The sequence below is a fragment of the Rattus rattus genome, chromosome 8 (genome assembly GCF_011064425.1).
Source record: "Rattus rattus isolate New Zealand chromosome 8, Rrattus_CSIRO_v1, whole genome shotgun sequence".
Taxonomy (NCBI): Eukaryota; Metazoa; Chordata; class Mammalia; order Rodentia; family Muridae; genus Rattus; species Rattus rattus.
In genome coordinates this window covers 14,034,835-14,168,319 of record NC_046161.1, presented here as the reverse complement: position 1 = coordinate 14,168,319, position 133,485 = coordinate 14,034,835, and the positions used below count along the sequence as shown (strand labels likewise).

Sequence of the window (133,485 nt, the reverse complement as noted above, 5' to 3'; positions counted from 1 at the left end):
ATAAGGCTGCGATGAACATAGTGGAGCACGTGTCTTTTTTATATGTTGGGGCATCTTTTGGGTATATGCCCAAGAGAGGTATAGCTGGATCCTCAGACAGTTCAATGTCCAATTTTCTGAGGAACCTCCAGACTGATTTCCAGAATGGTTGTACCAGTCTGCAATCCCACCAACAATGGAGGAGTGTTCCTCTTTCTCCGCATCATCGCCAGCATCTGCTGTCAGCTGAGTTTTTGATCTTAGCCATTCTCACTGGTGTGAGGTGAAATCTCAGGGTTGTTTTGATTTGCGTTTCCCTTATGACTAAAGATGTTGAACATTTCTTTAGGTGTTTCTCAGCCATTCGGCATTCCTCAGAATTCTTTGTTTAGCTCTGAACCCCATTTTTTAATAGGGTTTTCTGTCTCCCTGCAGTCTAACTTTTTGAGTTCTTTGTATATTTTGGATACAAGGCCTCTATCTGTTGTAGGATTGGTAAAGATCTTTTCCCAATCTGTTGGCTGCCGTTTTGTCCTAACCACAGTGTCCTTTGCCTTACAGAAGCTTTGTAGATTTATGAGATCCCATTTGTCGATTCTTGATCTTAGAGCATAAGCCATTGGTGTTTTGTTCAGGAAATTTTTTCCAGTGCCCATGTGTTCCATATGCTTCCCTAGTTTTTCTTCTATTAGTTTGAGTGTGCCTGGTTTGATGTGGAGGTCCTTGATCCACTTGGACTTAAGCTTTGTACAGGGTGATAAGCATGGATCGATCTGCATTCTTCTACATGTTGACCTCCAGTTGAACCAGCACCATTTGCTGAAAAATGCTATCTCTTTTCCATTGGATGGTTTTGGCTCCTTTGTCAAAAATCAAGTGCCCATAGGTGTGTGGGTTCATTTCTGGGCTTCAATTCTGTTCCATTGGTCTATCTGTCTGTCTCTGTACCAATACCATGCACTTTTTATCACTACTGTTCTGTAATACTGCTTGAGTTCAGGGATATATTCCAGGCCTGAGTTCTAGCTAGAATTGGGGTTGCTGAGTGTTCCCTTCAGGTTTGTCTAATGTTATAAGGAAACCTGAAGTTACATTCCCTGGTGTATGTTCCTCTGGCTGGTCACAATGGCAGTGGCAGGGAGAGGGATATGTTGTTATTGGAAGGAGAAGAATCTACCCTTACTTTCAAGATGCCAGACATTCCAGATGAATTTGCAAATTGTTCTGTCTAACTCTCTGAAGAATTGGATTGGTATTTTGATGGGGATTGCATTGAATCTGTAGATCACTTTTGGTAAAATGGCCATTTTTACCATATTAATCCTGCCAATCCATGAGCATGGGAGATCTTTCCATCTTCTGTGGTCTTCTTCAATTTCTTTCTTCAGAGGCTTGAAGTTCTTATCATACAGATCTTTTATTTGCTTGGTTAAAGTCACACCGAGGTATTTTATAATATTTGGGACTATTATGAAGGGTGTCATTTCCCCCATTTCTTTCTCGGCTTGTTTCTCTTTTGTGTAGAGGAAGGCTGCTGATTTATTTGAGTTAATGTTATACCCAGCCACTTTGCTGAAGGTGTTTATCAGGTTTAGTAGTTTTCTGTTGGAACTTTTGGGCTCACTTAATATACTCTCATATCATCTGCAAATAGTGATATTTTGACTTCTTCTTTTCAAATCTGTATACCCTTGATCTCCTTCTGTTGTCTGATTGCTCTGGCTAGAACTTCAAGAACTGTATTGAGTAAGTAGGGAGAGAGAGTGGGAGCAGTGTTTAGTCCCGATTTGCAAATTCATCTGGAATAACAAAAAACCCAGGATAGCTAAAACTATCCTCAACAATAAAAGGACTTCTGGGGGAATCACTATCCCTGAACTCAATCAGTATGACAGAGCAATAGTGATAAAAACTGCATGGTATTGGTACAGAGAAGACAGATAGACCAGTGGAATAGAATTGAAGACCTAGAAATGAACCCACACACCTATGGTCACTTGATTTTTGACAAAGGAGCCAAAACCATCCAATGGAAAAGAGATAGCATTTTCAGCAAATGGTGCTGGTTCAACTGGAGGTCAGTATGTAGAAGAATGCATATCGATCCATGCTTATTACCCGGTACAAAGTTTAAGTCCAAGTAGATCAAGGACCTCCACATCAAACCAGATACACTCAAACTAATAGAAGAAAAAGTGGGGAAGCATGTCAAACACATGGGCATTGGAGAAAATTTCCTGAACAAAACACCCATGACTTATGCTCGAAGATCAAGAATCGAAAATGGGATCTCAAAAAACTGCAAAGCTTCTGTAAGGCAAAGGACACTGTTGTTAGGACAAAACAGCAACCAACAGATTGGGAAAAGATCTTTACCAATCCTACAACTGATAGAGGGCTCTTGTCCAAAATATACAAAGAACTCAAGAAGTTAGACAATGACTTTATGAAATTCATAGGCAAATGGATGGAACTGGAAAATATCATTCTGAGTGAGGTAACCCAATCACAGAAAAATACACATGGTATACACTCATTGATAAGTGGCTATTAGCCCAAATGCTTGAATTACCCTAGATGCACAGAACACATGAAACTCAAGAAGGATGACCAAAATGTGAATGCTTCACTCCTTCTTTAAATGGCAAACAAGAATACCCTTGGGAGGGAATAGGGAGGCAAAGTTTAAAACAGAGGCAGAAGGAACACCCATTCAGAGCCTGCCCCACATGTGGCCCATACATATACAGCCACCAAACTAGATAAGATGGATGAAGCAAAGAAGTGCAGGCTGACAGGAACCAGATGTAGATCCCTCCTGAGAGACACAGCCAGAATATAGAAAATACATAGGCAAATGCCAGCATCAAACCACTGAACTGAGAATAGGACCCCCGTTGAAGAAATCAGAGAAAGGACTGGAAGAGCTTGAAGAGGCTCGAGACCCCATATGAACAACAATGCCAAGCAACCAGAGCTTCCAGGGACTAAGCCACTACCCAAAGACTATACATGGACTGACCGTGGGCTCCAACTTCATAGGTAGCAATGAATAGCCTAGTAAGAGCATCAGTGGAAGGGGAAGCCCTTGGTCCTGTCAAGACTGAACCCCCAGAGAACGTGATTGTTGAGGCAAGGGTGGTAATGGGGGGAGGATGGGAAGGGGAACACCCATATAGAAGGTGAGGGGGAGGGGATAGGGGGCTGTTGGCCAGGAAACCGGGAAAGGGAATAACAATCGAAATGTAAATAAGAAACACTCAAGTTAATAAAGAAAAAAAAATTTAAAAAAAAGACTATTCGACAGAAAGAGAAAGGAAGGTTTGAAAAATATTGAGAGGAAGTTTCTGAGCATTGAACATATTTATTTTCCTACTAATAGTTATTATTTCATACTTGAATGCATTTTACTAATTCGAATCAAGGATTAATCAAATTGTATTATATATGAACATAGAACACTCCAAGTTCATATTTTAAATGTTTATAAACAAAAAAAGAAACAGATTTTCTAATGAAAATCATTTACAATTAATTACACGTAAATAGTTAAAAATATCTAGGTGACGAGTAAAAGGACATGGAAGACTGAAACCTTCATATATTTAGTATAGAGGCTTAGGCTAGAGAATCACAAGCCTGAAGAGTGTCTGAACTGCAACATAAACTGAATGACAGTCTGATCCTTATGTCAGAAAATTGAAAAGTAGATACAACTCTTAATTTGAAATGTCTGTGAAATGCAGCCTCAATGTAACTGTTGTGGACATGTAGAGGTTGTGGTTTGACAGCACATATTATAAAATATAAATCTCAACATGCTCATTTCACAGGTAGAAAAAATGGATTTTTTTTCCCACATAGAATTTGAATGATTCATTGGACTCCTGAACCCAGCTTTGCTCTATAATAGAGATACTTAAAGCCAATTAAGGCCTAACAGAGTTGCTTTTCATTTGCGAGGCATATAGATTTGCTCCCAGCATTTAGTCCCTGTGTCTTCAGGACTTCTCTTTCTGTGGCTGTTGTTTATGTCCCTGGGCAAGGTGTGAGGAAGTTAGTAGAGCTGCCATCTTGAGTCCTGACCCTGCCAACACTGCCCTGTGTTCTCTTCAGGCTGTTTTACTAAGAAGCTTCCTTCTTAAGTGAGAATAAGTACCTGGATTAAATTTGTATTTTGATGTTTACTTATTTATAGAGACATTGTGTCTTGGAGCTTAATCTGTCCTTGAGTTTCTAGGTATCTGCAGATCATTTTGAATTTCTTCATTCTTCCATGGCCACCTCAAAAACGGAGGCTTTGGAGTTTCAGAAGGCCAGACTCTCTTTTTCAGACTGCTTTCTGCAGCTCAGGATATAAAGTTCTCAGCTCCTTACTTCACCACCAAACTTGCCTGCCCACTGCCATGCTCCCTGCCATGATTATAATGACTAACCCTCTGAAGATGTAAACACGTGCAGAATTAAATACTTCCTGTAAGCTCCTTTGGTCACAGAGGTGTCTTTTCACAGAACAGACACTGACTAAGCCTCTCTCAGCCCATGTCTATAAGTTTGTCTGGATAAGGGACTAATGGTTTAAAGGACAGGATTTTTAAAAACCTATGAGTGGAAAGAAAACCTCAGATACTTCAAGAAAAAAATTCTAAATACAGATATGTAGGTTTAATAGCAGATGGAAAATAGAGGGAGAGGCTATGGTTGTGAAGCCTGGTTCTCAGGCAGGCTTGAGAAACATCAATAAACCTCAAGAACATGAGGTTTGATTGGTAGCCAGGAAACAGAGCTCTACCCATTAGTCCTATCTTTTCCTACTCAGTCCTGCCTGGCAGTGCATGTACTGTTATCCACCACATAACTATTAGTGTCTTTTAAGGAAAACTGATGTGCATCAGGAACAGAGTGCATGGCTCAAATTCCTACACTTGACATGAGACACAATGTTAAGAAATTGCTCATCACGCATATTGCTATTACTAGAAAAACAGTAAGTCCTGGGGAGGTTAAAAGTAGACATCAAGGACACTCCAACTCTTAATAAACTGAAAGTAAATGGCTTTGACTGCTCTCCAGCTAGGTTCCAGTAGTGAGAAATTTGGGAGTTGGATTCTCTGAAAGGCAGACAGAAAGAGGCCATGACTAGGTAGTAAAGATGGCAAACTTCCAAGACGTCTAGCTTTTTCCTCCTCAGAAAAATGTCTGGCAGCTTGAAAGGAAGGCCTGGTAGACTCTTCTTCCAAAAACAACTCATCCCTCTTCCTGCTACTGCCATAGTGGACCAGCCAGAGGAACATAGGCCAGATAATGTTTTTGCAGGGACCCTTTGCATGAGGCCAACTTGGAGGGAAGACACAACAGCCCCATTTATAGCTAGAACTCAGGCCTGGAATATATTGCATAGCTGTTTCCTCTTCAAATACTTTCTCTGAAAGAGATGGGGATGCTGACATTTGCTTCCCAGATTTTTGCAGGGAACTGAGGGTAGCACTTGCCAGAGAAGCAAGTTACAAGTCTGGAAGTTCCTGACAACTTCACCTCTAATCTCTTGTATCAATTAAGCACCTCCACCTTCTTTGCTTCTTTATTTGGGGAAAAGGTTGCACTCTTGCTGATGCCTTATAATATTTCAGAGAAAAGACACAGTTTCAGGTGGCAGGCACATCATTTTCAGCACAGGTAGGCAATCTTTGCCTTCCCAGAAATGTGAAATAAGGAGTCTTTGGGTTTTAACCAAGCAGAAGTGAGTTCATCTGCTATAAAGAAATTTTGTGATGCTAGGATACATTTTTTATTACTGAATTGTAAGGAGAAGGTATCCAACATTGCTCTGATGTCAACAGAGGCAACAACTGATACACTGTCGTTTATATGCAGTACTTCAGTCCAACAAATACAGAATTTGTGAGTTCAGCTCAGAAGATAGTTTCAAGACATGCTAGTATGCAACGAAGGTGCAGTTTATTGAAAAAGGTTTTAATGTAGAGTTTAAGCATAGGAATTACAAGAAAGTGAGGCATGACACACCCCAGAGTAGGGATTTGGGATTGCCAAAGAAGCATAATAGTGTATGCTTTTCTGTTCTTTATCTTTTGTTTTGTTTTGTGACAATGTCTCCCTCTCTGACCACAAACATGAAGTCCTAGATCACATACATCAACATGGCTGGTCTTGAACTCATAGAACTCATAGCAATCTGCCAACCTCTACATCCTAAGTGCTGAAATTGAAGGCTCGTGTCAAACAGTTTTTAAATGTTATATTTAACAGATTTTAAGCACATAGTATAAGAGATAAGAGAAGCTCAGAGAAGTAGGTGTGGGCTTCTCAGGGGAATATAATGATGTCTTAGTATTATTAAGTATATGTTTTATTTTGGTGACTCTCAAGTTATACCTCAAAGTTGGTAAGAAACCATCTTCCCATTCTTTCTGTCCTTTTCAATTTTTTTAGAGAGAGAAATTGATCACTAATTTTGGTTGTGATTTGACCATATCCAGAATCAACCAAAACCCCAAGTATCTGGACACAACTATGATGGATTATTCTTGCTTTTTTGTTGTTGTTTTTGTTCTTCAAGACAATGTTTTTCTGTGTAGCCCTGAATGTTCTGGAACTCACAGTGTAGACCACACTAGTCTTGAATTCAGAGATAAGCCTTCCTCTGCCCCCTGAGTGCTGGGATGAAAGGCATGAGGCCACCACCTATCAGAAATCGATCATTCTTGATCAGATCACTTGAGTTTTAAGACCAATCCTAAATCGATCTATACCCCACCTTTTAGTAGCATCATACATATAAGGACATTGAAGAAAGATTTTGCTTTTTCCTATCTCTCATTCTGTTCCTTGTTCTCACTGCCAATTCATTTATTCTCCTCCTGAGGCATTTCTTAAGTGGTGTTATAGACTGAGATACCAAATCGTTCATGGTCAGACTTCATTTTAGAGAACTTAAACTCAGGTAAAGTAACAGGCTGGTGCCTAGCACTAGTTTCTAAGTTACCCCCAAACAAAACCTGAGCCTAGCTCCTTTCTAGGCTAACCTCAATAAGACCTGCCTCTCCAGGTTAATCTCCCCCCAACAAATCAAGCATTTCCAGGTTAATCCCCAACAAGCCTGCCCCCTGCCTAACACACACCAATGCAGAGGGAAGGAGAAGCTAAGTTTATGGTTTGACTCCCAGCCTCATCCAATTATGCTGAAGGCCACAGAAGCTTTCCAATTAGATGCTTGCCTTTTTCTATAAATAGATATTCAGGGCTCCATTCCACCAAAGCCATCCTGCATGTCTGCGATGGTTGTGGCATAGATTGAGCTTGAAAAGAGGCCCAGGTGTGATTGCCTCCAATTGGCTCCTGTCTGGTCTTTTGGTATTAACTAACATTTTCTTGGCACTACAAGGCTACTTCACAATTCCAGTGAATACTGAAGATCAGCCGAAGCACTCACACTCACTGAACCATTGATCAACTATTGTTTTCTTGCCCTTTTTGGGGGGAGATAGTTACTGTTGGTCTAGACAGACCACAGAGTGTTAGCCATGCTAATAAATCCCCTTTTATGCCAGACATAGTGGCACACGCCTTTAGTGGAGCACTTGGGAAGCAGAGGCAGGTGGATTTCTTAGTCTGAAGACAGCCTTGTCTACAGAATGAATTTGAAGACAACCAGGGCTATACAGAAAAATCTGCTCTTGAATAAACAAACAAACAAATTAATTAATAACTTTTAAAAATATTTTTTGATCACCTTATCATTTCTGTTTCTCTAGAGAATGCTATTACAGAGGGTCTTATTATTTGGAACCTATCCTTGTTCTTGCTTTGCAGACAAAGTTGATCTCAATTTTACAGAAATTCACCTCTTTCTGCTTCCTGAGTTCTTGGACTAAAGGCCTTTGTTACCAGACTGGGTTTTTTTTTTTTTTTTTTTCTTTTTTTTTTCGAGCTGGGACTGAACCCAGGGCCTTATGCTTGCTAGGCAAGCGCTCTACCACTGAGCTAACTCTTCTGCCTTTTTGATAACTGAGATTGTAGGTGGGTACAGAATTTCCTTAATTTACATTAAGGTTAAATAAAACCAGGGATCACTAGACTCACTCAAGTAGTTCAGACTTTCAAATGTTGCTGTACCAACACTTTTTTAAGATGTTACAATTGCTCACCACTTATTGGCCACTGACAACTCAAATAGAGGAATCAGTCAACCCTATGATAAGAATAGCATGGATCTGTATTAGTATGGTACATTATCAGTAATCATTTTTATAAATTTGGCTATTGTATACCAAATCTACAAAACTCTAAACTGTCTTCAACTTTTTTCAGTCTTAGAAGTACAGGTGTCTTAATTCTATTGAAAGATAGGAACTTTTATTTTAGACAATGAATTTTTTCTCCATATTTTACAGAAATATCTGCTATAAATGGTTGTTTTTCAACTCTCTTTTAGAATCTTTCAGAATTTTCTCTTATTCAGATTGGTAAACAAAGACCACTTAAAATAGAAGATAAGTGACTGAGTAGGACATTTTTGTGGCCCTAGAGTATAACAATATTTTCAGAAATAGTATTGTTAATACCAGTAAAATATTTGTCCTCTTAGAAAAGAGTTAAAGGTTGTTCCCTGGTAATCTGTTGTGGCCATGTGATATGACAGCTTCCTCTATATCCCTCTGGTCTTCTTTGTAAACTTTTGGTTCTTTCTTGGGAACATGACGTTAACATCTATTGAGTAATACAACATCCTTTGTCAATAGAAAATATTCTACTGACATAAATAGAAAATATTAGTACCTTAAATTTTTTTGTTTATAATCTTCATCAATTACACCATGGAAAGAAGTACACCCCTTTTAATTTAGACTACTTTTCCTCAAGTTACTTTCCCTGTACCTGGGACACTAGATCTCTAAACTCCTGTGGACATGACTCGCATGCCCATTGCAATTATAAGAATCATATTTCTAGAACCTGACAAGTGTAATGTTGCATACCGTGGGGTTGCTAGTGAAAGAGATAAAATACTCTTTTGTCCATTGACTGTACCCCTGAATTGTTGCTGACTCTTGGAGAGAACCCTTGAAGCTACTGTTCAATGTTGGTGACCAAAGGTGATTGTATATCTTTATTAAATTTGAATGGATATTAATTATCTCAATGAGTCTCCTTATGGCATGTGGGCACAACTCTGGTGGGCGATGGACAGGATTGGGCATATTTATCTTACTGTCAGTCTTGGGGCCACAGGGGCATTTTTGTAGTCTTTTCAAGGTGTCTTAGGTTCCCACTATAAATGTGAGCTGCTTTAGCCAGTCTAAGTGCTTTCCACAGTGCTGCAGCAAAGGCTTTGTTTTTGTGTTGCTGTGTTACAACAATTTGGCCTGGTCTGATGTGATCACTAATAGTGACCCTTTGTCCAAAATATGACCAAAACTTTTGCACATGATATTAATGTTTTCTTTTTTTTTTTTTTTCCGAGCTGGGGAGACCGAACCCAGGGCCTTATTCATGCGCTTCCTAGGCAAGCGCCTACCACCCGAGCTAAACTAAAACGATATTAATGTTTTCAAAGTCAATTGTTTGATTAAGAAACCTACTGACTGAGAAATGATTACTTTTTCTTTTATTGATTTACTAATGTATTTAAGAAATTTTCTAATGTATTTCTGAAAAGCCCTGTAATATTTTAGGAAGGTCTGGGTAGGCTCTTTATGTTCAGGCAGATTTTAATTTGCTCCTTTTGGAAACTACGTACGTGGCGTTTGCATTATCCACTGTAATAGTTTTAGTGACTGCAGCCTCCATTTGTTTAAACAGACAGTGCAAGAGAGACAAATAATGATGGAAATGTGATAAAATCCATTGTTGCTGTCCCATTCTCACACACCAGTCAAGTCCCTGTCCAGGCCTGTGCTACTGTGCCACTGTGGTGCAGAGAGCAGAGCTCATTTCATGAAATATGACTCAAGGGTCTAGAATGTAAATTTTTAGCAGGTTAATCTGATAACCCAAAGAGCATGCAAGAAACCCTAAGGATCCAGAATCTTTCTTGCCCTGAAATTTTGTCAGGGACTATTACATACAATGATACTGTACAATCATTAAACCATCATTACAAAGTGTAGAAGGTTCTGCATAATAGATAACCAGGGAGAAAAAGTCAAGTAAATGTGAGTAGAAAAATATATGAGAATATAATAAGCCTGTACATTTTAAGAAATTGCTCATTCCCATGCGTAAGCATTTCAAAGCTGGTCATCCCTAAAAGTAATGCTCTACTCAATGATAGCCTGTCATGGCAAAGAAAGAAATTAAAACTTTTTAGAATTTGTACAAATCATTCCCCCTCAAATGCCCTTCTGTTTATTTATTCTAGAGGACACAGAGAGTGTGTCCAAATTAACAAAAAATCAGAAATGAAAAGGAGACATAACTACAGATTCAGAGGAAATTCAAAATCATCAGATCTTACTATAAAAGCCATATTCAACCAAAACTTGAAAATCTACAGGAAATGGACAATTTCCTTGTGACAGATACCAGGCACCTCAAGTAAATCAGGAACAGATAAAACCAGTTAAACAACCCCATAACTCCTAAGGAAATAGAAGCAGCTGTTGAAGGTCTCAGCCAAAAGAGCCTGAGGGTCCAGACGGTTTAGTGCAGAATTTATCAGACCTTCAGCAGAAGACCGTACTAATATTATCCAAACTATTCCACAAAATTGAAAGATGAGCACTACCCACCTCTATGAACAATTACTTTTATACCTAAAACCACAAAAGACCATACAAAGACCCAAATAAAGAAAGAGAACTCAGACCACCCCCTTCATGAACATTGGACGCAAAATACCAACAAAAATTCTGGCAAAACCAAATCAAGAGCACATCAAAACAATCATCCAGTAAATCGTAAAATCCCTTGAAAGAACTAAAAAAACACAATGAAACAGTTTCATTAGATGCTGAGAAAGCATTTGACAAAATTCAGCACTTCATGTAAAAGTTAGGAACAAGGCCCATACCTAAACATAGTAAAGCTACATACACAGCTTGCTTTAAACTAAATTTTCCCACCAAAATCAGGGATCAGACAAGGCTTCTCTCCTACTTATTCAATATAGTTCTTAAAGTTCTAGCCAGAGCAATCAGACACCAAAGGAGATCAAGGGATACAGATCGAAAAGAAGAAGTCAAAAATATCTATTTGCAGATGATATGATAGTATATTTAAGGATGCCAAAAAGTTCCCACCAGAATCAACTCAGCAAAGTGGCTGGGTATCTTCTGAATCAGTAGCTGAAATAAAAGAGAAACAACTACACTATAAAATACCTCGTGTGACTAACCAAGCAAGTCTGGCATAAAAAGAAATTGAAGAAGACCTCAGAAGGTTTTGCTACCATTTTACCAAAAATACACAGATTCAATGCAATCTAAAAATACTACCAATTCTTCTTCAAAGAGTTAGATAAATCATCTGGGAATAACAAAACCCAGGATTTAAACTAAACATTCAGGGGAATCACTATCCCTGAAACAATTACAGAGAGCAATAGTGACAAAACCGTATGGTATTGGTACAGAGACAGACAGATTTTGAAGACCCAGTGAATCCACACACCCATGGTCATCAAATTTTTGGACAAAGGAGCCAAATCCATCCAATGGAAAAAAAAGATTGCAAATGGTGCTGGTTCAATTGGAGGTCAACATGTAGAAGAATGCAGATCGATCCATGCTTATCACCCTGGAAAAGTCCAAAGCGGATAAGGACCTCCACATCAAACCAGAGTATTTTAAAAAAAACTAGGGAAGCATTAATGGAAAAATAACAAACACCAATGGCTTATGCTCTAAGATCAGAATACTGTATAAACTTCTTTTAAAAAAGATTTTAACAGATTTGGTAAAATATACAAAGAACTCAAAAAGCTAGACCGCAGGGAGACAAATAACCCTATTAAAAAATGGGGTTCAGAGCTAAACAAAGAATTCACAGCTGAGGAATGCCGAATGGCTGAGAAACACCTAAAGAAATGTTCAACATCTTTAGTCATCAGGGAAATGCAAATCAAAACAACCTTGAGATTTCAACACCAGTGAGAATGGCTAAGATCAAAAACTCAGGTGACAGCAACATGGGATGCGGAGATAGAGGAACATTGCAGATCGAAGGTCAGGTTCCCAGAAAATTGGACATTAAACTGCCTGAGGATCCAGCTATCCCTCTCTTGGGCATATACCCAAAAGATGCCCCAACATATAAAAAGACACGTGACACTGGCCATTTATACAGCTGTGAAGCTGATCAACCCAGATGCCCTTTGCCAGAATGGTCAGCTATCAAAAACAAACTTTATGAACTTGTGGCAAGAAAATCACCTGCCTGCTGAAAACATACATGGTATGCATCTAAGTGCTAGCCCAAATGCTCAATTCACCCTAGATGCCTAGAATAAATGAAACTCAAGACGGAGGATCAAATGAATGCTTCAGCAGAATACTCAAAGAGAGAGGCAAAAGATTAGAACAGAGATCAAGGAACATCCATTCAGAGCCTGCCCCACATGTAAATATACAGCCACCCAATTAGACAAAGACAAAGTGCAGAAGTGTTAGGGAGACACAGCCAGAATACAGCAAATACAGAGGCCATCGTCATCTGAACTGAGAATAGGACCCCTGCCAGAAGGAATCAGAGAAAGAACTGGAAGAGCTTGAAGGCTCAGACCCCTATATGTTCCCACCAGACATAATATACACAGGAACCTTGGGAACAGTTCCTAGAAAAATTCAGTGGGCGGGGAGACTGGAACCCCAGTGAACTAGATTGTTGGGGGGAGGGCGCTATTGGGGAGGATGGGGGAGGGGAACACCCATAAGGAAGCTGGAGGGGAGGGATGTTGTTCGGAAAACCGGAAAAGGAAGTAACACCTAAATGTATATAAGAATATTCAAGTTAATAAAAAAAAATGGAATTTAAAGGAAGTCTGTGCTACAGAAACAGCACTGCTGTCATTAAACAATAGCTAGTTACTTGCTTTTTTTTTTTTTGCATTGTTAACCACTGAATCTGGATCTTCTGAATTCCACAGAGCACGCACTACATAACAATCTGGCATAAAATGCCTGTTTTCTATAAAGGCAAGCTACTACCGGAATAAATCAACACAAACACATCAGGGGCAGAACAATACCAGTAGCAAGTAACACGTTTTGCAGAGTTCTGCCAAACAAAGGAACTGAGTTGTCTGGTGGTAAAGCAAATGAGGGAGAATTAAGGAATAAAGTATTTTAAAATATTAATATATCAGTCAAAGTACTGTATATTCTTTTTTTTAAAAGCATTTTAACATTTGGTAACACACTTAGAGAACTTTATCTCCAAAGAGATTAGTGCACTGGAAAAGTACTCAGATGACAATGGGGAGCTGTGAACAGCAGAAGGCAAGCACCCTAGCCTCACAGAGCCCAAGGTGACACTGGCCTTCACTGATCACTCCTTTGCCAGAGGTCCAGCAAGAACTTGTAGCAAGATCACCTGCCTGCTGTATTTATAATGCTCTGCAGAGAACTTATGAAGCCAGAGGAGTTCCCAGCAGTCAAAGGGAGCAGAGAAGAGAACGTGTTAAATGTAAACTTAAAAGACAGTATGTTGGGACTCAGGGCCCATTCAAATCCCAGAGATGTGGGCAGGTTCCAGAAACATAATACACAGGAACTTGGGGAACAGTTTGAAAAGAGGAGAGGAGGAGTTGGGGATTTAGCTCAGTGGTAGAGCGTTTGCCTAGCAAGCACAAGGCCCTGGGATTCCGATCCCCCTCAGCTCCAGGGAAAAAAAAAAAGAAAAAAAAAAAAAGAGGAGAGGAACGCCCAGGAAAGCTGGAGCTCTTCAGGCACCTACAGGGCCGAGACGGCCTCTCACCCAAGAAACCAAGCTTTCTTAACAGGCAACTGGTCCAGTGACACAAAATGGCTTTTATAAAATTTTCCAAACCTTACCTCTGGGCCAAAATCTACATCTGTAAGATTCAAGCAGCCCTGAAAAGCCTACAAAAGCTGATTCCAAAGGCCCTTCCTTCCCAGACATAATGTCAGACACATAAAATCTCCTGTCGTGTTACACTTTATATTTTGAAATGTGGAAGCATATTTTAAATACTCTTAAGGCATTTATTTATTAAAATGTTCTCTGACAGAATTTTACATTGGCCTAGAATTCAATTCAGTCTTTACCCTTCTGAGGTTGTCATCTCATGTATTATAAACCCCGTTCTCCATCAGTCAGTGAGACCAGCATCCACATGAAGAGCCCAATGGTTGGCCTGTTATTCCCTTGGTGGACCACCTGGATGTTAACAGTGCTCTGCTACAAGGCAAAAACTCCTAACTCAAACTCATTGGAAAAGGTGAGACTTCTGCAAAGAGCACTTTGAGGAAGAGTTACTTTTTCCTTATGAAAAGAAACCAGTGAATCCTCTAAGATTAATAACAGGGAGTATTTAACAGTTAGCACATGGTTTGGAGTGAAGACTTTGGATGTTGCACTGCTGGTCCAGGCTGCTTAATACCCTTCTTGATCCTCCTGTGGGCCCCCTTTATCAGGTATCACAAAGTGGCATAAAGGATATCTACAATCCTCTGCAGTACAGGGTCATTTTCCCTCTCATTCTCCTGGCAAATCAGTAGAATGTTCCTTAGCTTTCCAAAGTAGAAGGCTCTCTCCTCCATTTCTTCAACAGTAAGCTTCAATACTGCTGCATCAATTCGGCTGCTTCATCATCTCCATTGCCCGCACCAGGATTCTTTTGCACCATGCTGGGGCCCCTCTTAGGAGCTACAGTAGTCCTCTGTGAGGCAAGGCGTCTCTGTGGGGCCACACTACCGGAGACCAGAGATTTCGTTGCTTTATTCAAAGCTGAAGCAACAAGAGGAGGAGTCACTGCACTTTCTTGACCTTGGCTGACTCTGGTTCCGTGTTTGTCTCATTCAAACCCCAACTCTGCCCATCTATACCTTTCCTTTGTCATGGTATTTTATCATAGAAACAGAAAAGTAACTAATGCAGAAGTTGGTACCAGAGACCATGTTGTTGTTTTTGTTGACGTTAGCGGTGTTGTTGTTGTTGTTTTTGCTGTTGCTCTCTCCTCCCCGCCCCCAAGGATTGTGCAAGTCTTGGGAATTTTGGACGAGAAAATTGGTGCAACACTGTCAGCAGAGTCTAGCAAGCTATTCTAGTAGAGCTTGGAAGACTGTAGTTCTAAGCACAATGGGAATTTTGGGTTTGTACTTCCAGAGGTAGGTTTCAATAGTAAACAATGTTCATAACTGAACTGGGGAGAGTTCTCATGTTTTGGGAAAGAATCTAGCTGCCTTCTGCTTTTGGTCTAACAATTCTCCTGGTATGAAATATAAAAGTAATGGACAAATATCTTCAGGCACACAAAATGTCAAGAATGCATACTGATGTCGTGTATAAACATGTATACACATTGTGTTAATCTTATCACTTAGGAGGCAAAAGCATGAGAATCTCTGTATGCTCAAGGCAAGACAGATCTACATAGCAAGATAGTTTGAAGATAGTCAGAGCTATGAAATATAGAAAACTTGCCTCAAAATCAAACAAAAAGACTCTAGAATGTTGAGTCTGAGGTATGGTTGTTAATGATAATACTTATACCGGTCTACAGTAAAAAGGAGAAAGTATGGCAATACACAAAGAAATCATGTACTAGAAGAAATAAGAACACTAGGAAATTTTTAAAAAATTTTATTTGGTTATTTTATTTATTTCCATTTCAAATTTTATCTCCATCCTAGTTTCCCCTCCACAAGCCCCCATCCCATCCCTTCTTCCCCCTGCTTCTATGAGGGTCCACTCCTACCCACCCAGCCACTCCTGCCTTGCTGCCCTGGCATTCCTCTACTCTGGGGCACCAAGCAGTCACAGGAATGCTCTCCTCCTCTCCCATTGATGCCAGATAAGGCCATCCTCTGTTATATATGCAGCTGGAGCCATGGGTCCCTGCATGTGTATTCTTTGGTTGGGAGCACCAAGAAATATAATGCCACGGCTAAGGCATGTGTTAGAAGATAGGCTCTGATTGTTAAGAAGATTATCATCATTAAGAAAAGGTTGTCTTCTTGGAACACTCAGCCCTAAATGGGATGTCTCTCTCAAATACCTCCCCTTAGAGCTTAGGGAACAGTGCAGAAGAGGAGGCAGAAGGAATATAGAAACCAGAGTGGGTGGGTGGAGAACACCAAGAAAACAAATCCCTCTAAATCAACATGATCGAAGTTCATCTGAACGCAGAGACTGAGGCAGCATGCAAAGAACCTATGTGGGTGTGCACAGGTAATCTGCAGGCATGTAGTGACTTACACTTTAGTGCTTTTATGAGAATTTTGAATATGGTCACAGGTGAGTCTCTAATTCCTGTGCCTTCTCTTGCACTCTTTTCTGTTTGTCTTGTCCAACTCCAGTGAGATATGTTTTGTTTTATCTTATTGTATTTTATTATTGTCCCTTAGAAGCCTGTTTTCTAACGAGAAACAGAGAAGAAGTAGATCTGGATGGGGGTGGATCTGTTTAGCAAGTAGGAGTGGATAGAGGGGAAACTATATTAAGAATAGAGTATGTGAGGGGAAGAATTTATTCTAAATAAAAAAATAGCTTGTTTTTGCACTGGAGTAAAGGGAAGGAATTACTCAAGGCAAGATCTCACCTAGCTAAGCGTCCAAAGTCTTAAAAGGATCTAAAAAATCCTCTGCTCTTATTAAGCACTGGATACAACACCTATTGTTAATTTTGATTCAGGGACAGCAGGGTCCATCTGAGGCTGGCAGCTGCTAGACACCGAGAATTCAACATGGTCGTTTTGTTTTATTTGACCTTAGGCTGGGATTTATACCACAGTCTCATTCCTACTGGCTCTCACTAGTAAGTAGACACTGAGGTTTCTCAACCTCCATAATTACAGTTCTCAACATGTACCCATTGACCTTCTTATTCTCTGTGTATCTCTAGAGTGCAATATAGAGAAATTCCATCATTATATGATTAAATATAGGACAAAATTAATAAATATACTGGTATTGAGGTGTATATTAAAGAAAAGTCAAATAAGGTCATAAAACAGTATTTATATCTATATGTTTGTGTCTCCGCTTATTCTGAATATCATAGGCGAGATTTAGTGTTTCACACAGCCAAGTCTAAGAGACCTTCCTAAAATTAACTGGCACCAGTTGCATATGCAGTGCTTAACTTTGTAAGACTGGTTCTATAGTTTGTTCAAATAAAATGTAAGTAGATTTTATGTGTTGTTCAGTCAGGTCTCTTTCTAAGCCTAAGAATCTGATGTAGGCAGTACTTTGGCAAACTCCCTTCTCCCCATACTGCACTCCTTTGTGTTTAGTAAGCAAAGGCTGTAGGAGAGAAAAGCAAGGAAGTACAAAAACACAGAGAGGACAATTCCTTATCTGTAGGAAATGTCTTGGGTTTTGCTTGGATGGTTTTAAACAATGATTGAGAACATGAAAGTGACTAAAATGCAGTTTAATCGTGATGTTCCCATGACAAAGATTTTCGTCATCATCATCTGTACTGCTAGAATCCGAGGCGTTGCTAGAGTCTTCCTCGTCAATATCATCTATCATACCTTGCATGGATACCTGGGAGCCATCATGATGGCCCTGATTATTCACTGAAGAATCTGCCCTGGGATCCAGCAGCTCCTCTACCTTTCCAACAGATCATCTGTTCGTCCAAACTTGTAGCTTCTGCCTCGAAACATGCTCATGATTTTTTGCTTACCACAGGTGACCCTTGCCTCTTTGTATGCAGCACATCCCTCTGGTGACAGTTCCTTGAGCCAGAGGTCCAGCCCCATCCAGTATTGTTTCTGTAGCCCCTCAACCTATCTGCTATAATGCTCTTTCAGGTACTCTGGGACTGGATGCCAATGCCTTCTCAATCTAGCACACCCCAAAGGACAGATGCCTCAACTCCAAACTTGACCATGAATCTTGATGAAATTCCTGGGTTCTCCCTGAAATTTCATGTCTGAAGAAAATGTTTGGGAAATGCCATGTTTAGAAGAGACTTTGTTTTTCATATCTCCTTGTGACTTCTTAGAGACTTTGGTTTGGTGACTGCGGGGCACCACAGATTTCTTAGGATGCCCTGAAACAAGATGATTTTCCTTAAATTGAGTCATCTTTTCCTAAAAGGCTCGCTTCTCCTTCTTGAATCCTGGACATATCTCTGCTTTATCTCCTCTGGCAGCTGATGGTATTTCTCAGCCAGGACTTTGGTTAACTGTACCTAGGGTACATCTGGCAGTATTGGCTCTCTGTTCCTTGTAAAATAAAACAACTAAGCAGTCCAGGGTTTTCTGAGTCTGTCAGGATGGTGCTTGACTATATCATTTTTGCAAGTTTTTTTCCATAAGCACCTTGGCTTCCAGCAATTCTCTCAGTGTGCCAAACATCCTTAAATTACAATAAATCTCCATCCATTTCTGTTTGCACATTTCTCCTGAAAACTGTCCAAAACCTACATTGTTCCAATTTAGGTCTGCTTGGCTGTTTTTTAATTCACTGAAGTCATCTAATGGGATATTCTTCTTCCTGCATTCCAGCAACTTCAGAATGTCAATTTCAGACCATAGGGATTGGTTATCAAATGATGCCATTGCTATCTGTTCACACTAATATCTCAGTTGTGCAAACTCCTCAACAGCAGCTTGAACTGCTTAGACACAGAACGAAGAGAGAACTTAGCAGACATTCCACAGTCTGTGTGAGTCTGTGTTTCTGAGGTGAAACAAACAGAATGTTAGACTTCATTATTGGAATTTATGAAAAAATTATATATCACTTTACAGTGTGCTGCTTATACAATTAATTTACTATTAACAAAGTAAATGGATAATTTATTTTTTGGAAATAAAAGCTATGTGTGCATATGTGATACAGTTATAACATTTTTTGCTTCCTTTTGAAATCCTAATAGAACTTGCCTAAAAAGTAAGATAATGAAGTTGGTTGAGGTGGTACACACCTTTAATCCCAACACTAGAAAGGCAGATCTCTGTATACAGGGCAAGGCCGGTGTATATCTCAAATTCTAGGACAGTCAGGACGATACAGTGACACTAAGATGATGAAGAAAAACGAAAGGAACAGGCTATAGAAGCTTTGCTGCCCCCCCAAAAAAATGAAAGGAAGGAAGGAAGAAAGGAAGAAAAGCAGCGTTGGCAATGAAATAAAAGGACAGAATAAAAAGAATATGAATAAAAGGAAAAGAATAGAACCAGGAGGTTCATCATTTACACTCAAAGGAGCTGAAAGCAGGAGGCAAGACCCTGAACTACCTAGACACCCACCTGTGCTCTTTCCATGGTTTTAATGTGAAATCTGTACTGAAGGATGGATTTGTACAGTCTTCAGAACTTCGCACATATATCAGATCTTCCTCCAGAATCATCTTGCATAGGTTTCAAACATGCATTTGCAATTTTATTTGGCTACTCATTCTACAGACATGCGCCTCAGTAAAAGCAATCCATGTTTTATAAAAATTCTGTAAAATAGCTAGAACCTAGAACTTGAACACATATCAAGAGCTCTGAGGGTTGCTATTCTATTGCCAATATTATTCTCTCTAGTGTAATTTCTCTGGAATGTAGTTCAACAGGACACTGAATATTCTCATATTTTTTTTAAAAAAAAAATGAGGTCTGCAATTTAGCCAATCCAAATTATAGGCAATTTGCTGAGTCTGTTGTTGTTTGTGTGTATATAGTTTCAGGGATAAATGCTCTGTATTGGATAACCAATAAGAGGTCTCATCTTTAGAAGAGACTAATTCTCTTAAGGGAGAAATCTTAATAATAAACTTCTGAATACTTGAGAAGAACAATGCAAATTATTTTTAAGTAAAACAATATAAAACATATATTCATTATTTAAAAAACTCCTTACAAGGAGAATTGATTTTTAACATCAGCTGGAAGGAAATAGAAAACCTAGCTTTAATTTTTAAAATTGAATCAAAATCAACATTATCAACAAGGTTGCTTCAGATTCAGGATCTTCCTGCCTGAACCATACAAGTAGCACTCAGCAAGACTGAGTGGTTTCAATTATTTTTGGATTCCTATTCTTAGTGCCAGTGACAGAGCACAATGTGTTCCAGGTAGCATATTAATAAGCTGAGTCCACCAGAAGTAACTCATTATTGTTTTAGTCTCATGGGTATTTTGCTCTTGTGCTATGGATGATGTAGAGTCTGTCAAAGATCCTCTCATCGATGAGGCGTTAATAAATTCAGAGAAACTGTGATGGGGACTCTTGGTTCACTTAAATCTAAGCTTTTGGGCACTCCAGTAAGGAGTTCTCTCCCTTCCTGTCCTCTCTCAAATAGGGTCTTTATATGACTTAGCTCTGACTATTTTAGGACTCACTATGCAAACCAATCTGGCCTTCAATTCACACAGATGTATCTGCCTCTGTTTCCCATGTGCTAAGAGCAAAGGCATGTGTCAACACACTTAGCTGAGTAACAAATTTTTTAATCAGCTAATTTGAAGTAGGCATACTCAGTCTAAATCTGGACCACACCTTCTGGTGGCAGGCAAAGGACATGGAAGAAGCTTTTGGGTTTTGCTTCCTTACCCTCACACCTGGAAGTTTTGTCTGTCTTACCCCTGTGGTCATTATTAGATTCAGCTTCATCAGGATCCCCACATAGACTGAGAACAACTAGATTTTTAGAAGTCCCTCAAGACCCCAGGGCATATTTGTAATAGAGAGATGTCCAGCCTCCTGGGTTGAACAATTCCTAGATTTTCAGCTTTCTGGTTGTGGGATAGTCATTGTTAGGCTACTCTGACCACATCCTGTAATCCAACCTAATACATCCCCTGTTAATTTTACAGTCATCTTACCTGCTCTGTTCCTTTAGAGAACCCAAAAATTTCAGAGAAATTATGATTTCAAATGTCACACTGAAAACCACTCTTCTGTAATTAATAAATACTAATTTGATAGCTATGTTTCTTTGAGGGTAGATTATATATTTTGGAAGGATAGCTAGCATTGAACAGAGTTGATCTTTGTACAGTTCAGAAAGCGTTCCTTGATTGAATCAGCTATATCCCAATTTGTTGGACTCTATTATGATCCCCTTACTCCTTTTCTCTCCTTCCCTTCTTGATCTTTTATCTCTTTTTCAAGGTCATAACCAGAGTCTGTTATAATTCTATCATTGAATCATCAGAAAAGTTTCTTTAATTATTTGCTGTTAGATAAAACTGTTTAATTCTGAGAAAAATAATTCTTCATGATGGATAGAATGTACTGGAAAGGACTAGCAAGTCTCTGGAAGCCATTTCTCAGGTCCTTTATGATTTTGGTACAGAATTAACACTGAATCCTAATTATTGACAGTGCCACTTTCAAAAATAGGGGGATGATTGTAGTGTCTGGGAGAACAATCATTGTACTCCAATTAAATAAAGTAGGCTGTTCTCAGTCAATTGAGTTGATCATGAAGAGTAACTATTTAATGAAAACATTTTTAGCTCAATCGAATAAAAGGACAAAATTATTTAACTTTTCCAACAAGCATCTCCAATGTAAAATTATTAGCTATTCTTTGTATCTTGACTTTTGTTGAAGAAATTCCTGGAAAATGCTTCAAAACTAAGCCAGTGACTTGCTTGACTATTTACTACATCACACTGTCCCTTCACCTGAAGACTTGCACACTGGTATGATCCCCAGGAAAGCATGGCCCCACAGTGCCTTCACTGGGTTTGTCTGCTTCTTTGTGATGCTAGTGATCTGTGGACATGGGGTTGCCTAGTCTACCTGTGCTGGTTTAACATTTATCTCCTTAAGGAAGCTTCTTCATGAAGGGAGGTGAAGCTTAAAAGTAGATCTTGTGGACTTTGGTAGTCATTGTTACAAGCCTGAATTTTGATTTTAAGTTTAAAGGGGGGCTTTGGAGTGATCTGACTGTTGCTTTAGAAAGAATGTTTTCTTTAGTCAAATATGAGTGCAAACACAATAGCTAGAAAAATTTCAGGAAAAGGATGCAAACAGCTGGTTTTAGATTGAAGAATTATTGCAGTTTTTTTTTTAAGGTTTGGATATGGGATGTGAAGGAAACTGAGGAGTAATATGAGGAACTGGTGTCAAAGATGAGGTGAACATTAAACTTAATCCACAGCCTTTATCACAGGCAGTAAAGGTATCAGGATCTTGTTGTTCAGTTTACAGGAAGGGTACAGACAGAAAGGAAATATACAAAAGTGACTTCAAAAGAGACTGAAGAAAAAATGAGGCAGACCAAAAGTCTGATTCACTTCTGACTTCTGATTAGGAATAGGCAGGAAGAGAAAATGGCTGGTTAGCTAGCTTTCAGGAAATAGTATCATCAAATGAGAACAGACATGAGAAAAAGAGAGTTTTAGAGGGGATGTAGAGGCAGTGGATCACAAGAGTCACTGACAGAATGTTGAGAACATAGAAAGAAAAGGCACCAGAACAGTTATCCCTGGAAAAGTGTCATGGGTAACAGGCTGAATGTATGTGTTAATGGTGGGAGAAGATGGGTGCCAAATTGGAAGACCTGGGTTAAAGGTTGATTTATGTAACTTACCAATATTCCATTTCCAACAGGAATGTCTGCTTGACAGGAACCATGAGGCAGGGGACCCCCATCTCCACGTGAGCTAGGGGGATGTTCCGTAATTTGTACATTTATTGTTGAGTAAAGTAATTGTGACATCAGAAGAAAACCATCCAATCATAGTTGCTGCTTTTTTCTCTAAATTTCTTCTCCCTTTTGCTAGTCTTTTCTCACTACCACAGTTTCATCTCTCATCTGTCCAGTAGCTCTCTGTACATTATTTAGTATGCTAACAGTATAACACCTCAGTTTATATTTGTAGTGAAAATTGGACCCAGAATCTTAGAAGTGCTCAGCTGGAGTGCATCTCTTCTCATGAACTGCAGAACTCAAGATACTAAACATTTGCTTTTTGGAAAGTAAGCATTGCTGCCTCAATGACCATATCATGTGGCCTATGACCATTTCTGTAGTAGTGTTAACTTATGGCGTCATTAATGGTTTGATGCTTGTAATTATAAAGAGGACATCTATAATAAAACTAAATCTTCAAATAAAGGATATAATTTTTTGTCACAGCCACTGTTGAGAATGTGGATATAACAAATATCCAGTCACTCAACACTTTTAAAACTTTATTACACACACACACACACACACACACACACACACACACACACACACACACACACTGCTTTATTCTCACACATTTCACATTGGTTTTGTTTTGGGCTTAAAAATAGGGTCTATGTGTTTCAGACTAGCTTGCAATTCATTACCTAGCCGAAGATATCTTCAAACTTTTTGAGGTAAATGTCCTCTTCAGCCTCTTGAGTTTTCATATTAAAAATGCATTCCAAGACCCCTGGGTCCGTCTCACCACTTTCCAAAAAATTAGCTATAAACCAGTTGAAATGACTTGATTCTGGAGTTATAAGGATGATTCTAACATGTGAGAATAGGAAGAAAAATATTCACATAAGAGCATTCAACTAACTGTATGAAAAAAGTTTATTTTAGAGGCTCACTTTTATTCAGTAATAGTAAGTAGCTCAAATAGTTATACTGAGAGATTCTTTTCCAGTAGAAAATATTTTCTTTTACACACGACTTTAAAGGAATATTTTTATTATTATCCTTTAGTCCCTTTTCACAGTTCAGTCTTCCTTACCCTCCTGGTCCACCCTTCCATTGGTCCTCATCCTATACCCATCCCCAACTCTCTCCTAGAGGATGTCCCCACCCTCAAACCTCCAGACCTCCCCATTCCCTGGGGCCTTGAATCTCTCCAGGGTTAGGTGCATCTTCTCTCACTGAGGAAGTCCTCTGCTGTATAGATGTTGGGGGCCTCATCAGCTGTATGCTGCCTGCTTGGTGGCTCAGTGAGAGATTTTGCTGGCCCAGTTCAGTTGAGACTGCTGGTCTTTGCATGGGTTGCACTCCTCCTCAGCTTCCTCCAGCTTAGCCCCAACTCAACCACAGGTGTCCGGGCTTCTGTCCATTGGTTGAGTGTGAGTATCTGCATCTGATTCTTTCAGTTGCTGGTTGGGCCTCTGAGGGCAGCAATGCTAGGCTCCTGTCTGCATGTACATCGAAGCATCAGTTAACAGTGTCAAGCCCCGGGGCCTCCCCGTGAGCTCGATCCTAATTTGGTCCTGTCACTGGACCTCCTTTCTTTCAGGATTTTCTCCATTTTTTCCCTGCAGTTCCTTTAGACACAAACAATTCTGGGTCAGAGATTTTGACTGTAGGATGGCAACTTGATATCTTGTCTCTCCACTAGAGGGGGACTCTACAAGTTCCCTCTCCCTACTTCATCCAAGGTCCCTCCCTAGGAGTTCTAAGAGTCTCTCACCTCCCAGGTCTCAGGTACATAGTAGAGGGTTCCCCTACCTCCCACCTCCTGAGGTTGCCTGTTTCCATTCTTTCTGCTGCCCCTCAGGGCTTCAGTCCTGTCCCCATCCCCGCGCCACAACTCCTGATCATGTTCCCTCTTTCCTGCCCTGTCCCCTCTCCCACCCAGGTTCCTACCCGCCCCTCTAAAACTCCTCCCCACTTTTCCATGATTGCTTTCTTCTCCCTTCCAAGTGGGATTGAGATATTTGAAGGAAAATTTTTATTAAAGGTTAGAAAAGAGCGATAATATCTGCGATGATGCCAATAATTAGCATGAGTTACTTGACAGCAGCCTTCTGTGGTACACATAACGGAGCCGAAATTCTGAATGCTTACAGATTCACTACCAATAAAAGGCCCAAGACTCTGGAACCAGCGAATCACAGTTTTTACAATGGATTTTCAGGACTCAGGCTGTAGATGCCGTAAGATGGGGCTTCAGCGACGTTCATATTGCAGGTAGTACTGCTTTTCCTTAGAACTTGTTACATGAAATCATTTCTTCAATGCTTACCTTATCAGTCCAACATCGGTCTTGTAATGGTAGGTATCCTATCCTTAGAAATTTGTACTATGTGTGTCATGCTATAACTCTTTAATAATTGCTGGCTAAATTATTCTAAAATATTTCAATTTTAATTTTGGAAGATTAATCAAATTGACTGATAAATGATGTATTAATTTCTCCTATCTGTCAAACTTCAACTTGCTGTCAAAATTGATACAGAATGGGAAACATTAACATTTGAAAGTAATTTAATTACTTTAATCATTAGTTTCTACCGTTCCTCTCACAAACCTTACAGTATTTTTGTGTAATTTTAGCTAAAGCCAACAGCTTGGAAAGTAACAAATTATTTAATCAATTTTCAAAATGTTTATGTGGGATACAAAAAACATTTGATACTATTTGTGAATGGGTGTAATTCCTGTCACAACTGTATGTTACAGAGGCGTTTTAAAACTATATATTAATCGGGGCATGGTAGTGTGTGCCTTTAATCCCAGCATTCAAGAGGCAAAAGCAGTCAGATCCTTGAATTCAAGAACTACCTGTTCTATAGAGCAGGTTCTAGGAAAGAGAAACCTCATCTCCAAAAAAGAAAACCAAAAACAAGCAAAACAAACAATGATCCTTCTCCCCAAACTTTGTATTTTTTTAGTTATGTAACAGATAAATTCGCCAATTCCAATATGAAAAAAATTATTTCTTCTTCAGGTTTAACAAATCATAAAAAGTTCATATGTTGAAAAAAATATTTTGTCTGCTCTGTGGCTCTGCTCTTAAGCTATATTTGAGGAGTATATCTACATGGCAATCTGTTGCACCTTTGAAATAATTTTATTTTAATTCCTTATGTATTCACTTACCTGTAGATGGGTTAAATTTGATATAATGATATATTTTTAAAAGTGTTCATTTCTAAATAGGAATATCATCGGTTTAGAACTGTTCAAACAGCCAGGATTAACCAAGCTGATGTTATCAGGGGCTTTAAAAGTTTATAAACATTTAACATAAGTTGTCAGGCCCGGGGGTGTGGTGTAATTGGTACAGGAGAAATCTAACATGGAAAAAGACTTGGGTTAAATTCTCACAACCATATAAACTGTGTGCAGTGTCTCATTCCTCAGGAGTTCTAGGTTCTGATTGCTGGTATAGCACACTCAAGACCAGGCTGTGAGAGTTCTGGAAAAGAATTTACTTTCTCCAAAGCATTTTAAAAAGATAGCTCTCAGGGCTCTTGCCAAAGTTACAAAAGAAGTGCTGTTTGGTATAACTGTCAACAATGACACCCAATAGAAACAAATTAGAGGCTTCGAGAACTTGCAGGACAAAAGGTGCCTTTTCCAAGGTCATGAGGGCCAGCTCAGTATGTAGAAAAAGACAGGACATGCTTTCAATGTCCACTCAGGAATTTTGATTTGACTGTAAAAGCATTTCTGGCCTGGGCTGAAAACTCTATTATAACTTGTTAGAATGTTTGCTTTGAGTGAGTGAGATACAGAAATTCTATTTGCAAGACTCACTATTTTGAGAACGTTTTAAACCCCTTTAAAGGGAAATGCATTTTTAAGTTTAACAGAGGGACAGGAACAAGGTCAGGGACGATATTTTGAATTTTCTGCCAGTAATGAATAGTGCAAGGCCCGTGCAATGATGAATTTCGTTTGTTAACAGCTGCACTATTCCAGTGAGGTTTGTTCAAAAATCTGCTATAGAAGCAGAGAAACGTGGAGCTTTGTTCAGATGTAGTGGGAGAGGGGGTGGGGATGGGAGTGAGATTGGGGTGGGGTGGGGGTGCGATGAGCTGTGAGATAAAGCCTCAATTTCTGGAATTTGGTGTTACTATGGAGTTGAAGCACCAGGTTGTTACTGAAGCAGTTCAGGACACACTATCCCCTAATGTGAGCAGGTATCTATTGGGACAGAGAATTTGGAAGCTGAGTAAAGGAACTCTTTGTGAACTTTGCAGAAGGCTGGATGCCCCCAGTCTAGAAGAATGCCAGGGCAGGGAGGCAGGAGGGAGTAGTAGGTGCATGGGTCAGGTCGGAGAGCACCCTCATGGAGGCAGGAAGTGGGGGGATGGGACAGGGAGTTTCCGCAAGGGAAACCGGTAATGGTGATAATATTTGAAATTTAGATAAAGGAAATATCCAATTAAAAAAAAGAAAGAAAGAAAGAAAGGAAAAAGGAAGGAAGGAAGGAAGGAAGGAAGGAAGGGGAGAGAGAGGGGAGGGAGGAGGAGGGAGGAGAGAGAGAGAGAGAGAGAGAAGAGAGAGAGAGAGAGAGAGAAAAGAAAGAAAAAGAAAGAAAGAAAGAAAAGAAAGAAAGAAAGAAAGAAAGAAAGAAAGAAAGAAAAAAGAGAGAGAAAGAAAATTCCATTCTTGGGATGCTGTTGACAAAACGCTGTGATTGGTGTCTTCAGAAAATAATCAGAGCTCTTTGTAGCAGCTCTGCCTGCTGCCCTGCCTTCCTCTGCGGGAAGTCTGAACCGGAAGCAGCCTGTTCCCCTGGGGCTTCCAGTTGACTCTCTAGAGTTTCCCATACTCTCTGGATCTTTGCAAAATCCCTGTACTCATTTTAGCTATCCATCTGCAGACCCCAGGCCTGCAGTTGCAGTCAGAGGCACTCTCTGACCCAAAAAGGCATGGCCAGACCTAGGCAACTCCGGGGCCTAGGAGTGTGCATTACTGCGGTGCTGGCCTCCTTCATCATGGGCTTTACTGTGGGTAAGTGTGAAAGCAGGGGCAATGAGACCTCATCACAGGGAGGAGAAGCCCAGGGTGGAGGGCTGGGATGTGTTCTAAGGAGTTCCTAAAAGAATACAGCCAAAGTAGAGAGCGAATGCAATGCATTTTGGTCAGATTTCAACTTTATTAAGTAATGAGTGTAGACTACTGCTGTGGTCTGATGAGATTACTATGGCTGTCACTGTCTATGGAAATGGGAAAAAAATGACTTAATTTCCAAGTAATTATGGATTGTAAACATTGTTTTACATGATTGTTTTTGGAGTGCTCCTTCTGTGTCAGGGGCTGTTTATGAACTATATTCTAAGGGAGAGCTGACATGCCTTGCTTCGTGTATTCATAGCAGAAGAGAAAGAACAGTTCTTGAGTAAACCTATTGTATCGTGTATGGGGATTTTAAAAGTTTTCTTCAATTAGTTTGTTGTTGTTGTTGTTGTTGTTGTTTCCCCCCGAGCCTTCACAATGATCTGTTGGTTAGGTATCATTATGTTCTTTTTCTTTATTTGGTGTCTCCTTTAATAGTCAGAAGCAATCAGTTTGCACATGTTTGTGTGCTTTTATGTGTGTAAACCTGCGTTTTGTTTGTGTGTAACTATAATTCCACTCCCCAGGTTGGTTTATTAAGCCTCTTAAAGAAACAACTACTTCATCTGGTTATCATCAAAGTATACAACAGAAACTCCTGTCTGAAATGAAAGCTGAAAATATTAGATCATTTCTTCGGTAAGTTTCTTTTGTATTTTTATCTTAGAAATAGTGTTTATCGCATGAACAAGTGTGTTAAGATTTGGTAAAGTATAAATGGCTCATCACTTCATTGATCTTTAAAATGCCTCTATACCACTGGAGATGAAATCATGGCATGCTGTAAAGAAGCCTTTTCTTCTCTCTAACTACAGAAAAGTATCTGCTTGATGTATTTACAGACGTTACACCTTCATGTGACCTTGAACTAGAACTGAGTGGCATTGTTTTGTTCCTTGTGTATGTATTTAATCAGCATTCTGGTCTTAATCAGAAAAATCTTATTCTTCTGCAAACCCCTTTCTGTAACACTTTCTGTAGGGAAGAGTTAGGACACTGGAAGACTCATGACTTAGTAGAAAGGAGATAGATATTTCTGGGTGTGATTGTCTTACATTTTTCCAGATTTTGCAAATACAATTTATTGTTTAAGCACTTGAACTAATTCACAACAATAATATAAACTTTTCAACTTCTTTTTTTAAGATTTATTTATTATATATAAGTACACTGTAGCTGTCTTCAGATACACTAGAAGAGGACATCAGATCTCATTATAGATGGTTGTGAGCCATCATGTAGTTGCTGAGATTGAACTCAGAACCTCTGGAAGAGCTATCATTGCTCTTAACCACTGAGCCATCGCTCCAGCTTCTTCAACTTCTTTTTGAAGGCAGTGACTACAATAAGTTAATGTGTTCAGGCTACTTCAGAATAGAAAATCAGATTTATTGAATTATAATTTAAACAAAGTATAGCTTCAAATCCTACAATTTCAGAGATTTTACAGATGTAGTATAGTAAATAAACCATGTGTCCTACTAGGATCTCTCTTCTCTCTGGTCATTAGTCTAAGAAGAGATGTGAGATACACTCGTGCTTCATGAAATCTGAGAGAAGCTGTTGAAGGAAATGCAAGAGAGAATGCTGTGCATTTGTATCTTACTTGAACATTACCTAAATTCTATTCAATTTGGACCATGACTATGTTACTCTGTTTTTCTTTTATTCTTTTTCATTTTCATTTCTTTGTTTCATTTCACTGAGCCCTCTAAAAGATGAGAAGCACATGACCAACCCTCCCCAACTCTATTTAAACAAATACACTGACATTTTTCTTATTGCAAAAATAATATTTGTCCATTGTAAAATGTAACACAACAATGAACTGTCATCGTAGATAGATTTCTATTGCTGTGATAAACACCTTTAGCAAAGTCACTTGGGGAGGAAGGACTTTCTTCACCTTAGAACTCTCAGGACATAACCCATCACTGAGGCAAGTCAGGGAAGGCACTCAAGGGAGGAACCTGGTAGCAGAAACCAGGTTTCTGTTAAACCATGAGTGAGGTTTGCCAGCTTGCTCCCCCTAGATTGCTCAGTTTGCTTCTTATTGATTCCAAGACCACCTACCCAGGGATGGCACTGTTCACAGTGGCTGGTGTCCTTCTCCCACATTAATCATTCCACATTAATCATTAGTCAAGAAAATACACCACAGAACTAACTCCAGTCTGATGGAGGCAATTTCTTAGTTGAGAGTCCCTGATCCAGATGACTCCAGGTTGCCAAATTGAAAACAAAACAAAACAAGAAATCCTACCCGTAGTGGGTGGTCTGAATAAGGCTGTCCCCCATACACTCGTGTTTGAAAGCTTGCCCTTTGGGGAGTGGAACTATTAGGAGGTATGGCCTTGTTGTAGGATGTATGTCACTATGAGGATGGGCTTTGAAGTCTCCTGTGCTCAAGCTCTGCCCAGTGTGTAAATCCAGTCCCTTTCTGCAGTCTTTGGATAAACTCTTAGCTCCTTCTCCACAATAATTTCTGCCTGGGTTCTGCCTTGCTTCCCTCTATGATGATAATGGATTAAACTTCTGAAAGTGTAAGCCAGCACCAATTAAATATTGTCCTTCATAAAAGTTTCCCTGGTCATGATGTGTCTTCACAGCAATAAAATTCCAATAATCATGTAAAGTAGAAATTAAATAAACCTAACCTCAATGTTTTTCCCTCTAGTTATAGGATAACTTGTCTTAACTCATTTTTACCTTTTAAAAGAAATATTTGATACATTAAACACATGCAGCCTGTAGTTGTCACTTAGGAATGAGGAGAAAGAAAGCTTTCTAGAGCTTTAAGGTTTTGTGGGTCGACGATAATTTGCAGATAGGCTAGGTAATTATTCAAGTACACAAAGAAATAATTATGTCTTGCAGGAAGGCCTCTTGCAAAGTGTAGAAAGGTTGGAAAGGGAAGGGAGTGGGAATAGCCACTGCTGTTGAGCACAGACACAGCGAATGTTGATGAAGGGTGGAGGGACACTGCTGTTGAGCACAGACACAGCGAATGTTGGTGAAAGGTGGAGGGATGGAGCAGATGCAGCTTGGGGCTTGAGCATTATAGTTTAGAACACACATGATTGTCATAGCATCATAAGCAATGGTGTAACAAGGTCACATTGACTATTGAGAAATACTATTTCTATGAATCAGGGAGTTATAATTTTAGGCTCTAGCCCAAGTATTTATTAACTATATAAATATGAATTACTTTCCCAGTTCCTTTATTTGTAAAGTAATGGAAAGAAGGAAGGGTTGTGAGGACGGAGGTGAACTATGAAAGCACACGTACTAGGTTATCAGTGAAAATTCATCTTCGTGTCCATGTCTTTGGAGTGGTTTGGTTTGCTTGGCAAGGGGTTATCTTTGTTATCTTTAAAACTAATTTACGAAATTGTCTATTCTTTCCATAATGATGTAAGTGGGAGAGAAAAGAGACTTTAAACCTCTTATTCATCTAAAGCAGAATAAATCTCACCAATAACCATGTTTCTCAGGTCATTAAGATGCTATGGATGATTTACACCCAGAACTATGAAAATATCCTCCAAAGCAGATCAGCAGATTTGTGCTTTTCATGTCATGAGAATACAAAAGTCCATGGACCTTAATTTCAATGAAACCTCAGCCAAATATAGAGCTCCTGGTTGGTGCTGAGCAAACATTAAGACTCCCCCCCCCCAATGTCACTCATAAACACCAGAGTGTTGCATCCTTGCTACAGAGCTGTGACACTTTTAAAGGGCTCTTTTCATGTTTGGTCCTGTCCTACTGTTTTTTGTTTTGTTTTGTTTTGTTTTTGTTTTTTGTTGTTTTTTTTTTACAGTGAACAATGTTCTTTCTAGAAGGAAAATAAAATGGAAATTGTAGTTGTAGTTGTTTAACTACTTTAAATAGTCTAGTTCTCTCTTCTTTTGTTCTCTCTCTGTGTGTATACACTTTATCTGTTTTTCTCTCTCCCTTCCCCACTGTTCCCCATGGGAATTTCCCTGGCTTCAGTCCTTGGGTCCAGAGAACTTGCCTGCCAGAGAGTAGCTTCCCAATAAGCCTGCCTCTTTTTTTTTAAAGAGACATTTATTTATTTTATATATCTGAGTACAGTGTCGCTATCTTCAGACACACCAGAAGGGAGGCATCAGATCCCGTTAGAGATGGCTGTGAGCCTGGACCATGTGATTGCTGGGAATTGAATTCAGGATGTCTCAAAGAACAGACACTGTTCTGAACTGCTAAGCCATCTCACCAGCCCCATAAACCTGAATTTAATATATTTTTTAAAAAAATAGACATGTCTAAAAGATTAATATATCCAAGTAAGGTTTTTCTATGTCTGACACTTAATTGATACTTGACTGCCTGCTCTCTTAACTCTTACTTTTATTCCTCTCATTTTAGTTCCTTTACAAAACTTCCCCATCTGGCAGGAACGGAACAAAATTTACTACTTGCCAAGAAAATCCAAACACAGTGGAAGAAATTCGGATTAGATTCAGTCAACCTGGTTCATTATGATGTTCTCTTGTCTTACCCAAATGAGACAAATGCAAACTATGTATCCATTGTGGATGAACATGGAGTTGAGGTGATGTAGCATCATTGGTAGCTTTTATATGTTGTAATGTCTGGCTTGTACTTTGCCTTTGTGACAGAGTTTCACATTTTAGCTCTTGCTGGGCCGAAATCTGCTGCATGAACCAAACTGACTCCAAATTCGTGGCAATCTTCTTGTCTCTGCTTCCTGGGTTCTGGGATTAAAAGGCGTACACAGCCATACCTAGTTCATTGCTTGCTTCTTGCTTCTTTGTAGATTAGACTGCAGAGCCAAGTAACATTAGAAACTTGTTATTAATGAAAATCAAGAAGGATGACCAAAATGCGAATGCTTCACTACCTCTTTAAAAGGGAAACAAGAATATCCTTGGGAGGAAATAGGGAAGCAAAGTTTAGAACAGAGGCAGAAAGAACAGCCACTCAGAGCCTGCCCCACATGTGGCCCATACATATACAGCCACCAAACTAGATAAGATGGATGGAGCAAAGAAGTGCAGGCTGACAGGAACCGGATGTAGATCTCTCCTGAGAGATACAACCAGAATACAGCAAATACATAGGCGAAAGCCATCATTAAACCACTGAACTGAGAACGGGACCCCCGTTGAAGGAATATTAGAAAGGACTGAAAGAACTTGAAGGGGCTTGAGACCCCATATGAACAACAATGCCAACCAACCAGAGCTTCCAGGGACTAAGCCACTACCCAAAGACATGGACTGACCCTGGGCTCCAACCTCATAGATAGCAATGAATAGCCTAGTAAGAGCACCAGTGGAAGGGGAAGCCCTTGGTTCTGCTAAGACTGAACCCCTGTGAATGTGATTGTTGGGGGGAGTGCGGTAATGTGGGGAGGAATGGCAGGGGAACACCCATAGAGAAGGGGGGGGTTAGGGGGATGTTGGCCCTGAAACTGGGAAAGGGAATAACAATCCAAATGTAAATAAATACCCAGGTTAATAAAGATGAAAAAAAAAAACCTTGTTATTAGTGCAGTACCAATTATTTAATTCAGAAAAGTTGATATCCTGCAAACTCTTCCCTGTCTATTTGTGTTAAGTATGGTAAAGTTCTTCAGGCCAGGATGAACATCTTAAATATATAGCCCTTTTTCTTTATGTAAGGTGAGGCAGACAAAGGGACACATCATTTAAAATCAGTAGCTGGGAAGAGAGAACTAAGGTTTCTGATCTATACAGTAATCAGTCCTTTAGACTAAAGAGGAGATGGAAAGTCTTCCTGGAGGAATTCATATATGAGCCAAAGAAGAGAATAAGTTTAACCTAATGAAATGGAAAGCAAGGTAAGAGAGTTCTAGGAAATCACTGGAAATGCATGATGATGTAAAACCCACTCATTGTTGTGAGTAGGGTTTATCTATTTAATTTCAAAGACTCGTCTTACAATATGCAATCTTAATAACTGAGGGGGCAAGACGGGCAGTACCTTATCTGTGATCTTGGATTAGTCTATGTAACACGACATGTTTGAATTCTTGCTAGATTTTTAAAACATCATACCTTGAGCCACCACCAGATGGATATGAGAATGTCACAAACATCGTACCACCATATAATGCATTTTCAGCCCATGGGATGCCAGAGGTAAAAAAGGATATTTTTAAACATGCAAATTTCTTTGCATATGAAAGCTTGTGTAGAGAAATATGACTAAGGAGACTTCACATGGAGACCAAATATATGTATTCATTATTTGATGTTCAATATTATGAACATCTTAAAATTTTAATTAACACTTTCAATTTTAGTTGTAGAAAAGACTGTAAGGAAAAGAAAATTCAAAGCAAACAAATGCCCTAAAAGGTATGGCTCGAAGTTCAGGGAAAGCAACAGATGCTTTCAGCAGCTCTCCCCACTTATATTGCAAATTTTAAATGATTTTTATGTATCCATCTTTGTAACTCATACTATGGATGTTCTTAAAATAATTTTTTAGTTGGAAAGTGAACATTTGGCATTTCAGGAACCATCTCCAATTGGTAGCCACTTTCAAATGAAAAAAAAAATGTTTTTTTCTTGTGAAAGACTCACTGGGGAAACAAAGCACACTTAAGGTTGGCTGCATGCCCAGTAGTAGATGGGGGATGCAAAACAAATTCAACTGGGTCTTAGGAGGTTCTTTGTCTGGCAATGGTAAGCTAGGACTTTTCTTTTTCACAAACCTTACAGGTCCTTTCAATGTATACTATGGTTTCTGGTTTTGTGTTCGTTACAATGCCTGTGTTACGAATACATGTGTCTCTGCATCTATTTGTGCCTTTTCTTTGGCTTTTTTGCTGTTTTTTTATCCCATTCTTATTTATTTGTTCTATTTTATCTTATTGAGTCTTATGTTACTATTCCTTAGATGCTTGTCGGTTTTCAAAGGAGAGACAGAAAGGACGTGGATCTATCTACATGGGAGGAGAGGTGGGGAAGAACTGGAAATAGTAGGGGGAGGGAAACTTGTAATTAGAATATGCTGTATGAAAGAAAACTACTTAAAAATTTTGAAAAATAGAAGACAAAACCTAAAATGCAAACACACAGTTGGGATTGTCAAAGCAGCCTCTGTTTCTTGCTAATATTTCCTTCTGAGATCAACTATTTAAAATATCTTTTTCTGCTCCCTAATGTACTTTTTGAAGTATTTAAAAGAAATTGATATGAGCTCGAAGTGGTATTTCATCCCAGATAAGGACAGAACACTGCCAATACAGTTTGAAGAATGAACTTATTTATATTTTTCTTTAAGGTAACAGCATACATATCTTTCCCATTTCCCTGTAGGGAGAGCTTGTGTATGTCAACTATGCTCGTACTGAGGACTTCTTCAAACTAGAAAGAGAGATGCACATCAACTGCACTGGCAAGATTGTTATTGCAAGATATGGGAAAATCTTTAGAGGAAACAAAGTACAGTATTCTTTTTTTTCTAGAAGAAAGGGGAGAGGGTTCAATCTCACAAGTATAAATTGTCAGTATAGTCACTCTCTGAAGTTGCTCTTAATTTTGTTTATTTTTTGGTTGTTCTCCATGGATACACAGAAGACTTGAGTTTTATATAACTCAATATTTCCAGAAAGAAAATTCTTTTTGTTGGAAAAGTAGTATTTGCTTTTTAAAAATCGAAAAGAGGAAATCTATATCAGTTAAAAGGAACATTTGCTCTGTATCCCCCAACTTACTTCTCCAGACATAATCAATTTTAGTCACTCTTTCCTGATTAAATTCTTTGAATTCTAAATTTGTGCATATGTACACTTTGTGCAGTTATTGTCATTAAACTTTAAAGAGGCCTCGATCATCTGTGTGTTCTGTAACAGTGTTCTCCTTCAGCTCTTCATGGCCTAACCATGTTAACACGCTGAGGACTGCACAGTAGCAGCTCAGGGGTTGGGATGCTAACTTTGCACCTGGCTCAGGCCTAGTCTGGGGCACTGGGTCTTTAGACCTTTTCAATGTCATTTTCTCCCTCTATGCCGGTGTCCTCATGAGTAGAATAGGAATGTTAATAACACCAGTCTGACAGAGTTCTTCTTAGTATCCTCTTCTGTCCTAGAAAGCGTCTCAGTAGCAAACCGACATTAGTATTTTCTGTCTGACTATTTATTAAATGCCTCATTAATTTAAATGTGGACATGATATTTTCAGAACCAATAAACAATTTAGCTAATCATTTTCCTGTTAATAAATATTTTCCTTAGTTGGACTTTAATATGTTGCTATAAATAATTCCATTTTAATATTCTGTAAGTATTTGTATGTAATTTTTGTTATATAGATTATAAAAATGTTCTTTCAGAGCTTTGAGGAAATAATCAATTGCCTTTCCAGAAGGCTGGGACACTGGCATGGCTGGGTGCTTTCTTAATATTGCAACGCATATGCGAGAGCCAAGAGTGAGAGCTACCGACCTACCTGCCTTCTGCTTCACTTCTGATGATTCAGATTTCTCACTGGATAAAGTTTCATATTTTTAACAAATGCAGATGTTTAGATGCTTACAAAATCACTTTTGACAGACACACTGTGTCTTTTCTAGACAGAGTTGAAGACCTGTTTATTTACATAAGTATTTGTAAAGTGCTTACTCAATAATGTAAGATTTGGTGTTCGTCGTTTAAGAATATAGCATTATTCACATTCTACAATATATACAATAGTAAGTAGAAACAAGAAGGGAGACTTCAATTTTGAAGTTTTGGGAATGACAGGAACACTTCATAACAGAGATCATTTAGTTAGGATTTTTTAAGATAAGTGATCATTTATTAAGTTTAGCAAGAAGGAAATTAGTTTGAAGGCAAAGATAGCAAACATATATGAACACTGTCCAAAGCAGGTGTTAAAGTACTTTTGTAAGAACAGGCCAGTCATTTGTGTTCCTGCATCATGTTACATATTGTTCTTACAGGTCAAAAATGCCATGCTAGCTGGAGCCATGGGAATCATTCTGTACTCTGATCCAGCTGACTACTTTGCCCCTGGTGTACAGCCATATCCCAAAGGATGGAACCTTCCTGGAGCTGCAGCCCAGAGAGGAAATGTCTTAAATCTGAATGGGGCAGGTGACCCACTCACTCCAGGTTATCCAGCTAAAGGTAATGGGGAGATCTGTCAGTTTACTCCTGTAAAACATTCCTTGCTATTCTAGGTGTACAAAAGCAAGGACACATTATAATAAGTATTACAACAGAACTAAAATTAGATATGACTTTCCATCATTTGGATCTTGATTGCTGGGAAATATGTACTTTCTCCTGTATTATTTTGGTTTTAAACTTCCACCAGATGTAGACATGGGAAGAAGGTATTGGCTGACTTTCCTTTTTTCAAAGCAGGATGAAGGTTTAGAAAACTTGATATTTATAATTAAAAGAATGTGCTATTTTAATCTTATAAGTCATATTTCTAAATGACCTAATGATTTTGTTTAGTCATAAATTTCTTTCTTTTTTTAAAATGAGTTTTTAAAGGTTAATTTAAAGGGCCTTTAATCCAAGCACTTGGGAGGCACAGGCAGGCAGATCTCTGTGAGTTTTGAGTCCAGCCTGGTCTACAGAGTTCCAGAAAAGCCAAGACTACACAGAGAGACCCTGTCTCACATAATGAAAATATGAAAAATTAAAAAGCAAAAAAGTTACCTTAAATGTAAAATTTTTGGGTATATGTGAAACTGTCTATCTCTTCAATAAAGTAATGACTATAACCACTACCTCCTCAGACAGTTTCCTCTTATTCCCTTTCTTGCAATTGTTACTTCCTCAGTACCCATCTCTAGGCGATCGATGATCTACTCTTGAAACATTAGCAATTCTTCTTGATCCAGATATGCTGGTATGTGTTTTCATTTATTTGTTTCTATTATTGCATTGATTGGCTATGCCCTAGTTTACCCATGTACTTGTTGCTGGGCATTTGAGTTGTTTCTGTTTAGAAGCTTCTATAATGGATGTGTATATGTTTTTATGTAATTTATGTAATTTGCTTGTATTTTCCTTGTGAAAATACTTGAAAATTAAGGAGAAAAATACAATGTTGAGTGTATAATATTTTAAGGAAAATTTCAATTGCTATAACCTTGTCAATAGTTAGTGTGGTGATACTGTTTAGTTCTGTGTTCTAATAGGAAGTCAAATCCTCAAATTCTTCTTCTTCTTGCAGTATATTTTCCATATGTTAATTGAGGATTTCATATATACATACAATGTATTTTGATTATATTTATCCCTCTCCCAACTTTTCTGAGCCTAGACTTTCTTCTGGGTCATTCCTCCCAACTTCATGATTTTGGCTTCTTTGTTGTTTGAAACATGCTCTCAATGTTTGTCCTCGAACTGTAGACCAGACTGGGCTCGAGCTAACAGAGAGGTCCTTATGCCTCTGCCTCCAAAGTGCTGGGATTAAAGGCATGTGCCACCATATTTACCTTTTTAAATGTTTATTTAATAACCAACTGAATTCAATTAGTGTTTCTCATATGTACATAAGTATGGGACCTCTTTTAAAAAAACTATTGTGGATTTTTGGTCCTTCACCATATGAATTTTAAAACTAGTTTAAATTACCTGACTTTTTTCCTGACACAGGGTCTCCCTGTTTCACTGGCTATTGTAAACACTTTCTATATAGACCAGGCTGACCTTGAACTCACAGAGATCTTCTTGTCTCTGCTCTCAGAGTGCTGGTATTGAAGGTATGCACCCCTATATGCAGAAGTGCTTTAAAAGTTTGCATTATTTAATTTTGTGTGTGTATGTGGGTGCATGCTTGTGCATGCAGCCATGAACGTGCATGCATGTGAATATTTGTTCTACTGTGATAATGTGGGAGTATATGTATATGTGCACACATGCGTGCATGTGCATGTTTGTCCTCCTGTGCTAGGATGGCAGACAGAGAACAACTTTTTTGGACATAGTTTTCTCCTTCCATTATGTACCTGATAGGTACTGAATTTGTTGATCAGGCTTTGGAACAAGTGCCCTAACCCACTGAGCCACCTCACCACACTTTAGATAATTTCTGAGAACAAAATGAAACAAAATAAACAAAAAAGACCCAAAACAAAACAAATTTCCTTGGAATTTGAGAGTGAATGAAATTTGTATATTAATGCAGGGAGAAATTTCTCTCAGGAATGGTCTATACTTACATTGTAGACATCATTTTTTATCAGACATATCCATGGTCATACGCAAGAATTATAACTTTGTAATTTATATTTTAAAACTGAATTTTAATTTCTCATTATTAATAGACACATGCTATTGTATAGGAAATGCATTTATTTTGTATTCTACAAACTCACTGATTCGACTAATCAGCTCTAAGCCTCTGTAGTTTTGTTAGTTTTTATAAAGATGACATTATTTGCAAATGGAAATGGATCTTTTTGTTTATAGTATGATCATGTTGTGTTTCTTTTTCTTCCCTTATTTATTATACTAGTCAGCATCTCCAGTAGAACTACAATGGATGTCCTCATTTTTCCTATAACAGAAAGGCACCCAGTAACCTCTTAAATATCATTTTAGCTCTAGATATTTTAACATCTGAGAAAGGCTACTTTCCCACTAATGTGACAAGAGTGTTTTCCAGAATATCATTTTTCTGTGTATTGAGATATTAATCTAAGTATTTTTCTTACTTTTGTTATAACATATTGATTTCCTTAATTCAAAAACAGCTATGAGTGTTACAATAAACCATAATTTGATCCAAATGTATTGTGATTTTAAATAATATAAGATTAGTACTAAATTTTCTTTGACAATATTTTGGTTTACAGTCTTAATTTGTTACCACCTTCTTATAATTTTGTACCATGATATTAGAGTAATGATCTTGTAACAAGGTACGACTATAATTATTCCCTGGGTGTAGGTCTCTATTTTTCTTCCCATCTGCTGTCAGAGTAAGAGAAATTATATTACATAAAATATTGTATTTGGTTTTTTTGGGTTTTTTTTCATCTTTATTAACTTGGGTATTTCCTATTTACATTTCAATTTTTATTCCCTTTCCCGGATTTCTGGGAAAACATCCCCCTAGCCCCTCCTCCTTCCCCTTCTCTATGGGTGTTCCCCTCCCCACCCTCCCCCCACTACCGTATTATACACACACACACACACACACACACACACACACACACACACACACACACACACACACACATGAGTTTTAAAAGTTACAAACTGGCTTTTTTAAGTTTTTGGCTTATTTTCCAACTGGTGTTGGGTGGGTGTTGGTAGTTTGGGTCTTTCAATAATTTTTTTCTATTTAATAAAAGTTGCCAGGCTAGAGACATGTTTTTATCTCTAGTTGTATAGTTGCTTTGTGTTTCTTGGATTTCTACTCTGATGTTTATATCATTTCTCCTGCTTATTTTCCTTTTTTTATTTGTCTTCCACAATATCAGGTAGAATCTGAGTCCATTTCTTTAAAATCCTTCTTTTCTAAAATCGATGTTTTAATACTCCAGCTGTTTTTTGTTTACTGCTTTAGCACCGTCTTACAACGTTTGACATATTATTTTCATTTTTTATTCAGTTGTACGTACTTTAACATTTTTGGTTCAGTTTTGAACTACAATTTATTTAGAAATGCATGTTTTTTTTAATTTTTTTCCTTTTATTGAAACTGGATTCCTTTCTCATACAATAATAGTTTAATAATAGTTCCCCTACATCTATTCCTCCCAGTTCCTCCACACCTCTCCTCCTCTCTGGATCCACTACCTTTCTGTCTCTTATTAGAACAGAATAGGTTTCTAACAGATAACAACCAAATGTATAAAAAGATGTATAAAAAGATGCAGCAAAATCTATCATATAGAAGTTGGACACAGCAACCCAACAAGAAGAAAAGAGTTCCAAGAGTCAAAGATCCACTTATTCTCATAGTCAGGAGTCCCATAAAAATACTAAACTAATAACCATATATATATATATGCCATATATGTATATATATAGATAGACATAGATATAGACATAGATATAGATATAGACATAGATATAGATATAGATATAGATATAGATATAGATATAGATATAGATATAGATATAGATATAGATATAGATATAGATATATACACTCAGAAGTCCTGAGGACAGAGCCATTTGGGCCTCGTGCTTTTGGCTTCACTCTGTGAGGTCACATGCACCTACTTAGTTGCTTCTGAGGGCCTTGTTCTGCTGTTCTCCAACCTCTCTAGTTCATATTTCCATGGAATTCTCTGAGCTCTGAGGGGAGGGATTTGATGGAGAACTCCCACTTAGACTTCCTCTACATAATGTCTGGCTCTGGGTCTCTGTATTACTTCCCATCTGCTGTCAGAGTAAATTTCTCTGCCAATGACTAGATAAGGCACTGATTTATGAATATAGCAGAATTTATTTTAGGAGTCTTTCTTCTTCTCCTCCTCCTCCTCCTCCTCCTCCGCCTCCTCCTCCTCCTCCTCCTCCTCCTCCTCCTCCTCCTCCTTCTCCTCCTCCTCCTCCTGCTGTTTCTCCCCTCCTCTCCATCATCATCACCATCATCATCTTCCTCCTCCTTCCTTCTCCTCCTCTTCTTTCTTCTTCATCTTCTTCTTTCAATAATGTTGTTTTTATCCTATGTTTCTTGGTTATCTAGTCTCTTGTTCTTGGTCACTCTAGCAGTGTGGGAAATGGGTTCTCTCTATTGGAATTGGACTTAAGTGAAATCAGACATTGGTTGGTGCCACAATTGCCTTAGCATATTTATAGTCAGGACAACATTGTAGATCAAAGATTTTGTGATTGAGTTGGTGTCTATGTTGCTCTTTAAGTAGCCCACACTAAATTACAGGTAAAGGATCCATATAGGCACCAGCTTGACTTCTCCATATTCATTAAATTCACTATCCTTGGAAATGAGATCCACTCTAAACTTGCATAAACCAACCCTTTGTCTTAACAACAGCCAAGATTGTTTGGGAATTGCTATAGGAGTCCCTTCGCCTACAAGAAAATTGAATTCAACCCAATCCTGCATTTAGAAATGTCTCCTTGTGACAGCCAGTTTAAACATAGCATTACTAGGAGTCTCTGTTAGGATCAGCTTCATAGATTCCAGGCAGGTTCCCCTGAACTAGGTTTCTACACTATCCACCAAAAGCTGGCCAATTCTAGTCATCTCTGCGTGCATTCCCTCCTCCACTTCATCTCTCCCCAATACCTGATCACCCCTTTCAGAGAGATCCATGTGTACTGTCTAGATCCTTGTTCTTCACCTAATCTTTTGGGTTCTATGAATTATAGGTTGGTTATTATATACTTATTGGCTAATAGCCACTTATAAGTGAATGCATACTGTACTTATCTTTCTGGGTCTGGACTACCTCACTCAGGAATTTTTTTTCTTATTCCATTCATTTGCCTGCAAATTTCATGTCATTATTTTTAAACATTGAGTAATACTTCACTGTGTAAACACATTTTCTTTAGCCATTACTCTATTAAGAAACTTATAAGTTGTTTCTAGTTTCTACCTATTCTGAATAAATCTGCAATTAACATGATTAGACCAAGTGCCTTTGTGGTAGGATGGAGCATCCTTTGGCTATAAGCCCAAGAATGGTATAGCTAGGTCATAAGGATAGATGAAGTCTCAACTTTCTGAGGAGCTGCCATATTGATTTCCATAATGGCTGTAGAAGCTTGTACTCTCACTGGTAATGGTGGAGTGTCCTCATTGGTGCACAAGCTCATTAGCATGAGCTGTCATTTGTTTTACTAATTTTAGCAGTTCTCACAGGTGTAAGAACTGAGGGATTGCTAAGGGGGTGCTCACCCAATTGTTGAGCCCATGGAAACACCCCATTGCTTACCTGTCAAAAAAACTGGGCCTGGTAGCAGCTGGATGGCCTGCCTGTCTGAGGATAATAGCAGAGGTGGCAGTCATGGTCAAGGATGCAGATAAGCTGACTTTGGGACAGGATTTGACTGTGACAGTTCCCCATGCCCTTGAGAGTGTGGTGTGACAAACACCTGACCAGTGGCTCACCAACACCCGTGTGACCCACTACTAGACTTTGTTGCTGAACTCAGATCCAGGCACTTTAACACCTTTGGTAACTCTCAACCCGGCTACTCTATTACCTGACCCTGATCCCAAGGTACCTGTGCACGACTAATAGCAGATCCTGGCAAAGGAACGGGGTGACCAGCGACTGCCTGATGCTGAGGTGACCTGGTTCACTGACAGCAGCAGCCATCTCCTAGATGGGCAGCACAAGACTGGAGCGGCTATGGTAGTCAGGTGACAAGAGCTCTGGGAGGAATCATTGCCCCCTGGAACATCAGCACAGAAAACGGAAGCGATTGCACTCACCAAAGTCTTAAATCTGGGAGCTGGAAAGAAAATCAACATCTACACCAATAGCAGGTATGCTTTCACCAACGTTATGGGCATGGGGCAATATACCAGCAGAAGGAGCTTCTGGAATTCCATGGCAAGGAAATTAAGAACAAAGCTAAGATCGAGGTACTCTTAGAGGCTCTCCTTAAACCACTTAAGGTAAGTATCATCCATTGCCCAGACCACCAAAAAGGAGAGACTTTCATAGCTAGGGGAAACGACTTTGTGGATAAAATGGTGAAAGAGGTTGCAACTAAAGACCCAGGCACAGTTATGGTCCAACTAATAAAGACAAAGAAAAGGGGGGTAAATAACTGAACTAAGGGCTGGCCCCTTCTACAGTATTCCCCAGAGGAAGCAATTCAGATCTCTGGTTAACCCACTAACTATTATCTTAAAGAAGATGGACAATGGAAGACACAAGAAGGAAAAGTTATTTCCCCTCAGGTCCACGCAAGAGATCTGCTTGCCTAGATGTACCAATGGACTCATCTGGGCACCAAGAAACTTGTGCTGCTTGCTTGTCAAAGGTTCTCGAGTGTTCATCATGGACCTGGGGCACCTGGCAGAAGAAGTAGTAGAAAGATGTCAGGTTTGGCAACAAGTGAATGCTTGCCACACCAAGGTAGGGAAAGGAAAAAGACCTAGGGGAAGCAGGCCAAGAGTCTTTTGGGAAATAGATTTCACTGAGATCAAGCCTGGGAAATATGGTTACAAATATTTACTAGTTTTTGTAGATACCTTTTCAGGATGGGTGGAGTCCTTTCCCCCAAAACAGGAGACGACCATGGTGGTGGCAAAGAAAATACTAGAAGAGATTTTCCCAGGTTTGGAGCACCTAAGGTAATATATAGGATCAGACAATGGGCCTACCTTCGTATCTCAGGTAAGTCACGGACTTGCTTAGGGTTTGGGGATTGATTGGAAACTCCATTGTGAATATCGAACCCAAAGTTCAGGACAGGTAGAAAGGATAAACGGAACTCTAAAAGAGGCCTTGATGAAATTGACCTTGGAGACTGGCAGTGACTGGTTGGTGCTCCTTCCCTTGGCCCTGTGCCCAACATGGAACACCCCTTACCAGCTGAATTCGACCCTCTTTGAAATTCTCTATGAGGAACGAACCCCATTGGTAGCTTCTGCACCTGACTTGGAGATTACTAACCAAGGCTACCATGAGCTCCTAAAAAGGCTAATAGCTTATCACATGCTTCAGAGAGAAATCCAGTCCAATTTATCTGCATTTAATGCTCCAGAGACTACTGAAGTACCCCATCAGTTTCAAGCCAGAGACATTGTATACATCTGCCAGCACTGGTCCCAGTCTTTAGAACCTCGGTGGAAGGGCCCCTACATTGTACTCCTTGACCATGCCAAAGGCCATAAAGATGGACAGAATTGCAGCCTGCATACACACCTCTCATGTAAAGCCAGCTACCTGTCCATTCCCAATTGGTCATCTTTCCTGGAACAGAAATTGGAGTGTTTCCCCCACAGAGAACCCTCTGAAGATCAAGCTCACTTGACAGCCCAGGAAAAATGGAACTCCTTCTCCTGCTGAGAATCATCCTGATCCTGTTCCTGCTCCCAGCTGAGGTGATATCCAAAGGGACAAGCCCCCACCAGCTGGACAAGCTGACCTGGAGCCTGACCTCCAACCTCACTGGAAATGAGGTATTCACAGTGACTGAGAATCACCCCCTTTACACCATGTGGCCGAAGTTTTCCTTTGACTTATGTCAACTGGCTGTGGGACTAGACTCTTGGGATATACCCATGGCCAATGGGACTAGCTTAAATAAGCTACCTGTACTCTTAAATATACTAAGGGCAATCCAGGGTCTGGGAGACTCGGGGATTGGCTGCAGCCTCCCCAATACACGGTAACGCCTTCATGATACTCCAATGAGTCTATGTCTGCCCCGGGGACAAGCCTACCAAGAAAGATCAGAATAGGTGTGTGTGGGGGTGTTGACTTCTACTGTGGTAGTTGGGGATGTGAGACTACTGGAGATACTTACTGGGGCCCATCCTCCTCCTGAAACCTGATCACAGACAAGAGAAATCTAACCAGAGCTACTAACTACAAACCACATCTAACTCCCTGTCAATCTGGGGCATGCAACCCCCTCCTTATACACTCTACTGAACCAGGGAAGCAGGCTAATTGTAGCTGACTCAAGGGAAAATTCTGGAGACTATAAATGCTGGTATGATGATGGACTCCTTTTCACTGTCCAGCTCAGGATAGAAGTTCCCACTGCTTCAGTGGGACTCAACAAAGAAATAGCCATCATGCCACCAAAGCCTCTGGATCAACCCGACCCTCATGCTTCAGTCAGTTCATAACATAACCCCTCATGTTTTAGGAAATCCAACGCAATATCCACCTGACCCAGCCCCTTGACTGATCTTATTAAGAAAACCTTTCATGTGCTGAATGACTCTAACCCTAGGGCCACTAAATATTGCTTACTCTGCTATGATGTAGAAACCCCTCATTATGAACACATTGCTTTTACCTCCTCACATATCACCCTGTCCAACGCATCGTCTTCCTGAAGATGGGCTCAAAAATCGGGAATAGGTTTTACTTTACAGGCAGTGAGGGGGCCTGAACTCTGCCTGGGCAGGTCCCACTGTCCTACTGGTCTTTGTGCAACTCTACCTATTCCCCAGGTTACCAAGCTTCATACATTATGCCACCACAGAATTTATGGTGGGTTGTGCCATCGGCCTCGTGTTCTGTGTTCACACACAAGTATTAGACCAGACAAAAGATTTCTGTATTCTGGTTATGTTAATCCCCAGGCTTTATACCACCCTTTTAAAGAAATGCTGGATAAATCCGACGGAGACCACCGAGTTGAAAGAGAGCCTCTATCTATAACTGTGTCTTTACTATTAGGCCTGGGTCTGTGTGCAGCAGATGTGAAACCACCTCTTTAGTACTCCAGGAATGGAGATATCAAGAACTCAGTATAGCTATCGATGCAGGTATTGAAAGAGGTAGTCCCATTTACAAGAGGTATTCCTGCAGAACCGACATGGTCTAGACCTTTTGTTCCTACAGCAAGGAGGTCTCTGTGTAGCCCTCTGGGAGGAATGCTGTTTTTCCTAGACCACTCAGGAGTAAAGACTCCATGGCTAAAATTAGAAGGACTTGCCAAGAGAAAGAAAGAAAGAGAACAGGACCAAGGATGGTTTGAGTCCTTGTTTAATAGAATGCTTAAGTGGGGCTTAGTGGGCTATCCTATTAGGAATATGAAAGTCTTTGTTGCTGTGAATGACTTGAACTGTGCTGACCTGGCCCAAGATGTTTGAGTGGAGAAGAATTTCAGTATGTGGCCTAAAGACTGTTTTGTGGTATTCTGGTGAAGAATATGGCTAATTTTTACCCTTGTCAGAAGAGTCTACCTGAGTCTAAGGTGAAGAGACTCATTAATTGCACTGACAGAGGAAGTCTCAGAAACACCCATTATAGACTTTGTTCTCTCACTGAGTCTCATGAAGAGCATTTTAAACAAGCATAGCAAGTTGAGAAAAGGAAACATAAAATATATGGTTGGCGTATTAAAGGGCACCAGAAAGTGAAATGGAGCTGAATCCTGTGTTCAAGGATATTACATTGAATTAACGGTGTGAGTCTTTGTGGCAAGATCCTACTCAGCTAAGTTTAGATCCTAGCATGGTAGAGCACACCTTTAATCCCAGTCAAACAGATCTCTGAGTTCAAGGCAAGCCTGAGACAGAGCAAGTTCTAGGTGAAGAAAAGCTTAAGTCCAGGTGTGCTGGTACATGGATTTAATCCCAGGAGACAGAAACATGCAGATGTGAGTTCAAGGTCAAATTTTGAAAGCAAGTTCCAGGACAGCCAAGGTTAGGCAGTGAGGAAGTTGGAAAACAGAAAGCTGGTAATAGAAAAGTGGGGGGAGGGCATATTCCAGCTGGAGCTAAGAAATTAGTGGTGATTAAGAAGAGACCAGCATCACTGAGGTGAAATCTTCTGGGAAGTGCTTTCTGAGAGCACAAAAAAACTGTGTTCCAAAGATGGGGAAGGTTGTACCTCTTACTGCAGCTGTACTTGGTAATGTGTAAGAGTCATCCAGGTGGTACTGGTTTTGAAAGCATGAAGGGGTCATGAAATGCAGCTGAGGCTTGGCACTGTGAGAGGCCAGGATACTCCATCAGAGAAGGTGCAGCCTCAGTTGTAGTTGACATTTCAGGACTGAAGGAAGGGATCATACAAAGGACTTTAGACTTGGCACCATGAAGAGAGCCTATGAGAGGCTATTGGTGAAAATATTTTCTCTGAAATATTTTGAGTTAGGATTCTTCTTCCTGTATTCCTAATATTCTTAGGTTTGGTCTTTTTATAGTGTCCCAGATGTTCTGGATATTTTGTGTCAATAGTTTTTTATAACATTTTTTTTGACTGATGAATCCATTTCTTCTAAGGTTTCTTCAATGCCTGAGATTTCCTCTTTTATCCCTTGTATTTTGTTACTGATGCTTTCCTCTGTAGTTCCTGCTTAAACTCCTTAAATTTTTATTTCCAGAACTTCCTCAGTTTATTTCCTTTATTGATTCTATTCCATTTTCAAATCTTGAACAGTTTTATTCATTTCTTTCAACTATATTTTTCTGGATATCTTTAAATGTGTTACTTTACGCTTTAAGAACTTCTGTCATCTGCAGATCATCTGTATTATCTTCAACCAATTTAAAAGTTGATTTCATGTTTTCTTTTCTTGTGCTACAGCTTTGTTGGAATATTCAGGGACTGCTGTGGTAGAATAGCTGAGCCCCTCTGGGAACATTGCCCTGGCTGTTATTGTGTCCTTACACTGGCAGATATCTAGTCTGTGTTTGGAATGATTATAGGTCTAGGTACTGATTTCCAGATGTGTCTTTGTTGGGTGGGTGTTTTGTTTGTTGATTTCTGTTTCCTCCCTGTACCTTAAGAAAGTGTGTTATCTGTTTTTCTGACCTGCTCATCTGGTGTGTTCACAGGAAATGCCTGCTGGTGTTGGGGGTCTCATACTGGGATTAGTTGGGGTAAAGAAGTTCTTTACAATCCCTTGGGGATCGGATCAGAGGGGAAAGGAAGCAGCAGATTTCCTGTTACAGATCTTGGGATGAAACTGGGAAGCAGGAGCATTTGGAAAGGGGTGAATCTGCCTTCAACCTACTTGTTGTCCTGGAATGAGAGCCCATTGGGTTAGCAGAGCGTGCCTGTTGGAATTTGGGCTGAGATTAAGAAATTAGTGGATGAGGAATGTTAGAAGATAGAAGAACTATGAGATCCATAGGAGTTGGGAGAAGAGGTGGAAGAGGCTGCCAAAGATTTCTGATGTAAAGTTTGGGATGAGACTCAGGGAAATGGAGCAATAGAGAGAGGAGAGAAGGCCTGCGTGCAGCCTACCTGGTTTTCTGGCAAGTCTGACTTGTGGGTTAGCATAGAGTGCCTGTTGGTTTTGGGGGATGGAAAAAAACAAGGAATGGAGGGAGGTTAGAAAGGGACAATCTTTTGGGATTCACAGCATATGTTAGCAAGGGGATGCTACAATAAGGAAGGCTGCCATGTTCTGCTTCAGAGCTGGGGATGAGACTGGGGTATTGGATCTTGGGAAACATAGAGAGGTAAGGTCTGAAAGTCTTAACTGGTTTTTGGAAGGTGTGGCCTTGTGGGTTAGCATGGAGAGTCTGCTAGGATTCATGGCTGGGAAAGAGCCAGTGTGGGGAGCAAGGTTAAAAGGGAGAAGATCTTTAGGATCCACAGGAGATGGGAGCAAGGAGATGTGGAATATCCTCAAATATGTTCTGTTGTTGAGCTGCAGTTGAGATTTTGGGTTGGATCTGGATCAATAGAAAAAGAAAAAAAAACTGTGCAGGGAGCCCCATCTAGTTTTCTGGCAGGCATAGCTTATGTGGGTAGCTTGGGCTTGTCTGTTACAGTTGGTGGCTACTTCCTTGTTCTGCTAGCCTGGTGTGTTCTCAGTGAAGGCCCACTGGTATTAGACACTTGGATAAGGGGCATAAGTAGCGGGGAGGAGTGTTAGGAGTGGATAATTTTTCTTCATTGGACTGGAGTCAGAGAGGAAGGGAGACTGCAATAGATTTCCTGCCAGGAGGCTAGAAATGATGAACTGGGTTGGAGGTGGATTTATGGATAGATGTAGGTCTCCCTTCAGCCTACTTTTTGTCCTGGAAGGAGAAGCCCTTGGGTTAGCAGGGGTGTCTTTTGGGGTTGGAGGCTGGGACAAATTAATGAATGAGGCAGAGGAAGGTTAGAAAGAGGAAGATCTGTGGGATCCACAGGTGATGTTTGTAAGTCATAGGGGGCTGTCAGGGGTATTCTGGTTATAGAGCTGGAAATGAGACTAGGGGTTTGGAACTGTGAGAACAGAGAGATAAGACATCTGTAGGCAGCCTCCCTTGTTTTCTTTGAGTTAATAGGGAATCAAATTATTTGAATTTTTAACTATTCAATAATTTTGGAATTATTTTTTCAATGTTGATTTCTAATTCCACAACAGGCAAGTAGTATCAATCAAGTTAGTATATCCTTGCTGATTTCTTTGTATAATTATATTGGTAAGTTTTTTGTTTCAAGAAGCAATTATAAAAACAGATAAATAATAAGAAAATTTCTTAGAACTGTTGTTTTGTATGTCTTGTCATTTGTAAGTTGGTTCAGATATGAGAATGAAGGTTTCCTTCTTATTCTATCTTGCTTGATAGCTAGACCTAAAATGATCAGTCTGACAGCCTTTCCTAATCTTCCTCTGAAGAAAATATTGTCTTATTATTTGGATAATGTAATTAATTCCCAAAATCCTATAATTTTTTCCTGTTATATGTAGCTTTAGAAGATCTGGACAAGTTTTCCAAGCTTACAGTTTACTGGAGTTTCTATAGTAATTCACAATGTCTTTGGGGGAAATAAAATAATCTTAGAAAGTTTAAGATAATTATTTAAAGTATTTAGTTTAAAAGTCTATAATCTTCATGATTTTATTTTACATTAAAATGTAAATGTCTTACTCTTTTTACCGGTGCTCAAATAGGCCAGATTAAATACAAGTTGACTTTTGGGCAACCCTTAATTTTACTTTAATTGTAAACATGTAAGAAATCTATAGTAGTAATACAAGTATTTCTTGCAAACTCTTGCCCTCACCCATATCCTCTAATAGTGTTCACTTATGTTCTTGATTCTTGCAGAATATACCTTCAGACTTCCTGTTGAAGAAGCAGTGGGGATTCCGAACATACCTGTACATCCAATTGGATATAATGATGCAGAGAGACTGTTACGGTATATATAGTCTTGTAGCTGGATGTAAATGCTTATCCTATTTAAGACGTCTGTGTCTGCTCTGTAAGTCATTGTGATCTTGCACAAATTACGTTCTCCTGGTCTGATTTTATTTCCTTACCTGTAAAATGAGAATGATGCTCTCTTCCTGAATCATAGCAGTGGAAAGTGTCTCCACTACTATAGTCATTGACTTAATATTTGCTGGTAGTGTTATCTGTATTTCGTTGCCTAGTTTCCAACTTCCATTTACTAAATGACTCTACCTGAATAACTCCATTATTTTTTTTAATAGGTGCTTTCTATGTAGTCAGCAGTTTCTTTAAAAATTCAGTATTTCTTATCATAATCATGAATATTCCCTCTTTTGGATATCTTCAATTCTTGGCTTCTCTAAGTATATCAAGGGTGACAAGACTATTGCTACCCTTCTGCCCTTTGGATTTTATTTTTTTTCCCTCTTCAACTTTATAACTAATGTTGCTTATTTGTCTAGGCTATGATTCTGTATAGAATGAAAGTTCCATGAGGAACCTTTTTTTCTAAAAATGGATATTTTATGTATTTACATTTCAAATGTTATTCCCTTTTGGAACCCTGCCCCCAAAGTCATCCCCCCCTGCTTCTATGAGGGTGCTCCCTCACCCACCCACTGCCACCTCACCGCCCTGGCATTCCCCTACACTGGGGCATCAAGCCTTCCCAGAGCCAAGGGCCCCTCCTCCTATTGATGCCAGACAATGCCATCTTCTGTTTAGTCCCTCAGAGGCTGGAGGGTCTGGTTGGTTGATATTGTGATTCGTCCTATGGGGTTGCAAATCCCTTCAGCTCCTTTAGTCCTTTCTTTAACTCTTCCATTTGGGTCCCCATTTTCAGTACAATGGTTGGCTGTGAGCATCAGACTCTGTATTTGTCAGGCTGTGGCAGAGCCTTTCAGGAGATAGCTATATCAGGCTCCTGGCAGCAAGCACTTCTTGGCATCAGCAATATTGTCTGGGTTTGGTGTCTGTATATAGGATAGAGCCCCAGATAGGGCAGTGTCTGGATGGCCTTTCCTCCAGTCTCTGCTCCTCACTTTGTCCCTATATTTCCTTTAGACAGGAGCCATTCTGGGTTAAAAATTTGGAGATGAGTGGGTGGCCCAATCCACCAACCTGGGGCCTGGCCTAACCTCTGGATATGGTCTCTACAGGTTCCCCCTCTGAACCTTTTTGTAAAGAGTTTATACATACATGTTATCACTACCAATATTATTTGTTTCTTCAAAATCAACCATTTGTTGTTTCATGTACTTTTGACAGCAACTTGGGAGGAACTGCTCCACCGGACCAAAGCTGGAAGGGAAGTCTAAATGTTAGTTACAATATCGGGCCTGGCTTTTCAGGAAGTGAATACTCCAGGTAATTTTGTGATTTTTAATAGCCCAGAAAAGTTTTATTTTAACAGAAAAATTTCAAGATAATGTCCTGCCAGATAAAGTATGCCTTTCTCTTCTTTCCTTGTCACTAGTGAGTAACGTCATTTTTTATCATCACAGAAGTAGTTACAGAATGAATTACTGGATTCTTCAGTGATGACATCATAATACAAGATGAACTATTACTATGTTTAAGTTTAGTCTTATAACATTTTGAGCATTGTTTTTTTTTTCTTTTTTCTTTTTTTCAGAGCTGGGGACCGAACCCAGGGCCATGCGCTTGCTAGGCAAGCACTCTACCACTGAGCTAAATCCCCAACCCTGTATTGTTTTCTTTTTAACTACCATTTTAACTTAATTTTTAAATAAATTTTCCTAGTAACTTTTATGATGGATAAATTGAGAGACAGTAAAGGAGCACAGGGAAAAGAATCACTTATTGTTTATCCTTTACCACTTGGCATTAAATAAGTTACAATGAAGAAACCGTGTGATACAACAGTTCTCAATAGATATATCTTTGTAATTATTATTTTTCTTTTTCCTTCTCCTTTTCTTTTATTTTTTAAAGATAGGGTTGAAGACTCTATGTAGTCCTGGTTATCCTAGAACTTGTTCTGTAGACCAGGTTGGCCTTGATCTCAGAGATCTTACTGTATCTGCCTCCCAAGTGCTAGGACTAGTGGTATACACTATCACCGTCCAGCTACAATTTGAATTGTTTTAATCTGGGGCTGTTGTAAAAGAGTGATCATATATGCCTGTTGGGCTGAGTAAAAGCAGACAGAGTGTAGTTGTGAAAACACAGGCCATAGAATAAAGTTTGATTTACCTGAAAGATTGGGGAAATGGAAATGCTAATGCTCATAAGTCAGAAAAGATATAGCTATTTATTTTCTTAAACCCACACTGGTCAGTCTTGCTTGCTTGCTAATAATTTACTTAACTATGTGAACTTTGATGCTCAGAATGTGTTTTTATTGTGAAGGTTGGTTTATTTCAGAAAATTTAAAGTCAAAGTTCAGTTTTCCAATTTTCATAGGAAAGCAGAATTTGAATTAATTACAGACTTAATATTATAATTCAATCAGAACAGTTATAAATTATGAATAATAATGTTTACTATTCTACAGAGGGAGGGAAAGATAACATAGTTGTACAAGATAAAGGCTTTAAAAATTAAAAGCCGAAGCAGACAGACATGGACAATATACATCCATAATTTCTCTGAGTTTAATCAGGGCTCTGGAGAGATCACTTGTCAATTAAGAGCTCTCACAGCTCTTGCAGAGGACTGGAGATCAGTTCCCAGTACTCATTTTGGCACACAGATGGCTTAAGGGAATCCACTTCCCTCTTCTCTCTTCTGTTTTCCCTGCCCCCTTCCTCCACACACACACTCACACACACACACACACACACACACACACACACACATATACACACATACTATATTATACACATGAAAGAATAAACAGAAAGTATAAGAAACACCAAATCTAGAATCTGGTTATCCAATGCTGTTTTTGTTGGTCATTATGATTTGGATTAAAAATGGATAGAAACAATATCAAAACCCTTAAAGTTCTTTCTTTTCTTTCACCTCACAGAGACTTAATAATTTATTTGCCCAATTAGAGATACTATCAGATAAGAAGACATAAAATCTGTTCCTCAATTGCTTGCATTAATGAAGAATAATTTTATCTTGCCTAAGAAAAATGAAAATACAATTGAACACAAAGTCAGCAGAGCACAATTAAAGCCAAACATACAGATACACAAAATATGGAATTTTAACTGCCTATACTGCTTCTGCAAGATGAAGCTATGGCACATACAGATGGACTTCCAAAATTAATAAAGGATAATTTAAAGAAAGAACTGTTAGGTATGAAATGAGAATTTATTCTATATTTCATTAGACTTGTTAGTTAATAAAAGAGCCAAGAGTTGGTGTTAAAATTGCTTCAAAGGAATGTTCAAGGAGGGGTGTGTGTGTGTGTGTGTGTGTGTGTGTGTGTGTGTGTGTGTAAAACAGGAGGAAATTTTTATTTGAATTTTGTATTAATTATGATTAGGATTAATTATGCATTTAGAAAAATTTTAGGAGAATCTGCAGTTCAAATTGTGAAAAATTGGCAGCTGAATCCTGCCTTCTATTAATTAAGCACAGATAAATTACAGTTCTTTCTGTATCTACAATGAAAAACAGCTTGCTTTTCAGCTTCTTTGGGAAAAAAACAGCTCAATACTTATACATGTCTCTGGAACATAGTGTTTGTATAGCTAAGTTTGCCTGAATTCCCCCTGGCCTTAAAATTGGTTACACTCATGAATGAATGTTAAAGTCCAGCCTAACTCAAAATCAAAATTGATGGCCCAGGGAAGTTTAACGATGTAATTGTTCACTTAGTACAACTCTTCAAATTCCTATTTAGCCATAGAATTTATATTCTTCAGGTAGTCCTAAGGCCAATTTTAAGTAATATATTTATAGACCACTTCCACAGCCATGAAGAAAGTTATTGAACAGCACATATTACTGTAAATAGAGCCATATGACACTTTAACAAGGAAATATATTGTGAGAAATGTGTTATTTGTGGAGCATCAAAGTGTATTTATATACACGTAAAAGTTTTGATCAGTCACTGAGTGTGGCCTGATGCCATTCAGAGACTCTGTTAACAAAAAGAATGAGGCTACTGTTGGTTTAATCTGGTTTTCTGTGTTAGAGGAAACTCTCTTTATTTCATTTTTATTGGTTATATTATTTATTTACCTTTCAAATATTATACCCCTTCCCAGCTTCCCCTCTACAAACTATCCTCTCTCCCCTGTCCCTGACTCTTGGAGGGTGCTCCACCCCACTCCCCTCACCCCTCACTCCAGCCCCAATGCTCTAGAATTCTCCTTCTATGGGTCATCAAGCCTCCACAAGACCAAAGGGCTCTCCTCCCAGTGATGCCCGATAAGGCAATCTCCTACATATCCAGCTAGAGCCATGAGTACCCTCATGTGTACTCTTTGGTTGGCGGTGTAGTGCCTGGGAACTTTGTGGGAGGTCTGGTTGGTTGATATTTTTGTTCTTCCTATGGGGTTGCAAACTCCATCAGCTCCTTCAGTCCTTGCCCTAATTTCTCCTTTGGAGTCCCCACACCCAGTCCAATGGTTGGCTGTGTGTATCCACATCTGTATTGGTCAGGCTCTGTAGGGCCTCTCAGAGGACAGGCATACTAGGCTCCTGTCTGAAAGTGCTTCTTGACATCAAGTAACAGTGTCTGGGTTTAGTATCTGCAGGTGGAATGGATCCCTAGGTAGAGCAGTCTCTGGATGTCCTTTATTTTAGTCTCTGCTCTACTCTTTGTCCCTGCATTTCCTTTTCACAGGAAAAATTCTAGATTAATATTTTTAAGGTGCGTGTGTGGCTCCACCCCTCCACCAGAGTCCATGTCTATTGACTGGATATGGTCTTTACAGGTTCTATCACTCCTTTGTTGGGTATTTTGACTACTGACCTCCCTGTTGAGTCCTGGGAATCTCTTGGATTCCTGGCATCTGGAACTTTCTAGTGCCTATCCCCAAGTCCACCTTCCCCACTGCTACTCTCCTCCTTTCAAATTACTGATCCTCTGTACTACTTCCCCATCTCCTCTCACATCTGAAGTGCTCCCTTTTCCCTTCCCTCTCCTCTCTCCATCCCAGATCCCTTTTTCCCTCTATTTCCCGAGATTATTTTCTTCCCCAATCAGCATAGGACTGTAGAATCCATACTTTGGTGTGATCGTTCTTCTTGGGTTCCTATGGTCTGTGAGTTGTATCCTGGGTATGATAAGCTTCTTTCTGGCCAATATCCAGATATCCACATATTTTTTGGTGGGGGGACTGGGTTACCTCACTCAGGATGATATTTTCTAGTTCCATCCATTGGCCTGGGAATTTCATGAAGTCGTTGTTTTTAATAATCAAGTAGTATTCCATTGTGTAAATGTACCGCATTTTCTGTAACCATTCCTCTGTTGAGGGACAACTGGGTTGTTTCCAGCTTCTGGCTATTATAAATAAGGCTGCTATGAACATAGTAGAGCATCTGTACTTGTTCTATGTTGGAGAATCCTTTGAATATATGCCCAGGAGTGGTATAGCTGGGTCCTCAAATAGAGCTATTTCAGATTTTCTGAGGAACAGCCAGATTGATTTCTACAATGGTTGTACCAGCTGGCAATCCCACCAGCATGGAGGAGTGTTCCTCTTTCTCCACATTCCCGACAGCATCTGCTATCACCTGAGTTTTTGGTCTTAACCATTGCAACTGGCATAACGTGGAATCACAAGGTTGTTTTGATTTGCATTTCCCTGATGACTAAGTATGTTGAACTTTTCTTTAACTGCTTCTCAGCCATTCAAGATTCCTCAGTTGAGAATTCCCTGCTTATCTCTGTACCCCATTTTTTAATAGGGTTATTTGTTTCTCTGGAGTCTTTGTATATTTTCGATATTTTCCCTCTATTGAAATAGGGTTGATAAAGATCATTTCCTAATCTGTAGGTTGCCATTTTGTCTTATTGACAGTGTCCTTACCTTTACAGAAGATTTTCAATTTCAGGAGGTACCATTTGTCAATTATTTATCTTAGAGCATAGGCCATTGGTGTTCTGTTCAGGAAAAATTTCCCTGTGCCAATTGTGTTCAAGGTTCTTTCACCAGCACCATTTGTTCAAAATGCGGTCTTTTTCTCACTGGATGGTTTTGGCTCCTTTGTCAAAGATCAAGTAACCAAAAATTTGTGTGTTAATTTCTGGGTCTTCAATTCTATTCCATTGATATAACTGTTTTTCTCTGTACCAATACCATGCAATTTTTTTTATCACTAGTACTCTGTATTATAGCTTGAGGTCAGGGATGGTAATTTCCCCAGAAGTTCTTTTATTGTAGAGAATGGTTTTTGATGTCCTGGGTTTTTTGTTATTTCAGATAAATTCGAGAATTGCTCTTTTATCTCTGTGAATAATTGAGTTGGAATTTTGATAGGGATTGCATTGAATCTGAAAATTGCTTTTGGTAAGATGGCCATTTTTATTATGTCAATCCAGCAAATCCATCTTCTGAGGTCTTCTTTAATTCTTCAGAGACTTGAAGTTCTTCTCATACAGATCTTTAACTAGCTTGGTTAAAGTCACACAAAGATATTTCATATTATTTGTGACTATTGTAAAGGGTGTCATTTCCCTATTTCTTTTTGAGCTAGTTTATCCTTGGAGTAGAGAAAAGTTCCTGATTTGTTTGAGGTAATTTTGTATCTAGCCACTTTGTAGATGTTGTTTATCAGCTATAGGAGTTCGCTGGTAGAATTTTGGGGGTTGCTTTTTGTATACTATTATATCATTTGTAAACAGTGATATCTTGACTTCCTCCTGCCCAATTTTTGTCACTTTGATCTTCTTTTGTTCTCTAACGGCTCTAGCTAGAACTTTTGATTACTATATTGAATATATGTGGGAGAAGGTGCAGCCTTGACTTGTAGATGATTTTAGTGGGATTGTGTCAAGTTTCTCTCCATTTAGTTTGATGTTGGCTATTGGCTTGCTGTATATTGCTTTTATTATATTTAACTATAGACCTTGAATTCCTGATCCCTCCAATACTTTTAGCATGAAGGGGTGTTGTATTTTGTCAAAGGCTTTTTAAGCATCAATTGAGATTTTCATGTAATTTTTTTCTTTGAGTTTGTTTATATAGTGGCTTAACTTAGTAGATTCTCATATATTGCACCAACTTTGCATCCCTGGGAAGAAGCCTACTTTATCACAGGGAATGATAATTTTGATGTGTTCTTGGATTCAGTTAGAAAGAATTTTATTGAGTATTTTGGCATTAATATTCATGAGGTAAATTGGACTGAAGTTCTTTTTCTTTGTTGGGTCTTTGTGTGGTTTAGGTATCAGTTTAACTGTGGCTTCATAGAATGTATTGGGTAGTGCTCCTTCTGTTACTATTTTATGAAATAGTTTGAGAAGCATTGATATTCGGTCTTCTTGACTAAAACCCCCTGGTCCTGAGGATTTTTAGTTGGGAAACTTTTAATGGCTGATTTTATTTTCTTATGGGATATGGGACTGTTTATTTATCTGATCCTGATTTAACATTGGTACCTGATATCTATCTAGGAAATCATCCATTTCATCTGCATTTTCCAGTTTTGTTGTGTACAGTCTTTACTAATATGATCTGATAATTTTTAATTGTTTCAGTTTCTGTTGTTGTGTATCCATTGTCATTTCTGATTTTGTTAATTTGAATACTGTCTTTGTACCCTCTGATTAGTTTGGCTAAGGGTTTGTCTATCTTTTTTATTTTCTCAAAGAACCAGCTCCTTATTTTTTTTTTAAATTCTTTGTGTAGTTCTCTTTGTTTCTACTTGGTTAATTTCAGCCCTGAGTTTGATTATTTCCTCCCATCTGTCTATTCCTCTTGGATACATTTGCTTCTTTCTCTTCTAGAGCTTTCAGATGTGCTTTAAGCTGTTCGTGTATGCTCTCTCTAATTTCTTTATGGAAGCACTTAGAACTGACTTTTCCTCTTAGCACTGCTTTTATTATATCTCATAAGTTTGGTTATGTTGTGCCTTCATTTTCATTAAATTCTAAAAAGTCTCTAATTGTTTTCTATATTTCTTCTCTGACCAGGTTATCATTGAGTATATATTTGTTCAGCTTCCATATGTATGTGGGATTTCTCTTGTTTTTTGTTGTTGTTGAAGACTATCCTTAGTCATTGGTGATCTGATAGGATGCATGGGATTATTTCAATGGTTGAGGCTTGTTTTGTGTCCAATTATATGGTCAATTTTTGAGAAGGTACTGTGAGATGATGAAAAGAAGGTATATTCTTTTGTTTTAAGGTAAAATGTTCTGTAGATATCTGTTAAGTAATTTGGTTCGTCACTTCTGTTAGTTTCACTGTGTCTCTGTTTACTTCGTTTCCATGCTCTGTCCATTGGTGAGAGTGGGGTGTTAAAGTCTCCTCCTATTATTGTCTCAGGTTCAATATGTGCTTTGAGCTTCAGTAATATTTCATTTACAAATGTGCGTACTCTTGCATTTGGGGCATAGATGTTCAGAATTGAGAGTTCCTCTTGGGGGATTTTTTTTCTTTGATGAGCATGTAGTGTCCTTCCCCATTCTTTTTGATAACTTTTGATTGAAAATCTATTTTATTGGATACTACAATTGCTATTCCAGCTTGTTTCTTCAGACCATTTACTTGGAAAAATTTTTTTCTAGCCTTTTACTTTGACGTAGTGTCTATATTTGTCACTGAGGTGTATTTCCTGTATGCGCTTAAATACTGGGTCCTGTTTGCATATCCAGCCTTTTAGTCTATATCTTCATTGGGGAATTAATTTCCTTGATGTTCAAATATATTAACGACTAATGATTATTGCTTCCTGTTATTTTTTGTTGTTAGAGGTAGAATTATGTTTTGTAGTTCTCTTGTTTTGGAGGTTGTTGTGAGAAGATTAGTTTCTTGTTTTTTCTTGGGTGTAGTTTCCCTCCTTGTGTTAGAGTTTTCCTTGTCTTATCTTGCTGGATTTGTGAAAAGATAATGTTTGAATTTGGTTTTGTCATGGAATATTTTGGTTTTTCCTTTTATGGTAATTGAGAGCTTTGCTGGATATTGTAACCTGGGGTAGCATTTTTTTCTCTTAGTGTTTGTATTACATCTACCCTAGATCTTCTGGCATTTAACATATCTGTTGAGAAGTCCGGTGTAATTCTCTTGGGTCTCTGTTTATATGTTAGTTGACCTTTTTCCCTTACTGCTTTAAATATTCTTTCTTTGTTCTGTGTATTTGATGTTTAATTATTATGTAATGGTAGGAATTTCTTTTCTTGTCCCATCTGTTTAATGTTCTCTAGGCTCCTTCTATGTTTGTGGGCAATTCTTTATTTAGAGAAGTTTTCTTCATTAGTTTTGTTGAAGATAGTTTGCTGACCCTTTGAGTTGGGAATCTTCACTCTCTTCCATACCTATTATTCTTAGATTCCATCTTTTCATTGTGTCCTGGATTTCTTCAATGATTTGAGTTAGGGGCTTTTTTCTTTTCGTATTTTCTTTGACTGTTGTGTCAATATCTTCTGTGGTATCTTCTATACCTTCAATTCTCTCTTCTATCTCTTATATTCTAATGCTTGTATTTGTGACTACTGATCTCTCTCCTAAGTTTTCCATCTCTAGGGTTGTCTCTCTTGTGTTTTCTTTAATGTATCTATTTCCATTTTTAGATCCTGAATGGTTTTGTTTTAATTCCTTCATCTGTTTGGTTGTGTTTTCTTGTATTTTTTTTTAAAAGGTTTGTTTCTTTTTTAAGGGCTTTTACTTGTTTACCTATATTCTCCTGTATTTCTTTAAGGGAATTATTTATGTCCTTCTTATATTCCTTTATCATATTCATGAGATGGGATTTTAGATCGGAATCTTGGCTTTTAGGTGAATTAAGGTATCCAGGGCTTGGTGTGGTGGAAAAACTGGGTTCTGATGTTCTCACATAGCATTGGTTTCTATTGCTTATTGTCTTATGCTTTGCTCTTGCCATCTGGTTATCTCTAGTGCTAACTTCCTTTGCTGTCTCTGACTGGAGCTTGTCCCTTCTGTGCATGTGGCTGTGTCAGCACTCAGAATCCAGCTGTCTCTGTAATCCTGGGATTCTGGCATCCTATGATCCTGATATTCTGGGTGTGGCAGAGCTTTTGGGAGTCAAGCTGCCTCTGGGATCCTGAGATCCTGGTAGTCAGAGTTCCAAGGTTCCTGTTGTGTCAGAGCACCTGAGAAGTGACTGTCCTTTGGGTTATAGGAGCGGATGAGAAGCCAGCACCCCAGGTCTGCTCAGGACAAAGGTTCAAACCAGAAGGAACCTATGCTTCTGGCTGGGTGGGGATACCTGTATCCCTGGATCCTGGGAATCCCAGTTATGCCAGATGATGAGGCAGATGTTGTGGCCTCACCTGGGATCCTGGGTGTGTCAGAGCACCTGGGACAAGGAAACTCTTTTTTAGTAAGTAGGAATACACTTGACTTTAACAATGAAAGTACACAATGCATAAGAAAGTACTTGACTGCAGTGCTCTACATTAATGACTGTTAATACAATTTCTGTTTACATTAGTATAATCACACATATATAAGTAAATCATTATACTATGACAGCATAGCAGCCTCAGTGTCAATAGTGCTTTTACTTCCTTTGTAATTTTAGGTTACACTATCACATATGTGATTTGTTATTGACTTAAGCAACACTGCTCTGTGCAAGGATTTATAAAAATATATGTTCAAACAATAGATTTTTGTTTTCAATTATTGCATAACACATTGTCATTCCTGTGTTGTAAGAGTATAAAGTTAAAAATAAACTAAGTCATTTAATAGAATAAATTGAGTTAGAAGTAAAAATCAGTAATACAGCTATGAAATATAATAAATAATATAAAATGTTCTTAAAAGTTGACTTTAAGGTACATGCCTAAATCTATAGGAAAAATGGCTATAATGTTTGTGTTTCAAATAATCCAATTATTCAGGTGGCAATAATATGAGCATTCAATGTCCTATCGAATGGTTTTGTTCAGTTTAGGGATTTTTTATTGAAATGATAAATAAAACTAAATACAATGCTACATATGAACTAACTTATTCTTTTCAAAATTCTAGGAAAGTTAGAATGCATGTTCATAATATTAACAAAATCACAAGAATTTACAATGTAATTGGAACTATCAGAGGGTCTACAGAGCCTGGTGAGTTACTAATATTTTGAAAACATTTTCTTTTAAGAAATAAGAAAAGATGAAATTCTGTCAATAACATACTTTTTTGACTGATTTGAAACTGAAATTCAGGGGAAGGGTGTTACCATTCTAAAAGATTTTACTTTACACTGTTGGTTGTCTTCTATGGAGTAAGTTTTCTCCACACAGGAGAAAGTTTAATTAAACACACAAATGACAAATGCCTGTATTGTATGTTAGTTGAAGCTCTCTGGAACACATTCTTGTCCAGACAGGTATGTCATTCTCGGAGGTCATCGTGACTCCTGGGTGTTTGGAGGGATTGACCCTACGACTGGGACAGCAGTTTTGCAAGAGATTGCGCGAAGTTTTGGAAAACTGGTGAATGGAGGTAACTAACAATTCTCACTCACTGGTAATTGAAAGAGACTTGCTTAATATTCCTGTAGCTGTAGGTGACTGTACCTAACCAAGTACATGAACATGATTGCAGGTTGGAAACCTAGGAGAACTATTATTTTTGCCAGCTGGGATGCAGAAGAGTTTGGGCTGCTGGGTTCAACAGAATGGGCTGAAGTAAGTAGCATGGAAGGTATTTATCATAATGCTGTATAGATTCTCTTACCTAATAGAGAATTTAATTACCTAATTTAACTCAAGTTAAATTCACAAAGACATAGAATATGTTTACTGTCCTTTGATACTTTGATATTTGTTCCTTTGATACTTCAGAAGTGTAAAGCATAAAGAATTCTAAGATTTATGACAGTAAATTTGCATTGATAAACATATGAGTATAGAAATCATTTCAACATTCTTCCTAATTTTCTACAAGACATGTTATTATATTCAGTAACACATTTTACTTCTGTAAGACATAGGTGAAGTTATCTACAGTGATGTTCTCCTTAGTTCCTGCACTCAGGCAGCAGAGGCAGGGAGGCCTGTAAATTTGAGGCCAGCCAAGTTTATATGAGTTCTAGTCCAGCCATGCATACACAGTGAGACCCTGCAAAAGCTGCAAGAGAGACTTTGATTGTAATCAAAGCAACTATATTAATAACTTTTCTTGTTGTTGGAACACTTTGCCTGAGGAAAACAACTCAAGGTAAAAAAGGTTTATTCTGCTCATAGTTCCATGGTACAGTCCATCACGGTAGGAAAGCAGGGATGGCAGGTCCGTGAAGCACAGGATGACATAATATACACAAGCAGGAAACTGAAAAAGTTGAGTGCTAGTGCTGGTTGTTCAACCCAGGACTTGAGCACATAACATGGGCATTGCACTCTTTATTATATTCTTTCACTTCTCTATAGATTTTTATAAAAATACATAAATGGAATTTTATGTTTTACACCATTATACTTTACTTAGGATTCCACTTAGTAGATCTCAAACTTTAGTAAATAGAAGGATCAATCTCTAGGACATCTGTTAGAAAACAGATCTCAGCCCTCACTTCAAATAGTTCAGATTCAGCAGACTATGGGAAGGGATGCCAATCTTAAACCCTTACTTCAGCCTATTCCGATAAAGAGAACCAAGGAATTACACCTGACAGTATTTTTCTTGGGCCTTTTGCATTTACTGCATGGCTTCATATTTTCATTTTCTTATTTTAATTTTTATTGCTTTCAACAAGTAAGCAGTTGTTAAACTTTTCTTTAAATTTGTGGTTGCAGGCAGATACTGTATTTGACTTATAAACATCACTAGGCCATTCTTTCCAGGAGATTGTTGGATTACTTTGTTTAAATGTTAATAGTGTATTGTGAATTAACAACTTGGCTTCAACTGCAGGAGAATGCAAAGATCCTACAGGAGAGAAGCATTGCTTACATCAACTCAGATTCGGCTATAGAAGGTAAATCTTTTATTTTCAAATACAGTGTTTAAAAAGTAAGTTCCGTTTTCAGTAATTCTTTTCTAGTTAGTATACTTTTTGTTTCTTTGGTCTTCCTTTTTCCTTTCTTGAGATCAGAGTCTCATAGATGGCCACAAACATGTTAGTGGCCATGACCTTGGACGCCCTATCCTCCCACGTCTACCTCCTAAGCACTAGGATTACAGGAATGTACCATAGTGCCTGGCGAGCTTTTTTGGTTTAATATTTTTTAAGTATATAAATTCAAACATAATATATTTCAAATCATTTGTTTAGACAAGATTCTTCAGTAATAACTTAGGTTTTAGTTTTCCTATAGGGAAAATAATTCATGTCAATCATGATGAGCTCTGACTCCTAGTTTTCTTGCTCTAACTTTGGTTTACATTTGCTTGTCTCAAATGGCTACTTAAATTCCTAACATCCACCACACTTTTCTTATGAAGGAATTGGAGAAATTTGGCTGGAATGTTTCAAAAGAAATATTCTGCAGAAAATATTGTACAGAAATTATGTTCTTCATAAAACACTTTTTTGAAAACTAAAATAGTATTTTTCCTATTTATTGGAACTGCTTTTGAATTGACACATTATATTTACCTCCACATTTTCAGTGCTATTTTGCTTATTGGCCCTGGAGCTGTTACAACATAAAGCATGTCTACTTTATTAATATAAAATGATGATTATAATGAAAGAATGAGGAAAAAGTTCTCTAGTCTTCATGCTTTCTTTGACATTGTCCCCTGAGAAATGTTGCTACAAGGAAAATTGGCTGCTAGCTGTGGGAGCTACAACCTCGGCCACTAGATCTACCATTTCTTTATCAGTTTAAGCAATGTACTGCAGCCTCTCTCCCTCCCCTGAAGCATTTTAAATCAAACTCTGTTATACTATCTTTGAAATAGAACGTTGAAATTAAACATAAATTTATTTCTTTTGGTTGCTGAAATAATTCTTTTGTGTTGAAATATTCTTCAGGTAATTACACTCTCCGAGTTGATTGCACACCTCTTCTCCACCAGTTGGTGTATAAAGTGGCAAGAGAGGTAAATGATTATTCCTGGCTTTACTATTTTATGGGGAATGGATAGCACATCTGTCTTCATTGGCTTCATTTACTTTTAAATTGGTATCAGAAAATTGAGGAGGCAAACAAGTAGCAACTGAAACAAAATTGTAACGTACAACTTATCCTGTGGCACAATAGTGAGGATGCTAATAAATAAAGTAGTAAAAATAAGTCAAGAAAGTTAGAAATTGGCCAGTGTAGAAATCATTGAACTTTCTCACCAGACAATTCATTATATGCCAAAATAGCCAGTAGAATGGACACTAATTAGTCCAAAGGCAAAATGAAGGATGTCTGCAACTGGTGATTACACAGACACCCTCTTCACATTAAACTAATCATATATTAAATGCTCTTGAGAACTAAAGCACATTGAATCTTAAAATAAAATCTGATAATGTATTCACGGTATCTCTGCCCCTCATTTGAGTAGTTCTCCTATAGAAAGTTCACTTACAGAGGTGATGGAGAGGAGCTCAGTGGTTGAGAGCACCTCCTGATCTCTCAGAGGATGTGAGTTTGGTTTCCCAGCACCCACAGTTGCCTGTAACTCCATCCCCAAGGTATCTGACATTTTTATACTTCCATAGGCATCTTAACATTCACAGTGCAATAGACACACACACGCACATGCACACACACATGCACACACATGAGCCAACGAAAACACCCCACATCAATAAAAATAACATAAATATTTAAAACAAAAGAACATAACTATAGAATTGTTTGCTGCTTTAAGCTCAGCTTTAATGAACAGTGCCATTTTACTGAAGGTTCTATTTCCTAATATCTTTAATCTTGTCCTACCTACCTGTTTACTGCTATTTTCTCTAAAAGCAGGACTTTTTCCCCCAAACTGATGTGCTATTTTTTCCCTCTTGATGGTATCCTTACCCTTTCATTTAAACTTACTTTCTTGTTCTTTTATAGGAAGGTCTCACAATAGTATATTTCCTAAAACCAAGTGTAAAGAGAATCTTTATGGCTCAATACTTCAAAATATGTTTTATGGTCTGTACTGTACTAGAAAAATGGTTCCTGCCTTTGATGTCAGGGGTGATAAGAACCAGTAAGTAGAAGTTATTATTTGTGAAACTTGTACAAAGGCATGAAGCTAATATCTATTGCCGTACAAAGACCCTGAGAACTAATGTGGCTCATCCACCATCCTGTAAACCAATTATTACAATTTCTTCCACACGTTGTACCTTAGTTACTTTTCTATTGCCATAAAGAGATACCATGACCACAGAAACATAGAAGAAAGAGTTTCCTGGAGCTTACAGTTTGAGAGAGTGAGTCTGTAGCCATCATGGTGCAGAGCATGGCAGTAGGCAGGCAGGCAGGTACTGGAGTAGCTGAGCACTTACGTCCTTACCTGCAAGAACAAGGGAGAGGCTTAGCTTTTTAAACCTTAGAGCCCACCCGCAATGAGACATCTTCTCCATAACCAGTTCCACAAATTGGGGACCAAGCACTGAAATATATGAGCCTATGGAGGTATTCTCTTCCAAACCACCACACCTACTAAGTCAAAGAATCAAGATGACACCAGAAGTGGAAAGGAAAGCAGTTGCCTGACTCAACAAGAAATGGAGCACAATCCTACTAATGCTGATAGTGCATTTGGTGGAAATAGTTCAGATTGATCATGTCTCAAGGCCACAAGGCTAGTGGTAGACTAGACATTATGACTCTAGAAAATGAGGAGGATACCTACCCTTCTCCCCACCCCTATCAGCCTTCTTCCTTTTTCTCACATTTCTGTCTCTTTGTTTTTTTTAACCCACTGAGTTTAAACAGGGCTGTCCTTATGAACATTGTTGTAGCAGTAGCCACTGGAGCTTTCTGGGCTTACCAGTAGGTACAGAAATAGAGATAATGAATCCTTTTCTTTCTGTATACATGAATAGCCATGAACTTATCACCCTTCCATGATTGACTATTGATAGTCCTAATCTTGTGCAGGACTAGGGCTGGCAACTACAAACACAATATACTACAACTTGTCATACCAAGGAAATAGGTGAAATGAAAAATGTTAAGATTCTTAAGGTAAGGTAAAAAGAGAAAATTCAAAATTCAAAATTGTAGGATAGGACAGTTAAAGAAGCAGTCCAAAGCATGGTTTCGATAAATCTGGGTTCACAGCCATTAAAAAAAGACAGAATTCAAAATGCTATTTCCTTGGTGCTTTGGACTGCTTCTTTAACTGTCAGGATGATATTTTCCAGTTCCCTCCATTTGCCTATGAATTTCATAAAGTCATTGTTTTTGATAGCTGTGTAGATGTACCATTGTGTAGATGTACCACATTTTCTGTATCCATTCCTCTGTTGAAGGGCATCTGGGTTCTTTCCAGCTTCTGGCTATTTTAAATAAGGCTGCTATCAACATAGTGGAGCATGTGTCTTTGTTATATGTTGGGGCATCTTTTGGGTATATGCCCAAGAGAGGTATAGCTGGGTCCTCAGGTAGTTCAATGTCCAATTTTCTGAGGAACCTCCAGACTGATTTCCAGAATGGTTGTACCAGTCTGCAATCCGACGAACAGTGGAGGAGTGTTCCTCTTTCTCCACATCCTCGCCAGCATTTGATCTCTTTCCTGGGTTTTCTATCTCCAGGGTTGTCTTCCTTTGTGATTTCTTTATTTTTTATTTTTCTTTTATTTTTTTTCTCATTCCCCTTTTAGATCCTGGATGTTTTTGTTCAATTCCTTTACCTATTTGGTAGCATTTTCCTGTGTTTCTAAAGGAAGTTTTTCTTGTACTTCTTAAAGTTCTCTAACATCATCATGAGATGTAATTTTAAATCAAAATTTTGCTTTTCTGGTGTCTACAGGTATCCAGGACTTGCTTGGAGAACTGTGTTCTGATGATGCCCAGTGGCCTTGATTGCTTTTGCTTAGGATCTTGCCTTTGCCTCCCGACATTTGGTTATCTCTGGTGTTAGCTGGTCTTGCTGTCTCTGACAGTGACTTGAACCCCCTGTAAGCCTGTGTGTTAGCACTCCTAGGAGACCATCTCTCTCCTGGAAGGTTCTGGTTACAGAGAGTTGTGGCAAAGGTTCTGCTCAGGGCACAGACAGGAGCTAGAAGTATCCTGTCCCAGACTGCTCTTCCGTTCCTCTGTCCTGAGGGCTCCAGGCAGGCCCCTCTGAGTGGTGGTCTTTCCTGTGCTCTCAGGTGTGTCAGCACTCCTGGGAGACCATCTTTCTCCTGGCAGGATCTGGATACAGAGAGCTGTGTCCGAGGGTCAGCTCCAGGTCCAGATGGAAACCAGAAGTCGAATTCTGTTTTCATTAGAACTTCCGTTGCTGTGATAAAACACCATGACCAAAAAGCAAGTTGAGGAGGAAAGATTTTTATACTTCCAAGTCACTTTTCTTCTTCAAAGGAAGTCAGGACAGGACCTCTAACATGGTAGAAACCTGAAGGTAAGAGCTAATTAAGAGGCCATGGAGGGATACCATTTATTGGAGTGCTCCCCATGGCTTGCTCACCTTGCTTTCTTATGGGACCTAGGATTACCAGCCCAGGAGATGGCCCCACCCATGATAGACTGGATCTTGCACATTAATCACTTATTAAGAAAATTCTCTACAGGCTTCCTTACAGCCCTTGTGAAGACATTTTCTCAATTGGGGTTCCCTCCTGTCCTATGACTCTAGCTTATATCAAGTTTCCATAAAATTAGCCAGCACAGATCCATTCTCCCTATAATAAGCTCTTATATTGATTCTGTATCATGGTGCACAATGTTCCTGGAATCTTGGAGTGGGAGTATAAATATCCTGATGTAGGATGTGCACTTCACCGTCACTTATTCTCAGAATTTTGAGCAGCCATAAACCTCTGTATTCACTGTCATGTTCAGCTTAGAGAGCTTTTCTGATCAAGGTTTAAAGTAGCATTTGTCTATGGGTATAGACATAAAAAATTAGAAAGGAGTTTACCACTATGTTACATTAGCAAAAGAAGTCACAGGTTTGACCACACATAACATCCCACTCATCCATTTACCAGCCTGTGGGAATAGGCCTCAAATGCTATCAGAGAATTGTTGGTTAACCCCATAATCACCATGCCACTATTGCACTAGGGTGTAAATCTTGTACATGAGTTAATGTTTAATTTTCAGGGTTCATAGTCACATAAGACTATGGATAATTTTATGTCCTATTACCAAGATGTGTGATGGTGTCAGCAACAGGTCCTCCCATTTAATTCTGGTGGGCAGCCTTGTTGGTTTGAACGAAAAATATTTCTTATAGTTTCTGGCATTTGAATCCTTGGTCCTCACTTGTTGGCACTGATTTGAGGGGGGAGGTAGGAGGTGTGTCCTTTCTGGAGGAAGTATATTACTGGCAGTGACCTTAGGGGCCTTAAGGCCTTGTCCTACTCCCAATTTGCTTTCTCTGCTTTATGCTTGCTATTCAAGATATGACTCCTCAGCTGCTGCTCCAGCTGCAATGCTTCGCCATAATAGTTTCTTAATCTTCAGAAACTGTAAGTCCAAATAAGCTTTCTTCTATTAGTTGGCTGACTCATGATGCTTTATTAGAGCAATAGGAAAGTAACTAATAAATCAACCAAAAGTGACACTAATAACCTATGTTGCTGGGAATGATGGAGGCTTCTTGCGCTTTCCTAATCAAACACCTATAGGAAGGTATCCCACTCTTGGCACTGGGATTTTCTTTCTTCTTCCTTTCTTTTAAATGAATTTTTTTATGGAATTTATTTTGGTCACAGTTTTTCTGTTCTAAACCACTCTTAGATCCCTCACCCTCCCAACTCTATGCCTCTGCTCTCATGCTTCTTACCTATCAAGAATTAAAAAGAAAAAAAAAAAACAAAACAAAACAACAACAACAAAACAAATTAAAACAAAAACGGACCAACAAAATAACAAAACATAACAAATCCAAAAAAACCTACAAAAACACCCAAAACCAAAGACATACAAGCAAGGAGAGCAAACCAAAGTGAAAAAAAAAATCAAAGAAAAAGCCTAAGAAACATGTACACACAAAACAAAATCTACAACAACACAAAATCAGAAACCATAATATATAAGAAAAGAACTAATAAGACCAAAAAATATCCAAACAAAGCAACTTGAGAAAGAAAAAACCTACAGAAATGTAATTGAATTCATTTTGTGTTAGCCATGTGCTGCTGGGCATCAGGCCTACCTTTAAGTGTTTAATACATACACCAAGAGCCCAGTGGAGAAAACTATATTTCCATTGTAACTGGATATGAACTGGAAATAGCTTCTTTGTTAGGGATGGGAGCTAGTGTTCCTTCCCCTTCTCAGCTCTGAGATTTTTGATTATGTTAGTTTCTGGAGTTGGCATTATCCACGTGTTTACATAAGGTATCTCCATTCAAACCCTTTCAAGATTTATTTTTATGAGTGTTTTGTTTGAATGCCTGTGTGTACACCACATTATGCAATGCCCTCAGAGGCCAGATGAGAGTATCAAATCCCTTGGAATTTGAGTTATAGAATGCTGTGAAACCACCAAGTGGGTGTTGGAAATTGAAACTGGGTCCTTTGCAAGAGAAGCAAGTGCTTCTTAACTGCTGAGCCATTCGTCAGCCATATTCTTAAAAACCAAAAATACAGTGTGAATGTCTGTGTGTATGTGCGTGTGTGTGTGCACATGTGTGTGTGTTGGGGGAGGTGAGATCTGCAGGAGTCCATTCTGTCCTTCAACCACATGGGTTCTGGGGACCGCATTCAGCTGTCAGACTTAGGGGCAAGTACCTTTGGTTGTTGAGACATCTCATCACCCATACACTTTTTTGCATTAAAAAGGCTATTTTTAAAAATAATTATGTAATAGAATAATAGGTTTCTACAAGTATTCTTACATCATTATTAATCCTCCCCATTCTATTATATCCCCTTCAATTTTCATGTCATGTGAATTCTATCTACCCATCTTCTCTAACCCTTAGTACCCCTGTATAATTTTCTAGGCTCTATAGACATTCTAAATTAAATACAAAATGAAAGTCAAAAGTATGATACATATATAATAAAGAATACATGGTATTTAGCTTTCTGTGTTGGAATTACCTCACTTAGACTAGTTTTCCCCCCAATTCTATCTACTTTCCTATACATTTCATTTTTCTTTGGTGCTAAATAAAATTACATTGTATATATGTTCCACATTTTTATTTATTTTTAATTCATTACCAACTTATTATTTGTTATTATTTATTTATTTATTTATTATTTCATTGCGTTATTATTTATTTCATTGCCTGCATTATAAGTTGAAAGGTATCTACCTTGGTTCCATGTCTAGCTACTATGAAGAGGGCAGCAGTGAACACAAATGTACAAGTAACTTTATTTTTAGGTGTTTGGGCATATGTGCAGGATTGGTATAGCTGAGTCATATGCATTTTGAGAAAACTCAACACGTACAGTGTATAAGCATATAACCCTACTAGTTTATATGAATTACCCTTTCCTCACATTCAAAAAATTCAGCTTGCCTAAGCATAATTTGAAAACTCTCTAAATAATAGTCCTCACTACTACCAACTTACTCCAGTAAAGTTAGGGTTTATCTGGTTGAATAAAAGAAATTTATTAAATAAAATATGTGTACATATTCTCCACTATCTTTACATGAAACAATTTAAAACTTTTATTTAAAATGTTAAAATAAATGAAATTCCTTTTTAAGTAATTGGCAAAGTTACCAACAACAGCCATCATTAAAATGAAGTATTTGGGCTAGGTTTTTTTTCTTATCAGTTGCAAAATATATTTTTGCATAATAGAATATAACATGTATGCAAATACAGGTAGCAGTGAAAGTTGATACTCGTGTGCAGATGGAGTTATGTTTGTTATGTACTTGCTTCACATCCTGATGCCTACTAATTGTTCTTCTAGATTTCCAGTCCTGATGATGGTTTTGAAAGTAAATCACTTTATGAAAGCTGGCTGGAAAAAGACCCTTCACCTGAAAATAAAGAACGTCCTAGGTAAATTAACATATATAGCTTTTCTACCCCGAGATAAATAAGAATTCCCTCTATCCCTTGCTTCTCCAAATGTTCAATGCTAGGCTCATTAATAATTGAAATGAATTTAATAAAGCTGTCCAGGCAGCTGCCGTTTTGTTTGTTAATCATCTCAGACACATTTTGTTGTTGTTGCTTTGGTTGTGTTTTGATTACTCAAGACATTGTTTCTTTATGTAGCAAAGGCTTTGGTGCCATAGTTTTACTTCATAGACCAAACTAGTCTTGAATTCACAAAGTTTCTGCCCCCCCAAGTGTTGGAATTAAAGTTGTGTGCACCATAGCCAGCTGGCTTCAGACACTTTTTTCTTTTTTCATTTTCTTCCTTCCTTCCTTCCTTCCTTCCTTCCTTCCTTCCTCCCTCCCTCCCTCCCTTCCTCCCTTCCTCCCTTCCTTACTTCCTTTCTTTTTTCTTGATATGCAGTGTAACACAGATATAGTTTTAAATTTTTTCAATTAAATTGATTTTGTGGGGGCTTGAGACATGGCTCAGCTATTACGAGTGCTTGCTGCTCTACTAGAAGCAGTTCCCAGCACCCAGGAGATCCAGTAGCTGTTTCTGGCTTCTGTGGGCATCTGAATGTGAGTATAAATAAGATGAATCATATGGCGATTTTTGCTATATACTAGTCATTATCTGGCATCTTTATGTAACTTTAATTTCAGATATGTAGTAGATATCTTAAATAATAGTATAACTTTGTGCAATAATAATGTAAAAATCAAATGTTTTATATGTTTTCATGTGCTTGGGTATGCGCGTGTGTGTGTGTGTGTGTGTGTGTGTGTGTGTGTGTGTGTGTGTGTGTGTGTGTGTACATTGTGCATTTATGTATGTGTTGGTGGGAGCCAAAGGTTAATGCTGGGTATTTTCTTCCATTGATTTCCAACCTTATTTTTTCCCCTTTTATAAAAAATTTATTTTATTTTTTTAATGATATGTGTCTATGTATATCTCTGTGGGTATATGTGGAGGTAAAATGAGTTGGATAAACTAAAACAGGAGTTTACATTGCACCTGATGCAATTTCTGGGAACTGAGCTCATGTCCTCTGCAAGGTGTGTATGTGCTCTTAATCACTGAATCATCTCTTCAGCCTCTCCACCTTATTCATTTTCACTTTTCACGTTAGATCGCTCACTGAACCTGTAGCACCCAGCAAAACGGTCTGGTTGTGAATTTCCAGGACCTTATTGTATTTGCCCCAAACCCCCAAACACTGGGGTTTAAGATGTGTGTGGCTAGGACTGGCTTTTATGTGGACGGTGCAAATCTTAATTCAAAGTCTTCATGTTTGCATAGCAAGCACTTTGCCCATTGAATCGTCTTCCTAGACCCCTGCATTATTATTTTATATTTAATAAAGAAACATTTACAATAATCACCTATTTGTGTGCTTTCCTGTAGTTTAGATTTTTATTTTTTTATCTTTTTTCATTTATGCTGTAGTAACTTTGTGAATTTATTATATACTTATCCATTTTTATTACTGTATGATTTCTAAAACTGGAATTGGAAATTTCTAAAATTAGTGGGAAGTGGTAGTTTATGACTTCGTTTTATTTTCTAAAGTCTTCCTTAAAATATCATTTTATTTATTTTTAATTATATATTTTTAATTATTCTTTCTATTTTTTTTACTATAATTATGTCATTTTCCCTTTCCTTTCTTCCCTCCATCATTTCCCATGTACTCTTTCAAATCCATGATCTCTTTTTTTTTAAGTAATGTTACATTTATGTTTGTCTGTGCACAGACTCACTGCGCATACGCCTAAATGTATGCCTACAGCTCAATCCGCACATATTAGTTGTTTATGTTCTCAGGGCTGACCATTTGGTGTGCTGTTTCCTGGGAGAAGACTGTTTCTTTGGCTCTCATCCTTCCTTAGTTGTCTGGAGGTTTTTGTCTTTGGTTAATCCTTCTTAAGCCTTTTTCCTTCCCATATTAGCATATCTGTAGGTGTTTTCCTTGTTTAGGCAGCCATGGTAGTGAGGTTTCCTAGGAGTAGGTTTTCTGACATTTCTTGTTCCTCTGGACCTTAAACCTTCATATTTCCCTTTCCAAAATGATCCCTGAGCGTCAGGTTCAGAGACTGTTGTAGATATATTAGTTGAGACTGGGCTCCCATGTCGATCAAGTATTGATTTCTGTATTGTATCCTGTCACATTCCTAAAGCTTTAAAATGTCTACAGGTTTTCTGGTCAAATTATAGGGGTCTCTAGCTATCATACTATGTCATCTTCTAGAAGGGATAGTTTGGCTTCTTTTCCTATTTGTGTACTGTTAATTTCCTTCTCTTCCACAATAACTCCAGCTAGTAGTTTTAACACAATATTGTAGAGAAGTAGGAGTAGCAGATAACCCTGGGGTTGCTTCAATTTTTCCTCCATTTAGAATGATGTTGGTTGTGGGTTTCTCATATATGACTCTTATTATTTGAGGTTTGTTCTCTCCGGTTCCTCCTTACTCTATGACTTTTATCATCAAGGTATGTTGGATTTTGGCAAAGAAGCCATGCTGGATTTTCTGTATCTATCGAGATGATCAGGTGATTTTTGTTTTTTATGTCAATTTTTTTACCTTATAACATATTTTGACTTTGTATGTTGAACCATCTCTGCATCTCAGAGACAGAGCCAACTTTGTCGTGATGGATAACATTTTGGATGAGTGTCTGTATTTGTTTCACACATATTTCATTGACTCTATGTTCATCGGAGAAATTGGCTTGTAGTTTTCTTCGTTTGTTACATCTTTATGTGATTTGGCTATTAGAGTGATACCGGATTCATGGAAGGAGTTTGGGAACACTCTTTTCTGATTCTATTTTATAGAATAGTTAAGATCTTCTTTGACATTCTTACAGAATGTTGTTGTGAGTCCATCTGAACAAGGACTTCTTATAGGTGGTGGTCTTTTTATAACTATTTTAATATCCTTATTTGTTATGGTTTCTTTAACTTGTCTACTTCTTACTGGTATAATTTTGGTGATTTAGTTGAATACAGAAATGTATTCATTTCTTTTGGGTTTTCCAAATTAATGTAGTACAAGCTATTAATATTTTTTCTGTCTGTTTTAGTATTTCATTGTTTATTTATGATTTCTATTAATTTGGTTCCATTTTTTTTTTCATTTTTCTGGGGAGAGGAGGAATTAATAGGGCCAAAAGTCTGTTCTTGTTTATCTTCTCTAAGAGCCAGCTCTTCAATTCACCATTTTTTGTATTATTTTCTCTTTCTCTCTCTCTCTCTCTCTCTCTCTCTCTCTCTCTCTCTCTCTCTCTCTCTGTCTCTCTCTCTCTCTGTCTCTATCTCTCTGTCTCTCTCTCTCTCTTTCTCTTTCTCTCTCTCTCTTTCTTTCCTGGTTTTGATTATTTCTTGCTGCTGATTTGTTTGTTCTTTTTTTCCTCCCAATTATAACTTCACTGAAGGGCATCATTAAATAATTTATTTGTACACTTTCTGATTTTTGAATGTAGGCACTTGGAGTTATGAATTACACTGGACTGCTTCTAGGTCTTAGGATCTCTCAGATTTTGTGGTGTAGTAATATTTGATTTTTCATTTAATTCCAGTAAATTTTTATTTCTCTTAAGAATGATGGCTCAATAATATGTTGTTTAATTTTCATACATTGTGTATTTATTAGAATTTCATATGCTTTTAAGTTTCTTTGGTCAAAGATGATACATGGAATTATTTCAAATATTCTGAATCTTGTAAGAATTTGTTTTGATCCCAAAATATGGGGGGGAAAAGTACCCCTGTGCTTGGTTAGTTAAATATATTTACTTCAGTGTTTTCCTAGACTATTTTATACATATCTTTTAGGTCTGTTTGATATATAATGTCATTTAATTTTATTTCTCTTATTTTTGTCCAGATCTGACTATTGAAAAAAAAGTGGGATTTTTGACATCACCTATACCTACTATTTATGAGTTGATGTTGATTTGTGACTTCAATAGTATTTATTTTATTTTTTGAAATCAAGTGCTCTAAAGTTTGATACATATATATTTAAGATAATATACTTTTCTAGATTAATTGTTCCTTTGATTACAAAATTCTGATAAGTTTTAGTTTGAGCCCTATTTTATCAGATATTATGGTATTAAGACTTGCTTCCTCGTCTAATTTAATGGGAGTTTTGTTGTTGTTGTTGTTGTTGTTGTTATTGTTTCGTTTTTTGGGGGAGTCTTTTTACATAGGGTAGTATCTATTTATCCTGAATATATCATAGAATATATATCAACTATGATGGATCCTTTAACCATGATGGATAGTTTTGCTAGGTAAATCATTCTAGTTTCCTTGGACTTATAATACATTGACCCTGGTCCTTATGCATTTCAAAATTTTTCCAGTGAGAAATCAACAGTTATTCTGATGGATATTTTTATATGGCTCATTTTTTTCTTTTATAGATCTTAATATTCTCTGTGTTATGTATATAGTATTTTAACTATAATATATCATGGGAATTCTCTCCTCTGATCTTGAGTATTTGGTGTTCTGCATGTTTCTGTTATCTATATGTGTAAGTTTTTTCTTAGTTGAGAAAGTATTTTTTTCCTACGATTTGGGTGAATATGTGGTCTATGTCTTTTTTCTTTTTAAATATTTATTACATATACGTACACTGTAACTGTCTTCAGGCACACCAGAAGAGGGGATGAGATCTCATTATAGATGGTTGTGAGCCACCATGTGGTTGCTGGGATTTGAACTCAGGGCCTCTGGAAGAGCAGTCAGTGCTCTTAACAACTGAACCATCTCTCCAGCCCCTGGTCTATGTCTTTGGTCTGGGGTTCTTCTTCCTCTTCTAGTCCTATAATTTGAACGTTAGTCTTCTGATAATGTCTCACATTTCTTGTATGTTACTTTTTTGTGTTTTTAAAATTCTTTTTTTCATATAATTTTGTCTTAGTTAGGGCTTTACTACTGTGAACAGACACCATGACCAAAGCAACTCTTAAAAAGGACATTTAGATCCTGGAGAAGAATGTTATTTCAACTCTCTTTCCCCTCTCCCTTTCTTTGCCTCTGTTTCTCTCTGTCTGTCTCTCTCTGTCTCTCTCTCTGTCTCTCTCTGTCTGTCTCTCTCTCTCTGTGTCTCTCTCTCTCTGTCTCTCTCTCTCTGTTCATTCATATATCACACATTTGTGTTGAGGTCAGAGGTCCTTGTTTCCCTCCTTCTATTATGTGGGTCCCAAGAAAACCCAGGCTTATTGACAAGCATCATTATCTCTAAGACATCTTGCTGGTCCCTAAATCAGTCCTGTAAAACTTTAAATGTGTTTGTTCCATCATAAAAGTTTCATATGCTTATTCAGCAGAAAATAATACTCTATAAACAGCTTGAGGTGAACTAGGAAAATGGCTCATTAAGTTGTTTGAATCTTTCTGTTCATTAAAAAAATTAGGCTTGTTGCATTAATATTCTAGCAAATAATAGAATATCTTCAAGATTGTTTGGCTTTTACTAATTCCTATGATAATTTGCTATGAAACTTCTTAGCTACTCTTGAAGCGGGATTTGTTTTCCCATCTGTTTGACTTGGTATTATTTATTATTTTATGCAATATAGTTACTTATGCATATTCTATACCTAGAATCAATAAGCTGGGATCTGGGAGTGATTTTGAGGCTTACTTTCAAAGACTTGGAATTGCTTCAGGCAGAGCTCGCTACACTAAGAACAAGGTAAGCCACTTAATCTTTTCTAATATGCAGTGTATATGTTCACTCTTCATTACTTTAACAAGATAGCTGAAATAATCATCTCATAAAAACATTGTTTGGGTTCATAGTTTCAATGAACTTCAATGAACAATGAATAGTACTTGTGGAATTGTGACATGAGTTAGCACATCATGGTGGGCAGATATAGTGAAGAAAGCTGCTCACCTTAGAGCAGATAGGAAGCAAAGAGAGATTAGAAGGGGCTGGGTTAGCACTTACTCTTCAAGGGCATTTCCCCAGTACCTCTTTCTGAGGATACTTCATTTTAACTATGAAACAGTGGGTTTCATTATGACATTTTCATAACGAACTGTAAGGATGCTTATCTCCCCTTGTACTTTCTTTATCCCCCCATAATCCTTCAGGCCTCCATCTACTTTCATGCCTTTTGCTTTACATTTAGATGTCTATATATCGAGAAAACATTCCATACTTATTATTCTCTGTCTGGCTTATTTTGTTTAATATGATGATCTCAAGCTCCACCCATTTTCCTGTAACACTTCTTAAAATGTTTAAGACCTTTAAGAGTGTCACACTGGGAGTACTTGAACTTACAAGTTTCTTTTTTGGGGTGTATGGGATGTGCAGATATTCCATATGTAAAGCACAGCAACATTTTACTAATATGAACTGTAATTGAGTTGTATGGGATCAGGCAGTAGGTGGACTCAGGACCCAAGAATTCTAGGCATACAGACAGACTACTTGCTCCTGCTCCTTTGTAGACACACAATGAAGGGGTATGGACTGTTCTGTGAATGAAATACTAAGGTTTTTCCAGTGAAATGGTAATTCATGTAGAAATGCCAGATTCATAGCTGGTTATACATGCTAAACATTTATACTCTTTTCTCAAAACAGAATTTGTTAGAAAAAGATCTTATTTTGTTCTGGGGATGTAGTTCAATTGGTAGAGTGCTTGCCTAGGATGCATGAAGCCCTGGGTTCCATTCCCCAAGATGTAATATGTTAGGACATCCCCGAAATCTAAGTACTTGGGTTGAAACCAATGTGGAACAGAAATTCAAGATCATCCTTGATCACATAGTTTAAGATCAGCCTGGATTTGACTCTAACTTAAAAATAAAGTCTTATGATATAGATGTTATATAGTTTTTAAGATTTGTTTATTCTATGAATACGAGTATAGTGTAGCTATCTTCAGACACACCAGAGGAGGCCTTAGATCCCATTACAGATGGTTGTGAGTCACCATGTGGCTTCTGGGAATTGAACAAAGGACCTCTGGACCAGCAGTCAGTGTTCTTAACTGCAGAGCTATCTCTCCAGCCCCTATATCCTTTTGCTGTTGTTGTTTTGTTTTTTTTTGTTTGTTTGTTTTGTTTTGTCTTGTTACCCCTTAAAGGAAATGTTTTATTTGAGGGACATGTTGAGCTAGGGTTGTGTGTTATCAGTTGCCCTTCTATATATTCCCATTGTTGCCTATCCTGAGGCAAGGTCTGAGGGTAGTGAATAAAGCAAGTTTCTTCCACATTTTAATTTTTGTTTTTTATCTAGTTTTTATTGGATAGTCTATATCACTGTCATTCAACTGTTCTGATAGCAAGTACTTAGATATGGTGAACATGTGCTGTGTCACTTTGACCATGTCACAAGTTATGTCATATATCAAATAGTAGTAGACTTAGATCCTTTACATTTTAGCCAATTTCAAGGCCAAAGTACAATACACGGATATTTAGCATGTTCATAATGCATATTGGATACCATTTTGACTATCAAAAATACAGGCAATGACAAGCAAAGATAGCACCAGAATATTGCAAATTAAATGAATAGACATTATATATTAATATTCACTATTTACTACAGCTGACCATCAAATAACCTGAGTTTAAATGGGATGGGTCTATTTAAATGCAACTGTTGTTTGAGATTTTGTTGTTTTTCTATAATTTGGAAAAGATTAGAGATTACATACACTAGAAATATGAAGAAAAATAAAAGGTAGGTCAGTTATATATAAAATATATGTAGACAAGTGTATTTCTGTAAAAATTTATCAAAGTTGTATGCATAATTATACATGGTACCTTTTGCATACAATGAAATGTAAGTAAATGTAAAGATGTCACATTAATTTATAACTGTATAAAACTAAATATAGTACATAATGTACTACTAGAATATTTTTATGGCTTTGTCCTATGGTGTCATGGTGTGGTTATTTGTAGTATTTCCCGAAAATGCCACGTGACACTAATCAGATGTGCTTGAGCTTTTTACCTCCTCAGCAAGTGGCATAAAAGTGATCTTCTATGGGTCTCACATATTTTCACCATGTAGAATGCAGTAAGAATAATTTTTGGAAGCATGCTTCCCCTTGCCTGGTCTCCTTGCCCAGTGCTGCAGCCCCTCAAGACTTAGCTCTGACATCATGCTGCAGCTGGCCTCACTTCCGTCTGCCCATTCTTTCTGAGAGTCACAGCTCGGGCTCCACAGACTGGCCACTCCTGCAGCTGGCCCTGCCGCCTCCACCAAGGACCAGAATGATCTTACCCAGCTCCCTTTAGCCCCATGGAAGGGAAACATTGGAGACTTTATACTTTAAACCTGAGCAGACAACTCAAAGGCTGGGTGAAGAATATCCTGCCCCATCCTCCATGGCCTTAGCCGTTGCCTGCAGAAGCCACAAATTATCAGTGCCCCAAGAAACCTACATGTGTGTAGCTCCTGTCCGCTCCCTGGTCTGTTCCGACTCCCACCCTCTCCCTCCTCTCTTCCAGACCTGCCCAGAAATCCCACCTTCTCTTTCTCCCAGCAATCCTTTTAAAGTTTCTGCCATCTTTACTTAGCCAATTAACAATTAGGGAAATTCCCCATACAACAAAATATGTATTGTTTATATTATTAGCAGTTTATTTTACACATGTACTTTCAATTATATGGGAATTAAACTGGTTCTCCCAAACTTCTATGTGATCCATGGGTACATGAAAAGTGTACATGAAAAGTGTAACTTAGCTTTTTATCACTCTGTTCAATATTACACTCTGTCACCAGTTTGAACAAAGTTGCCTAATATTCAAGAATACAGTAGATTAGAAGCACACCATTAGAAAAAGTGGGGTGGGGGATGATGAAACAGGATTAATTCTTAGTGAACAAGCAGTCATAAGAATGATAGTTCTGTAAAAAAGATAAAAGATGGTAAAAACTACAATTAGGATACACAGACCTAGCTCTGACATCATGCTGCAGCTGGCCTCACTTCCATCTACGTCTATATTATAGTAACATGTGATAACATGTTTATTACAGATACTCCCAGAATGTTATCAAGGGCGAACAAAATTTGATTGAACATTGCTTGGTGAGAGAAAGAATGCATTACCTTTGAGCTCTGTAAACACGAAGCTACCCAGAACTTTTTATACCTTTAATCAGTTCATAATTTTGATTGTTCTGTTTTGAATACATATTTCTTTATTAGGACCAAAAGGTTGAGTGATGGTTACATATATTATAAAATGAAGACAGAAATATAAAAATATAAATCAGTGAGCATTTTGACTCTAGTGTTTAGATTTTAAATTTATTTGTTAAATTGGTGAAATCAGGGCTGTCATATACATTTTCTTTAATTATTCCTATGATTAAAATATTATAAATTGAACATTTAAGTCTTGTTTATTTCTCAACTTTTCCTCCATTTTAGAAAACAGATAAATACAGTAGCTATCCTGTATACCATACCATCTATGAGACGTTTGAATTAGTACAGAATTTTTATGACCCCACATTTAAAAAGCAGCTTTCTGTGGCTCAGTTACGAGGAGCATTGGTATATGAGCTTGCGGACTCTGTAGTCATTCCTTTCAACATTCAAGACTATGCAAAAGCCTTGAAAAACTATGCAGCAAGTATCTTCAATTTATCCAAGAAACATGACCAGCAATTGAGAGACCATGGAGTATCATTTGGTAAGGTATTTTTATAGACTTTAATGTAGTTTTTTAAGCTCCTATCATGTTGAGTTCTACAAGGGATCCCTGATAATTTACTAATTATTTGTGACAAAAACCTTTACTAAATACTGACTTAGGGATCTGATTTAGTATGAAATATCTATGATGAATCCATTACTCATTAAATAGTGCTACAAATATTGTCATGTATTTTCCTGTTATTGCTTTTACTGATATCTCCTACATATTACAATTATAACCATAAGTCCTATTTTGTATATATTATTGCCAAATATATTCATCAATATTTGCATATATGAAGGTGTTTTGCATATAGTTAATATTTCCTATGACTGCCAATAATGTGTATTTTAGAAAGTAGGGGTAAAACAGCACAATTCTGTGGCATTAAACACAGGATCTGGAAGAAGTTCAGCTGACTCAGACATTCTCTCTTTATTTAGTATCCGTGATCTTTAGAACATGTCTTAACTTCCTTTCGTCTTCTTCTTTCTCCCCCTCTTCTTCCCTTTTCTGTTTTTTTAATGACAAAGTTTTTCTGTGTATCCCTGGATGTCCTGGAACTTACTTTGTAGACCAGGCTGGCCTTGAACGCATTGATATGCTTCTGACCCATGACTGCTGGAATTAAAGGCATGTACAAGCACCATTTAGCCATTGCCAATTTTTTAAGCATGAATAAATACAACACACCTCGCTACTAGAGAGAGTATTATGGAATATATGGGTCAATAGTGATTAACCCTTAGTGGTTAGTGAATGTTTTCTACTGGCACTAATTGTAACTTTCTTTCCTACCTTTCAGATAGTCTTAGTATATGACAAAATAATCAAATCAGTATTGGATGTCTACTGTGTACCAAGTACATTATTGAGTGATAATTGTTTTCAAAGAGCTCGAAATTTCATGTGGGAAAAGGGAAGACAAATGCAAATGAAACATTTATTAATTACAATAATTACATTTTTAAGTCATTGTTTGGGTAGATGCTGTATGCTACTATGCGAATGTGAAGGTCAGAGGACAATATGTGGGAGTTGGTTCTCTCCTGCCCTATGAGTCTTGGGCATTGAATCAGGCATGGCAGCAAGTGTGTTTACCTACTGACCCATCCTGCCAGCCCACATGTATTTCAATTTGAACATAAAATGAAATAGAGAGACAAGTGTGCAGGTCCATACCTGAAAACCTAGCAGATGGAAGTTTGAGACAGAAGGATAACAAGTGTTAGGCCAGACTGGGCTACATAGCAAGACTGCCCCCTTCCAACCCCCAAACCAAGGAGAATAAATGAAAGAAGAAAAGAAGAGTATCTCTGGCACAATGAGGGAAATGAAGAGATGAAATTGGAGAAAAAGACAAGACCCTGCTCAGGACAGATGTTAACGGTTGTGCAGCTATGTAGCACTTCCTTAACATCTTGAGTATCTTTGGGTGAAATGCTTCTTCGCTTGCATAGGTTGAGATCCAGTCAAGAGAAAAGCTATGTAAGCTCAGCGGCAGGGCCTTAAGACCAAATTAATTTCTCCCTCTGCTTACCTGCTAATAGAGCAGTCTTCTTTTTTAATGCCACTTTCTGCTTTATTACTTATTTACTTTATATCCAGCTCACTGCCCCTGTCCTGGTCACCCCCTCCCACAATCTGTCCCCAATCCCCTTCTTCTCTGAGGAGGTAGAGCTTCCCAGGTATTCCCCAACTCTGGCATACCAAGTCTTCAAGGTTAGATACATCCTCACCCACTGAGGCCAAAAGAGACTAGAAGAACATATCCCACCAATAGGTAACAGCTTTTCATTCCAGTTATTTAGGACACATATGAAGACCAAGCTGGATATCTGCTACATATGTGCAGGTTGGCCTAGGTCCAACCCGTGTATTTTCTTTGGTTTATGATTCAGTCTCAGAGGGCCCCAAAGGTCTAGGTTAGTTGACTGTGCTGGCTGTTCTGTGGAGTTCCTATCCCCTTTGGGGTCTACAATCCTTCCTCTTAATCTATACAAGCCCGAAAGTTCCACCCACTGTTTGGCTGTGGGTGTCTGCATCTGTCTGAGCAGATCTGCATCTGCTGGGTGAATCCTCTCATAGAACAATCATGCCAGACTCCTGTCTGCAAACATAACAGAGTATTAATAGTATCAGGGATTGGTGCTTTCCCACAGGATGGCCCTCAAGTTGGGCCAGTTATTGATTGGCCATTTCCTCAGTCTATGCTCCATCTTTGACCCTGCATTTCTTGTAGACAAAATACACTTTGACTTGAAAGTTTTGTGGGTAGGTTGGTATCCTTATTGCTCCAGGGGGCTTCCTGTCTGGCTACAGGAGGTGGTCTCTTCAGGTTTCATATCCCCAGTGTTTTGAGTCACAGCTAGTGTTACCCCCATTGATTCTTGAGCACCTCCCTTATCTCAGATCTGTTTCTTCCTGGAGATGCTCCCCATTTCCCCCATAAAGTTGCAGATTTCCATTCATTCTCATGGTCATCTGGCCATCTTTACTGTCCCTTCCCCACATCTGATCATGAACTCCTCCCTCCCCCAATTCCCCTCTCCATGGGCCTCTCCCACCCAGTTCTGTCCCTCCATCTGCAGACTATTTTACTCTCCTTTCTTTCTAAGTGAGATTAAAGCTTCCTCACTTGGGCCTTCCTTCTTTGGCTTCTTTGGGCCTGTACCATGTATCATGGGTATCTTGTATTTTATGGCTAATATCCACAAGTTCATACCATGATGTCTTTCATTTTTAACATCCATGTCCTTAGCATTGAATATCCATCAAATGGCATCTCTTCCAGAATTTGTCTTTTGCTGTACCCCATTTTCTTACTGAAATTCCCCATGTTTCAAGAATATATTTGAATAAAGAATGGGTTTCTGCTAAATAAAAATACATGTAATACTTCTAGTTCTTTATCTTCCACTGTACAATTCACTGTGCTCTATAAAACTGTTACTGCCTTGACAGTGAGCTTTCTGATACTATCACTGACCAGTGTCTCTGAATCCTACTGACATGTTTGTTTTTACTTTGGCTTCTGTGTTATACTTGAAATTTAAATTTTCTTCTACACACACTTCCTTTGCTTCCACTATACCCATTATTAGATTACTTGCACATGTTTTAAACAAAGCTTGTAAATGTTGAGGACTAAAGGCTTTTTTGAAAATACTAAATGTATTTATATTGAAGGTTCCTCCTTCTTGACAGATGATGCAGTAGTCCTGTGATCAGACCTACATGGACTTGACCTGCAAAACACATACAAACGCAAGCAGTAGTAAATCAATCACGTACATCCAAGTCCTACTTAGAGCTTATGAAACATGTACGTTAGGTTGCTGTATTAAAAAATACATGCTAAGAATCGAATTACAGTATTCCAACATAATATTTTTCTTGATTATTGTGCCTGTCATCCCCCCCCCCAAAAATAAAACAAAGGGAAGAAAAAAAAGTTGTATATATTCACTAGAGCGTGGTCAAACTCTCAGTGGCCAGCCCCTTAAAGAAAACTGAGTCCTTTAGAAACTTTAGATGTCTTAGAAAAGTATGACCAGATCAAAGCTAATGGTTCTCTGCCTAGTTATATCAGTTTGTCATAAGTCATCCTTTGAATAAGATTTTAAGTATACAGTATTATTTGAAAATACAAATTAGTATTGTTTTAATCTTGTAATAATTGCAGAGATAATATCTTATCCCTATCTCCAGTGAGAATATATATATGTACATGTATATATATATATTCATATTCAGTTCAAATATATTCAGTGAATGAATGCTGGAGTTTAGGTAAATAATTGAGGAATTATTTTTTCCCTATACTTTTATAAAGATTTTTCTTAAGAACCAATTTAGGTAGGTGTGGAGAGGGGGTAAGAGCCCGTTCCAATCTATCAGGAGGAAGACTTTTCTATCTGAAGAGTCATGTTGTATGGATCTTAAGTACCTGTAACTCCACCTCCAAGAGATCTTGCACTCTCTTCTGATTTTCATGACACCTGGAAACATGCCCGCACATGTGTGCTCGCGCTTGCACACTCTCTCTCTCTCTCTCTCTCTCTCTCTCTCTCTCTCTCTCTCTCTCTCTCATACATACACACATACACACACACACACACACACACACACACACACACACACACACACACACACACTAAAAAGCTCCACAATTTGACTATTTCTAAAATTCCCATCTTTCCTTCCCCCATCCCCAATACTTTTCATGAATTTATAGAAAGGGTCACAAAAAATACTGTTTTTCCTGCTTTTTTCCATCCTATCATGGAGAGGACCAGAATGTATACCTCTAAAATGTGAACCACTAACTTATTTCCCTTTTATTTTCCTATTAAAGATCCCTTATTTTCTGCTGTGAAAAACTTTTCAGAAGCTGCTTCAGACTTTCACAGAAGACTTACACAAGTTGATCTTAATAAGTAAGTTCCTGATGAAGTATCCACTGAAAAAAGGATGGATTATCTTCCCAAACATATGTATAGAAATCATTGCTTATAAGTCATTGCTGCTTAAACCATGGTCTGCACCATTCCATCATCAGCACAACTGCTAGCATGTTAGAAGGCAGAACGTACTTACGAGTTGTCTTTATAATTTAGTTTGAGTTTCATACATTATTTCTGGACAGTCCTCAATATTCCTATCCACTCATCAACCATTTCCTTTTGTATAGTTTTTTTTCCTGTAAATTTTTTGTTATTGCCAATTTTAGGTAGAAAATAATTTTAAAATTATCTTAAAACATTATACAATATACATGAATTATATCAGAATGTAGTTGTAATTTCTTTTTCAGGCTTAAGCAGCAAACTATCTGTCATTTTCAGGTGGCTTTCTCCTCCCTTAGATTGAGGGAGAGCTCAAAGACATGTAGTTCAACTACCCAAAAAGCAGTATAAGGAGTGTGAATATAAAAGGACCTCCCAGGATAGAGAGATGGCTCAGTGGTTAATAGTACCTACTGCTCTTCCAAAGGACCTGAGTTCAAATCCTGTAAACACGTGGTGGCTCACAAACATCTGTAATAAGATCTGATGCCCTCTTCTGGTGTGTCTGAAGACAGCTACAGTGTACTTATATATAAAAAATAAATCTTTTTTTTTAAAGGACCTCCCTTAGTTACCACACAAAGCTGCCTGCCCCTGCCTTTCTCATAGTTCAGAATTAGATTTTTTCATTGTTGTTGCTTTTATTTATTCTATATCTTTTTCATATCTTTATTCCACCCAGACATGGTGAAGTTGTATATCTCATAAAGAGAAACTTGGTAGTTTTCTGTCTTCTGGGAGGTCTGGTTATCTTCCGGAGAAGTAAAGAGTATTTTTTACTTCTTTTTGACCCCTCTATGACCTTGAAAAGCAAAACAAATCACTTATCAGTAGCATTCTATGTTTAGTATAAATGCTAGTGAGATGTTATATGTTGCTGGAAATATAACATATTACAGGGTTAACATTAATTTTGTTAATGGTTATTTTATCTATCTCCCTATGCTTTGTGTTTATTTAACATTAGTTTAACTGAGGGTTACTAGAAAAGGGTTTAATGATGTGTTTCTTATGCTTCAAGTCCTACTGCAGTGAGAATTATGAATGACCAACAGATGCTTCTTGAAAGAGCATTCATAGATCCTCTTGGTTTACCGGGGAGACCGTTCTACAGGTAAGGAAAAGATGGGCGCACCACAGAAGGCTCCAAACACCTCACTGTCATCAAAGAAGCATATGAAAGATGATCATAACATGCTAAATATATTAATGTAATATGGATAAGATTACGTATCAAGTAATGGTATCAGAGAAATACATTTATTATCAATTAGTTCTTAGTATGTACCCATCATATAACTAAGAAAGAACTTGAACAAAATATTCAAGCCAGAGTTCTAAAGAGCTCATTGAGTCAGCAATCTGATGGATCCTTCTTGCATGCTCCCAATTAATTAAATATTTAGCTTCATACTTACTGATGGAAAGCTTACTGCTTCATAAAGAAGCCCATATTTAAAGACATAATTATTAGAAAATTACCTTCATAAAGATCTCAAACCTTTATCCTGTAATGTTCTCATCTGACCTTATCTTTCTTCTTAAACGAGGTCTAGCTTTTATTCCATATGATCTGGGCTGTGAAAGTTTTATTTTGTTTTTGGTTACTATTACTATCTAATAGTAGTAGTAGTAGTAGTAGTAGTAGTAGTAGTAGTAGTAGTAGTAGTAGTAGTAGTAGTAGTAGTAGTAGATTTTGTATTTATGTCATATTTTCTTTTAGTACCTTGGCTTTCAGTCCCCAAAGTCTACTTCCCCAAGGCCCTTTAAAAAATAGTTCCTTGAGGCTGGAGAGATAGCTTAGTGATTAAGTGCACTCAGTGGTTAAGATCACTGACTTACTGACTGCTCTTCCAGAGGTCCTGAGTTCAACTCTCAACAAGCACATGGTGGCTCACAAACCATTTGTAATGGGATCTGATGCCATCTTCTGGTGTGTCTGAAGATAGCAACAGTGAACTCAAATCTTAAAAAAAAAAAAAAGCTCTTGTAGAGGGCTCAGAGGGCTCAGATTAGTTCTTAGTACTCACTTGGTCACTCACAAGCATCTGAAACTTCATCTACTCTGCAGTCTCCAGGCATGCATGAGGAACATGCATATACGAGGTGAAGCATTCATACCCATAGCAATGTAAATAAATAAATCTAAACACTATTTTAAACAGAAATTAAGAAGGTTCTAGGATTTAATTAAAATCAGAAGAATCTATATTCCTGTTCATGCCGGTTTAGGAGTATGTCTGTTTCCCTTTGATGTGCGCATGCACGTCTAGGATTTGCTGTTAGGCTTCCGTCCACAGTTTTAACGGCTTATTGTTGAGATTTGTGACATGAGCTTCTCTCAACTAGTATGAACTATACCTCCTTAAGATGTCCTTGTGTTCATCTGAACATTTATAAACATTAATATCTTTAAAATCAGGCCCTGATATTTCAGTGCCAAAAAAAGACAACACATTTTAAAATTTGATGAGAATATATCAAAATGTCTTTCAAAACAGAAATACATTCTGATTAATTGAATATTTAGATATTTGCATATTGCTGTTTCAGTCTGCTGTGGTGTTGTAGAATAAAGCTACTGTATTATTGTGAAGATTTTGTAGGATTTTATATGACATACTACATACTTACACTTTACCCAACAACTTAAATTTAACTCTGACATCTATTTTTCATGTTTTAAAAACAAGCAACTTTTGTTTTGTTTAGGCACATCATCTTTGCTCCAAGCAGCCACAACAAATATGCTGGAGAATCATTCCCTGGGATTTATGATGCCATGTTTGATATTGAAAATAAGGCTGACACTCACCTGGCCTGGGCAGAAGTAAAGAAACACATTTCTATTGCAGCTTTCACAATTCAAGCAGCAGCAGGGACCCTGACAGATGTGTTATAGGAACTTTTCTGTCAAGTAGCTTCATCACTAAACTAAACTAAAGCTCAGTGTCTGAGAGTGAAACTGTTGGGGAGTGGGTCTTGGCCAAATGGATTCCCGGCAAAAGGTGCTGCTGAGAATCTGAAGAAAAAGGCATCTTTTTCTTTGATGATTTACAAAGGCAGACAATCCTCTAAAACTGTGATTGTCGTGACATGTTTTATCCTCCTACCTTATTTATCTGTAAAGAGGGTACTTTTTTAAACTCATATGCATATCCAGTGAAAGTGAAAGAGGAAGCAAGCCCAGTGCTCTCAGGCAGATGATTGCATTTGCTGTGGTATGTACACATACATGAATGCATTCTCATATCAGGTAAGCTTGGTTCTTTACTTCACCAAATAAGTGAAAATAAAAAGTTATTTAATTTACTCTGTTGGCATCGAGAAGCATCAAAGGAGAGGTATGAGCAGAATATAAGGGCTGGAGGATGGGAAGGAGTGCTGTGACATGGTCATCTGCACATTACTGTTGCACACATTAACTACAACTGTGTTATATGCACAAGATCAAGCAAAAGATTCCAGAACCAACCGGAGATGGACTCATGAGGTTCCACCTGCAAATGAACAAACTACTGGTAGTTAATGGCTAGGAGAGAGGAAGCCACGGTAAATTGCCCAGTCCAGTAAACAGACGCACTACCATGCACATGCAAGCAAATCTGGTTAAATTCAGTGTTGTTTTAAGACATGAAAGTAGTAGAAGGTGTTGGGAAGAGGATAGGTTTTGAAGAAATGGGAGAGTGGTAAGAGAAGGGATTTGGGTGAATACGCTCAAAATATATTATACACATGCAGAAAATTATCAAAGAATAAAAAATTAACCTCAGAGGAGCACAATAACTAAAATAGTAAAGAACAGCTCAGTTGAGCACAAGAAGAAATGATCGCACTATTCTTCCATCCTGGCTAACAAGACAGTCTGATTTAATGAGTGGAGTATTAGGTAAACACAAAGCTTGCTGAACCCCATACTGTGTGCACGAGACAGGGCAGAAAGACAAGGGCAAGGCAACATGGAGAAGAAAGCGAGCCCTCATGTCATAGTCTGGTTGAAGTCTTGAAAAATTATACAATAACAGAATTTGCTATTAATGTTGTCAAAATGGATATTGTTTATAGAGAGATATCTTAAGAATGTTAAAATGGTATTAAGACATGCTTCAATTTAGGATGAGAATAAATGACTCTTGAATTTGGGTTTATTCCTTTCCCACTTATAAACCTGTAATATTTCAAGGATTCCACAGGACTATAATAAGCTGTGTTTGTAGTAAAAAATGTATATAAATTTTATTGTGATATAAAATCTTGGTGACCTATGGTTTTATGGTATCAGCCTATAATCTTGTATAATGCACCCTTGAGCACCAACCAATATTACTTACAGAAATGAGAAGGAAAACAAAAGTATGAGTTTCTTGGCCACCCTTTGTCCAGTATAACTTGAGAAACCACCAGAATTGAATGTGGTTATTTGTTAAGATGCTGAATCATTCCTCACCCGTGTAGAGCCTTCACCTGGCCTTGGGAGTACACTAGTCTTTCCCCTCATGTCTAGAATGTGTACTTCAAGAGGGACACTGAAGCAGTTGTCCCTTCAGGTAAAGAACCACTGGTTTAGAGGATGAGATTCTATGCCTTATAGTTGCTAAGAAGCCATAGGCTCCGATTTTTCTACTAGCAAAGGGGGGGGGGTTGGGGGAAGAATTCCATTTTTTATAGTTAATGAAGCCCTTTAGAGGGGCTTTGTAACCACTGGGCTCTAACTAGGTAGCTTGATAAACTTTGGGGAAGTGAGAATCAGCCCTCGAGTATTTGTCAGTCTGGTTATGCATAGTTTGATAACTCCTTAGTAGTGAGAATTATAGACTGTCAGCCTCCCATTGCAGTGAAAGCAGAGTCAGCTCTGAAGGTGGGAAGATGCCAGCAGACAGGCATGTCCAAGCAGCGTCTGTTTGGGATCTGATACCTCTCTAACACTTACCCTTAAATCTGCGTTAAGATCTTACCTTAATAAATCGCATTTCTGCCTCATACTGGCTTCCCCTGAGTGGAGGTCTGGAAGAACCATTAGAGCTGCTGCAGAAGGCAGTGAGATGCTATTCCCAGCCCCACTCCTGCGGCTTACACTGTCCCACTATCCAAGTCAACGACACACTACACATTTTGAAACATCAGAACTGCAGTATCACATCTCTAGGAGATAAAGGACAAAAGATTTGAAATTTCTGAGAATTACACGGGGTAGCAGTTTTCCTGGAAAACAGGGTGGCCAAACACCACCCACGATTAACAATGTGTTAGGGGTAAATAGTAAAATTTCTCACTTAGTATTCTGAATTCCTAATCTTGTTAATTTTAGTCAACAGCTGATCATTAATGACAGAATACTGGATTATGTCAGATGTATGATACTGTTAGTAAACTAGTTTAAAATTAGAGGCTTTTGCAGGTCAACCAAAACTGGCTCCTCCATCATCACCAGTTTGGGGAGAAGTGAAAATCAGTAATGGGTGAAGGAGTATCACAAAGGTCTCCTTGAAGTTTAAAATACCACAAGAAAAGGAGGAAAGCAGCTGTAGGCCACTTGTAAACCACTAAGGATAGTTTCTACTGTAAATCATGACTGTTGTTCTAACCTAAATTTTATTTATGGGTGTTCTGTCTGTATGTAGGTGTTTGTACTACATGTGTGCCTGTCTATTGCCCTCCGAGGTCAGAGGACACTGGACCTTCTGGAACTGGAATTATATAGGCAATTGTGAGTCACTACAAGGTGTTGGGGGCTGATTTCTCATTCTCTGGAAGAGCAGTGAACTCAGTTCTAAGACAACCTTCTAAGACCCAAACATGGTTTTAGAGATTTTTCCTTTTTTAATTCTTTACTTTTAGAGAACTGTTTTCTTCTTCCTAAAAGATTAAGAGCTGACAAGTTCCGCACCTAGCTGAGAAGCCATTGGCAATGACTGCTGAAGGGGAAGAGGGGACAAAGACAGTCTTAATACAGCCACTGATACATTCCCCATGCTCTGGTAGACAGTTCTATACCCACACATGCAGTACATAGTGGACAATGCTAAGTGAACGCAGTGGGTTTAAAGGGGGAGAATCACCAACTCCCAAACATGAAATAAGCGGGAATGCTGGTGACAGGATAGGGAGAAGTTGTGTGTGTGTGTGTGTGTGTGTGTGTGTGTGTGTGTTTTACTTGATCGAAACACATTGTACACATGTACACAATTCTCAAAGAAAAAGAGGACTTGAGTCTTCTCTGGCTTTGGCTTTTTGGTAAAGAATAGACTTATCACTGTCTTGATTAGGAGTTAACAATCAGTGGACTGCCAACCAATGGACACGTAAGAAAAACTCTTATACTGGGAAGCCTGTAGGGACAGACAGACAATTTAAGTAGTATGAAGTTGTTGAGATCAGGCTTTACCCTGCTCTAAGAAAATGTTTTTCCCTTGTGATGGGGCATGCTTGCTAATGTTCCACAAATAAGAACCTATTTTTACATCGCTGAAATGAGTGATGTTGTCTGATACATTACTATTCAATTTTGGCACCCTGCTTCTCCTGCCCAATGAATGTACTGACAGTTTAGAAACATGGATGTAAAACCTTCTAGTGGAGATGATCACAGCTTAGGTTCTTTACATGCAGAAGCCTTTACAAATGCCAGAAACAAACTAGTCAACAAGGGCACTTTACAATTATCGGGATTCATGTCAACTGCCCTTAGCACCTGACTACTTAGTGTCTTCACTTTATGATAAAACACCCTGACAAAGCTCAGAAGTAAGGAGCTCACTGTGGCTCGGCGCTCCTGGTCAAACTCTTCATCACTGTGAGGACATACAGAGACAGGAGCAAGAGAGCTGGTCACTTTGGATCAAAAGCAACGAGTGAAGAATGCATATATTGCTACTCAGTCCACTCTGACTGAGTCTAGGATGCTAGGCAGTCACTTCAGCTAATGTAATCAAGACTTCTCTGAATATCTGCCCATAACACAATCTAGACAATCCCTCGTTAGGACGCTCCTTCCCAGGTGAATCCAGGCCGTGACAACTGACATAACTGTCAACACAACTACAACTCAAGCCATGCTCACATTTAATAATTCAGCTAATTGATATAAGAAAAGCAGAAATAAACAATTTCAATTCTGAATTGTGCATGTTATCTTCAGGGTCATAGTTAAGTTTAAAGACTTCAGGGGCTAAGGCCCTCATGTTCAAATCGAACTGCACTTTATTCCATCTGTGATTTTAGACAAATTACTCGTTTCCCTCTGAATATGGGTGACAGCAATATAACCATAACATAAAATACCTAGTAAAGTGTTTGATACACACTAAAGAAATAACCCCTTGGTTTGCATAAACTTGAAATTGCTTAATTCCTAAAGCTACATCACATTTGGCAAGCATTTCTAAAATGTCTTTTAATCAACTAAAGACAGTTACTTTATCTACCTGACAAAAACATAGGCAAACCCCTGAGATATGAATTCCATTAAGTACCTTTCAGTTCTGCTTTTCTCTCATTTCACTGCTTTGGAAAGACTTCCTGAATTGTAAAGATGACTCCTCTGCTCACTACTGTCTTTTTCAGGGGAGGCAAAGAGATAGGAAGCCATCTTAATGTGGCCAATTTGGCTCCTAACAGGATGCAGATAGCTTGGGATCTGCTTCAATCTGGTTTTAATTACCAGAAAACTATCTAAAGTTTTATTTAAAAAATCTTGTAATCATACCAATCTTATTATGAGCAATCCAAAGTACCAAGTATTTGTTTGTGTAATTTGACACAAACTTTCATCTTCCTTAAGAATGTACTGTATGTTTTATTACTGACTGAATCCAGGCCTGAAATGCACTGGCTTGTGCTGTTTTCCCACTCATCTTCCCCCTACATTTCTATAGGAGGCACATTATGGACGGCTTGGTGGTATCCATCAAACATTTGATGTACTTATGTAAGTGAACCTTTTACTCAATTATTTTACTGAAATGTTCCATTTATTTTATGCTTGTCCTATCTGTAGTGTTACCACTTTTCTTGGGCTAAAAAAGTTTTTTCAAAGTTGGCCAGAATTCTCACAATGATGTATCCTGAGGTTGTAGAATCTCGCGTCCTACTGACTTACTCGCCATTTCCACATCTGACAGAGCCTCACTACAAAGCCTCTTTAAAGACTGGGCAATATGATTAGATTTGTGACTCAGAAATCAATTCTTTGAACCAGTCACTTCCAGAATCTATTATATGCCTACTTTGGGCTCTTTCTCTTTTCGCAAACCTTGGAACTACTCAGAATTTTGATTCTCTAATTCCAAATTCAAGATTGTAGTTTTCTACTTTGCCTTCCTGCTGTTATTTTATACCTTCCTGCCTTTCTCCTACCTACAAATGTCTTGTATCAAATTGATCTAAGATGTGAGTTGTGTTAATTCATGTTAAAAAAAATGGAGACAAAAGTAATTCAACTTTGACATTGTAGGCATCTCCTAACACATGATTTATTTCAAAATAACCAAAACAAAACTTAAAAGTTCCAGTATATAAAAATGTCTTAGTGGCTAAAGAGATGGAAATGGTTATTACCTTGATATGATTCATATACTATAAACACAAGTCCTTCTAATGTACCCCAAAAAGACAAATTTAAGAAGTTAAAAAATTGTTTTACCTCTGAACTGGAAATTATTTTGTAATCTGAGGTCTTATTTCCAGTTTCTAACTTAGTATTTAGAGTTGGGGACCTTATTTCTAAAAAATTTTAATTGATGGGTGATTGATCTAGTCTAAAAATAGTACTCTGACTAACACTGGTCTGACCAAAGAGGACAAAAATCTAACTACCTATTGCTAAACCAGGAATATATTTGAGGTACTCCAAATTCTGTCACTGTTTTAAATAGATCTTACATTAATGGCTAAAACAGAAGGGAAATTTGCTGCTGTTTCAACATTTCTAGCATACACTTCTACAAGGTATGTAACATTGCTTTAATAGTAATGGAATCCATTATGATTTCTTGCATTGAGGATTTTTGAGATTTCTTTCAAAGATCTTTGGAGAAACCACAGACTCTAAGATGTGACAAATCACAAATAATGAGTTTTTTAATAGACTATTAATCAAAACCATCCAAGAAAAATGACATATTTTGTGGAATTATTTTCTAACATTACATAACATCTGCCATGCCATGTGCCGGTTTTTTTAAAAAGCTATTCATTCAACTGATGAGCAGTACAGAGTATGTCTGGGCAGAGGCAAAGACAAAGGCACAGGCACAGGCACAGGCATCAAATTCAAAGTACCTGAGTCTGTAATCTTTGCCGAACAGCTTAGTGATTTCAACTTCGCAACAGGTTAAGCAATGTGACATGAGTCCTTTTCTTCACCTATATTACAGGACAGCATGCATACCTTACATGAGCAGTAAGTTCATATTCACTGATGTTAAAACAATGCTAGTCCATTCCTGATGACTGTCTGTCATTAACAGCTACCCAAACATGCCAAATACTGCAGCAGAAAAAAAAGGCATTCATTAGTTGGCCAAAACAAAAATAGCAAAAGTAATATGCAGGCAGAAAAAAGACTGTAACAAATAATACCTAAAGAACAGGAATATACTTGTCTGATGTTTTCATTGTAAAGACGACAGTGTCTCAACCTTTGCGAGGTTTTCGTTTTTCATCTTTAATCATTAGTCTGTAATTAGGAAAATCTTTTTGAAAGATAATTTTACAATTTACTCATTTGAAGAGTGTATTTGCTTAGTGAAAAGGTAGTAATATATCACTCTACTTTAATATAAAATCTTTAAATGACATAAAATATTTAATAAGCACTAGGGAAAATAAGTCTTTGGAAGCCCCTTCTTGAAGAACTTCTTCATATTTAAAATCTCCATAAAAACTAAAAAATAAAGATATATATAATATATACACATATATGTGTATACATATATATATGTGTGTGTATATGTATATATAAAATACATACATGTATACACACACACAACACACATATATATAAACCTGACAAGTATTTTACAGAGAATGCTCCATACCAACGATATGAGAACCTATCAATTAAAAGGCCCATGCATGATAAAGAGAATTATAGTTGTAAGAACAGAAGATATGCTGTCAGATAAAAACATAACCTACTGATATGAAAATCAGACAGACCAATAAAACCTTTTTAAAATAACTAGGTCGGACCTAATAGCTCATACTTCAGAATAAGGCCATAAAACAATACTGAATAAACGAACATAGATTAAAGTAAAACAAAATAACCTGCAACAAAATAGTAGCAAAAACCAATCCTTACTTTTTAAACTTCAAAAATAGAGCTGTTAAAACAAAAACCAAAAATGATGCTAAAAAAAACCATATATACCTAAGTACCTGTTAGTGAATACTAACTAGGTCTTTTAATGAGCTTTTAAAGTTTAGTGCGGGTATAGAAAAGACCCAATTTTCAAAGTAATTTTTTAAAAATTATTTTTTGTGGGTGCTCACAAAAAAACAGCAGAAGAAAGCATTACATCCTTTGGAGTTGAAGGTACAGGTAGTTGTTAAGTGCCCAAAAGTGAGTGCTGGAAAGCTGTCTCTAGAGGAATAGCAAATGCTCTCAACCACTATAGTATTATTTTTCAAGCTCCCTGGGTAATCTTTTAAATGAGAGGGTTGGAAGCTTTTAACCATTTTAACCTGGAAGTATCTCCCAGGACTCTCTCAGAACTCAAAATATTTGCAAGAATATTTTAATGGTTCTCTTCATTCTGATTAAGAACTAATATTTAAGAAAAAAATCAAATTCTATAAAGACAAAAATCCATAAAATAAGATACAAATGTCACAGCTGACAGTATGCTGTTACTCTAAAAAATATACACAATCAACCTATACACATTTGATTTCAATTCATGTTTTGTTTATATCACTGGGTTAAGTGTTAAAATAGGTTTCAAGAACTACTACCCTTTAAAGGTTCCACTAAAATGATTAAAATTAAACACTCCTACTTTAAAATATTATATCAATGTTAATGTCTTATTTTTGTAAGTTGTCATGTAAGACAGGTCAACTTAGGATATTACTTCCATTGTACAAGCAAAAGCTAGACATGAAACACTGCATTTTCCCATGATAAATTGAGATTCAATGTGTATAAAATATTTACAGGTTTGACTGGTTGACATATATCTAATAGAAATAACTTCTCAAAAGAAAGGCATATATCTAATAGAAATAACTTCTCAAAGCTAGCAAGTATTTTTATTAACTTTTCTTAATAAACTAATAAGGTAAAATATTCTTTCTTAAAAATACTGTCACTTTAGAGTTTAAGGTAAATTTCACTTAGCTTATCTGAATGCCATGCAGAAGTTCTGAAAGAGCAATGAAATGGTCACAAATGTAACCCCTGCATTACTATAAAACAAAACAATATTGTGCAATTAAGTCTGAAGTTAGAAACTTTACTTGCTCTAACAATGACACCAAAGCAGACAGTTGTTGCGATTCAAAGGAAAACAAAACCACCTCACTAAGGAAGTGATACAGATATAATTAATATTCTGAATCAAACTGTTTCAACCTCTTTCCTCAGGTAGTACACAAGATCTCTTTTCATTTCCCTTTTAAGTAGAAACTTAGAAGCACTATTTAGATCCCAGTTTTTTATTGCCAAATTTTCTAGCGTATTCTTGCTTCATCAAAGCTTGAAGACTACATTAGTATCTTTATACTTGTGGCCAGAGGTACTCAGTATCGTTAATAGTTACTTGCTAATGGTAGGATGATTAGTCATGCAAATAGGTAGCCAGCTCCTGTATCAAAGAGCACAGCATAACTGACTGATGGCCATGGAGGCCAGAACGACCTGTATGTGAAGAAAAGATTCTGAAGTATCTAAGTTGACACATGGATGCAGGGAATTGAACCCATTAACCAGTGCTCTTACAGGAGCTGTCTCTCCAGCCCCCATACAGATTCTCTATTAACTAAAACAGTATTTTGACTATAATGAAACTTTGTGAGGATTCCATTAACACCAAAGAGTGTGGCAAATAAAGACCTTCAACTTTTATTTCAATCTAAGTTTATCTGTGTCATCTACAATTAATGAAAATAAAGTAGAACATATAACCATTATATGTGTAAAACTCTTCATGAAACCCTTAAAATAACTCCAAAGAATTATACTATAGTAACTTAACATAACATTCAGCTGATCTAAAATACAGTCTATAATTTTTCTGTAGTATATTACTTTTCTTGTCTTGACCAAAGCACATGACAGAAACAACTCAAGGGAGGTAAGGTTTATTATTTTGGCTCACGGTTCCAGAGGATACAATCTATAATGGCTGAGGAGGCAGCAGTGGAAGTATGGGACAGAGGTGATTCATACATCCTGACGGGATAAGACCAGCAGGAGTATATAATCCTCACCCATCGATATCCTTAAGGTTTCACAGCCTTCAAAATAGAGCCTTAAGTTGAAAGACCAACAGCTCAAAAGAAGCCTCCAGATACATTTCAGATTCAAGCCTCAACACACACCTTAATATATTTCAACAAAGCTACACATTCACAATTTAAATACAGTTTTTCATCAGGGAGACAGATATAATTCATAAGAGTGTTTAGACTACAAATCAGATACAATTTAGTCAAAATACCATAAAGAGTACTTTAAATAATCAGGAAAGAGATTTTAACATTATTGCTTACTCTTATGAATTTTAACCAAATTGATAATTCTATAATCTTAGTTTATTATCTATAGACTTAAATTATACTGCTTGCCAGGTAATGCAAGTATTGATGCAACTTTCTGAAATTAATTTAACTGCAAACAAATTATAAACTTAGCCAGCACACACATTTTGACTCCACTGCTTCAGAAGTAGTACTATAAAAAGTAACCACTGTATAGGGAAAAACAAAGAAAAGTCTTTTCCTTAAAAATTTTCAAGAATTATAGTAACGAATGTTCATGGAAAGGCCAATCCTATTTTTTTTTATATACCACTTTGCTTTCCCATTTAAGGGAAAAAGGAGCTATCAGAATTTTTTTTAAAAAAAAAAAAAATCCTCTTTCATTTCCTGTTCGTAATAATTTATACCAAAATATACTGTACTGCAGTTATACTTATGGGTCCTTTCCCTCCCTTCAAGTGTAAGGGCAACAACTATAGTTCTAGTGAAGAGACTTGAATAATCATATTATGCAACTCAAAAGAAGATAGAGGCACGAAAATTTAACAGACTTTGGCTTTGAAGAACCTCATGATAACCCTAAAATGGCAGATTAAAAACAACAAAACGATTGCAGCAGCAAGCAACTACATCACCACACACATTAAGAACTCTAAGTTAGACAAGGTTTCTGTTTCTCTTCTAATCAATCAGCTATATCTTTTTGTTTCTCCTGCTTTTTGGTTGTAGGTAGCTCAAGACTTGCCCACTGCATGGGCTCTGCCTTTCTCATAGTGATCTCAATCTTCGTTGCAGTCATAGTTACGTAACTTCGTTTAACATCAATCACCTATAACACACAAAGAGTAAGAGTTAACCTGGTGCTTTTAGTGGTCTCAGAAAAATACATCTTTATTCTAATATTAAAATCAAGCTTCTGGGGCCCTTTTTATGCAATTAAAGTGGTGATAGGACATGTTAAGGTTATATTCATAAACTTTATTTACATAAGCATTCTAAAAATGATTTTAAGCATCAGGACAAGTTGATGGATTCATAATACTTACACCCCATAGTTTCACATTTTGATGAAATTCTTTCTCTCCTTCAAATACAATGTGTACATTTAACTGAAATAGATAAGTTATTGTCATTATTTTTGTGGTAGGTATTGAAAAAACAACCTTAATACGTAATAACCATTCAATGAAACATTGAATCACACCAAGCCAAGACTAGTAATTGATTAAATTCATACTGAAGGTTTGTGAGACTAAGTACTAATTATAAAGACAATACTGACATTACTCAAGCCATGAGGAAATGACAATATTGAGCCCCACCATTTCATTTAAGAAAATAGTTAACTGGAAAAATTAGCAAGAAGATTTGTACTGATAAACAAGTATGTATTTTGTGACTCTTCTAGTTATTGCTAGACAACTTTAGAATAAACTCTACTACACTGTGAGGTTCACTTAAAATACTGTTTATTGTCGCGCCCACCTCGGCCAGCAAGGAAGACGCAACACGGTTGGATTCTTCTCAACAGCCTTTACTGTAGGACACCTTCATTGCTGTTACGGGGACCCTGAGCGGCAAAAGCGCTCACCTTATATACACAACAGTATGCTAATAATCTTTCAGGGATTGGCGGGGCACGAGTCACCCCACTGTCATCCCAGCTACTTGTCCTCCAGAGATTGGCGCAGCACGAACCACCCCATTAGCATAGTACCGCCCCAGCCAGACTGATACCAGGTGCGAACCCCCGCGCATGCGCAGTACTGTTGTTCACCACAGGAGGGCGCCGGATCACCTCATTATCATACAGCTGCCCTAGCAAGGGGACAAGCCTGCGCATGTGCAGTAAGTTGTTTACATTCAGACTGGGCTGGATGTCGGCGCCATCTTTACCACACCGCTCCCTACAGTTTATATGAAAGTCATTTGTGATTTTCTGACAGAAATAAGAACTGTTGAGAAAATGTTTACACATAAACAATGTGTTTAAGATAATTTCTACTGAGTTACTTAATATACTTACCAATGTACTATTTGCTTCTACTTGACTGAGTTCTGGCAGAGAATTTTTAGCATACACTGAGATGGTAACTTCACCCCCAGTCTGATGCCAGTCGTGTCTACATGGAACAACTTTTTTCCCCTGTAATGTAAGAAAAACTTTGTAATCTTAAAAACCACTATACAATCACTGTTTTCAAAAGTACTGGCTCAGCTAATAGAGGAAAAATTATTATGCACAACTAAGTACTTCATGAATTCAGGGCAACAACTTCTAAAGATCCTACTGAGAGGTTTAAACAATAAGTTATGATATAAAATATCTTAACAGTTTAAAATGTGAGTACTATCATTTCTCCAATTCTAAGGTTTTTCTTCTTTAATGTTACACTGTTACTGACCATTCAGGAGATAATTTTACAAGCCTCATTAAACTTTTATTCCATTTTAATATCCTATAGTCAACTAAGTATTGTCATAGAATGTTACAGCTTAGGGATGTTACAACTGGAAACATGATTCTGCTGGTACTGTGCCTGCTTTCCAAGCATGAAGCCTAAGTTTGGAACACCAGCACCTACATAAAGATGTTCATATGTGGTGGAATGGATCTGTAACCCTAATGGTGGAGGATTGAGCTCAAGATCCCACAATTGAATGAGCTCTAGGCTCAGGGAACATGAAATAAGGTGGTCAAACTTGGAACCTTCATGTGAGTGCACACTCATATACAAACAAATTGCTAGCTACTAACTTATGATTGTTAAATTATCTTGTCCTTTCATATTAACATGCAGATGTCACAACTTACACAAATCATCTTCTGACTGCTATTGTAAGAAGTAGCACTATTCTCCATTGCTACACTATGGTATTAGTCGAATTTCAAAAATAAATGGACAAATGGTGATGTTTTCTAAGTAAACTGCTCTAAGAAAGAAAAAATTAGCTACTAAATTCAGGGAATTCTGAAACACTTGTATTTCAAAAGAAAAAAAAATAAAAAAAAGCTACATTTAACCAGGGATTACACTTTGAAAATTTTCAAATAAAAAGTGATGCATAATTATTTTTTAAAGTTTAAACTGATATGGTTTGACAATAGAGAGAAATGTATAAACATAATTCACTTTCTGCTAGTAAAGTATTTCTGCAAGTTTTATGGTCAGTAACCTATGATTTAAAAGCAAGAACAATGATACCCAAATACCGAACATCCTCGAGTTAAAGCCTTGAGTTAAAGATACAAGTTTTATGAACTAGAAAGGATCATAAAATGTTATAGCAGCAAAACAAAACATTTGTTATTAATCATGATATTAAAGTAATAAGATTTAGGCTGGAGAGATGGCTCAGTGGTTAAGAGCAATGACTGTCCTTCCAGAGGTCCTGAGTTCAAATCCCAGCAATCACATGTGTTCACAACCATCTGGAATGAGATCTGATGCCCTCTTCTGGTGTGTCTGAAGACAGCTACAGTATACTCATATAGAATAATAAGTTTAAAAAAAAAAAATCTAGGGGTGAATGATTTTGTGGCCAAAATAAAAAAGAAAGATTTAAGTATTGGTTTAGTAACACTAAATTAATAGGAAATGTTTTTATAAAAGAATTTTAAGAATTGGTAAAGGGTGTGAAACTTTTATAAAAAAATTTTTTTAGACTTATTTTGCATGGATGAGTGCTTCCCTGAATGTGGTCTGTGTACCACATACAAGCATGGTGTCTAAGAAGTGATGAGCCTTGTGGATGCTGGGAACCAAACCCTGGTCCTTTGCAAAGAACAAGTGCACCTGACCACTGAGCCAACTCTCTAGCGCTTGTGAAACTAGTTTTAGTATGACAAAGATCTTTCAATTTTGCCAGGTTTAGGGTATTTTTGAAAATTTATATACCTGTATCAATACATACAAGGATTATTTTGTCAATAGGTATCACTGAGATATTGAGATTAACTACTTTGTACACATGCCAATGATTTACCCTAGCTTTAAGTATAAATGTTTTATTTGTGTGTGTGTGTGTGTGTGTGTGTGTGTGTGTGTGTGTGTGTGTGTACTAATCTCAGATCTCTCTTAAAAATGATTTAGATGAACACAGGTCACCATGTGACTTTGAAAAGGTTACTTACTGCATCTTTTTTAGTCCATACATGTTTCCCTCTTGTACATCCCTCTTGGGCTAAGAATGTATTAAAATCTGAAGTTTTTCTTCTACAGCAGCTCCAATATTTCATCCTTTAAATTAGACAATGAATTAAAGCCAGTATTATAATCATAACAAATGCAATTAACAATTAAAACTATAACTTTAAATATCTTGCAAATACTTAACTGTTAAAATATATACATACTAGGGAAACTCATTTTCAAAACCAGGTGTTATTTATTGTATCAACTCAGCTTTTGAGTAAATATATAAAACCATCACAATCCCAAGTCTAGTTTCTCATAAAGAATGCACACCTAGTTCCCTCATGAAAATACCAAAAAGTGGTATGAGCAGATAACAAATATTCACAATTCAGTAGGACAATAAAGAACATGGAACAAAGTAGAAACCAGTGTATCCACACATTATGGTACAATCACAAAGGCAAAACACACTACTAACTTAAGGAACAAACCTGCCCAGGGAACAAAAAAATTACAGATCTCCAGGTTAAAAGTCCTGAAGCACACGGAAGCAGTTGAAAGTGTAATACAGTACAATTTCTATATATTAGTTGTATATAATTATATCATAACAGAAAAAACTGGGAATTGAGAATTATGGAAAGCATGGCCTTTCCTGGATACTGATGCTTTCACTGCTTAATGGCTCAAAAATCAAAGTCCGAAAACTCAATGTCAGTCCTTTACACAAAGAAAAGTAAGTCGGGCAACACGGACATGCTTGTAAGCCATTCCACAGAAGGCTAAGGCCTGAGGATACTGAGGTAGAGGCTGTCCTCAAAACCCATAGGACCCTGCCTCAGATTAAAAAAACAAAAAAACAAAAAACAAAACAAAACAAAAAAAAAAAAACAAAACAACAAATAACAAGTCCAAATAAGATCACACTGCAGTCACAATGGTTACTTAAAAATTGGAAGCCTATTTTCCTCCCATGTTAAATGAAGGTAACTGCACTCACCCACTTTCTTAGGTTATTATAAGGATTAAGTGGTAATAATATAGGTAAATTTTTTACTATAACCACAAGGCAATGTTTAAAGATATAAAGGTTTAATTAACATTTTGAATCACTATTATAAATATTTTAATTAGGTATACATAAGTTACCCCTCGTGGAAAATGGGTACTCCAGAATGATATACACAAACTTCTTCTAGACTCTGTAGACCTTGGTATGTCTACAAAACAAAGACACAGAAAAAAAACATTAGCTGTTTACCTCGCACTTGCATCTGAAATACTATCTGAAATACTGGTTACATATAAGACCTTCAAAAATACTCAAATAGCAGCTACAAGAACACTGGTAAGTTCACCACGGAATGGAAAACGACCCTTTCGAACATGGTTAAACTCTAGACTTCTGTAAAGAAAGCACACAGAAAGGCAGGCAACTTACTAGATAAGATGGTTTTAGCCTTTTAGGCATGAAGTTAAAATGATTTATATTCAAGTACTCAAATTTACAGAAACATGTTGGAATCAAGGGACTTGTGCTCTCACCAGCAACATGATTTATATGTACAGTATATTCCCTCTGTGTGGGCATTAGAAATATGGGAAGTCTAACAATCACTTCTGAAATTTCAGTAGAACACTGATTTCTTATCCCTACAAACGGTAAAATGAGCTGCAGACCTATATATACATCCATGGTTTGTCTGGAAGATCCGGGCCCCACTGCTGCTGTACGTGAAGGCTCTACAGGTGAATTCACAAAAAGTCATGTTAATAAAACATGGATGCAGCTTGCAATATATTCTCTATTTTTGTATTCATATTAACTAAAGTACAGAAGACCAAAATTTTCGGTTTCATTTTTGTTAAATACAAAGTGCTAGGAGTTCATCTCCTTAAGTATGTATGTTAGAATCTGAACTTACTACTGCAACCTAAAAATGTCTCTTTTCTCATCTTATTCAAAAGCACCAAACATACTGAGTCTTCCACATCTGAATCAGTAAGTCTGTCCTCTCTACCTCTAAAGTTACCACAAAATCTTGTCAAAATCAATGAAACACACATTAGTTTAACCTCAAGAACTAGCAAATGCACGGTTCCCATTTCCCACTCTAACTTTCTCCTCTCTACTGGATACATCTTTCTAATTACTATCATTCTTCTCGAATTCCTTTGGTTAAAAACACCATCATATTCAGTTATAGGTGTTTCACACATTTCTCTCTGCATAAGAAAATGACTGTAGCTCAGAAGTATTTCTTAAATAAGCAAACAGAAAACAAACTTCACTGCATGAAAATTAAGTCCCTCTGTTTATCAATGCCATCATCAGCTCAGTGCAAATCATATAAAATATATCTGTCAAAGGACTTGCAGCTATAAGATTTGAAAATTATTAAGAAAAAGATGAAAAAAGGGAGGGGAGAGATTACATACACTTAACCTGAGAAGAACTGGCTAGTCAGCTAACAAAAGGTCTCAACCTCAACACCAGTGAAGAATATAAAAAGCAAGGGAGAAAACTGTATACTCTACCAGAGCTGCCAGAGGATAAACACTGACAGGATTGCTGGCGTAGACACCAGGGTCGAACCCATGAATACTGACAAGCAAATACCTCCACATCAGTTAAAACTGAACACACATACAATTCCATTTCTAGTCACTAAAGTTTCACACTGAAATACTTAGTGACATTACTTTTAAAAAAAAAAGGAAGAATCAATTATCAAGTGCAGTGTGCACTTTAGCAATAACACTCAGAGCACCGAAACGGGCCAGATCATAGCTATATTCCATTATACAAATCTAACAAACATAAGTGAAAAAAGATAAATTAAGAAAGATGACAATTTTTATTATTCCTATTAATTACTATCAGTAACAAGCAAAAAGTAAATGCTGATAGAAATCTTTGAAAGAAAAATGTCAAATGGTAGCTAAGCTGTCCATCTCGATACTGCCATGTTCGTTTTGAAAGTCCTTAAGTTTTGAATAAATTTCCCCCCAGGAATCTCAATCCAGGAGATTAGAAGGCCTAAATCCAGTGCCACGGCAAATGGAAAGGCCAAACAATAATGAGTTTATGGTAAGTGGGATCGTACCATGACTGGGACTGCTTAATTATACATATTTCTAGCCCTCTATTTAAGGCTTAGTCTCACTCAGCCAAAATGGACTTTGGGTGGGTATTGTTCGATCTCTGTCTCTCCTCCCAATGTCATCACGTGAATACTATTAATTAATATTTTTTAACTAAATTATCAAAGATCGCTGGCTGAACTTGGCTTCTTGGGACATAGGCTATGACCTTAAGTCCTTCAATTACCCAGATTCCTGAATGTCCAACTATTCAAATTATACCATTAATTGTACACCCATCAGCTATGTGCCTGGCACATAGCTAAGCATTCAAAATATAACAAACAGCAAACAAAAGCATATTATAATCCTAACCATGAGATGGAGGTAGCTGGGAACAGAATGAGAGAGGGTATACAGAGCAGACAGCAAAAGGTCTCATGATGTTTAACCATACTCTACATTTAGACATTTCTCAGCAAGCTACTCTCTGGAATAACACTATCTGGTTTTCTATAATAGAGTCAAAGCTCCTTTCCCTTTTTCTGATTCTACTTATGACAGAGCTCTCTCCCTGAATTGGACGTGGTGGTACACAACTGTAATACTGCCTCTCAGCTGAGGGAAAGGACTGGAGTGTGAGACCAGGCTGAGAAAGACTTGTTTCAACAAACAAAACAAAACATCTCGCTGAAGCAGATAACGGCTTACCATCAGTTTGAAGTAACCCAGACCCTTGTCCTGGGTTAGGCCTTTTACCAGCTCATGTACTTCTTCACCCACTCCTTTTAGATTACTGCTCAAGCCCCATGACATTGCCATCTGCTAAGCAGCCTATCTCTAAAGTGTCTTTACTTGTATGGCTCCTCTGCGGATAGCTAGTTCACATTTATCACCAGCCCTCACGCCTGAATTCTTACCCAGTGCTGCTGACACATCTTATGTAAGTAGCCCCCAACTGGAACCACTGTAGTCGCTAGGTCTATTGTATTTATTTCAGCTCTGCCTGAATTAATTATTCAATGGACTATTTTTATCCTGTCCACATTAGAAAATGCTGCACAGAATATTTTTGTTTGATACTACTATTTTCAGCCCCTGAAACTTGTTGTCTAGCATAGTGTTTACTAAATGTAATCAAGTAAGATTTATTGCCATTATGGTATCAGAGGTTCCCCTTAGAAGTCTTACTGTATTTATAGCCTTAGTCTTCAGCAAAGCGCCAAACATGGAAGTGGCATGCAACTATCTGCTAACTTTAGAGTGAACCGCAGTCCTTTGCTTGAATAGTAAAATTTTACTGGCTAAATCCAAAGTTTTATTATAACATATACCTTTGAACACCCTCCATTTTTACAAGAAGTCCCAATCTTAATTTCATCACTGTCTTCTTCTGCAATGAAGAAAAAAGGTAACATGAGATTTTTTTAACATGGTTTCTTTTTGAAACAAGAATAAAACTGCAGTATTAAAATAGTATTGTATTATTCCACTGTTGTATTATTCTTTTTTTAATTGGAATTTTTTATTTATATTTCAAATGTTGTCCCCTTTCCCAGTTTCCCATACAAAAGCCCCCTATCCCATCCTCCCTCCCCCTGCTTCTATGAGGGTGTTTCTCCACCCAACCACCAACCACTTCCCACCTCCCCACCCTGACATTCCCCTACACTAGGGCATAGAGCCTTGGCAGGACCAAGGGCTTTTCCTCCCACTGGTGCCCAACAATGCCATCCTCTGCTACATATGCAGCTGGAGCCATGGGTCTGTCCATGTGTATTCTTTGGATGATGGTTTAGTCCCTGGGAGCTCTGGTTGGTTGGCATTGTTGCTCTTACGGGGTTGCAAGCCCCTTTAGCTCCTTCAATCCTTTCTCTAACTCCTCCATTGGAGACCCCATTCTCAGTTAAAAAGTGTCCTTTCTTTTAAGACAATTATAATTCAACGGGGGAAAAAAAAAGAAAGAGAGAGAGAAAAACAAACAAATGTACATCCCAGCACCTGAAAGGCTGAGGCAGATGATTCTGAATTCTAAGTCATGCCAGATCACACAAGCTGTTGGAGCTACTGGACAACATCTTGTCTTAAAAAAAAGCTTTATACCTACTTTTTGCTTATATGTCCTCAAATAATATGTTATGTTTCAGTCTACAATGCAGTGATCGTCCAACTTTATAAAATATTTTCTCGTAAAACAGAAATTGTAAAACAGAAGTCATAGATGATAATTCTTGTCTCTTGATACAAGGCAAAGATGAAATGGATAATAAAAATATTTTATATGATGCCCAAAGAAACATTTTAGTTTTAAGAATTTTAACTGCTAAAATAATTTAGGGCTGATAAGTTTTCACAAAGACATAATCAATGAACCAAATGTTACTTCTATGGTGTTATTAGCACTTGGGAAGGAAGGAAGTTCTCTGCTACAATATGCTGCATCTTCACACAGTGCAATGTAGCTAACTCTTTTGACAGAAAATTACTAAATTAATGTCTACTACTTAAAAAAAAAAAGTATTTAAAACAAAGAAAGAAAAAACAATGTCTTACCTTTTTTATCTTCTTCATTCCCAGATGACAGTTTAAGTTTATCAAGTGCTTGTTTTAGGGAAGCAGATATTTTTAATTCCAAGTTTGTCATTGGCTCATCTGGGCTAGAGAATTTTGAAGTCTTATTAATTTTGGTCATCATTAATAGACCAAAGTACGTCTTTGTACTTCAAATTGATAACCTTAAAAATATTCTATGAGATGTTAATTATCTGTACATCAAGTTATTTCTAATTGATAGTAAATGGCATAACTTACCAACTTCTAATTTTCAATAAAATGCTGCATTATTAAGAAATTAAGTTTCACATATTCACACCACTGCTAGCATTAAGACACAACTACACAGTGGACTGTCAGAAGGGAGGAAAGACTAGGATTCAAGCTTGTAAAGATGAATAGCCCCCATGTAAAGGATTGTAGAATCCTCTTCAGTCCATCTTCAAGCAAATTCTCAAGCACTAAGTGAAAACAAATTCATCTGTACTAACAGACAATTTACTTATGTGGAGAGTATAGACTTTTCAATTTAGATAAAATTTTATGACCATGAAAAACCACCACCATAATGATTAAATTACACACACACACACACATATATATAAAATTTGTTTAAGCCTATTCAGTAGATATTAGGTTATTATTAAATGTAGCAATAAAAAGATCACAGGTTATTTACTCTGCATCTACAATGACTTATAAAACATTACTGAAGTACACTAGAATCTATAACTCATGTATCAGATAGATTTAAAATGAAACAGTTAAGTGCTGGAGAGCTAATTTAGTGGTTTAGAGGACTCAGTGTTCTTCCAGAGGATTGGGGTTTGAGTCCCAGTACCCACATGGTAGCTCAAAAACTGTTTATAATTCTGGTTCCAGGGGAAACAGTTGTTTTTCATGGGTACCAGGTATGCAAATAGTCAATCCCACATGCAGGCAAAATATGCCCTTACAGATAAAACAAAGTAAAAATTCTCATAGCCTCTTAAGTAAAGCTTATATTTCTGTAGTCCAAATGGTAACAATTCATACTGTCATTAAATTTTAGCACTCTATTGAGATGTAACAGATTTAAGGATAAACTGTACTGTAACAAAATTGTTGTCCTTTTCTGGTATTTGTTTAACTGCCTAGGTTAGTATTTGATAGTCTCTTAAAACAATTAATACTGCAGATAGAATAAAAGCATTTTGATCTTTTTTTTTTTTTTTTTTTTTTTTTTTTTTTTTTGGTTTTTTTTTCCGAGCTGGGATCAACCCAGGCCTTGTGCTTCCTAGGCAAGCCTACCACTGAGCTAAAATTTCCCCAACCCCTTAGCATTTTGATCTTTAATTACAGCCTATACCTCAAAATATTAATGAGCAAACAAACATCAAAAGTCAGAATTCTTATTCTGGGGCTATATTATATACTATTCTATAAATTTACTTAAACATGATAAATGAAAGTTGGAAATACTGTAAATTTCTAATATAAGTACAAGTTTCAATTGGTTTTGATGATTTTTCAGGCTTGTACTTAAGAACTCACCTGAGGAATTAATCTGGAGCCAAATTCTTTATATTCTCCATCCACTATTTAAGTGCAGATTGAAGAATCTTGTATTACAAGAGTAAGTAAACCTATTAATATAGTGGTTCTCAACCTGGGGGTCCTGACGCCTTCAGAATGGGGTCAAACAACCCTTTCAAAGGAGTTGCCTAACACCATTGGAAAACATAGATACTTACATTATAGTTCATAACAGCAACAAAACTGCGGTTATGAAGTAGCAATGAAATAATTTTATGGTTGGCAGGGTCTCCCATAACATGAGGAACTATATTAAAGAGTCTAGCTCTAGGAACCACTGCATTAATGTATTTCAATATAAAGTATAGTGTGAACAGGAGGTGATTAGATTAGAACAATCTAGTTCTACTTCAAGCTGAGCAAAAGCTATTTTTAAAGTATTTTGACAGAGAGGGTATCCTAACTCAAGTAAATGAAAACTCACTAAGTACTAATCTAGATGTACAGTAAGTGACTAGGCCTCTGTGACTCTTCAATTCAAACTACTCATATAAAAGGACAATTCTTTTACCAAATCTCACCATGCCACCATGAGACTGACACACCAGAAACAGAGATATACAACCATCCAAGTGTGCACGCACACCCTCAGAAGTCAAAGGGTTACTGCCAAAGGAAAAACACACAGTGGATACTGCAAATGTCTTTATATAAAATGCTAAAAGAAAATACCACCAGTAAATTCCAGTATGATACCATCACAAATATAAGTAGCTATATAGATTATACCTTGGCCTTTTTATTGCTTCTACTGGTTTAGGGGCTTGAATGATGTGCTCCTGAAATTTGGGTTTTAATTCAGATAGTTCCTTCTTCTCAGTAGTCTTGACTTCGGGCTTGACTGGTTCCGGTGGCTTCTCACTATTATGCCTACCTTTTGTACAGCCCTGTTAGTAAAAGATATGAATCAACAGTTATCTTTCACCTACTTCATGTATGCATGTTTGTATTTTGGGTGTTTTAAAGACCTTTTCTAATTATACATGCCAAAGCTCTGTATTCAAAAAGGTCTCAGCCTGTAGTATCAGTTACTCAAATGCATGTCTAGCATGAACAAAGCCCTTGGTTTGATCTCCAACACTACTAAGCCTGGCATGGTGCCTGCCACCTCTAATCTTAGCACTTGTATTCGAACGTAGGAAGATCAGGAGTTCAAGGTCAACCCTGGCCATAATTTGGGCTGTGTAAGAAGACCCTGCTTGACATAACATAAACAAAAACAATCTGAGCTTCCCCTTTCCTATTAAGCTGAAATATGACCTTAACCCAAATAATTTATTAAAATTTATTTTTCTCATCTATAACACTGAACTAATGATTGTTCTTTCTTGGTGCCATATAAAACAATGGACCATCTCATTGATGTCATGATGAAATTCACTGCCACTAATTGAAATTGTTTTTATTTTTTGGTTTTTTATTTATTGATAAACTCTATCACAATTATCAGCCCCCCTTTTCCTCTAGTGCCCCATTCAAGTCCTCACATCAAGTCACTGCAGTACTAGGAGTATGTGCTCCCAATCACTGCCTGCCTACAAATTCCTTCTTGATAGTCTCTTCAAGAATACCAAAAACCAAGGACTTAAAATGACAAATGAATTGTTAACATAATAAAATATTAATTCCCCAAGGCAAACCAAGATTTTGGAGGTTATCGAGAAGATGCAGCCCCTTTATAAAGGATTGTATGGCCTGATATTTGAGTCAATGGATATCAGTTATCTGACTGCGCAATCTGGAGCCTCCAGGAACATGTACTTTTTAGGAAAACAACACAGAGGAATAAACTAGTACTTACTACAATACTTAAGAAGTCAGAAAAATCCGTTGTTCTTCTCTTACAGCAAGACCAACCCTATAAAACAAGGAAAAATAACAAACTAAAAAAACCTTAAAATCATGTTGCACTGATTTCCTTGAGTCCTGAAATTACGTACACACCAGTTCAGTTTTTGTACGCTGTTTCGTAATCACACAAAATGATTTTGTTTAAAAAAAAATAAACAATAACTTCGTAAAAATAGAAAACCAGAAGCTGCTTTTTTAAGAATAGTATTTGAGGGTATTCCTAGCCTTCACCACGCTGCCACCGCTCTCTAACGCAGAAGAAGAAGAGAAATAAGTAAGGAGATGCTGAAATACCGTGGCTGGCTCATACAAAGCAGACTGTCCACAAACCCACCAGTGGTAAAGCAATCAGGAAACAACTGGTTACAAAAGCAGCTCGCAAGAGTGCGCTCTCTACTGGAGGGGTGAAGAAACCTCATAGTTGCAGGCCTGGTACTGTGGCACTCCCTGAAATCAGATGCTATCAGTCCACTGAACTTCTGATTCACGAACTCTCCTTTCAGTGTCAGGTAAAAGAAATTGCTCAGGACTTCAAAACAGATCTGCACTTCCAGAGTGTAGCCATTGTGCTTTGCAGGAGGCAAGTGAGGCCTATCTGATTGGCCTTTTTGAAGATACCAACCTGTGCACTATCCATGCCAAACGTGTAACAATTATGCTAAAAGATATCCAGCTAGCACGCCGCATACTCGGAACGTGCTTAAGAGTCCACTATGAGAGGAAACATTTCATTCTCAATTTTTTTTTCCTTTTCTTCCTGTTAGTAGTAGTTCTGAATGATAGATATTTTTTCTATGGGGTCAAAGGTACCCAAGTCTGTAATTGCGAGTGGAAACATAGGGGACAGAATCAGGAATAGGCAGTTTCTCCACATTCATTCCTGTGTGAATTTTTAATATAAATGCCAGATGTAAAGCATTAACACAAGCAAAATGTCTCAGTGAATACATTTCAACAGCTCAACTTTATGATAATTACAAATAAACCTGTTAAAATTTTGTGGACAATGCCAGAATTTGAATTTTTTAAAAATTAGTAAATTTCTTATTGATGGCAAATAAATGGTGTTTGTAGCACTTTATCTTACAGTAGATTCCATGCATTCACTATACCTTTCTCACAGAGTTGTCCTACATGCAAGTACATGTTTTTAATGTTGTCTGTCTTCTGTGCTGTTCCTGTAAGTTTGCTATTAAAATACATTAAACTCTATCTATCTATCTATCTATCTATCTATCTATCTATCTATCTATCTATCTATCTGTGGTGGGGGTAATAGTATTTGAGTTTTTTAAAAAAAAAGTTTTTGTTTTTTTTTTAACATCATCTATTGGATGAGGGATGTAACTCACTGGAACAGTTCTTGCCAGTGTACACAAGACCCATGTTCGATTTCCAACACCTTCTCTCTAATTCATGTATTTAAAGGATCTGAGGAGTAAGGTGATTTACTTGGGAAAAAAAAATCTACTAAGTAACAATTAGAGTACTTTAGTTTATAAAGTAAACTAACCTCATAGCTAGCGGCAGAGTAGACTGAAGCAACTGAGGTAAGTGCAGTTCTAACAAACTATCAAGGACCTCCTGGGTATTAAAGCAAGGTGCCTCAAAATTAGGGAAGCAGACAGTCTGACAATGTCCTCTGCCTACCAGCACAGAATACTCTTAATGAATTATCCAGAGCTTAAAGAGGCCCACAGTAATAAATGATTTTAGTGCTTTCCCATCTTAAACCCACATTGTCAGTTTCAAGTAATAAGAGAAGCCTTTAACTGACTAGAATATTAAAACCAATGAAAATAGTAAAAGTTAGGCATTCCCCTTGGTTATGAAACTGACTGCTCTGGTATTTAAAGCCTTCATCTTGATTCTTTTCGCAACTCCTAATAAAAGCTACGAGGAACAAAAGAACAGAGGCCCTGTTTGGAGCCTCTCTGTGCTGCTTGCCTTTTACCTCCACCTATAAGATTTACTATTGGTTCTGTCACTGTATTCTGGCCTCTTAAGAGCTTGTTTGCCCTTTCTTCTGGCCTTCATCTTTTTCGTGTCTGGTGCTATGCCACTGAAGAGGTCTTGTAATTATTTCACTCAAAAACCAGACACTTTACGTAGTGTACCATGAACAGCGTATTGAAGGTGGTTTTCAACTACTTTTACTTCTAATTGGTAGAGAGTAAAGAAATAGAATATAATATCCTTGTGTCCCCAAAATAATATTAAATTCACATGGGTAGTTTCTTACAGCATTCAAGGTTTGGTAGTGATTTTTTTTTTTTAACACTACATGCTCTTTTAAGGTTCTCTCCTGTTTTTAAAAGAAAAAACTGAATTTCCTGAATTTTTTTCTTTTCTTGGATTGAGATGCACATAAACCAATTACTAGAGTTTAAGGAGTGCTGATATTATCTACAGTCTTCAAAAAATGTATTGTTTTACTGACTTTTACATGCACTTTTTGTATTTTTCCCTTCCAGTATTTCTGATTTCCTATCCATGGGATGCTTCCCATTTCTGCAAGTCTATTTGTTAGCATCCTCTAGTTATCACCTATAGTCCAGTTATTCTTAGGTCACATTTGAATATATGTCCTACAGACAATATCAAATCATTCCACTCCTAAACAGAAACATTTTTATTACCCTCATTTTTGCTGTTGTGTTAGTTTTTATTTACTCAGTTCATTGTGTGCTCAGGTGTGTGTCCTCTATTTTTTTCCATCTAACTTTTTGAGACAAGGTCTATCACAGAACCTAGAGCTTGATATTTCATCTAGACTGGCTTCAGAGAGGCGCCTCTCACCCTGATTTTTATGTAGGTGCTGGGGAATCAAATTTAGGTCATCCTCTTGCTCGGATGGCAAGTGTTGTCACCGACAATTAATTCTCCAGATTTTTGTTGTGTGTCTGTATGCTATAAATACGTACTGCAAACCTTGGCTTTCCAAGCCGCTGGATTCCATGGTTTAGTAAATTTCAGGTAATACAAGCATTATACAGCTTGCTAGTTTCATATTTAACCAAATGAGTAGTTAAATTTATGTTAATTACAACAAAAACACTCTAATGTCATATGGTGAATATTTGGAGAAAACATTGTTTATATTAATATTTAAGGAAAGAGAGAGAATAACCTGATGTTGACAAATTAATCCTGTTTTAAAAATATGTAAGTCACTGAGAACTTACATACCTCATATCTCACTAAGATTTTTTTAACAGGTACCATTGAACATTCAGTCAAAAAAACATACAAACAACCCATGAACAAGAAAACCATTCTACCATTTCTCTGACTCTTCAGCTTGCTAAGGAAATAAAGGAGAAATAAATATGGTATCATGTTTCCAATAAACTACTCCAACTTAAATGTGTCTAAGCACTAAACACCTGAAACAACCACTTCTAATACCCAGGGGAGGCCTTTCTTGTTAGGCACAGTGACAGAATAAAGACTGAGACCTATATAACTGCTTTTATTCAACTTCAAACTTAGGAAGGGAATAAATCATTAAGAAAGTGAGTTAGAATGTAAATAAAGTAACTCCATAATTGAAAATATCACTGTTGACTATCGTTGTCTTTAGACACTCTGCTTAAAGTACCCCAAAATGGCCATCAAGAAAGTAAAACTAACAACAAAGCAAAAAAGTAGGTTTTTTATATCTTTAAGTTTATTATGCAAATACAAAGAAACTGAAAAGGTATCTTGTTCCTACCTTTAGGGCATCATGAAAGACAGGAACGCCTGGGTGGTATGTGCAAGCATCTGTTCAAAAACAGAAAAGGAAAATCACACAGCTGCTTATAAACACAAGTTTATACATCGCTCCTTCCTTCAGGTGTTAGGGTTTCAACCTATTTCAAATGTAGGCAATTACTCCTTAAAACTTTATTAACTCCTTGTATTAAACACTGTAAGTTAAATTTCTAAGAGTATGAAACATGGACAAACTAAACCAGAACTATTTAAGGATAATGTTCAGAGATTTTCAATATCAGTGGTTTTTATCCTTCCTAATGCTGTGACCCCCATGTTGTGGTGACCTCCAACTATAAAAGTATTTGGTTGCTACTCCATAACTGCAATTTTGCTGCTATTAACACTTCTATATTCTTTCATTTTTTGTAGTAAAATTTGCTTAAAACTTCTAATCCTAATGAGTCTAAAAATCTCATACATGTACACAAGGTTTCAGTCATACTCAACTCTCTTACCTACTACCTATACACACCAACCCATCTCCTTCCGGCTGAACTTCTGGGTCCAATTAGTGCTGCCTGAATGAGTATTCAACTGGCTAGCCACTACCCTGAAGCAAAGTAACTCTTCCCTAGCAGCCACCAACTGACAGCAGACCCTCAGCTTAGCCTGAGGCTCACAGCTCCCTTCCCACTCAGTGCTAGGATTTGTAACTAGCTGACAGCACAGAGGCACAGCACTCCTACCCATCTGCCACTAGAGGAAAATAGCAAACTGAAGTGTACTTATAAACCTATCCATACAAGGTTCCCAAGAAGTTCTCTAAAAAGATAGTTTGAAAAAAAATAACATTTTAGTAACTGCTGTAATATCTAATTACTAAATTAACATTCTTAACCAATTCCTAGATCACAAGAAATCATAGGTTTCTACAGTCTGTTTCCTTGTTGCTATTGATCATTTCCTATTTCCTGTCTCTCTCCATATTACAGAATAAAAGTTTTAACTTTTTAGTTCTTATGCAAAATGCATTTATTACCACCAGCAATGTGGAATGTTTTGTTTAAAACAATCATAAAACACACTTATTACTTGACAACACAGTGCCATGAGGGTAGAGAAAGGAGGTTTCATTCCTCTGTAAATGTTTTAACCCATTCAACCTTCCAAGTTTAATTCCTTACAAACCAGCTCCTAGTGTTGCCTTGAAATCTCTCTACCCTCTGTTACTAGGTTAATATTACCTTTTTAGTAAGTGCTGGCCATGTACACGAAAATAGTAGTTAATGCAATGGGACAAGAAGAGGCTATTAATTATGTACAATATATTTGGAATATAGAAGTTCGGAATGGAAATGTGTATGCACAAAGTTATGAAGTTGAGAGGTAATCACTTAAAACTGAATTTAATGTACAGTCACTGCTGCAGTATACAATGTATAAACAGCCAAGTCAGGAATATAAAACAGTCCAGAGGTCAGGAATAGCTCCACCTTCATGGTGCAACTGGCATGAATGAAATGGGAAAAATCACTGTTTTCAAAGGTAAATGAGAATTAGATAGACATTTCTTCTCTAGCATTTATCACATTTAACAGTTTTCCTGAAATTCATATTTAATGATGAGAAGTGACAACACATTAGTGGTTAAGTTTTGAGGGCTTTTTTTTACACAAGTTTGGCTGAAATTTTCACTTGTCATTCATAACTGCTGTGCTATTTGTAAAAGTTTGTGTTTTACATATGCAAGTTACAATTCACAGTTCTTTTTAACATGTACTTGAATTACAAACTTAAATGTCTTATCATTTTGAAAAAGTCCAATTTTTGTATACAGGCAAAACAACTAACTTAAAACGGCATGAAATATGGCAATACACATAGAAAGTATACCACACCACTAAGAACGACAGGACTGCACACAGACTGGCAGCTTCTTACAAGTAATACATCTATCACTGTACTCCTTAAAAACCAGAACATATTGGGACCTTCAACGCTAATCTTTTTATTTGTAATTTTAACATGTAAAGTCAAATGATTCCCAGTCTAATAAAGTTTCTCCTAAACCCAATGTTATCAACTGTCACTCATTCAACCAATTTACTTGGTATTTGTCCCTACTTTCTAAAACATTTTCCACTTTGCAAAAGTGAATAAACTTTGGCCAGCTGACTGGAGTTTCCTTAATGCTGTTAATAGCCCCAAATTCATGACTGTTTATTAAGGCTTTCCTAGCCTCTTGCTCCATTTCACACATACATACACAGACAATCTTCCAACAACAAGCTGGTCTCTCTCCTGAACTATGGACGGGAATCTTGTACCCTAAAAATACTGCCCCATGCTACAAGACATCAGTGTATTCAGTATTGAAGTAGACTATGCACATACCATGACAGTTTAACATGTGCTCATACATTGGCTGCATCTTTCCCTTTAAATCCTGTCCCCATCTTATTTTGAAAGACGTTACTTGTGTACCAAAATAAACCTTTTAAGTACGTCAAGCGTGAGAAAGGATCACTAAGTAAGGAATTGGTTTTAACCTTTTTCACCAAGCTGAACTGTGTTGTTACTACCATGTGCTGTTCTGGTCTGCGAAAGGATAATTCCGTGTGGTTCAGTTATATAATAAAGTCCAATACCTTGCATATAAAGAGCATACTATAATACTATTTGAATCTTGAGATTAAGATTAAATTCCGCAATAGTCCAGTAATCTGCATAAATATTCCACTCACTAATGAGAGTCACACATACCTCTGGTTTCACCCAGCACAGGTGCTTGCTTTCACTGTGCATTCTAAATTAGACCACACTGGTTTTTGAAAAACCATTCGGAGCTCATTTTATGCTGGAATGGCGAAGTTTAAATAAGCTGGAGGCTCCCAGCAAAAGTATGCCGAAAACGTTATTGTGGAGCGGATGTTTAAGAGTCATTTCCGCAGCCCAGCCCGGTTATTTAAAAAGCAAGTCATTAGACAAGTGACTACGCTTTTCTCTAGTACTCAATCGCTACAAGAAGTCTAATACAAAAACCGTCCATTGTGCACCTCTTTATCCTCTCACGCCCAGGAATCACGGCGGTGCTAAAGTGTAAACCGGGTCCGGATAGCCCTAGAATTGAGGAAGTGCAGGGGATGCTCACTGAGGAATGAGGGGCACCGGGGACACTGAAGCGCCCGGCCCTGAGCTCCCGGAGAGGGTGAGAGACCAGGCAGGCTCCCGGGGGCAGCATGAGGTGAAACGAGGTGAATCGAGGTAAAGGAGGCCAGGGGTCGGGAGAGGGAGACCGGGGGAAGACTGCGGGTCACGCTCCTCCTTACCATCCGAATTGGCCTCGGGGTCGAAACGCTGGCCACAGCCGCGGTTGTAACACAGGAGCGCCATTCCGCTTTCCCGGCGAAACACACACCACCCAGGACTAGAAGTGAATCACTACGGCAATCACCGGCACTACTGTTCAGGCCGCAGCTAGCTTCCGGAAGCCGCCGGTACTGCTTCAGGAATCTTCCCGAACGTTCCGGTTGCACAGGCGCAGAAGAGACGGGAAGAGGGGGCCAGAGCCGTGCGGTGTACCATAGATTTCCTGCCGGACTCCTAGAGGTGAGCACAGTGGAGGTGGACCCGGACAGCTATGGACGAGACACTCTCGGGCGGAAGCGGAAGACTCGGAGAGCCGCGCTCGCTTTGTGCTTGCCCCTCCCCCAATTCTCCACCGGTGCTGTGTGCTGCGCCGCACGCAGAGTTCTCCGCGCAGCCGCGGTCGCTTGGCAGAGAGTGAGAGAAGGGTGAGAACAGCCCCCTTTCCGGTCCCTCGGCCCAGATTTGTGCAGCCTCAGGTCCTGTGCTGTCTTGGGACTGCTTCAGTTACCAAGAATTGAGGTTAAGTTGTTTTAGAAAGGCAGAACTTTGAAATGAGCAAAATTATGTTTTGAGTGCAGCCCTAGAGTCAATCACAATACTAAATTGAAATTTCACATTAGTTATCACTTAACCTACTATTCAATCTTTCTGTTGGTCTTGTAAAATTTTTAGTGTGCAAAACACATTATTCCATTAATAGGCAACTTGCAAACAGTATTATCCTCAGTACATCCTTTCTATATGATGCTTTTGAAATAGCAAACAGTTTTGATGACTGAAATTAGTTATACTTTTCCAGTGATCCCAAGTTTACTAATGAAGATCTGCTCACAACTTTCCCATCCCAATAATAAAAATTCTCATTTTGTGTATCCTTTTTAGGTCTAAAAATATCAAATTTATGTCTTATTACGATATAAAAATAAAATGTATTTAAGTTAATAGGATTTTCATTTTATGTCATTGCTATGTCATTTACACTCACTTTCTTCTATAATCTCACCAATTTACAGCCTATTGCCCCCCCCACTTTGGAAATAGCTAATACCATGTAAAATGCATAAGCCTTTTAAATACTTCTAATTTTTAAAAATCTATATATTGCCAATTGATTTCTAAAAGGTGGTATCAACTTTCACTTTAGCCATAGATAGCTACTATAATCGACCATAGAAAATAATCATAAATGAGAAGAAATGGATAAAGAGCTCTAATTTTTTTTTATTATGGCCAGTTCCAACATTTCAGTGTCACAACATCATTAATGGGATTATTAGATGAGAGTTTAAAATAGGCTTACCATTTAGTGTCAGTTGGTTTTTACTGATATGAATTTACATTCAGAAAAAATTTCTTACAGTACATAAATTGAAAAATACAAAAATAGGACAATAAAATGAGCAGTTCTACCACTCAGCAATAACTGTAGAATTGCTAAAATCGCTGATAAATTCGTTTTCATTATTCAAACAAAGAATTTATACTTGTAGATGTTAAAAAACAAACAAACAAAACACCTACAAAGGGTACTAAAGCTACTGTTTGACTCAAGTGTTTTCTCCTATCCCTTATTTTATAATATCTATTACCACCCTGCTTTCCACTTCTAAGACTTCCTCTCTGTTGTGGTTTAAATAAGAATACCCCCCACACCACCCAAATAGGCTCATCTTTGTGAATGCTTAGTCACCTGGGAGTGGTACCATTTGAAAGGATTAGAAAGATAAGGGGCTATGGTTTTGCTAGAGGAAGTATGTCACTGGGGGTATGCTTTGAGGTCTCAAAAATCCAAGCCAAGTGGATAATAGTGATATGATGATAGTGTACTAAACCTAGGAAACTGTAAGCAATCCCCCCGTTAAATGCTTTCTTTTATAAGAGTTGCCTTGGTCATGGTAGACACGGTAGGTCACTGATTAGGACACTCTAATTGAGACTCTAAATGTTAAAACATGCAGAATTTGTCATTTTTATTCTCTATAATATTGGTAACTTTTACATTCTTGGCAAATGTTTGACTACTGAGCAACATATCCAGCTCTAGTATTTATATTTTTTGGACTTTATTTCCCGTAGCATAACACTATCATGGGCTTATGCATGTTGTCAAGAATGACAATATTTCCTTCTCTTCATATACCATTATGTTTGCATATATAATTCCATGCCATTTATGAAATTAATTTTGCAAATTAATTGTTATTATATCTTGGCTCTTGTGCATAGTGCTGTAAGTAACAGGGAAGTGCAGGGATGCTTTTGTATAAAAAAGAAGTAGAAGCTCTTGTGGTTCTTGACCATTATTACTGGTATTTGATAATAACATACTGAGGTTTTAATTTATATTTTCCTGACCTTTTCACATTTGAACACCTTTTCATATTAATTACCCTTTGAATTTCTTCTTTATTAAGGTGACTAAGAAGGTTCTTTGCCCACTGATTCATAATTTTTGCACATTTTATGTGATTTCCTGAAACTTGGCAGATGATTTAGAATTACGGAATATCTTTAAATATGTGACAATTTGAATTGTACAAAACCTTAAGATTTCAAAGTTTTATAAAGTTGCTTTTTTTTTTTCTTTTGGATCTCATGTAGTTCACTGGGCTCATTCTTGCCATATTCCTTTACTCAGCCTTGGCTCAGGTAACATTGCAGAAGAATGGAACAAAAATTTGAATGATGTAGAAGAGTGTTGTGAAACATTGTATTCAAAGTGTGACATTGTTGATGAAGCCTATGTGTGATGAGGGGGTTCACCAAAACCCACTCCAACTTAAGGAGTTATTGATGATTAGCGACTACTGGAGAAGGGTGAAATTTCTCCCTAAGTGGGATTGGCTACTGATAGCTTCCCCATGTCCCAATGCATAGCCCCATACCTATGAACTTGCTGTGTGTTGGAGGACACAATTAGGTAATGTGTGTGGGGCTACAGAGGAGGCCTGAGGAGGAGGGAAGGTTGGTTAGGGGCAGGATACATTGTGTATATCTATGAATTCTAAAGAGTAAGTAGAACACTGCTAGAAAACACTACCTAACCAGCTATGTCACTTAGAAAAAATGTTACCATCACAAACTTGGACCTACAAGAGTATAAAATGGTGAAACCTTTACCCAACCTATACTGGACAACTGATAGGGAAGCTCTCTGTCTAAAGCTGACTATAGGCAGAAGCTGCTGTCTATTCATTTAGTAAGTCATAAAATACTTCTGCAATGTTTAAGATTGAGTTCCAGCAGATACCATAGCAAACAGAGTGACATGTAACAGGACTTACCTTCATTTTCCTTTTCTTCCCAGTTTTGTACTCTTCTCTTTGGTATCTTCTTAAAATGAACTATTTGCTTAAAACTTCTGTCTTTGGGTTTGCCTTTGGAGAGGACCCAGACAAAAACAAATTAGTATGTTTAAATATATGCATATTTAGTGAATGCCTTTTTAAAAATTAAACCTCAAAAATTTAAAGCCTCAAGATTGAAATTTATCATAGCTCATTTTTATGAATTAAAAGTCCTTCAGAAATGGGGGCAATTTGCAGACAGCATTTGAAGCTATTATCAGTTAGAATCGACTTCCTTAGGCAATAATAGCACACATTGTCAAAAACTTACCTTTTTGTGATCTAAAACAATCAGCTGTTAAAAACTATTTCAGATTTTATCAAAAATATACCTCTAATATACATGTCAATAGTAGATAATTTGTCTTGTTGAAATTTAAATAAATTAGCAAAATTTGAATTTTACTGTTAACTTCTATATTTGTGTTTTTTTCTGAAATCTCATCAATGCATGATTTTTTAAAAATTTTCTACATTTTGTATTCCTGAGTTAATCTTGAAGTATTCTGAATTATACTTTCTCAAGAAGCAGATGGTGTGTCTTATGGTTTTCTGTTAAACTAGGAATGTATTGTGCAGTTTGATATGGGAAATAAGCAGATTTTAAGAAACTATGGGCACATTTAAATGTACTTTATGTCTCACTAAAATGTAACATGTAGAAAGCAGGAATGTTTTATTTTTGTATTATTATGTTGAGCAAATTTTGGCTAATTTATTTAAATCTCAACAAGACAATTCGTCTACCATTTATGTGTATCCTCAGAGATAAAATTTTGATAAAAACTGAAATAACTTTTACCAATTAATATTTTAAATAATAAAAAGTCTTAAAATATATATATATATATAATGAAAAGAAGTCAATAAATTTATAGCCGTTATGAAAAGTTTTCTTAGCTTGTTGAATTTGGACCAAAATTAAAAACAAAATGAAATAAAGGAATTAATTTAGGAACACAACTGATATACATTGAAGCAATATATTGGACTTCAAAGCATGTAGATGAAAATGTGATATCCTTTTCATGAATGCAGCAGAAGGAATATTTGAAAATCAAGAGTTAATTTGAAGTTCCCTTTTAAATAATGAAGACTGTAAGTGGAGATAATTATATAGTGTAAATCTTGCCACGTTCAACTACACAAATGAAATATAAGAATTATTTGGTTCCACAAGGTGACAGCAAAGATTTATTTTTCTACCACCAACAACCAGTTATTATATCAAATGATGCTCATCTATAAATGAATGTATGAGGAACACAGAGTCATTTTCTGTTTCGCTTTAGCTTTCTATTTCTTACCAGCAATTTCATTACTAATTTTTTAAATTTTTTTTCATTACAAAATTTTTATGCTCTGTTCTTATACTTTTGAAATATTTTAATACCTTCCTCTTCATACTCTCCACTCCTATTTAATTTTTAAAATACAGTCCACATAATGACGTTTCTGTGAATGACAGGCAACCCACATGACAGTAACCCTATGACATCATAATAAAGCCAAACCTTTTTCTACTGATAGGATTGAATTTCAATAATTGCCCATGGGTTGGTGATGCCAATGTAAACAAGCAGTGCTGCCAACTATGTTAGTGTAGCAGGAGCAGGTCTTTACAATAGAAGGAACTTGATAATGACAGTAAATGACTGTTACGAGTTTATCTATTTCCTGTTATTTGATTTTAGAGTGTAAATCTACTCACCAACAGAGTTTACACCATTATGTGGTATTATGCTTGCAACAGCTTCATATATCTTGTATCTGTTATGCCTCTTGTTTCTTCCAAGAGGGCATAGCAAACAGTTGACTTGAGTCATCTCTCATTGAGCTTCTGAAAAAACACATTATTGTCTTCAACTAACAGTGAAGCTGTCATATAGCACATTTCTCAAAATGTTCCCGATTGTTAAGCAACAAATGACTCTATGTCTAAGTTGAGTCTAAATCTAAATATTCTAAACTCCTAAACTAAAAAGCTTCAGAAATTCACTAAACCATAAAGAATGAAGAATAATTTCTTAAGCTAAACCTCCCAGTTAGCTAATGCCCGTAGGTGTGTTCTGTTTACAGGGCCTTACGTATGTATTAAGAAAACATGATCAATGCAGGAACTTTCCACTTGTAAATCAGATACTATGATGTCACAGCTGCAGTAGAGGACTTACTGGGTGGAAGTGTGCTTGGAAATGGAAAGAATGATGCAGCGAGGGAGGAGTTTGAATTACTTTCTCAAGAAATAGATGGTGTGTCTGGTGGTTTTCTGCTAAGCTAGGAATGTATTGTGCAGTTCGTTATGGGAAACTGAAAGAGTAGTTTGGGAATTTAAAATGTAATTGTAAAATATTAAAGCTATTGCTTATTTATTATTGTCTCCCCAGTTTCAAAATTGTGTCATAATTGTAAAAGTGATAAAAATAAAGTTTATTCACATTATCTCCTCTCTAGCATTTCCAGACATGTTCACACCACATTTGTGCGGAAACACAGCATAGTATCACTTTCTGAACTTCTGTTTTCCAGTGTGTAGATATGGTACTATAATATGCATCCTTTAATTGCAACTTAAATCCATGTAGCAATAAGAGAATAAAGAAGCAGTGAAGGGGATGGTGTTGGAACAGGAAAGGCATGACCAGAAGGCTGCATATGCACCAGTGCATAGATGACAAGCACTGAAAGACTTTTAGATAAGGAATAATTCCATATTAAGTGCAGCTAAGTTATAAACAGGTAAAAAAGATTAGATTTGGCAATTAGCATGCCAAATAGTGACCACTGCCAAAAGGACAAGTTGAAACTTTATTTCTCTGACTCAGCAAAAAGGAACAAAGACGTAGTGGTAAGATTTGTGTACAGGGAAGGTACTTTGAGAAGAGAGCATACAAGCTTTCTGTTACCTCCCCACAGCATTATCCTGCATTCTTACATTTTGTATTAAACTTTTTCTTTTCCTCTTGTTCTTCTTTGGAGGCCCATAAGTTAAAAAGAGTCTTATTTGTTCTGAAGCCCAGTTTGGCCTTGGAACTTTTACATGTCTGCCTCATTCTCTCAAGTACCAGGATTATAGGCATGTGCCTGTATACCCATCATCATTTTTATATTATGTCACAGGCATGAAGTGCAAATGTCACCACAGTTTTGAGTTGTGTTTCTCTGGTTAAAGACATCAGACACTATCACATGTCTCTGACCATCTGAATGTATTCATTTCAATCATGTCTATTTAGAATCTTTTTCTATTTTGAAACATTGTTATGTATATTTGGGGTATTGAGTTATATGAGTTTCTTTTCTGTTTGAGTATTTTTTTTATTGTCTTATTGATTACTTTTGGTCTTTGATGTTTTCATACTAGTTTTATCCTATCTTTTTCCTGACTCCAGTAAACTTATTTCTGAGTAAAATTATGGTTCAAATATCAGATTGTTTTCGAAAACACAAAAGCCATAAACACAGTTTGTAGTGGCTATTCTTGGTTGTCTTCTTGACTATATCTGGAACTAACTAAAATGTAAGGAACTTGGTACACCTGTGAGGGATGTTACTTAATTCAATTAGTTGAAGTGGGAAGACCCACTTTAAATCTACATTTTTTATTGGATATTTTATTTATTTACATTTCAAATGTTATCCCTTTCCCCGTTTCTCCTCCAGAAGCTCCCTGCCCCACCTCCTCTTACTTCTATAAGGGTGCTACCCTCCCCCACCCAACCACTTCCCCCTCACCACCCTGGCATTCCCCTACATTGGGGCATCAAGCTTTCACAGGGCCAAGGGCCTCTCCTCCCATTGGTACCCAACAAGGCCATCCTCTGCTACATATGCAGCTGAAGCCATGGATCATTCCATGTGCACTCTTTGGATGGTGGTTTAGTCCCTGGACTAAATTTTATTCTCATTATCCCCCGGCAGTCCCCATCTTTCTTGGAAATCTGTTTCTTACATTTCTCTATTTTTGTTTGTTTTCTTTCAGAACACACTGAGTTTTACCAAGGTCATGTGTTAATTCTTTATAGATATAAAACATTTACCTTTGGATAATGGTAATCTTGAGGGTTAATTTATTGTATGGTTGACTCCCCATCCACTCCAGTACTGGGAACTGAACCCAGGACCTTGCTTTGCTAGGTGAACAGTCTACCACTGAGTCATAGCATGACAAAGCTTCCAATTCAGCTTTTAAATTCTGCTGTATTTATGCTTCCCTCTGCTTTTAGAAATATCCAAATGTTTCCTTTGTAAGTATTCACTTAGATGCTAATAAGTCATATATTTGTCCAGTTGTCTATGATCTGAGTGTCATGTGCTCAGGCTTAAATCGTTTCTTGAGTAGCCGTTACTATAAATTATTTTATGAAAAATAGTAGTGGCAAAATACCCAGTAGCTGATTGCAAGACAGCTGAGAGACAAGTTTCATGAAGGCAAATGTGCAGTGTACATGAACAACTGAAGAGATACAGTATTATGAGAAAGTTTTACAATAAATGTTAGTTTTAGGCACAGTGCTCTACTGCTAAAATCATGCCGTGCAATATACTCCCATGGGAAGTATGAGAATTCAGTTATTTAAAACCAGCCTGGAAACATCATTAAAAACTCAACTCCTGGGAGTATGTGGTGGCTGGGTTGCCTAGGAGTCTACATCTTTGTGCAGTAGAGGTAAAATGACAGTTTTTACATAGGATTTGCCATTGTAAAGGATAGGTAAAATGAGTCTTTTAATGAAATATAGCAACGTTTTACTAACTTATCAAATTAGAGGAATGTTGATTAACTTCAAAGACTTTTGAAAATAAAATGTGTTATAAAGTATCAGCAGGCTTTATTATATGTTTTTATTCATGCCTATTTTTCTGGAGAAATAATTCTATAAAATGAAAAATAGGAGAGGGAGATGCTAGTAAAATGAAAAGGAAAAAATAAATAAAAGAGAAGACAGAAAACATCTGTTAACCACTTTAAAGGGCATCAGCTTTAATAGTAGTGGTTCAAGTAGAATTTGTCCACATTAAAGTAAAAATGCATTCCAGATGTTTCTGTTCCACATATGTTGAGGAAAACATTTACTACCCCCTTTAAAAATGACTTGTTGTAGCATTAGGTTTCAAGACCACAGATAACAGATGCATCATTGGTTGAACATTTATTACTCACTATTTTTGGTTTTCTATTATCATTGAAAAATAAACAAATAGTTTTGAAAGACAGTGATGTAAATTATAATCCACACACTTATTTCAACTAGCATCTATGACCAAAACATTGTGTTATTTCAAGCTATAGAAAGGTAAAAGCAGAGAGTATCTTGTCAAAACCGCAACAACAAAGAGTAAAAATGTTTAAATATATATTTGATTCATTTTAACATAAAATTTTTAATGTATTTCCATAACATTCATGGTTTATGAGTCTGATGCATTGATGTCTTATATATGGCTCATGAGTTCACCTGCTCTCCACAATACATTATAATAGGTTATGGCACTATATATAATACATAACAGTAGTAAAAAATTAGTTTTGTTGTGTGTTACTGTTAATGATAGGTGAGAAGAAAGAATTTTATTTATTTATGATAATTATTGTATTTAACAAAAAAAATTTTAGTGCTTACTCTGTTTCAGAGTTTCTCTGTAATTTCCATAAAAACTGGCAAAGATGTATAGTTGTCTACATCATTTTAGGTTACAAAGATGAAGTATAAATAACTCATTCAACAAGTTTTTATAGTGGGTGGATTACAAAGCTGTAATTCAAACCTAGCCAATGGTTATATAGAATTTATGTACTTCCAAAATTTTGTTAAGTATCAGTTTTGAAAACTCATGGATGGTTAAAAGGAGAAATATCTCATTAATAGAAATAATATCTTTCAACTTATTTTCTTTGTTAGTAAGAAAATTGAAATTCAAAGTCATAGGATTTATCTTCATCCATGTAATAAGGAAAGGGGCGTATCTGGAAACAGGGTTGAAGTTTCTGACTCTGTGTCTATGAGTAGGTGTGTCAGGGTATATTTGTGTATGTGAATATCTGTGTATGAATGTGTGCTTGTGTGTGTATTTGTGTGCGAGTATCTGGGTGCGTATGTGTGAGTGAGTATATGTATGTATATTTGTGTATTTGTGTGGGAGTGAGTCCATGTGTATATATTTGTGTGTCTGTGTGTGAGTAGGCGTGTCTGTTCATATGAATGAGTGTATGTGTGTGTTTGTGTGTGTGTGAGTAGGTGTATCTGTGTATGAGTGAGTGTTTGTATGTGTGTATCTATTTATAAGTGAGTGTATGTATTTGTGTGTGTGTGTGTGTGAGAGAGAGAGTTTGTTGCATTAGAAAGTAAAGTTTTTTTTTTCTTCCCAAGAATTTTTGTAATTGACAGGGCCTTGCTTAATGTTGCAGGTTTCCTCAGTCATCCTGTGGAGCCGCTCAATGGGGATACTTTTGTTTATATTGATTTTAAACAAATGATTGAGGCTCACCTTTGCTGGGTCTGTAAAAAAAAAGAATCCATGTACTTGATTATTTATAACCAAATAATTTAAAATTTGATTATTACATAGTATTTGAAGTTATATAATGAGTGTATACAACAGATTCTAATGTGTTGTAGTAACCTGTGTAAGTAATTGGAAAACACTTTCTGGTGGAAATTGTTGTCAAACTTTAGTCTTTGAATTTTTTTAAGTAATATAATGTTGTTATGTAATGCTGTGGATGCACAAACATGTACCTTGAATAAATCACGTATCAAACTTTCTGAAAAAAAATGATGCAGTATTTCAAAACTACTTTTATTCTGTAGAATAACTCTTTAAAAAAGATATATTTTATTTTTATTTATGATTATATGTGGACTTGGTATGTGCACATGCATGCACTAGTGCCCTGAGGGTCCAGAGGAGAGTATTGGACTCCTTCGATTTGGAGTCACAGGGAGTGGTGATTTTAACTGGAGTCACATAGTTGCTGAACCAGAGTCCTTTGCAAAACAAGTACATGTTCTTAACCACTGAGCAACCTTACCAAATCGCTAGGAAGTAACTTTTTAAAGTTATGTTCTCGTTTTGGGATGATTGAAGATGCAGAAGCTGCTATAAAATAACAGCTGCAATAGTAATATTACATCCTGTATCTCTTTTACCTGGTATCTCCCATGGCAGCATCTTGCAATACTATAGTACAAATACTATGATGAGGAAGATGACATTTACCCAAACCACCCTCTCAGTCAAACAACTCTACATATACAGCCAAATGTTGATATGCTTACATTAGTAGGTGAAAAGTAACATATCTTAGTTAGGGTTTTACTGCTATGAACAGACACCACCACCAAGGCAACTCTAATAAGGACAAAATTTAATCGTGGATGGCTTACAGGTTCAGAGGTTCAATCCATTATCAACAAGATGGGAACATAGCAGTATCCTGGCAGGCATGGGGCAGAAGGATCTGAGAGTTTTTCTACATCTTCACCTGAGGCTGCTAGCAGAATACTGACATCCAGACAGCTGGGATGAGGGTCTTAAAGCCCACACCCACAGTGGCACACCTACTCCAACAAGGTCACATCTACTTCAACAGGGCATCACCTAATAGTGCCACTCCCTGGGCTGAGCATATACAAATCATAACAGATCATAAAATAGATTTTCAAAGTGGGAAGTTATTATAAATGGAGTAAGTAGCTTTTACTAGAACAGAATATGATTATGTTTAAAGTAGAGGCTAAGGGATTTATAGGACTTAAGGAGAAATGTATCAAAATGAAAATGCTGACTTTCATTTTGTTATTTAGATGTGTTAAAGGGATTTCTCATTGAAGTCTAGGCAATGCAGTTGAGGATGAAAGAAGTTGCCAAAATCTTTTTCAGTAGCTCATAGTATTTCAACACTAAGAAAGACTGGTGTGATGACTCACAAATCATGAAAGTCTACCTTCTGATGCTAAGCATGTCATCTTCAACCATTGTCAGCTGACTTCTCAGTGAAATTGTTAATTTGCAGGCATAAGCAAACTATAAAGAAAAACTTTGGATTTAAGTAACAGATATTTAGGTAAAATCTTGGTACTGTTTCATATTACATTTAATACCAAATTATTATCAACTCTAAATGAGGTAAGAGTGATCAGACTCAGAAGCACACTAGCAATGTGTGTGTGTGTGTGTGTGTGTGTGTGTGTGTGTGTGTGTATGTGTGTTTGTTGGAGGAGTACGACATAGCCAATATCCAAAATGCCAAGTTTATAGATCTTATATTTTGTTACAAGAATGAGCAACTGAGCTTGAGCAAGAGCTAAAAAGATGATGGAAATGAGATGCTGAGAGAGTAGAGCAAAATGCACTGGTGTTCTTCAATGTTTTACAGTTCAACAGTGTAGTAACCAGTAGGAAGGGTTGAAGAAGGCTATGCAGAGAGAAGGGAGAAGCCAGGAAGTACACTGTGTCATGAAACTGAAACAAACAGTGTCCTCTCTGCCAAAACATAGATTCTGCATAACTAAATGGGATGATTCATGGAGCATGCCATGGAATTTCATCAGAGGAAACAGAATGTGTAGAAAGCTGCTTTGTGGAGTTATAGGGTGTGAGAAAGATCACTGGCCTAAAGAGTTAACTAGATACTAACTTCCTTATAATCTAAACATCCAAAACCATAAAATGTTGAACATGGTACTGAGAGATTTTGTTTTTAAGATTTTGGGTAAAATAGCTCAGAGTTAGTTATAGAGGAATAATCAGTGTTTTAAACAATAAGGAGAAGCAAAGATGAGAAATACCAATTGTTTCTACCTAATAAGGTAATTTTATACTGTGAACTCTTTTTTTTTATGTAAACACAAAAAGTGTTTTATTCTGCCAAAGTCCAGCATGCCAGGGTCTATCATCTATAAAGATGGAGACCCCAAAGTGAGCTCACAGGCCTGATTTAAAGCACATTAGGGGTACTCTGGGGAGGGGTAGGTGACCTTTATCTTAATCTGTTTGCTCTATGTCTAGAGACATTCCAGAAACATTGCTCGGGTATGGGGGTGGGAGGGGGTAGGTCTGAAAACTGTTGCTGCAGAAGTCTGGAAATCGCTGCTGACTCACTGTCCTTGTCTCAGGCCATGTGGTAGGGGAACTTCTGAGTCTTGGACTTGCATGGACTTGCCCAGCTCTTGGAAACAGAGATTTAAGCCTAGTTACTTAAACTGCCAGTTTGAAACTTGTCATGGAGTCAGACTGTCTCATTTTTCCCTTCAGTTTTGGGTCATCTCAAATCCTTGATATGTTTCTATGGGCTGGTATTGTTTAAGAATCATCAACTGAATGGTAAAAGTCTGATCCTTAACAAACCTAACTAAAGCATTGATTATCCAGTGGCCATGAGTCAGGCCAACATCGGTAGGTTAAGGGGACCAGTCAGGGCAGAGACAAGGATGATCAGGCAAGGAGACCAGTTGACAAGGAATTCATACTAACTCTGAGACCATTCTCTTTCTATTGTTCTGTCTTGTAGTCACTTTCTGACTAACGCCATGGATCTCTGACTGGTCAACATAGAAAGGACATTCCTCACTTAAGGCTGCACAGGGTCACAAAACAAACAAAACATTAAAGGCAATAAGGTAAAAAGGTCAAGTAACATATAAAGGCAGACCTATCAGACTTACACCAGACTTCTCACCAGAGACTATGAAAGCCAAAAGATCCTGGGCAGATGTCACACAGACTCTAAGAAAACACAAATGCCAGCCCAGGGTACTATATCCAGCAAAACTCTCAATTAACATAGATGGAGAAACCAAGATATTCCACGACAACAACAAGTTTACACAATATCTTTCCACAAATACGGCCTACAAAGTATAATAGACAGAAAACTCCAATACAAGGAGGGAAACTACAAGAAAGTAATCTCCTGGCAACTAACCCAAAAGAAGAGAGACACTCAAACATAATTCCACCTCTAACAACAAAAATAACAGGAAGGAACAATCACCTTAATATCTCTTAACATCAATGGACTCCATTTCCCAATACAAAGACATAGACTAACAGACTGGATAAATATAGAGGACACAGCATTTTGCTGCATACAGGAAACATACCTCAGGGGCAAAGACAGACACTATCTCAGAGTAAAAGTCCTGAAAACAACTTTCCGAGTAAATAGTCTGAGGAAACAACATGGAGTAGCCATTCTAATATCAAATAAAATTGACTATCAACCAAAAGTTATCAAAAAAGATAAGGAAGGACACTTCACATTTATGAAAGGAAAAATCCACCAAGATGAACTCTCAATCCTAAATGTCTATGCTGCAAATGCAAGGGCACATACACTCATAAAAGAAACCTTACTAAAGCTCAAATCACACATTGTATCTCACACAATAATAGGAGATTTCAATACCCCACTCTCATCAATGGACATATCATAAAAACAGAGACATAGAGAAACTAACAGAAGTTATGAACAAAATGGACTTAACAGATATTTATAGAATATTTCATCCAAAAAAAAAAAAAAAGGATATACCTTCTTCGCCGCAACTAAGGGTACCTTCTCCAATTTGACCATATAATTGGCCACAAAACAGGCCTCAACAGATAAAAGACAAAAGAAATAATCCCATGCATCCTAACAGATCACCATGAACTAAGACTGGTCTTCAATAACAACAAAAACCACAGAAAGCCAACATATACATGGAAGTCGAACAGCTAACTGTTCAATGATAACTTGTTAAAGGAAGAATGAAGAAAGAAATTAAAGACTTTTTAGAATTTAATGAAAATGAAGGCACAACATACCCAAACTTATGGCACACAAGGAAAGCAGTGGTAAGAGGAAAACTCATAGCTCCGAGTGCCTCCAAAAGGAAAATGGAGAGAGCATACATTAGCAGCTTAACAGCACATCTAAAAGCTCTAGAACAAAAAAGAAGTAAATTATACCCAAGAGGAGTAGAAGGCAGGGTATATTCAAACTCAGGGCTGAAATCAACCGTGTAGAAACAAAAAGGACTATACAAAGAATCAACAAAA

At 37.5% G+C, this 133,485-nt stretch overlaps 3 protein-coding genes across 3 annotated transcripts; 1 reads left to right on the top strand and 2 right to left on the bottom strand.

Annotated features, from left to right (window-relative positions):
- Positions 1-14,734: 14,734 nt before the first annotated feature.
- Positions 14,735-18,688, bottom strand: Ubtfl1 (upstream binding transcription factor like 1). Its single transcript, XM_032910212.1, is given in 7 exon segments — positions 14,735-14,904; positions 17,366-17,749; positions 17,752-17,981; positions 17,983-18,031; positions 18,034-18,246; positions 18,249-18,448; positions 18,450-18,688. Coding segments are annotated over 7 exon segments (1,485 nt in total).
- Positions 18,689-21,891: 3,203 nt separating this feature from the next.
- Naalad2 (N-acetylated alpha-linked acidic dipeptidase 2) lies at positions 21,892-90,372 on the top strand. Its single transcript, XM_032909755.1, has 22 exons — positions 21,892-21,952; positions 22,076-22,206; positions 24,867-24,987; positions 27,632-27,762; positions 28,395-28,506; positions 32,263-32,449; positions 33,921-34,022; positions 35,208-35,333; positions 36,835-37,021; positions 50,529-50,622; positions 51,924-52,022; positions 61,754-61,839; positions 62,102-62,221; positions 62,324-62,406; positions 63,632-63,695; positions 64,698-64,765; positions 71,715-71,806; positions 77,470-77,560; positions 81,282-81,546; positions 85,910-85,991; positions 87,142-87,234; positions 88,833-90,372. The coding sequence occupies exons 3-22, from the start codon at positions 24,923-24,925 to the stop codon at positions 89,020-89,022; spliced, it is 2,337 nt and encodes a 778-aa protein (XP_032765646.1). The 5' UTR covers positions 21,892-21,952; positions 22,076-22,206; positions 24,867-24,922; the 3' UTR covers positions 89,023-90,372.
- A 7,787-nt stretch (positions 90,373-98,159) lies between these two features.
- On the bottom strand, positions 98,160-119,263 carry Chordc1 (cysteine and histidine rich domain containing 1). The gene is made up of 11 exons (XM_032909438.1): positions 119,053-119,263; positions 115,740-115,789; positions 111,975-112,031; positions 110,903-111,060; positions 108,599-108,702; positions 107,380-107,438; positions 104,111-104,181; positions 102,958-103,063; positions 100,849-100,968; positions 99,869-99,931; positions 98,160-99,651 (listed from the first exon to the last, which is right to left on the bottom strand). The coding sequence occupies exons 1-11, from the start codon at positions 119,114-119,116 to the stop codon at positions 99,508-99,510; spliced, it is 996 nt and encodes a 331-aa protein (XP_032765329.1). The 5' UTR covers positions 119,117-119,263; the 3' UTR covers positions 98,160-99,507.
- Positions 119,264-133,485: the final 14,222 nt, after the last annotated feature.

Excerpts from the sequence above, each read along its gene's own strand:
- Naalad2 (XM_032909755.1), top strand. The coding sequence starts at position 24,923 with ATGGATTTTCAGGACTCAGGCTGTAGATGCCGTAAGATGGGGCTTCAG. Across the intron at positions 50,623-51,923 it reads GATGCAGAGAGACTGTTACG|CAACTTGGGAGGAACTGCTC; the intron begins GTATATATAGTC and ends TACTTTTGACAG. Across the intron at positions 87,235-88,832 it reads CCGGGGAGACCGTTCTACAG|GCACATCATCTTTGCTCCAA; the intron begins GTAAGGAAAAGA and ends TGTTTTGTTTAG.
- Chordc1 (XM_032909438.1), bottom strand. The coding sequence starts at position 119,116 with ATGGCGCTCCTGTGTTACAACCGCGGCTGTGGCCAGCGTTTCGACCCC. Across the intron at positions 115,790-119,052 it reads CCCCGAGGCCAATTCGGATG|ATGCTTGCACATACCACCCA; the intron begins GTAAGGAGGAGC and ends GTTTTTGAACAG. Across the intron at positions 108,703-110,902 it reads GAAGCAATAAAAAGGCCAAG|CCCAGATGAGCCAATGACAA; the intron begins GTATAATCTATA and ends AAAATTCTCTAG.